General features: G+C 51.4%; 3 protein-coding genes across 8 annotated transcripts; 1 reads left to right on the forward strand and 2 right to left on the reverse strand.

Moving 5' to 3' along the window:
• Positions 1–2,263: 2,263 nt before the first annotated feature.
• On the reverse strand, positions 2,264–26,075 carry LOC104661409. The gene is made up of 5 exons (XM_030925822.1): positions 26,057–26,075; positions 17,671–17,820; positions 17,306–17,471; positions 14,387–14,397; positions 2,264–3,327 (listed from the first exon to the last, which is right to left on the reverse strand). Exons 1-5 carry the CDS (start codon positions 26,073–26,075, stop codon positions 2,927–2,929), a joined length of 747 nt encoding a protein of 248 aa, XP_030781682.1. The 3' UTR covers positions 2,264–2,926.
• A 1,572-nt stretch (positions 26,076–27,647) lies between these two features.
• LOC115895451 lies at positions 27,648–30,377 on the reverse strand. Its single transcript, XM_030925716.1, has one exon. It carries the CDS (start codon positions 30,375–30,377, stop codon positions 29,802–29,804), a length of 576 nt encoding a protein of 191 aa, XP_030781576.1. The 3' UTR covers positions 27,648–29,801.
• Positions 30,378–30,558: 181 nt separating this feature from the next.
• On the forward strand, positions 30,559–102,556 carry CTDP1 (CTD phosphatase subunit 1). 6 transcript variants are annotated; one of them, XM_030925920.1, is made up of 13 exons: positions 30,559–31,019; positions 46,327–46,410; positions 47,141–47,234; positions 49,014–49,142; positions 55,529–55,679; positions 62,153–62,243; positions 64,698–64,864; positions 65,950–66,993; positions 69,065–69,206; positions 69,366–69,572; positions 80,607–80,769; positions 88,669–88,835; positions 101,743–102,556. In XM_030925920.1, the coding sequence occupies exons 1-13, from the start codon at positions 30,706–30,708 to the stop codon at positions 101,879–101,881; spliced, it is 2,892 nt and encodes a 963-aa protein (XP_030781780.1). In that variant the 5' UTR covers positions 30,559–30,705; the 3' UTR covers positions 101,882–102,556. The 6 variants fall into 6 exon arrangements, with proteins under 6 accessions (XP_030781780.1, XP_030781783.1, XP_030781781.1 ...); XM_030925923.1 differs by having other exon boundaries at positions 30,565–30,768; XM_030925921.1 differs by having other exon boundaries at positions 30,565–31,019; positions 65,968–66,993; positions 101,743–102,085.
• The last annotated feature ends 38,634 nt before the right edge of the window (positions 102,557–141,190 follow it).

Here is a 141,190-nt window from a genome sequence, read left to right on the forward strand (position 1 = left end):
GCTTGGCTCTACCTAGAGCCCAAAATGTTTTCCACGTTAGTTTTTTATTTAAGATGAGAAAGTTTGGCTTAGTTCTGCTTCCACTTGCTGGCATCTGTGCCTCTGGGAAACTTGCCAACGTCTGGACTGTAAATAAGGGACTCTGACCTAAAAGTTTTTACAAGCTTTAAAGTTTCAGTGACAATACTTGGGTAGTGATATTTCTTGGGAAGTTTGATGCCAAAAAAAAAAAAAAAAAAAAGCATGTGTTTTGCCTTAAGGAAGTTTGGCTGGCTGCTCCTCACGGCCTGGGCCCCCCAGGAGGAGAACCCAGCTCTGCCACACTGGTGTCTGCTGTCCTGACTGTAAACCAAAAATAAACTTCTAAGCCCCCAACTGACTGAATGGACCGCCTCTCTGTCAAGGGGATTTCAAAGAAACCTGAAAAATGAGGTCAGGCCATGTGTGGCTACCTCAAGGGTCATCCCTGCAGCTTCCAAAGCACAGGCTGGCGCGGGAGTGGGGGCCGGAGATGCCTCATTCTACCCTCCCCACTCTGGAATTCAGGCACAACTGACCAGTATGAACTTTAAAACAGGGATCTTAAGGCTGACAAGCAGGCTGTAGGTAGCAATATAAGATGCCAAATTCCCACCTGAGTCTAGTCTAGCATCACATGACTGACAGCAGGCCCTGGAAGCATCCAAATGTTTTACTCCAAAATGTATTTATTTGATATATTCTTTAATGGCCCTGCAAAGCTGTCTCTTGTGGGAGACATTTACATTGTGTAGAGAATCCTCTTCCTTTTCCAGGACTTTTTCTGATGCTGAAGAGATTGGCTGAGAGTCTAGCACCTTCTAAAGGTCTAAAGAGGAAACATTTGCCATTTATTGTCTCTAAGGGTGGCCACCTATGAGACTTCATCTATATAAGAACCTTGGTCTCCAAAACACCTTCACCAAGACACTCCTTTTGGTGATTCCAGGTCTTTAGATAATAACTTAACTCTTTCAACCAATTGCCAGTGAGAAAACCTTCAAATACACCTATGTCCTGAAAGGCTCCACTTTGAGTCATCCCACCTTTCCAGACCAAACGCATGCACACCTCACATATAGTGATTGACGTCTGTCCATTACTTCTGTCCCCTACATGTCTGAAGTTAGCCTGGGCACATGTTCTCAGGACCTCTTGAGGCTGTGCCTCGGGTCTTGGCCACTCATATTTGGCTCAGAAGAAACCTCTCTAAATATTTTACAGAGTTTGGCTTTTTTCCCTCAACATGACCCTGCCACCCACCAACTTGAGCTGATGAATAAAAATGGTTTCAGGTGTCTCCCTGCCCTCTTTGCCCCCACAAAGAGAAACACATTGTCTGAAACAGTTGGAATGTTAAGCTCACTGTCTTTATTCCTGTTTTCAGCCGGAGGTTGGGCCAGGGGCTCCCTGGCGGCCCAAGTCACCCAGGAGACACAGGGACACTCCACAGCCACGACCGTCCCACATGGGAGTCTGAGTGGAAAGTGGGGGACTGGGTTAGTGGCACTTAGAAAAGAGTGACATCTTCTCAAACTAAGTGCCAGATGCCCTTCGTGGGATGAAGGGAGTGCTGTCTACCATGCTATGGTAGACCGCAGAGAGTCCAGCAGGACCGCGGTACGAACCGGCACACTGGAACGCTGCTGTGGATGCCATGCAGGCAGCACGGGGCTCTTTCCTGAGCAGGGTGCCGCGTGTGGCCACAGCGGTGGGCAAAGCTGGGGCAGGGACTCCAGGTGCGGCTGCCTCAAGGGTCCTCCCCGCAGCGTCTGAAGAACAGGCTGCCGTTGTGTTCTGAGCCTGTGCGACGTTAGCCACACTCACTTTGGCTCTGGGATTCCTCCTTCCCATTCAAAAAGGAGGATCAGAACAAAACCCCACACATCCATATCTTTTTGACTGCAGAGTATCAGGGCACCTCAGGAGAAACTGGGGGGCCCCACAGAAGAGCCCTACATGCCCCAGATGCTCACTGCAACCTCCTCCTGTAACAAGTAGCCACGGTGAAACTTTCCGAATTCCCAAATAAAGCAGCAGGGCAGAGCAAGTCCTTCCCGGAACGGTAGGCTCCTCCGCTGTGTTTTTAAAATTGTGGTGAAACATAAATAACATAAAATGTGCCATTTTAACCATTTGTAAGGGCACCGTCCATAGGGCTAAGCACATCCACAATGTTCTGTGCAGTCACCACCACTGACCCTCTCCAGTACTTTCTCATCCTCCCAACCTGAAGCTCTGTCCCCGTGGAACACTCGCTCCCCAGCCCCGGCCCCCGGCACCCCACCTGCTTTCTGTCTCTATGGACCTGTGGACTCCAGGGACCTCCTGTGAGTAAGACTCATGCATGATTGTCTTTACTGGGTACGACGTCCCCAAGATTCATCCATGGTGTAGCCTGGGTCAGATTTTCCTTCCTTGTTCAAAGCTGAATAATTTTCCACTGTAGGACGGACCACGTTGTGTGGGTTCATTCTGTCCTGGATAGACACTTAGGTGGTGTCTACCTTTTGGCTTTTGTGAATCAAGCTGCTGTGAAGATGGGGGTATAGGTACTTCTTCGATATCCTGATTTCAATTATTTGGGGCCTATACTCAACCTTCACTGTATTTTAACATGATTTTATCTTTCTTTAAGCCACTTTTAACATCTATAAAATTTTAACTCGTTTAATCGAGCAATAACTGTTATTACAGCTGACCCTCAAGCAATCCGGGTTTAAACTACACGGGTCCATTTATAAAGCCAGTAGTTTGCACGTGGCGAGTCCTCCTGGCTGCAGAGACTGTGTGGGGACTGGTCCCATATTCGAGGTTCTGGGACAAGTCCCCCAGGGACATCAAGGGATGACTGTGCCATTTTTCATATTTGCCACCATTTTTCATCTCTAACTGGGTTTTCTGCTAATCAACACCCCTGACTGTCAGGAGGAGGGCAGACAGGGCAGTGAGGCCCCAGTGCAGACCTCAGGCAGGCCGGGCTCACCTCAGCCTCCCCCGGCTCCATCCCAGCCTCCCGCGGCCTCCTGGCCTCAGGTTCCAGGCCTCTCACCATGAGGACGATGACAGGCCCAGAACTCCTGTCCAGATTTAAAACTCCTGACTCAGCCGCGACCCTGCAGGGCCTCCAGCCGCACCTGCTCCTCCCAAGCTCGGTCCCAGCCGGGTCAGCACAGCCCCCTTGCCCTGAGGAGGAACCTGGCCCTTTGGAAGTCTTCCACTGTGTCCTCTGGGGAAACCACAGTGCCTCTCTTGCCAAAGCCTGGTTTCTTCTCTCCCTCTTTACCAGGGTAGGTTTTGCAGCATTGTCTGTCGGATGCCATGGAGATGGGAAAATGAATTTCATCTTTCATCTTGCACACGCCCTATCTGAAGGTCCAATGTTGCCCTGGTGTGGGGACAGTGAGGGGCAAACTCGAGGAGCCCCTGTGGACACGTGGGTGGCCTCATGCCCCCTCGGGGAGGTGCCCCAGACCCCCCGGAAGCCAGAACCCACGGGGGTGGGGCCTTGCCTGGAACAGGGCTTCCTATCTAGATGACTTAGAATACCTCAAACTATGCAATGCGGTGTAAATACTGGTTACACGGTATTTTATTGGTATTTTTTACTGTTGTATTGTGATTTTTCTTCCCCTCTGGGGTTGGTGGAACCCTCAGATGCAAACGGGAATGCAGAGGTGGACGGTGGTTCCATGATTTGGAAATTATGAAAGACCACAGAGCCCTGCCAGCTTCTTGGTAGAACTTTGGTTTTTATAAGCTCGATAGAAGATCTTATTAGCTTGATGATTCTTTGAGACCAGGTGCTATTCTTATCTAATTTATTTATTCATTTATTTCCTCAACAAATATTTCTTAAATGACTTTTATATTCTCCCTCAAGCATCTTAAGCAGATGCTTAATAATAGGAAATAACACTCCCTTTATACAATAACATTACGCAACGCCATCATTTGTTCTCATAAAGGCAATTAGTGCATGAATTTCCACCCCCACCCTCAAAAAATTGCAACACTGTGTGCAGTGGAGAAATCCTGGGCTGTCTCAGGTTTCCCCACTCCACACTCTCCCCAAGACAAAGTGGGTAGTTACCGCACTAGAAGGTGGCCAGGAGCATGTGTGTCTACAGCCAAGCACCTTACCCTCCTGGGGTGAAAATAATTCGGAGAAAGTAGAATATATGAAAAGAAAGTCTGGAGTTAAAGAACCAAAGCTCACAGACCATCTCCCCAGTAACCAGAAAGTTACTTAAATGCTTCGAATGTCACTTCCCTCATCTAGAAAATAGGGGCGAGGCCTCTAACCTCCCAGGACTGCCACTAAAGTCAAACCCTACCCGGGGCATGTGAAGCCTTTGAGGCCTGCGATTTTGGCTGACAGAGGCACAGGTGGAGGCCAGGGCAGCTCCGGGGGCATGAAGCCCCCGTGGCAGAACACGAAGCCCGCCGTGGGGGAACAGGAAGCAGGTGAACTTGCTGCCCCCCCTCCTAGCTGGTGCGTCCCCAGCAGAAAGAGGCCCCCAAACACCGAGTGACTCAGCCTACGGACCATCAGGCTTGTTTCCAAAACCTTGATTTCCAGGTTTCAAAATTGTAAGCTAAGCCCTGTCCATGGCCACGTGCCGCCCAAAGACCCCCCTCAGCCCCTCAGCCTGGATTCTCGTCCCCATAACTGCAAGCACGGCTCGGGATGGCCAGTTCCATGAAGAGCCCGCTTCCCGTTTGCTTTATCCGAGGACAAACACTGAGGAGTTCTTCCGCCACGGCTGACAGCACCAATGAATCAAGGGCCTCCTGCTTGGAGACTCGAGGGGAGAGCAGGTGAGGCGGAGTCATCCCCGATCGGCGGGTGGACGATTCCCAGGCAACATGGAGCAGACATCCGCCCCTGGACGGGGGCTGTCCCATTCTCCTGGAAGTTGAGGGATTTTTGTTTCGTCCTCCCACAGGCATCCTTCCTGCGCTGTTCCAGAGCCCAGAAGCTGGGGCGCCCCACAGGGCATGGCTGTGTCTCCATCTCAACCGACAGTCACTTAAAATGTTTCTCGAATTAATTTTAAATGTAATTTTGCTTTTCAACTTAGGCTCATTCTAAATAAAACGAGTGACATCATGGACTAAGGTGCCTGTTATATTATTCTCTACCACATTCGAATTAATATATAATAATATGTAAGAAATAAGTAACTAGTGGCCGGGCGCGGTGGCTCAAGCCTGTCATCCCAGCACTTTGGGAGGCCGAGACGGGCGGATCACGAGGTCAGGAGATCGAGACCATCCTGGCTAACACGGTGAAACCCCGTCTCTACTAAAAATACAAAAAAACTAGCCGGGTGAGGTGGCGGCGCCTGTAGTCCCAGCTACTCGGGAGGCTGAGGCAGGAGAATGGCGGGAACCCGGAGGCGGAGCTTGCAGTGAGCTGAGATCCGGCCACTGCACTCCAGCCTGGGCGACAGAGCGAGACTCCGTCTCAAAAAAAAAAAAAAAAGAAAAGAAAGAAGTAACTAGTAAAATAAAGAACGCGTGTGCACATTTTCCCTAAAGAGCCTCTCTTGCACGGACAGGACTAGGCATAGGGTATTTGGGGAAACTGTCTCCTGAGAAGTGAGGGGCGGAGGCAGGTGCCACGGGGCTGAGGGCCGGCCTCCTGCGCGGGGTCCTCCCTCCGGCTCCCTGGGGTGCGAGCCCCACTTGCAAGGCGGTGGAGAGACGTCTCCATCTAGTGGCCGCCTGCTTCCATTACACTGGGAGGCAAGTTCCTAATCCTCAGGGTCCTGGGTTTCCTTTTGATGATGAAAACCCTCTGGAATTGCATAGCGCTGATGGCTGCACAATCTTGTAAATATACTAAAAAACCCCTGAATTGGACATTTTAAAGGCATGAATTATATGGTATGCGTTACATCTCCATTTTTAAAAGAACTTTTGTGAAAGATTTCAATATATGAGCAGAAAGACATTGTTCACACCTTCTTATGGTGAAATTAAAGCATCTGAAGCATACTGAGTGTGTCTTTTTTACTTTGTCCTAGAAACATGAAGTTTAAAACATCCAGGGACCACAAGTCTTCGAGATAGAAATTGTTTCATTTGTGCTTTTCTGTAAGCCATAGCTATAGTTGTTACTAAACACCATTATTCCAGGACTCTTTTATCTGATATTCTAGTAAGTTGTTTCTTTTTAAGGGCACTTCTCCCTAAAAAGTGCTCTCAGGCTGCAATTACACAGATCTGAAACGTGCAGCATCCGCCTTTGCTCTCACTCTGCAGTGGAGCTTGTGGGTGTGGTTAAATTATGATGTTTTATTCTAAGGAGAGGCTGAGAACCATCTGCTTCTTGATGGAAACCATGTGTTATTACAAGACACTACGTCAGGCATTTTAACATGATACACTCCTTGCAATTATACTCACTAAGCAAAACACCAGTGCAGAATTCCTCTAATGTTCTCCTCACACACCAACTCAAGAATCTTCCCCTGCACCTCAAACGGGATTGATCAGTGCAATTATTTTGTAAAGGTCTTTGTCAGTGGATTCAAAATAACCAGAAACAATAATTATTATTATTTAGAATTCCAGTGTAATTTTCCAGCTGAGATGCAGCCTCAGCCATACAGGTGTGGACAGAGTGGAAAATGAGGTTCTTTGTGTCCAGCACGTCTTCAGAGAGGGGAGACCCTGCTACCGGCTCTTCCTCCCCAAAAAGATGCATGAATCCTGTGCGACCCTAGGCCCGTCACTGTCCCAGTGCACGTTTCATGGCCTCAAACGAGTCTTCCTTGTGTGTAAGTTTCAGGGAGAAAGTGCCTTCATGGGGTGAACGCAGAAGTACCACCCCAGGAAGCCTTTGCTGCCCAGCAGCAGGAAGGGGGGTCCAGTCTGAGGCCCCAAGAGAGGAGCAGCTGAGCTCTGCTGTAGGGAGCCCAGACCAGGGATGAGCAAGGCGGGAGGGGAAGGCCAGGAGAGCGTCCGGGGAACTCTCTGAAGGCTGCCTTCACTCAGGAGCCTGGCCGAGGCTCAACTGGTGTGACCACGCTGTGATTCGCTTCTGCCTCTGCCCAGCCCTGATTCTCTTTCCTCACACAGCCATCGACCCTAAACAGATCTGACCTGCAAAACCGATCTGCACGTCAGCACAGCGGAGCCCTCAAAGACAGGATTATTTAGCACAAAATGTCACTAGCACTGTAATTGAGAGATCCTGAGACCGACTGACCACGAAGACAGAGGAGGCAGTTAGTAAGCCTGGTGATGAGAGGGCATGAGAGGGCACATCACCACCTTGTGCTAAGGGAATGGTATGAGCAAACATATGCCAATAAAGACGAAATGCAAAAATGCCTAGAAAGACACAAATGGCCCAAACTTACTCAAGAAGAAATGGAAAATCCTAATCGGCCTGCAACAAGTAAAGATATCTTAAAGTCTTCCCAAAAGAAAAGCCCTGTCCCCAGTGGCTTCATTGGTCAATTTTATCAAATATTTAAATAATACCAATTCTACACAACATTTTCAGGAAAACAAAGAGTAGGTAATACTCCACAATTCATTCCATGAGGCCAGGATCACCCTGACACCAAAGCCAGACTCAACATGACAAGAAAACTTCACACCAATATCTCCCACAAACACAGACACAAAAACCCTTAACAAAATATTAGCAAACCAAATGCAACCGCATACAAAATGGATTATAAACCAGGATCAATTAGAGTGTACCTCAGAAATCCAAGATTGGTTTAATATCTGAAAATCAGTTAATCAAGAGATATGAAAAAATCATTAACAAAATCCAATACCTATTCATGATAAAAACTCACAGCAAACAAGAAATAGAAAGAAGGGAATGTCCTCCATCTTTTAATGGACATGTACAAAAAACCTACAGCTAACATCACAGTTAACCATGAAAGACTGAGGGCTTCCCTCCTAAGATGGTAAACGAGACTACGCTGTCTGTTCTCACATTGTGCTGGAGGAGAAAAATGAACGTTAGAATTCATTAGTTTATTCACTTCCATGTAATGTACGGAGTAGACCTCAGGTGACAACTGGCCACGAACAGCTGGGAGGTGCCAGAAGCTCTCTGGCTGTGCCAGACAAAGGGAGGGTTTAAATGAAAGCTGGGCTTAAAAACAGGAACCAGATTCACCCTAAAATATGTGTTATTTTCTTAATGCCTGACTTGTAACAATAATTTCTCACATTGTGCTGGAGGAGAAGTGGTGATAACAGCCAGCCTTGATTTGTTCAGCATCTTAGGAGGGAAAGCTTCAGTCTTTCATGATTAATTCCTTTCCAAGGAAGGAAGGAAGGAAAGAGGGAGGGAGGGAGGGAGGAAGGAAGGAAGGAGGGAAGAAGGGAGGGCGGGAGGGAGGGAGGGAGGAAAGGGAAGGAGGGAGGGAGGGAGGGAGGGACGGAGGGAGGCAGGGAGGGAGGGAGATTAAAACCATAAATACTGAAAAGAAGAAATAAAACTATCTATTGGAGATGACCTAATCCTCTATGTAGAAACTCTTAAGAAATTTATAAAAAAGAACCCTACTGAACAAGCTTACCAAGATTGTAAGATAAATCGTTAAGCAAAAATCAATTATATTTTATATATCGATAAACCTGAAAATTAATTAGGAAAACAATTCCATTTACAATATCATCAAAAAGAATAAAATAGTATTAAATATAACAAAAGACATGCAATATTTGTTCACTGAAAGCTACAAAACATCACTGAGTTTTCATTAGCAAAAACTGCAAACATCGTAGAAGAGCAAAACCAATGGAGACATCCTGTGCCCTTTGAAAGTTTCAATATTATTTACAAAATTGCTCCAAAAATTGATATGATTCAATGCAGTCACTATCAAAATATCAGCAAAATATCAGCATGCTTTTGTGGCAACTGACAAACGGAACTATTTATTTACATGGACCTGGAGAATCCAAAACGATTTTGAGAAAGAAGAGCAAAGTTGGAGAATGGATGCTGCTGGATTTCAGACTTCCTATAAAGCTACAGGGATCAAGATCATCTGGTATCAGCATAAGGATAGACATAAAGATCAATGGACCAGAACTTGAAATTCCAGGATGCTCATGGTCTAGAGTGTAAAAGGCAGCACTTTAAGGCACCCCGGAGAGCGATTTCTTTCTGTTAAAGACTCTCCCAAGTCCGGCCCGCCCTCGGTTCTATCTTGTACTGTCTGTCCACGGCTCCAATCCCTTCTCTGTTTTGAATCACATTAAGACAGGCATCTGGGGACCTGCTTCTTAGAAACTCTCTCCAGTGGCTGTAATGGAAACCTGGCAGTGATAAGAACAGAAGCAAACTAGAAAGTAATTTGTACATAAAGTGCAAGTGAAATTTATAGAGGAAGAATGTTTCCTCTAACAACATTTTACATTGTGTATTATGAAAATTTTCAAACATATGCGAAAGCACCAACAGTTCTTCTGTCCCGCTACCCCCTCCAGCACCCTCAGTCCTCAGTCCTACCGCCCCCTCCAGCACCCTCAGTCCTCAGTCCTGCTGTCCACCCCTCTCCAGCACCCTCAGTCCTTGGTCCTGCCGCCCCCTCCAGCACCCTCAGTCCTCAGTCCGTCACCCCCTCCACACCCTCAGTCCTCAGTTCTGCTGTCCTCCCGTCTCCAGCACCCTCGGTCTTTGGTCCTGCCGCCCCCTCCAGCACCCTCAGTCCTCAGTCCTACCGCCCCCTCCAGCACCCTCGGTCCTTAGTCCCGCCCCCCCTCCAGCACCCTTAGTCCTCAGTCCCACTGCCCCCTCCAGCACCCTCAGTCCTCAGTTCTGCTGTCCTCCCGTCTCCTCCAGCACCCTCAGTCCTCAGTTCTGCTGTCTTCCCGTCTCCAGCACCCTTGGTCCTTGGTCCTGCCACCCCCTCCAGCACCCTCAGTGCAGCACATCTTATCTCAGTCATACCCACTAGTCTCTAAACCAGGTTACTTTGAAATAAATCTCAGGTATCATACTATTTCATCTCCAAATATTTCAGCATATATCTCTAAAGGATAAGAATCTTCTTTAAGTAATATTCAAATAAGTCATCAGTTTTATGTTTTGGAATTATTTTTAAACAAACAGAAAAATTCTCCCTTAAGTTGCATGGACAATCCGCATTCAGCATAGCAAGCCTGGAGGTCTCCTTTAAAAGGCTTTTTAAGACTCATCTGATGATTTAAAGTCAAATGAGTCCTATGCTTATTTTCCCAAAATATGTACTTTTTCCAGCTGCAAAGAATACATTATAATATGCAATCACAAATAGCCTATTGCTGTATGGCCAGAACACATGTGTTAGGAAAATAAATGTTGGAATACATTAGTTTATTCACTTCCATGTAAAGTACGGAGTAGACCTCAGGTGACTGTGCCACAGAAGAGCAGGGAAGGTGCCAGAAGCTCTCCGGCTGCGCCAAAGGAAATTTTTAAATGAAAGCTGGGCTGGGAAACGCGAATCAGATTTACCCTAAAATATGTTTTCTTTTCTTAATGCCAGACTTGTCATAACCATTTCATAAATTAAACCCCAACTGTATGGGAAGGCTCAAACAGCAGAACATTCAATGCCATCTCTGCCTGCTATAATTAAAAACACACCTGCTGAAAATTCTAGGACACAACGGGGTCCTTCTAACTCGGAGTCGCTACAGTCACCGCCACAATCAAACGCACCCTGGAAGCTTTGGGGAGGGTGAGCACTGGGCTCAGCAGCAGAGCCTCTGTTCCCGCCCACGCTTCTGCCGGGTGCTTAGAAGGCGGCACGTTCCACCCGCGGCCCCACCAGCCCTGCAGGGCGCACCAGCTGCACTCACGGGCCACGGATTCACGGATGCCGCCCTCACCCCTCTAGCGGCCTTCTCCGAGACAGCACACGGGCCATCTACGTTTTGCCGGCTGTCTTGTTCTCTCCCAAGTCCACGTGTGCGCTACCCCCTCCTTTAAAACACAGCAACAGAAAAGCAAAACAAGGACGACAAAGACAGCACGTTCCCTTCAGCCGAAGCGCAGCACATTTGTTTCCATTATTCCTCCGTTTCACGGAGAGGAACGCGCCATCCAGACAACCCGTGGGAGCGGCCCCTTACTCAACTGGAGAGCGGATTTCATGGGCCTGTGTGTTCGGATGCACGGTGCACACTGTTCCGACGCGAATCCGTCGTGGAACAGCATCTTCCATGCAGATGGAGTTTTGCTCATAGACACCTTGTCTTAGGAGCTCTCTCCCCAAAATGGTAAGACTCTGACCGTCGAGGCATCGCCTTCTCCCCGTCACATCAGCAGGGCCCTTCCACTCACGGGGACTTTCCCGATTCTGCTCTTTTTTTCTCTGCCCCATTTATTGAAATAAAAGCAACCGCGAGCACATGCCCCCTCTAGAATGCATGCTGTGTCTCAAAAAACCAGCCCAAAAGGAAGAAGAGGAGGAAGAGGGGAAGGAGGGGGAGGAAGAAACTGGTTTTCCCTGTTGGACTGTTTTATGCAGTTATAAACAAACAAGAAAAATCAGAGGGGATTTCTACTTCTGACAATAAGGGAGGCCAGACACTCGGAAGGGTCCTCACCAACAAAACCATCCAATCCTGCCTGAGACTTGGTTTTCCTGCCAGTATTGGGCTTGAATGAAGTAAGGGACTTCTTCAAGGCTCCCTCCTGACCTGAATTCAGAGGAGGGAAATCCCACAATAAAATAGAAAAGGTGAGGCTGCCCTGAGAGGACTTGCCACATCAGAGCCACCTAAAGGTTGTCTGGGCCAGGAGGTGAGCTGGGGCTCCAGGCCCAGCAGAGGAGGCAAATGTGCTCCCCATTGAGGTCCCCAGCTTGAGACAGTGGTAAAGACCACCAGGTTCTCACAGAGTGACATCAGCCAAACCTGAGCTCACGGCCAAACAGCCGCAAACACACGCAGAGGAACGTGTCCATGAGCAAAAGTCAGCACACACAACCCAAACACAGAACAGACTCAGGCCCGCAGAGGCATCAAAATTAGTGGTTAGATCTGAAGAAGTTGTCCAGAATGCATAACAGAAAAACAGGGAGGCAAGAAATATCTGAAAGATTAAGAGGGAGAGATTACAGAATAAAGTCTAACAGATATCTATTTATAGTTTCAGGAAGTGAGACCAAAAAGGAAGAGGAAAAAAATGATTGATTAAAGAGATGATACTTGAAAATCTGCAAGAATTGATGAGAGTTATGAATACACAATATACTCCAAATACAGTAAATAAAAGGAAACCTACCCTTAGACACACCGAGAGAAAATGTCAGAACGCTGAGTCCGGGTGCAGTGGCTCATGCCTGTAATCCCAGCACTTTGGGAGGCCGAGGTGGGTGGACCACCTGAGGTCGGGTTTGAGATCAGCCTGGTCACCATGGTGAAACCCTGTCTCTGCTAAAAATACAAAAATTAACTGGGCGTGGTGGCGGGCGCCTGTAATCCCAGCTACTTGGGAGGCTGAGGTGGGAGGCCAAGGTTGCAGCAAGCCGACATCACTCCATTGCACTCCAGTCTGGGTGACAAGAGTGAAACTCCATCTCAAAAAAAAAAAAATTCAGAACACCAAAGACAAACAGAAGACAGATCGCCAATGAACCCAACAATAAGACTAACAGATTTTCTTTTTTATTTTTGTTTTGGTTTTTTTCAAGACAGAGTCTTGCTCTGTCACCCACGTTGGAGTCCAGTGGCACAGTCTTGGCTCACTGCAACTTCCACCTCACAGGTTCAAGCCATTCTCATGCCTTGGCCTCCTGAGTAGCTAGGATTACAGGAGTGTGCCATTATGCCTGGCTAATTTTTGTATTTTTGGTAGAGACAGGATTGCACCATGTTGGCCAGGCTGGTCTTGAACTCCTGACCTCAGGTGACCCTACCCTCCTCGGCCTCCCAAAGAGTTGGGATTACAGGCGTGAGCCACCGCACCATGCCCAGATTTTTAACAGCAAAAATAGAAACTGGAATCCAGTGGAATCGTGTCTTCTAAAAACAAATTGTCATTCTACTGCTGTCTACCCAAACCATCTTTCCATGAGAGCAAATAAAACATTCTCAAAGAAACAAAACTGAGAGTTAAACTCCAACAAAACTCTCCTAAAGGAGTTCTAAAGAATGTGCTCTAAGCAGGTGGAAACTAATCCCATAAGGGCATGACTGACTTATGCATAGCATATCGTGTGGCGTGTAGTGTGTCCTATGTAGTGTGTATTATATAGCGTGTATTATGTAGTGTGTATTATGTAGCGTGTATTACATAGCATGTAATATGGAGCATGTATCATGTAGCATGTATTGTGTAATGTGTATTCTGTAGCATGTATCATGTGGTGTGTATTATGTAGTGTGTATCATGTAGTGTGTATTGTGTAGTATTACATAGTGTGTATTATGTAGCATGTATTATGTAGTATGTGGTGTGTACTGTGTAGCATGTATCATGTGGTATGTATTATGTAGCATGTATCGTGTAGCGTGTATTACGTGGTGTGTATTATGTAGTGTGCATTATGTAGCATGTATTATGTAGCATGTATTACATATAGATTACATATTATCTAACTATTTAGATGTCTATTCGATATACATTGTTTTGGCAGAACCAGTTCGTCTACATTGAGATAGATCTTTTTCCTTATAAATTATTTGTTACTTAAAAAAAGGAAGTTATAAAATATCAGAAGAAATGACAAACAAATAAATTGTTGAATGTATGTTAAATCTAAACAAACATTGTCTATGAGATAATAACCACAATATCTAACTTGGGAGTTATAAAAATTATAGAGCTAAAATATTGATCAATGATAGTTTGAAAGTCTGGAGAAGAGTGATCTAAGATTTATGTTGTTGAGAAGGAAACTCAAGTATTAATCTTAAATTTATTATATTCGAAATGCAAAGTAAAATTTCAATGGTGATCACCAAAAGAACAACAATGGAGTGAACAAAAATTTCAAAAATAGACAAAAAAGCAGATCTCCATAGATTCCCAAAGGAAAAATGTGTGATAAAGGAGAAAAAATACACACACACATATATATAGAGAGAGGAGACAGGAACGACACACACACACACACACACACACACACACACAAAGAGGGAGAGAGGGAGGGAAGACACACACACAAGCAAAGTTGATAAAACTGCAGGCGAAATTGTCAAACGTACTTTCAAAGTGAGAGATTTTGACGCATCTCTTTAGACTATTGCTTTTTCAATTAGAAAAAGGTAAACATATAGTAAATTTGAATAACACATTCAACAAGCTTTATTTATTAGATAGATATAGAATGCTGAACCAAATCAGAAAATAATACACATTCCTTTGAAGCAAATATTAACCATATACTGGGCTTTATGCTAACTGCATTAAATTTCAAAATAATAGTATCATACATTTTATGTTATCTAACCATAGTGCAATTAATTTAGAAACAATATAGGCTGGGCACAGTGGCTCATGCCTGTAATCCCAGCACTTTGGGAGGCCAAGACGGGAGGATCACGAGGTCAGGAGATCGAGACCATCCTGGCTAACACGGTGAAACCCCATCTCTACTAAAAATACAAAACAATTAGTTGGGCATGGTGGCAGGCGCCTGTAGTCCCAGCTACTCAGGAGGCTGAGGCAGGAGAATGGCGTAAACCTGAGAGGTGGAGCTTGCAGTGAGCCAAGATAGCGCCACTGCACTCCAGCCTGGGCGACAGAGTGAGACTCCGTCTCAAAATTAAAAAAAAAGAAAAAAGAAATCAACAATATAAAGATAAAGAAATTCCCTATACATTTGGAAAATTTAAGATGTACTTCTAACTAACTCCTTCATCAAAGAAAAAGATTGCGATAGAAATAAAGCCATACTTGACTGATTGACTATTTTAAAACGTGTGAGAGGAAGGAAAAGTGGCATCTAGTAGGGCATTTATAGCTCTGAGGTTTGACTCAAATGAACACAGGCTTAAAATTAATGAGCTAAACATCCAATTTAAGATGATGAAAAACAACAATAATGAATCAAAAGAAATTGGCAAATTCCTAGAAAATATAATTTCCAAAAGTGAAACATCTCATTTTGAGATGAGATAGGTCTGAACAGACCTATACCTCCGAAAGAAATCTAATCAGTAGATTAAAATTTTCCCACAAACAAATGCCAAGACAAGAAAGGTTTAAGGTTATATCAAACATTAAAAAAGGTCATCCCACACTTAAAAAATGCTTTCAAAAATGGAATTAGAGACAGAAAAGAGGAAAGCTTCCCAACTCGTTCTATGAGCCCAATATACGTTTGATTTCAAATTCAGCAAGGATAACACAAGAGAGGAACACAGGCATTTCTCACTTGTAAACATGGCCATAAAAAGATTAAGTCAAATATTAGCTAACTAAAAATCTACTTATGGAATTTGTTTTATCCCAGAAATGCATAACTGAATCTGGTTTTTGAAATAGAATAATGTATACATTATAATATGCAAATATACGTATTTCCCTATCTTAACAAAATGAAAGAGAAAAACCATATGATCATCTCAACAGAGGCAGACAACCATTTGATTCTATTCTAAAATAGTCATAACAATCTTTTAGGAGACTAGGGATGAACTGAAGTTTCTTTAACCTGAGAAAAGACATGCCAGAAAAACCCTTAGCATAAATCTTTCCTGATGGAGAAATGTCGGAAACCCTCCCTTTACCGTCTGGAATAAGACAAGGAAACCCACTATAACGGATTCTGTTAATCACTGCACTACAGGGCTAAACTACCACAGCAATCCAAGAAAAGAAGTAAAACTTGGAAGAGAAGCATAAAATAGTCATCATTTATAAATGATTTTTTTTTACAGTGGAAACCGCAAATAATCTACTGATATACTATTAGAAATAAAAGATCTTAGTAAGGTGAGTGTGTGGTGACAGTTCATGAAAATCCACAGAAGTTCTGTAAACCAGCAACAATCAGCTGGAAAATGGCAGTTTTAAAAAAGCTATCGTGTACAACAGGAACAGAAAAAGTAACTAGTAATACACACAAAACAAAGAAGAGTAAGTGCTATATGGAGAAAAGCATAAAATCTTATTGGAGGACTTTGAAATGAACCTAAGCAAGTGAAATGGTAAACCGAGTTGACAGACGGGAAAATTCAAGTCACAGAACTGCCAGCTCTCCTCAAGCTGCCTGAGATTCCACGCGGCTGTTAAGGCCCTAACAGGTTCATCAATAAACTTGACACATTAATTCTACAAGTTATGAAACAACAAACACCAAGAACAGCTGCAAAACTTCTGAAGAAACTTCTAAAGAAGCCGCAGCTTCTCCACCAGCACCTGCTGCTTCACCTTCGCTTTTATGTTACAGAAACGGCTTCTTTCCTTCAACCTCATGAATGAACTTCTGCTGGTTTCCAACCTTTCTTCTCTCTGAAGAGAGTGAAGAGAGGCAGCTTCCTCGCCTCTCCAGCCTTCATGGAATTGAAGGGAGTTAAGGCCTCAGTCTAGACGAGGCTGTGGCTTCAGGGCGTGTCATGGCTGGTTTGATGTTCTATCTAAACCACTGAAATTTTCTCTGGATCTGCAATAAGGCTGTTTGACTTTCTTATCATTTGTGTGCACTGGAGTCGCACTTTTAATCTCCTTCAAGAACTTGTCCTTTGCATTCACAACTAGGCTAACCATTTGGTGTAAGAAGCCTAGCTTTTAGCCTGTCTCGGCTTCTGACATGCCTTCCTCACCAAGCTTAATCATTTCTAGCTTTTGATTTAAAGTGAGGGACCTGTAACTCTTCCTTTCAACGAAACATGTAAAGGACATTGTAAGGTTGCTAACTGGGCAGATTTCAATATTGTTCTGTCTGAAGGAACAGGGAGGCTGAGGAGAGGAGACGGGAATGCCAGGTCGGGGAGCTGTCAGATCACAATTAAGTTTGGTGTCTCATGTGGGCAGCTATGGTGCTCCAAAACAATTGCAGCAGGAACATCAGAGATCACCGATGACAGATCACCATACGTGATAGAAATGAAGTTTGGATGACTGAGGATTGCCAAAATGTGACAGAGACATGAAGTGGGCAGGAGCTGTTGGGAAAATGGTGCCCATCAACTTGCTCAAGGCAGACTTGCCACAAATTCAATTTGTGAAAAATGCAGTATCTTTGAGTGCAATAAAGCGAAATGAGTAAAATGCCTGTATATAGCAACCAGTTTGAGAACTATTTCACGGCACACTGGTAGCTGATGGTACTCAGAAGCTGCCGGTTTTGACAGAGCTCACCTGTGAAGTGGTGATGGCTGGCTCGTCGGGGCCCAGGACCTGTGCGTGGCTGGGAGCTCCCTGTGGGGGTCTTTCTCGGGCTCCAGGACCTGTGGAGTGTGAGTTGTAGTTCGGTGGACAAACATGGCCAGGACAGCTTGTGCTCCTGGGGACTGGGCACATTCCCCTAGAAAATCAGTGATGTGGGAAACAGCTGTATTAGTTGTGAGTGACGTCAGCGAGGGTGGTTCTCAGCAGTCCTGTGAGAGGCAATGCTACTCTTCCATTTATATTTTTAAAAAGAAGAACCTGGTGGGGCTTTTAAGCTTTAGGGATAAAATAAACCAGGAAAACAAGCAGCTTTTCTTGATAAGACGGATACATACCCCAGGTCTTCCTCCCTGGAACTGAGACATTGTTGAGAGGTTGAAAGAGAGTGGCCTGCACCACATCCAATGACCGTTCCGCTTCTCTCCTTCCTGAAAAGCTTCCACGGCATTTAGCGAGACTCCTCCACGTGCCATCCCATCCTTTCACTCAGCGAAAATGAATGAAAATGGCCAGGTGCGGCAGCTCACGCCTATAATCCCAGCACTTTGGGAGACCGAGGCAGGTGGATCTCCTGAGGTCAGGAGTTCGAGACCAGCCTGGCCAACATGGTGAAACCCCCCCCCGCCCCCAGCTCTACTAAAAATACAAAAATTAGCCAGGCATGGTGGTGGACACCTGTAATCCCAGCTACTCGGGAGGCTGAGGGAGGAGACTCACTTGAACCTGGGAGGCAGAGGTTGCAGTGAGCCAAGATCGCACCACTGCTCTCCAGTCTAGGTGACAGAGTGAGACTCCATCTCAAAAAAAAAAGAAAAATCAAAACCCTAGTTGTAAAATGTAAACTTGAAGGCACCTGTAGTATTGTAACATAGACTGTTTCTCACAGATTAATTTTGGTGGAGTTATAAAAGTTGTTAAGACTCGGCCGGGCGCGGTGGCTCAAGCCTGTAATCCCAGCACTTTGGGAGGCCGAAACGGGCGGATCACGAGGTCAGGAGATCAAGACCATCCTGGCTAATACGGTGAAACCCCGTCTCTACTAAAAATACAAAAAACTAGCCGGGCGAGGTGGCGGGCGCCTGTAGTCCCAGCTACTCAGGAGGCTGAGGCAGGAGAATGGCGTAAACCCGGGAGGCGGAGCTTGCAGTGAGCTGAGATCCGGCCACTGCACTCCAGCCTGGGCGGCAGAGCAAGACTCCGTCTCAAAAAAAAAAAAAAAAAAAAAAGTTGTTAGACTCAAAATGAAGGCACTTGTGTTAGAAAAACAAACAAAAAGCCCTGCCAAATGAAGGCCATGAAGGGAGCGTTCCCACATACGACTAGCAACAAAAAATGTGATAGAAGACTGCAAAACTCAAAATCTTGCGCAAAGACCAGCACAACCTGACACCAAAAATACTTGTGCAAGGACGTCTGCCCAGCAACTGCCTGTCTAGTCTCAGACTAGCATCACCCTCGCTATTGATCTCTGTAGCCCGGGATAATTCTTTCAAAATAATTCTGTCATCCTCCTAATTTTCCCTTTAAAACCTTTTGTCTTCCTGTACCTGAAAATGCACGCAATTTACTGTGGTATGTGTATTCCCATTTCAATGCTTTATTCTTGAATAAGTTACATCTTCTTTGAGTGACCCTCTCTCTGTTACTTAGCCTGATACACACAGTGTCAGAAATGGGACCAGAAAAATATCACCTTCGGAAGAAATCATTTTTTGTTCCCATTTTTTGGAACCATTGTGCAGTATTTACTCCACCTCTTTGAGCTCTTCACTTCCATAACTTGATTTCTCACCCTGGTGAGCCTTTCTCAGGCTGAGCCTTTCTCTTTGTGTTGGAGGCTTTTTGATGCCACTCAGAACGTGACTTGGATGAGGCCGCCTGGATAAAGGACCGCACATCCGGCCTGAGATGATACACAGCCTTTTTGTCTTCTCTGCGAAGTCCTTGCTGGTGCAAAGGCATAAATCTTTCTGGGCTGAATGCTCTGATTTGTACAGAATTAACACTCTCTCTGTAAGGCATGTCTTTACTTGTGAATTCACTTTTGATCTGCATGCCTAGTTTAATATTTTGTTCTATCTGGACACCCAGGTTAAAATTTTTGTGAACACTCTTACCTTGGTTCCTTCGGACTTGATTCGAGTCTTTCCCCTTGATGGTTTTTTTAAATGTTCTGAGAACAAAAGTAAACATTCTAAATGGTGGGTGCAGAACGACTAACTAAAGGCCATGAGGGCAGCCGCCACCATCTCAAACACGGCCTAAACTCCTGACTTCCCTGGCTGGATTTGTAGATTTTCTTTTTTTTTTTTTTTTTTTTTTTTTTGAGACGGAGTCTCGCTCTGTCGCCCAGGCTGGAGTGCAGTGGCCCGATCTCAGCTCACTGCAAGCTCCGCCTCCTGAGTTCACGCCATTCTCCTGCCTCACCCTCCCGAGTAGCTGGGACCACAGGCGCCCGCCACCTCGCCCGGCTAGTTTTTTGTATTTTTAGTAGAGACGGGGTTTCACCGTGTACGCCAGGATGGTCTCGATCTCCTGACCTCGTGATCCACCCGTCTCGGCCTCCCAAAGTGCTGGGATTACAGGCTTGAGCCACCGCGCCCGGCCAGATTTGTAGATTTTCTTTGCTCTCAAGAGATTAATAAGAACTGAATGAGATTCTAAAACATTCAAGTATGCCAGGTGTGCTGGGATTCCAGCCAGCTACATGTTGTGGCCCATTCTCATGCACATGTTTAAAGTGATTGGCAAAATGACACCAAGGAAAATCCAGAGCTCAATGGCCATTATTTGAACTCTCTAAAAAAGCAACTCTCTGGAAAAAAACAACCTTGCAGCGATCGAGTGAGCATGGAGTCTTCGCAGGTCTCTATCTCTCCTCCCACCCTTTTTTCTTTTTCTTTTTTTCTTTTTTGCCTATTTTGAATTTTCTGACTCTTCTGCTGGTGTTGAGATGAAACTCACTGCTTATGGCATTCTAGCCAAGATTTTTTTCAAAGTCTTAAAGGGCTTTCAAATTAATGGCGTTAAGAAATTACAACAGCTCCACGGTAACCAACAACCTAGACACCTTTTAGAGACATCAGTTTAGGTTTGACTAACAATTGCTTATGGTGATGGAGCACTTAACTGAAAAATTAATAATCTAAAAGAAAAAGAACTACATAAATATTTATAATGTTTATAAAAGTTAGGCTCTCAGATTACAGAGGTCAAAAGCTGGAACTCAGAGCAATAATGTAAGGTGTCTCTGTCCAGCATAAAAACTGTATTACTTTTTCTGCCATGCAGAGTCCGAAAAGAAAAAGCCAAAAACAAAACCAAACCTGCTCCAATGCCTCCTGCCCATATCTCTAACCAAGCAAACGAGACCAGCAGCCAAAAGACATTTGCTGCTGGTTCAAGGCTACATGGAGATTCTTATACAATGCAGTCAATCCTAGCTAAAATGTTTTTCCTTTTATAGACAGAGACAGAGACCAGAGACAGACTCAGAGACAGACTCAGAGACAGATACAGAGACAGAGACAGAGGCAGAGACAGGGTCTTGCTCTGTCGCGCAGCCTGGAGTACAGTGGTGGGACTACAGACATGCACCACCAAACATGACTAATTCTGTTGTCATTGTTTTGTAGAGAGGGGTTTCACTCTGTTGCCCAGGCTGGTCTAGAACTCCTGAGCTCAAGTAATTCACCTGTCTCAGACTCCGAAAGTGCAGACATAAGCCACCATGCCTGGCCCACCTAGCTAAAATGTAAACAATGGAAAATTTAGCCCTAACCTCATTTGAAAATGAGAAACAAAAAACAAACAAACAAAAAAAGAGGTGGGTGGGGGTAGAAATGGTGTTTTTTATTTTTATTTTTAAACTGCATGGAAACTGTTTACCCAAAATTTTGGTCCAAAGCCTTCATGAGATTTCCTATCAGAGTAAATAGCACAAAACTAAAAATCTTGGTCCCCGATTGTATTAGTCTATTCTTGCACTGCTATAAAGATACTACCCGAGACTGGGTAATTTATAAAGAAATAAGGTTTAAGTGACTCACAGTTCCTCATGGCTGGAGAGGCCTCAGGAAACTTACAGTCATGGCAGAGGGGAAGACGCATGTCTTACATGGTGGCAGGCGAGACAGAGTAAGCAAGAGCAGTGAAACTGCCTGACAAAACCCTCGCATCTCCTGAGAACTCACTCACTATCACAAGAAGAGCATGGGGAAAACTGCCCCCGTGATCCAATCACCTCCCACCGGGTCCCTTCCTCAACTTGTGGGATTATAGGGATTACAATTGGAGTGGAGATTTGGGTGGGGACACAGAGCCAAACCACATCACCTATGTTAGAACAACAAGGTTTTCTTAAAGTATTGATTTGCCCTTAGGAAAACTGCAAGAGGTTTTGATGTTTAATCCCGAAATCTGTTTCTTTTTCTTCCCCCATTTTTTGTAGAGATGGGGGGGGGGGTCTTCCTATGTTGCCCAGGCTAGTCTCGAACTCCTGGGCTCAAGCAATCCTCCTGCCTTGGCCTCTCAGAGTGCTGGGATTACAGGCATAAGCCACTGGCCTGGCCAGCTTTTCCTGATGTGTCTGGATTATTCTGTGTAACCAAGAAAATTCCTATGCTGTTACTAAGAGTCATGTAATTCCCTGCTGCAGGCACTCCTTTTCTTGTTTACAGTCCTCTATAATAAAGTGAACACTCGTAAACCTGGATGCACTCTTCCTGTGTCTAATTAAATCCAAGTGCCCTTCTCTTCAGGTTTGACTTCTGAGTTATCTAAGGAGAAGCAACCACATGGCAGGAGGTTTTTCTTTACTTTTGGTAACTGGCCTAAACATAAGACATCTTTACATTCAATCAAGCTAGATTTGTTTCTGATTAAGTTTTTGATTACTCAGGAAAACTGAGCTTTAAATGGGTTAAGGCTTTTACATTCATGTAATTTTCCGTACTTGCTTTTGAAGTATTTTAACTATCACTCTGCTTAAATGAATAATATTTTACATGACTTGTAGTGTTTTTTTTTTTTTTTTTTTTTTTTGAGACAGGAGTCTCACTCTGTTGCCCAGGCTGGAGTGCAGTGGTGTGATCTCAGCTCACTGCAACCACCACCTTCTAGATTCAAGCGATTCTCCTGCCTCAGTCTCCCCAGTAGCTGGGATTACAGGCACCCGCCACCACACCTAGCTAATTTCTGTACTTTTAGTAGAGACAGGGTTTCACCATGTTGGCTAGGCGGGTCTTGAACTCCTGACCCCAAGTGATCCACCTGCCTCAACCTCCCAGTGCTGGAATTACAGGCATGAGCCACCGCACCTGGCCCTGTGATTCTGTTTTGATCAAGTGTTTTAAACTTTTTGACATATTTGGTAAGTTTCCCAAATATCAGAATACCAAATTAAGTCTTTTTGACCTAGAACTAACTTTTGGATTTTTCTAGTTGTGCTTCTGGAGAGACTCAAAACATGTATCTCTCTCTTGTTGAGACATTAAACAATTAGGCTTCTTTGGTAAACTGCAGGGAAGTGTCAAATGGTAAGTGATACTAGGTCTTCTTGCAAATACATTTATGGGTATGATGTTGGTATGTTTCAAAAATCATGTAAACTCACAGAAATCTAACATGTTATCAGTCATAATTTTGGTTGTTATATTTTTTCTGAAGTTATATTTGTATGGCTATTAATGCATTCTAAAGATGATACGAAATTTATAAAAGTTTCATGGTCCTGATATCAGTCCAGCTGTCTGTCATGATTCCAGTTGTTCTTTTTAAAATGTCATATGTTGGCTGGGCGCGGTGGCTCACACCTGTAATCCCAGCACTTTGGGAGGCTGAGGTGAGCGGATCATGAGGTCAGGAGATCGAGACCATCCTGGTTAACATGGTGAAAACCTGTCTCTACTAAAAATACAAAAAATTAGCTGGGCGTGGTGGTGGGCGCCTGTAGTCCCAGCTACTCGGAAGGCTGAGGCAGGAGAACGGTGTGAACCTGGAAGGCGGAGCTTGCAGTGAGCTGAGATCGCACCACTGCACTCCAGCCTGGGCAACACAGCGAGACTCCATCCCAAAGAAAAAAAATGCCATATGTTACACGTAAGTAACGAAATTTCCTTGGTAATTAGGAATTTTCATCAGATTTTCAACCGTGGCCATTTTAAGCTTTTGGCTTCCCTACTTGTTATTTTCAATTATTCCCTAAAAGTCTTTGCAATCAACCAATCAACTACAGTCCCAATTTGCCTTTCATAAAAACACTTGCAAGACTCTTGGACACAGATTTCTGAAAACTTTAAGATCATGAATGGAAAAGGAATTTCCAGAACTGTGATGAAGAAGCTGTTGGGTGGCGCTGCTAACCAAGATCACGCAAAACAAAATACTCATTATATGAAATTTAAAAATTAACACAGATAATGTTTTAATGACTTTTTCTTGCAACATTTTTAGTTCTTTACCTACATGTTTTATTTTCCGGATTTAAGAAAATTGTCTCTCAAAAGTTGTCTACAGTTTACAACAATTTGGTATAGTTTAGTGAACAAAGGTGGAGGCATTTGATTTTTCTGTCTACTTGATTCTTCCAAAATTTGGAAACTATTCATGTATATTCTTAGTTTTAAGTACAATATAATTATTTATATAAGTTCAACAAAAATCTATTCTCTCTTTACAGCAGGATACAATTGGAAACATTTGATTATAGTACAGAGGTTTTGACTGAATATCATATTTGAAGGTATCCATAGAAAGCCTGGTTTTAAGGCTTTCCAGCCTTACAATCAGTAAATAAAAATTGTCATTTCCTAGCAGGCCCAGGAATATTCAGATTGTAAGTACAATAGAAGATCTGCCCAGGTTTGGCTTTCTAGCCTCAAGAGCTTTTTAAATCTGATAACCTATGTGATCAGTGTAGGGAGAAAAAGTTATGTTTCTAAAGAAAAATTATCATACCCTTGTTATTAGACTGTAGCTCTGAGCCTTGTTTTCAAGTTCTTGTTATCTACCTGTAGAATGGGCTAGTCCTGAATTCTCCTAATTTTCTCCAACGTTTGGCTATAATTCTCCAACTAAAAACTAAAACTGCTTCTCTCCTAAAGCCCTGTAAGATGAACCTAAACACATTTTAAGAAACAAGCCTCATGCCTGATGTACGGTCCACACATAAGGTTCACCAAACCACTTGATGCCACAACCAGAGATATTCAAGCTGCAAACTGGAAGGAAAAGTTGATGTTTTCATGTTGTAAACCATTTTCCCTAGACATTGGAACAAGACTCCATATCACAAGGAGACCCTAACTCCTCAACTCCTCTTAATGTCTATCTTTTACACTTGACAGGATAGTGATGAAATTGAAATTTCGGCCGGGCGCGGTGGCTCAAGCCTGTAATCCCAGCACTTTGGGAGGCCGAGACGGGCGGATCACGAGGTCAGGAGATCGAGACCATCCTGGCTAACACAGTGAAACCCCGTCTCTACTAAAAATACAAAAACTAGCCGGGCGAGGTGGCGGGCGCCTGTAGTCCCAGCTACTCGGGAGGCTGAGGCGGGAGAATGGCGCAAACCCGGGAGGCGGAGCTTGCAGTGAGCTGAGATCGGGCCACTGCACTCCAGTCCGGGCGACAGAGCGAGACTCCGCCTCAAAAAAAAAAAAAAAAAAAAGAAATTGAAATTTCACAATCAGTAGCTTCTGTTGGTAACTTAACAGAGCATAAAAATCCTTTAGTAACGCCTATAATCCCAGCACTTTGGGAGGCCGAGGCAGGTGGATCACCTGAGGTCAGGAATTCGAGACCAGCCTGGCCAACCCCGTCTCTACTAAAAATACCAAAAATTAGCCAGGCATAGTGGTGCATGCCTGTAATCCCAGCTACTCCGGAGGCTGAGACAGGAGAATCACTTGAACCCAGGAGGTGGAGGTTGCAGTGAGTTGAGATTGCACCACTGCACTCCAGCCTGGGCAACAAGAGTGAAACTCCATCTAGAAAATAATAATAATAATAATTTAGTATTCATTGGTTAAGTAAGAAAATGCCTGTGCATTTCTTATTGTGGTACCTGGATCAATTCCTCAGGGAAAGTTGAGACCCACATACACCAAAGAAGAAAACAGGCCACGTCATTCAAGTCTTACCTGATTCCCTGTGGTCGGCGACTCATTCCACTGTCTTTACGCCTGCCGGGTTCATGCATGCAAACGGGGATTGACATATCACTGTTAATTTTACTTTTTATTTCCCCTTTTTGAACTTTGTATCTGTTCCTTGTCAATTTTTTTTCCATCCAGGATACACAGGAATAAAGATCATGTTTTTGAGATAGGGTATTGCTATGTTGTCCAGGCTGACCTTGAACTCCTGGACTCAAGCAATCTTCCCACCTCAGCCTCCTGAGTAGCTGGGACTATAGGCATGAGCCACCACGCCTGGCTACTTGTTAACTGATTTGCAGAAGTACAACTCCTAACAGTGTAATGCTGGCCCAGCACTTTCAGATGATAGCAAAAGATCATGGAAAAGACAAAATTGAACTTAACAATGCACTCCAGGTAGACTTATCCAGGGAGCTACTCCCTTCAAACCTCCCTTGATGCTCAAACGTGGCTAAAAGGGTTTTGACACTGGATCCTAGTCAGCAATCATTCCCCTCGAAGTGGGGTGAGACCACCAGCAACGACAGGTCCATCTCAGCATGGAGAGGCATCCAAACCTAACCACAGGGGGTACACAACATGCTTGTACACAAAACCCCTGACAAAAAGAGTCAGGGAAGGCCATGAAGAGAGGGTTCTCATGCTTGTACACAAAACCCCTGACAAAAAGAGTCAGGGAAGGCCATGAAGAGAGGGTTCTCATGCTTGTACACAAAACCCCTGGCAAATAGAGTCAGGGAAGGCCATGAAGAGAGGGTTCCCATGCTTGAGCACCTGCTAACAAAAACGATGACAAAACCCAAAACCGGGCACTAAAGCCATCATAACTTTACACAAAAGGTGCTTTGGCAAGATCACCTGCCCAGCAATTGCCTGTCCAACCTCAGATTGGATCCTCCTTGTTACCAATCTCTGTACCAAGGACCATTATCTCAAAATAATTACGTGATTTCTTCCCCCTCTGAATATGCAGTCTTTACTGTGGAATGTATATTCCCATTGCAATGCTCTATGCTTGAAAAAAAATAACTTTTTCTTTAAGAGAGGCTTTCTCTGTTCTTTAGGTTGACAGAAGTATTACGTTTTCTCATCTGTGCCTAGTGAGCTCTGAGGTTCAACAACTGCTGTCCTTCCCCTTAACCTCTTTCTGTCCTGGCCTCGTAGCACGGACCCTCGTATGCCAATCAAACAACACAGGTGAGTTTGGAGGAAACACACATCAGTAAGGAAAAGCGACCAGAGGCTTCACCAAAACCACCGAGACACGGATAAACCTACAATTCCAGGGTGTGAGATTCCTCCTTTCCCCTGGGCCATTACGTAAAGGCGACTGCATTACAGCCCCACACCTCTTATCTGTGGCCCTAGTATCCTTTCTTTTAAAGACAGGGTCTCGCTCTGTTGCTCAGGCTGGAGGACAATGGTGCAATCACAGCTCACTGTGGCTTTGACCTCCTAGGGTCAATGGATCCTCCCACCTCAGCCTCCTGAGTAGCTGGGACTCCAGACAGGTGCACACCACCACACTCAGCTAATTTTTTGTAGAAATGAGGTCTCGCTATGTTGCCCAGGTTGGTCTTGAACTCCTGGGCTCAAGCGATCCACCTGTCTCGGCCTCTCAAAGTACAGGGATTACAGGCATGAGCCACAGTGTCTCGCCCAAATCCATAGTTCTAAACATGGAAAGTTTTGTGTACTTCATTTGGCAGGAAAGTCTAACCTGAACTGGCATGAGACTACCCACGATCCTTTTCACCCTGCTTGTATTTTGCTGCAGAAGCATCAGTTTGATGAGGGTGTTGCCCCAGGCCCCCAAATGGAACATGCACACATCACTTTCCTAACATCAGAACAATTCAGAATTCTGGGAAACACATCCGTTTCTAAGATTCTTTTTTTTTGTTGTTTGTTTTTGTTTGATTTTTTGAGACGGAGTCTCGCTCTGCCACCCAGGCTGGAGCTGCAGTGGCCGGATCTCAGCTCACTGCAAGCTCCGCCTCCTGGGTTTACGCCATTCTCCTGACTCAGCCTCCTGAGTAGCTGGGACTACAGGCGCCCACCACCACGCCCGGCTAGTTTTTTGTATTTTTAGTAGAGACGGGGTTTCACCGTGTTCGCCAGGATGGTCTTGATCTCCTGACCTTGTGATCCGCCCGTCTCGGCCTCCCAAAGTGCTGGGATTACAGGCTTGAGCCACCGCGCCCAGCCCGTTTCTAAGATTCTTGACTAACAGGTGGTGGCTTATGCTAATTTTCCTGACTGTGGCCTCACTTTCTTCCCAATAAATTTGTTTCAATCTGTTGATACTAAAGTTTTATTTCATGATGCCTGTAAGATAGCTGATTTTAACCAAAGGTAGCACACCAATTAAAGACAAGGTAAGTTTCATTTGCTGTCTAGCATCTCTAATTGGAAGACCACAGGGCATCTACCCAGGTTGGAGTTGTAATCATCTAGGGACGTCTACATCTGTCTACCTAGATCAGCCTGTCAGTTCCATCAAGGTCTGCATTTCAAATCCCTAAATAACACAGGTTCTTCCCCTTTTACAGAATTATGTTTTCAAACCAAAGTTCACACGCCGCCGGTGGGAAGAGGTTCAAATAGGGAATGTTGATACATATCAACATCTGAGACAAACCTGTTCACCACCACTTTCTCTCTCGCAGGCGCTGACATCACCCAGGGCTTGCGCTGCTGGGAGTGTTCAAAGGAAAACTTGAGAAACATTAAATTTAACAGAGTTTAACTGAGCAAAGAATGATTCAGGAATCAGGGAGCCCCTCAAACCACAACAGGCTCAGAGAGACTCCAGTGCCGCTGTGTGGCCAAAGACTTCCAGACAGAAAAAGGAGTGAGGCACAGAAGGCAGAGGTGAGGCCTGCAAACAGCAGGGCGGCTACAGCTCGCATGTGGCCTATTGAAACAGAGTTTGAAGAGCTGACCACCTGTGACTGGTTCAAGAGTAGGTTATACTCTGTCCACACATCCAGTTAGATTACAGATCACTACGTATGGAGAAACCTACAGGCTAAACTTAAGAGAATGTAAGAAGGTGGCTTCAGGCTACATTTGAGTAGTCTGTCCTTACAGTGTCAACGAGGGGTTCATGGGAATTCTTCATCATCCAGTGGCCTTGTAAATGTTGCCCATGCTTTTAGTTTTGTTACCTGGTTGTTCTGTCTTTATGGGATTGTGAGAAACTGAAAGACTGTGACTGCTGGTGCCATTTTCCCACAATCTCTACTTTTTTAAAAATCCCATAAACGCTCTCTCGTGAGCGCCGCACGTTTTCCCTTGCAGTCATGGGGGCAGGGGCTGGAGAAGGCAGCACAGATAGGCAAAAACCCGCAGCTACAAAAAATGCACTCCTAACAGCAAGTAATGGTGAGGGCTAAAAGGCACTGTGCCCATTCTGTGCCATTCTAATTACCAAATGTAAATGGTTTTGAGAAAACAATTTTTATCTGAGGAACGTGAGTCCTTTTAATTATCAGGCCGAGAGAGACATTCAAATGAGGTGACAATCACGCCCCACTACCCTTTGACCTGTGTTCATCTCTTTAAACTGCGACCAGTGGCAATAGCGCTACAAACAGCTATAAATTAACCTAATAACGCCACACTGGACACTACACCCACACTCAATAGCTTAACACAGAGTCAGTCACTAATCAATGTTATTTCTGTAAACCAGTGAAATTCCTGACAAACAAGTTCCTTTTAGTCGACTCTCTGGCTCCCTCTTTTGCCTTTAAAACCCACTGCTAACTGCTAATCGGAGTACACACTCAGGGTGCCTTGAATTTGTGCTCCTCAAGGGTGGCCTAAATAAACTCTCTACTTAAAGAAACTATGCCTCCGCTTCTTTTTTGGCCGACAATTTCCAAAATGTTTACTAAAATGAGAAAAGCCACCATATAAACGTGAGGGGAAAAGGCAAATACAGGATAATCTCAATTGTACATAACACTTATATATGTAAGAACAAAGATACACAGTAAAAAAAGAACTCGGGCACGTATTAAGGCTGAAAAAGTAAAAACAGTCCAGAGGGGCCTGGCTCAGTCCAGCCTCCCGCCTCGGCCTGCCGAGTAGCTGGGACCTCAGCCACCGCGCCCGGCTAAGTATTAATGAATCTATTTTAGAGATGGGGTCTTGCTATGTTGCCCAGGCTGGTCTCCAACTCCCAGGCTCAGGTGATCCGCCGGCATCAGCCTCCCAAAGTGCTGGGACTACAGGCTGGGCCGCCCGCCCGCCAGCTTAATTCACGTAAACTCCCGACAAACGTAGAAACTGGCTCTCCTTTAATAAGACACTTGCGGCTGCTGCTCATCAGGGTTCGCCCGGGGCCACTGGGACCACGCTCCGTGCCCGCCCTCCCGCTGCGGTCGCTCGGATTTTCTGAACCCACCAGGGGCTTCCGGGCGCCTTGCCCCAAGCGGGCCCACCGCCTGCGCGGGCCGAGGGCGGCGCACCTGCCCCTGCGCTGCCGCGTCGAAGGGAAGGTCGGAGGAAGAGAAGACCACAGCAGCTCCCGCGGCGTGGGGTCCGGGCTGGACACGAGGCGGGGCCACCCGGACGCCAACAGCCTCAGGTCTCCGTGCCCGCGGCGCGCACGGCATGCCAGGACCCGTAGTCTCGCGACATTGGGACTCGCAGTGCGCGACGGAAGTCGAGGAGAGCGGCTCGCGGTGCATGCCGGAACTCGTAGTCTCAGGAGGCTGGGTCTCCGCGTGTGACGGGGTAATAGGCTGCCCGCCTGCGTTGAACGCTGGGACTCGTAGTCCCGCCGTGCCCTGCCCGCGATGCACGCCGGGATACGAAGTTCCGAGCGCGCCAGGACCGTCACTGGGACCGGGGGACAGCGGGCCGCGCTGCATGCCACTGCTCCACGGTGCCGGCTCCCGAGGAAAAGTAGGGCGCAGGAACGCAGTACTCCGCGGCCGGCACGCAGGCTTGGTCCCAACACGGAGCCGGCTCCGACACTCGCGCGGCGCTCCTGTTTACACGCGCACGTACGCACGCACGCGGCGCCCTTGCCGTGACGTCACGCGCCCTCCAGGAAGTCGGCGCGGGCCAGGCGGCCGGTGGAAGCCGGTACCGAGAGGAACTACAGCGTCGCCGCCTGGGTCGTGCCGCCGCGGTGGGCGCTGCGCTCTGAGCGCAGCGCAGGCCCCGTAGCGACCGCCTGCCCGCCCTCTGTCCGCGATGGAGTTGCCGGCCGCGGGCCGCGTTTCCTCCGAGGGCGCCCCGACGGCGACCGTGGCCGAGGTGCGCTGCCCGGGGCCCGCGCCGCTGCGCCTGCTGGAGTGGAGGGTGGCGGCGGGCGCGGCCGTGCGCATCGGCTCGGTGCTGGCCGTGTTTGAGGCCGCCGCCTCCGCGCAGCCCGCTGGGGCCCCTCAGTCCCGGGCAGCCTCCGGGGGCTGCGTGCGCCCCGCGCGGCCGGAGCGCAGGCTGAGGTCGGAGCGCGCGGGCGTGGTGCGGGAGCTGTGCGCGCAGCCGGGCCAGGTGGTCGCTCCAGGGTGAGTGCGCCGGGCCGGGCGGGGCCGAGGGCGGGCGGCTCCGGGGAGGGGTCCTGGGGGACCGGCCGGGCTGGTGCGGCCGCGTGGGCAGGGGCGCCCAGGGGACGGGGAGATAAAGCGGGACGCGGGCACTGCGCTTTTCCCCTAAAACTGGATAGTCACCACCTGTGGTTTTACCAACGGGGAGCATTTTGAGATGAAAGGGTCCTGCGTAGCGACACGAAGTTACTGTTTGGGAAAGCGATGGTGTTTGTTTTTTCCTTCTGCAGTGATAGTCCCCGCCCCTTCCTTTAGCTCCACCTTTGTGACTTGGGAAAACTCATGGGTGGCTGTGAGCACAGGAGTCATCAGGCAGGCTCCAGACCTGTTATTGAAATATAAACTGTTGGGCGTGTGCACATCTTTAAATTTTTGTAAACTTTGTGAAACGCAGTTGTAAAACCTGGTGCAGCTCTGTTTCGTGGCTAAGGAACGGGCGGAACCCAGGCCTGCAGCGAAGGCAGTGGCCCCGTGGTTGACCACGGTGGGCATTGTTGCAGGCTCCTTCAGGTGATGCGGGCGTGTGACAGACTCCACAGCTGTCCGCAACTGTGCTCTGACTCCAGAACCCCTTCCGGGATGTGTTTCCGTGACACCGAAGCGTCCAGCCGTGTCTGAATCGACCCTTGTGTTCTGGGATGGGCAGGCACGTGGGCACGCGTGTGCGCCTGGCTGTGGTGGTTTTGATTGTCAGAACAGAAACTCCAGGGAGAGGGGGCACTCCAGCCTGCAGTGGGCCGGGCGTGAGCTCCGTTTGGGAATGATGCCGCTCCTTCTGGGGATGCCAGTCTCTCCCTCCTCGACAGCCGCCGTTCCTCGTCCCTGTGGCTTGCCCTGGCCCTGTGTTTGTTGAGGATCTGCTCAGCACCTGGTTCCGCAGGAATGAGGACTGGGACAGGAGTCTTCCCATCACAGCCCCAGAACGTCCTGGCTCCGCTTCGTTTGGAGACAGAGCCTGGGTCCTCGACCCTCTGCACGGGCACCCACTCCTTCCCCTGCGTGTTGGTGGGTGGGGCTGGGAGGTTGAGGGCCGTGCCTCCCAGGAAATGCCGGCACGGCTTCCTCAGTGGGCACTGGTCATACCTGCGAGGATTGTGGAGGCAGACCCCAGTGCTGGTGTGTTCCCGGGGCAGAAAACCCCAGGATGGAAGAGCCCTACTGAGGTTTCGTTCCGTTCCTCTGATTGTACAGAAAGGGCCACTTTGACCCAGACAGGTGAATAGCTTGGTTATGTGACTAGGTAGTGTTGAAACTCCATGTTCAGTCAGTCTAGTGAATAAAACAACCCAGTGCATCAATCAGCCGACTAATTAGTTTGATGGCAGGTTCCCAGCAGTCAGTACTGTTTTACAGGGAGGTGCTGTTTGAGATCTTGGGGTACCTCACAGCAGTGGTTCGTCACAGGGCCCTTTGAGACACTGATGTGATGTCATTTCTCCTCAGAGCGTCTGTGTGGCACTAGGTGTTCCTCTAGTTCTAGGAGGCTCGTCTGTCTGCCTCCAGTCCACTGGTGGCAGGTGAATCCCTGCCTTAGAGAAAGCCACAGGTGGTGTTACCTGGAATTTAAGATGCCTCCTTTCCCATTTCCGTGTACTCCTGTGGGTTTGTAGACAGGGGTTTTATGAGCATTCTGGGGAGTGTAGTGGTGTGACATCAGCATTTCCGGAGGTGTTCCTGCCCTTGCAGTGGGCATGGGTGCCATAGATCCAGGAAGGAGCGGCTGGGAAGGCTTTAGTCTGAAGCCCTGTGTGCGTGTGCCCTGGCAGTTCTGGTCGTCTGTTTGGAATCAGGTTCCTGCCTCGCGGTTGTTAGCTAGCTGAATTCAGGAGGTGCATTTGCCGCAGGAGTCCATGCTGCTGACGGCGGCTCCATTCGGTCCTGAGGACGCTGCCCTGGCTTGGCGGGCTGCCGTTGGGAGCCAGTATGTGTTGGCCTCCCCAAAATGCCTGCTGCACCTTTGTGGAACACAGTTGAAAATTACTAGATTAAGTCACTTGTTGACAGATTTTGTGAACAGGGTGGGGGTTACAAGTGCGTTTCTCTGGCAGCACGCCTGTGATGGGAGTAGCGCCCTGCAGTGTAGACTTGTGGTGGCTTTGCCGACATCTCTCTGTAGAGAGCTGCAGGTAGAAATCTCCACAGCTTTTGCCTAAAGCCCAACAGTGACGGATCTCTCCAGGACATGAGCTCCAGCTTTTGCTTAAAGCCCAACAGTGACGGATCTCTCCAGGACATGAGCTCCAGCTCAGCAGCTCTGTACCCTTTGCAGCTGACCCTCCAACAACCTGGTTTGGTCTGCGAGGGCCACCTTTATGTAGATGTTTTTCAGTAAATCGTCTGCTCTCCGCATCCGTGGGTTCCATGCCCGACACTGTTTACTGGGTGTGGAGCCCAGCCTGTTTATACAGAGGACTGACTTTCTGGATCCATGGGTTCTCCAGGCTGACTGCAGGACCTGAGTATCTGCAGAATCTGAAGGAGTCCTGGAGCCCGTCCCCCGTGGAGACTGAGGGACTGATGATATATGGAAGTCTTCCCGTAACAGATTGTGCCGCTTTTTGATGACGTGGAGAATATTGGGCGTAATTCCATCCTGATGTTGGAAGGTGATGGGCATGAGTTTAGTTCTCGTCCCCGCGATGCCTCTGGGACGTTGGTCGGTGAAAAGTATCTCCCTTCCTCCAGAGAACCTGAGTCACAGTACTTTCACTTGAAAGGTTTTTCCTGTGTTTTTCTTTTTTTCTCTGATTGCTGGTGTGGCCATTTCCAGCAGCAGCTCCATGGTTCTCTTCTGTGGTGTCATACCAGTTGGAGGCTGGAAGGTGAGGACATCAGGGAAGAGGAACTGCCTTAAACCGTCAGTAACTCTGCTCGCCAGCCCAGGTGTTTGACTTTTACTGAGCAAGTTTTCAGAATTGCACAGGGGCTGTTTTAGAATTGACTTATCTTGACCACCTCTAAAAGTTTTCTTGAAGTTACAGGTTCCTGAGATCTTTATCTGGGAGAGCAAGCATTTGGTTGAAGTTTGCTTTGAATGTTTGTAGACTGATTATTGTGTATTGATCCTTAGAGCACCCCTTTCAGGTTATGCAAATAACATGCACTTGTACAGACCAGCACGGCAGAATCCACAACTGCTTTTGAGGAGGCTCCGACCCTGGCTTCAGCTCATCTGTGTGTGAGGGCAGGGGAGGTCCGGAATCTGCTCCTGGACTTGTGCTGAAAAGAGTCTCCCACTTTTAACACGGACCCCCTGGCGCTGATGGAACCCCGTGGTTCCTGGTGAGAGAGAGCAGGTCCTGCCCAGCTGACGGGTCAGAAACGCAGGTGTCAGAAACGGGGTTTCGGGGTGGCTGCCTGAGGAATGCGCAGGCGATCTGACGGTGGAATTCTGGCTGGGGTGTCGGGGTGGCTGCCTGAGGAACGCGCAGGCGATCTGACGGTGGAGTTCTGGCTGGGGAGTCGGGGTGGCTGCCTGAGGAGCGCGCAGGCGATCTGACGGTGGAGTTCTGGCTGGGGTGTCCGGGTGGCTGCCTGAGGAACGCGCAGGCGATCTGATGGTGGAATTCTGGCTTGGGTGAAACCCTTGATATGGCCACACAGTTTTGGTCCCTCAAGGGCTTAGTGGTGCCTGCGTGCCCTGGTGGCTGCTTGGCCAGGGGCCTTTGGAGAAAGTCTTGGGAAATCAGGTTTCCCGAGGGTGCTGTTGAGGACATTGCCGACGGGCTGTGGAATTGGGGGGAGGACAGCGTGGCTCTCTGGAGGCTTGGTCTGGTCGCTGTGTTCGCCCCACAGGCGTTGTGAATTAGCTTCCCGCCCAGGATGGTTTTGGGACTGGGGGGTGCCTGCCCCATTATTGTTTCTTCATCTTGGTCCTTTCACAGGGCTTATAAACGTACTTATTTTTCAGCAATAACGGGAAGTATCTTTGAAAACATAGCATTAAATCTGCTACACTGGAGTTTGCAGAGAGCAGACAGCGGCAGCAGCCTGAGTGTGCTGAGCTCCAGCGTCCGCTCGTGTGCTGTCAGCTTAGTGAAGGTGGCTCCTGACCCTGCTGGCCACCAGCTGCTTGACAGTAACTTCTTTAGCTGAGACTGTGTTTGAGAAACTGAGAGGTGTGGTTGTTGCTTGTACACGAGCAGCCAGCATGCTCACAGTGCCGAGGAGCAGAGGACGTGCTGGTCCTGAGCGTAGATCAGAACGTCAGTCTAAACAGTTCTTTAAAGCACGGAATTTTAGCACAGAAGGAATCCCACGTGGGTATGTGTGAGTGAGTCTTGTGTCGCCTAGTGTTGGTTACTGAGGCAGAGCACAGTGAAGAGAGGTAATGGAACCTGTGGCCCTGTAAAACCTTCCTCTGTAAATAGCAGGTGTGAGTGAATCTGTGAAAAGCACCAGCACCAGCCAGGCAAGGTGGGTCCGTGCGCTTGTTGCCTTCATTGTTGTTATCAACAGCATTCATCCTAACCACATGAGTGGTTATTTTTAGACAAAGAACCATTCTAGGAACTTAAAAGTAGTGCATTTGGGTGAAGTTACAATAGTCACTAGATTGTTGTTCTGATCTTTAATAAGATGATATGTTTTTGTCAGGCTTCATCCTATCTGGCAGAAGAGCCTCCTCACTCTATAGGAAAGAAACTGAGGTTCCAAGAAGTTTGGACCTGCCCTGTCCCTTACGGGGTGTGAGGGTTCTGTTGAGGAGGACGGTGCAGGCACCTCGTGGTCTCTAGTCCTTGTTTCTTCGCAGTGCCCCTTATGGAGTTTGATGGCCCAGGTGAGGACGGTGCAGGCACCTCATGGTGTGCTTAGGGCCTTGAGAGAGCCTCTGTCCTTGGTCCTCCGCGTGCTGCTCTCTGTAGACCAGGTTTCAGCCATGGAGATTCCTAGTGTAGGGGGAGTAGCTAGCACAGTAGCGTTTAGTGGAGTACAGTTATTTTAATAGGAATTCTGACAGGTCACCATCTTTCAGAAACTTAAGTCTTTCTTTTCCTACACATTTCTTTGCTTTGGTTTTTTCCCACTCACTCACAGGGAGATATTTAAATCTCCAAAGAAAGGGGAAATTACCTAAAATAATCAGGGAGCCTGCGGTGACCAGTGAGAACTAACAAGTGGAGGCCATGTGCGAGGGTTGATGATGTCGACTGGCCTCACCTATGCCTTTAGCTGGTCTGCAGGAAGAGCTAAAGTCTGCATTGGCCAGTGCGGGGTGTGAGGGTGCTATAGAAGAGCAGGAGAAACATTGCTCTCTATCTATCTTTATTGCTTTGTAGATTTTAGAATAGGAATCTTTGAGAAATAGTAATGAAGTTAGAATAGGCTACTACCCAAGATTAGTTCCCCCACTTTATTCTGTGATTGGAGAGTAGAAGCTTCGGAAATTGTAAATGTGGTTCAGTCCTGCATGAACGTCGTCATCTGAGGGTCAGGTCCTGGAAATAAGGAGAGTTCGTTTTCATCCGGGTACCGAGAATCTTGATGAACTGGTAAGTCTTTTAGAATAATTTTATTATTAATAATTCTAATAATTAATTCCTTAGAATAATTTTATTCTTCCCTGTTGCTGCCTGCACTATTTAAAGAATGATGCTTTAGAAAAGATATCTGTGTCTGAAACGCGGGGGTTGCCGGTTTGCTGCCCGCTGAGCGTGGTAAGGTGCACTTCAGGTGCTTTGCTTTGTTTTTCCCACTTTTCACCTAACAGAAAACCACTGGGCCTTGTTCCTTCCTTGGTTGTGTTCATCTGTGATTTACGTTTGTCGTGATTTTTAGGTATCTCTGATCTAATCTTTTAGATAAAGGCCTTTGGAGCATGTCCGCCTGGAAATAGTTGGTAGGTTTCAGAAATGTTGTGTGTTCTCAGATTTGCCTCCATTTTCATGGTTCCTTTAAAGTTAGTTTTGAAGTGGGTTACATGAAATCATCTAGTATCTGGGTACAGAAGAATGGATGAATTCTCCGTTTTATGTGTATTTTAGAAGTGCACAAATATCAAAACTGAAATAAGTTCTTTGTCTCAGAAAAACTGCTGCTTATATTTCGTGGAGAAAGAATGTAGAGAGAATGGAACCGATGAGTTTCAAAGGATTCAGGTGATATTTTTTGAAGGATAAATATACCTTTTAAAGATTATGAAGAGATGGTCTTGATAGATTTTTAAATATATATTTAGCATCATATATGTAAAAAATTCCTTACAATTTTAAGAGGAACGGGAGCTAAAATTTAACTCATTTAATATTTGTAATATTTTTGAAGTAGCTTTTGAAAGAGTAGTTTTCCTATGGTGCTTTAAATGGTGAATAACGTTGGTGTCATACTGTTTTGGTGCATTTTTTGTGCTGTGAACTGGTGGGAATGACAGAGTTAGCGAGTCGGTACCCAGCATCGCGTTGACTTTCAGTTCGCTGGTGGTCCTGCTCCATGGCAGTTGGCTTTTTGTCCTGAGCATACCACCAGGGGGTTAAAGTGTTTTCACACTGGAAGCATTTGACACCATGGCTCCCTGGGGTCTGTTGAGGTTCTGAGGCAAGGACCTTCGTTGCAGGTCTGTTTAGCCAGCAGAGAGGGCAGTAGAGTCTGAATGTAGCCAGCAGAGAGGGCAGTAGGGTCTGAATGGTGTGGTGCACGTGGCACCACGTGGTTTTGAGCTGTGCTGGGAACTGGTTTTGTTGGGTGACTCGCTCTAGACCACAGTGGCAGTGTTGAAGCGTCCCAGCCGTGGCTCTGTGTGGATGTGTGCCACGCTGGGAATCAGGCTGGACGGCCCTTGTTTCTTCTTCACATTCCTCACACGTTGTGCTTTACAGCCACGGCTTCAGGAACCGCTGCCAGAGCCCCGCTGTGCAGGTTCTCCTGGAGGGCTGCGTCTGGGCTTTGGGCGACTAAACCAGGTGCAGAGTGTGAGCCACAGCTGACGACTGCACTGCTGTGTGCACAGCACTGGACTCCAGCCTGGGGCTGGTGCTGGAGCACCCTCCTACCCCTGTGGCTACAGAGGAGACAAAACAACAACACTTGTTCCTTTCAGGCTGTTTGTTTATTTCTTGTTTTGAGATGAACTTTCCCTCTTGTCACCCAGGCTGGAGTGCGGTGGCGCGATCTCAGCTCACTGCAAGCTCCGCCTCCCGGGTTCAAGCCATTCTCCTGCCTCAGCCTCCTGAGTAGCTGGGACTACAGGCGCCCGCCACCACATCCGGCTAATTGTTGTGGTTTTAGTAGAGACAGTGTTTCACCATGTTGGCCAGGCTGGTCTTAAACTCTTGGCCTCAGGTGATCCACCCGCCTCAGCCTCCTGAAGTATTGGGATTACAGGCGTGAGCCACCACACCTGGCTAATTTTTGTATTTTTGGTAGAGATGGTTTCACCATGTGGGCCAGGCTGGTCTGGAACTCCTGACCTCAGGTGATCCTGCCTCGGGCTCCTGAAGTGCTGGAATTACCGGCGTGAGCCACCACACCCAACCACTCGAGCTCTTTTGGGACATAATTTTTGACTTCAAAGTTGCAGTAACAGTGCACAGAATTCTCACACCAGCTTCACCCCAGATTCCGCGAATGTTAATGCTTTGCTGAGTTTGCTTATCTTTGCCCACGCACACGCACTTTTTTCTGGAGTTGGACAGTTAGTTGCAGGTGTGATGTCACTTCACCCCTAAATACTTCTGTTTCCTGAAAACAAAGACGTTCTCTTACATAATGGCCGTGCAGTTACCAAAATCAGAAATGAACGTCCACACAGTGCGGTTTCCTGCTCTACAGATTTCCCGGCAGTCCTTTTAAAGTCCTTTGTAACAAAAGCAAACCGTGAGCCCCACGTGGCGTCGCTGGTTGAACCCTCATGAGTCAGCTCCTCCGCCCGTCTTTCTTTCGGTGTCTATCATTGCCTGGTTTTGTAGGACGTCCCTCAGTTAGATCACAGCAATGCACTCTGATAAGACTGTCCCAGAGCCTGCGTTTGGTGAAGTTGGTGTCTGTTGCAAAAACTTACTACTTTTCCTGTTGTGATTCAGTAACTTGAAAGATATACTTTGTTGCTACATGAATACCTTACACTCTTACCAAGCTGACCCGCCTTGTGGGTATCTGTCAGTGATTCCTGCTGGAATCGCTTTATTTCTAGGATGATACTCCAGGGGTGGTGTTCTCAATTCCAGCATTTCTTCTCCATTTTTTGGTTGGCTTTCTGCCATAAGAACAAGTAAGGCCGGGCATAGTGGCTCATGCTGTAATCCCAGCATGAGCCGTTCACTTTGGGAGGTCAAGGTGAACGGATCACCTGAGGTCAGGAGTTTGAGACCAGCCTTGGCAACATGGTGAAACCCTATCTCTACTAAAAATACAAAAATAGTCAGGTGTGGTGGTGCTCACCTGCAGTCCCAGCTACTCAGGATACTGAAGCAGGGGAATCACTTGAACCCCAGAGGCAGAAGTTGCAGTGAGCCGAGATCACACCACTGCACTCCAAACTAGGTGACAGAGCGAAACTCGGTCTCAAAAAAAAAAAAAAGAACAAGTTATTAACATGCCTATTTAGCAGTGCAGGCTCATGGCGTCTTATTTTCTTTAATGGCTTATAATCTGTTATTGTTCTTATTTGCCTTGACACACAGTTTATCCCACCTGTGGCTGGCGGGATCCCCATGGTGCTGGTTCCCGGCGGCTGACACTGCCGCTTTGTGTGCGTAACAGATTCGTGGCTGCTGCTCTCCTGGCCACAGTCCTGGAATCAACCATTCTCTTAACAAGTCCTGCGTCCTCTTAGTGGAGAATGGCATTTGGAAACCCAAGGTCTAGGTGCAAAAAATACACTCTTCCCTCTAAATACATTTCTATACTCAGAATGTTGGAACTTAAGGAAGACCCTGGAGCCCTCCTGATCTGTAGAAGGAAGGGAGAAGGTTGGACCCACCTGGAGCTGATGCTCAGAGGTGATGGCGTCCATGGTCCAGGCCCAGCCCATAGTCCTCTCTGATGTACCTGTGCCCTCGGACCTCCCCTGGGAAAGCTGAGAGCCCAGAACCCCTGGAGAGTTGGGTACTTACTCTACTTGGGCATTTTGAGGAAGATAACTTGTTTAGAAATTGCATATCATGGCTTTCTCATGGATTTTCTTTAGGACAAACCAGAAAACATTTATTGGTGACTGATTTGACATTTTTGGGCTGAGCTCTTTGGTTGGGGTGTTTTTACGCTTGTGTATCCTGTATCCGTGTTAAAGAATCCACAGGGTGTCACTCCCCTTTTTAAGGTGTGGAGGCATTTCTCTGCCTGGAGCGTGGGGGCTGGAGCATGGAGGCTGGAGTGGAAGCGTTCAGGGCTTTTCACCCCTGTTTTGTGTCAGTGTCTGCAAAGACGAAGTATAGAAATGACTCGTATTAAGAAACGAAATACGTTGCTCTCTGCTCCCTGTCTGCAAGCAGGTTTCCCGGCCTTTGCACACACAGACATTCTGAGCCAGGTGGCCTGGCTGGCAGTGTCCTGCATGCTGTGGGATGCCGAGCAGTGTCCCTGCCTCCAGGTGTGACATCCAGGAGTGTCTCCAGCCACTACAGGGGTTCTGGGGGAGCAGAGCCTCCACTAGAAGAAAACAGGCAGAACCTTTCTACCCCAGTACAGAAAATTACGTGACTCTGATGTGGCCAGTATGCGAACGATTTTCTACGGAAGGTCTGCGTTTGGTCCACGTTGTTGAGAGCCTGGGGAGTGCTGCCCACGTGCACTGGGCGCAGGTGCCCTTGGTGTCAGGAGCCGGCCTTGGCTCTGCCACCGGGACCTTGCGTGGTTATCATTTCCAGCCCTCACCTGCTTCCTCTTGGTCTGTCAAGACTCAGCTGTTACAGCTTGTGGTGCTGTTCTAGAAGCTGCCTCCTCATGCAGAACTAGGCATCTGCTGTAGGTATCTGTGGCACCTCGGTTTTGCAGTGGCTCTTGTCTGACTCGTATTACGCTGTTGGTGACAGCAGGCAGTGCACGCCCAACTCAGCTTATAGTCAACATTCTTCAGACCTCAGGCTGAGGTGATGGCCCGAGGGAGGCTGTTTGTGGGAAGCAGGGCCAGTTCACACTCGCTCTTAGACCTGTGCCGGGGATGGCAGGTGGCACCTGGCCTTGCTACCAGCCCTTCTTTGGAGCAGGAGGCCCCCGTCCTTGGTGGCAGCCTAGGGTCACTGTGCAAGGGGTCACACAGCTTCCCAGGCAGGAGGACTTGGGCTGGGGGAACAGTGGACAGCTCCCAGGGTGGACTCGGGGTGGGGAAGAGTGGACAGCTCCCAGGGTGGACTGAGGCTGTGGGAAAGTGGACAGCTTCCCAGGCAGGACTCGTGCTAGGGAACAGTGGACAGCTCCCAGGGTGGACTGAGGCTGTGGGAAGAGTGGACAGCTCCCAGGGTGGACTGAGGCTGTGGGAAGAGTGGACAGCTCCCAGGGTGGACTGAGGCTGTGGGAAGAGTGGACAGCTCCCAGGGTGGACTGAGGCTGTGGGAAGAGTGGACAGCTCCCAGGGTGGACTGAGGCTGTGGGAAGAGTGGACAGCTCCCAGGGTGGACTGAGGCTGTGGGAAAGTGGACAGCTTCCCAGGCAGGACTCGTGCTAGGGAACAGTGGACAGCTCCCAGGGTGGACTGAGGCTGTGGGAAGAGTGGACAGCTCCCAGGGTGGACTGAGGCTGTGGGAAGAGTGGACAGCTCCCAGGGTGGACTGAGGCTGTGGGAAAGTGGACAGCTTCCCAGGCAGGACTCGTGCTAGGGAACAGTGGACAGCTCCCAGGGTGGACTCAGGCTGTGGGAAGAGTGGACAGCTCCCAGGGTGGACTCGGGGTGGGGAAGAGTGGACAGCTCCCAGGGTGGACTGAGGCTGTGGGAAGAGTGGACAGCTCCCAGGGTGGACTGAGGCTGTGGGAAAGTGGACAGCTTCCCAGGCAGGACTCGTGCTAGGGAACAGTGGACAGCTCCCAGGGTGGACTCAGGCTGGGGGAAGAGTGGACAGCTCCCAGGGTGGACTCGGGGTGGGGAAGAGTGGACAGCTCCCAGGGTGGACTGAGGCTGTGGGAAGGGTGGACAGCTTCCCAGGCAGGACTCGTGCTAGGGAACAGTGGACAGCTCCCAGGATGGACTGGAAGCAGGCGAAGAGTGAACAGCTCCCAGGGTGGACTCGGGGTGGGGAACAGTGGAGAAAACCTTTGCAGAATCCACTCTGCAGGCGTTTGGCAGCCTTTTATCCGTTTGTGTGAAGCCCCACTGGCTAGAAGGTGACCCCCCGCCCCACGGAATTTGCTGGACACCTTGGTTGGTTGTCGGTTGGTCATGACTTTGAGTCTCTCTAGACTCCTGTGTTCCATGGGTTTATAGTGTATGCCTGATAAGTTCTGAAGTCAGGTAGTAAAAGTTCTCTGTTATTTTTCAAAATTGAGATTCCAGGTTTCCTGAATTTCCATGTAAATTTCAGAACCAACTTGTCTATTTCTACAAAAAAACAACACTTATTTTTTGGTTAAGCTAGAGACATCCCAGATCTTTCTTCATGCTAACATGTTTAGGAGAGATTGGCAAAATCCTCCTAGACCATATTTGAGGATTCCTGAAAAAAATATTTCCCAAGCCGTAGTTTTAGTTTAAAAATGAGCAAAGCAAATAAATACAAACTGCCCGTTAGCTGTGCACATGAAGGAGAGGTCACAGCAGGAGGCAGCAGTGCCCTCGCCCTGAACGTGCTTCCTCCTTGCTGAATGAGCTGGTTTACCCTGTGTCTTTAACACCTGCAGCCAGCATTGCAAGGGGCACACACAGACTGAGCCGGAAGTCGTCAGGTACGGAGACCCACGAATCTTCAGACCTGAGCTGCACCTGCAGCCTTGGGGCAGGAGCATCGGGTGCTGCCGCAGTCGCCTTTCCCTCTCTTCACCTTGCAGGGGGTAGAACAAGGAGCCCGCCGCGAGCTGGTGTTCTACGTGGGACGGAGGGTAGAGTGAGTAGCCCGCAGCTAGTGTCCTGCGTGGGGCAGGAACTGTGCAGGGTTTCCTTGCAGAAGGCTGATGGCAAAATGATGTCAGCTGGAGACCAGGGAAGCTTGTTAGAGGGGCTGGGGCTCCCAAGTCGGGTTGCTGCTAGGACTGGAGGAGCAGTGCCTAGGGGAAGGACGTGGGGCCATTGGGAGGATTGGGTTTAGGTGTTGGTGGTGGGGCCGCAGAGCCCTGTGGGTGGACAAAAACAGCTCAGCGGGGGAGTTGGCGGTGGAGGTTGGAGGATGCCAGGCACCGGGGAGGAGCCTGGATGTGGAAGGTCCCGAGTGCAGCTGTGATGGCGGTGGGGACGCAGACTCCTGGGCGGGGATGGCCCCCGCAGCCTCAGCAAGCAGGGAGCAGGTGTCCCTGAGGCCTGTGAAGCCTGGTAGTGTCTTTGACCAGGTGCGGTGACTGGGAGGGAGGATGGTCCAGTGTGGGGTTTGTGCATTCTTTTTCTTTTTTTTCTTTTCTTTTTTTTTCAGAGGTTGGGTTGTTTATGTTAAGTCTGCTCATTTGGGCATTTTAGGGCAGAACTCTAATCATTCATTGTAAAGTACTTTGATAAAATTAAAGAAATCATACTTGTCACCTTAGAAAGTTTAACACACTTTTTCAGACAAGGTATCACTATTTTGTTGTCTGGTTTAAGAAAAAACCTCATAAGGGCTGAGTCTCCTTCATCCAAACTGCTTGGGAACAGAGAAGTGTTTTGGATTTCCGGATTTTTTTTTTTTTTGGATTTTGGAATATTTGCATATATACGTAACGAGATATCTTGGAGATGGGACCCGAGTCCAAGCGCAGAATCCATTATGTTGCATATGCACTGTATACACACAGCCTGAAGGTAATTTTACACAACACTTCTAATAGTTTCATGCATGAGCAAAGCTTTGACTGCTGCCCTTCCTATGGAGTCAGGTGTGGAGTTTCCCGTGTGCTGTGGTGTCCATGCTCAGGAGGTTTCATATTTGGGTTGGGAAAGCCCAACCTGAGTGTAAACATTTAGATTCTTCTAACCAATAAGAAGTAGTTTTTTAAACTACTTCTGAGAATTGTGGATTTACAGAATAGATTTCTCGACAGAGTTCGCCTTGTGATTTTTTTTCTTTGTTTTTTGAGACGGAGTCTCACTCTGTTGCCCAGGCTGGAGTGCAGTGGCGCGAGCTCAGCTCACTGCAAACTCCGCCTCCCAGGTTCACGCCATTCTCCCGCCTCAGCCTTCTGAGTAGCTGGGACTACAGGTGCCCACCACCACACCCAGCTAATTTTTTTTTGTATTTTTAGTACAGACGGGGTTTCACCGTGTTCGCCAGATGGTCTCGATCTCCTGACTTCGTGATCCCCCTGCCTCGGCCTCCCAAAGTGCTGGGATTACAGGCGTGAGCCACCACGCCCGGCCTGTGATTTTTTTTTTAAATGACTCTCTCTTTCCTCTTGTTTCTTCTGATTCTGACTTAGTTGTGTCTGGTTTTCCTCCTGGGGGGCTGGTGGGAGGCTCTGTGTGAGCTTGTGGGGGTCGGGAAGTGTCATGGGCCCTGGGTTGATGAGGGCAGAGGAGGTGCAGGGGCAGGGCCACCTTATCTCCTCACAGGGTCAGGATCAGGGTTCCAGGACCCAGAGGAGCTCAGATTCTTGATGGTCACTGGCAACCCACTCCATCCCCAAGGGCACAGAGCCCCACACCACACTGTGTGGTGTCTCCTCAGCACCGTTCCTTCTCCCAGGCGATCTGCACACGCCCATCCTCCTCCCCAGGAAGAACTCCCTTCTGCTTCCCTCCAGGCTGCAGACCCGCCGCTCCGAGTCTCCCTCCAGGATGCAGGCTGCAGACCCGCCCCTCCAAGTCTCCCTTCCTGTTCCCTCCAGGCTGCAGACGTGCCCCTCCGAGTTTCCCTTCTGCTCCCTCCAGACTGTAGACCTGCCCCTCTGAGTCTCCCTCCAGGATGCAGGCTGCAGACCCGCCCCTCCGAGTCCACCTCCAGGATGTAGGCCGCAGACATGCCCCTCCTAGTTTCCCTCCGGGATGCAGGCTGCAGACCCGCCCCTCTGAGTCTCCCTCCAGGATGCAGGCTGCAGACTGGCCCCTTCACTCCCCTCCAGGATGCGGGCTGCAGACACGCCCCTCCTAGTCTCCCTCCGGGATGCAGACTGCACACCTGCCCCTCTGAGTCTCCCTGCAGGATGTAGGATGCAGACCCGCCCCTGAGTCTCCCAGCGCAGCCCACCATGGCACAGTGGGCATGGAGGATGTAGCTCCGCCTCGTTCCCACCTGCGGCCTGATCCTGGCGCCCTCTCGATGACATGGCTGGGCGTCTCGGTGGGCCATGGGGCATCCGGCCTGGAAAGGTCCCGTTGACAGATGCAGCTTGGGCAGCTGCCTCGTGTGTCCGCGGGGCAGGGTGTTCAGAGCAGCCTAGCTGGGAGGGGGTGTGGGGTTGCAAGTACCTGGGGCGGGTGCTGAGTGTTGGGCAGCCTCATGTCTGTGGGTGGAGCAGCCCGGCTGGGACAGAAGTGTGGGGCTGTGAGCACCTAGGGGTGGGCGCTGAGTGCTGACTGGCCTCATGTCTGTGGGTGAGGGTGGTCGGAGCAGCCCAGCTGGGGCGGGAGTGTGGGGCTGCGGGCCCCTGGGACGTGTACTGAGAGCTGGGCGGCCACTGGTCTTGTGGCCTTCAGATTTCAGCACTTCTTCCATGGTTTCTGCCAGATGACCACTGTTTGGACAAGTGAAACAGTTTGTGTTTATATAAAACCAGAATATTACAGTAGTTTTGTTAGGAAAATGTAGTTGCGTCAGCCTCTCTCTAGACTGGGAATGATGTAAGTTTTAGGTTTTATAAGTTCTCTATCACAGATGTTAGAGGATCACATATAAATGTGTATTTTGAGACAACTTTTACGTTCTCCCCAAGTCTCCTCTTTGAACTAAACATCCTTAGTGTTTTCAGCTGTTCCGCGGGTGGCACGGGGTTGGTGAGGCATGGTGGCATGTCGTTTCTCGCGTGTCGTTTTCGTGAGAGAGACCTGCAGGTGGAAAGTCATCTGATAGATGAGGCGTGGTGGCGTGTCGTTTTTCGCGTGTCGTTTTCGTGAGAGAGACCTGCAGCTGGAAAGTCTTCAAGGGGTGAGGCCACCTGCTTACAAGGTTATGCAAGAGTCGGTGTAGTGTTGGCACGAAAACTTAGATTTTAAAATTCGTACTGGAGGGTTCTTATGATAAACCAAGAGATTTTAAAGTGTTCTTCCCTTCGTGTTTTGTAGAGCGGTTCTGGTGAAATTGGAAGGATGCAGCCACCCGGTTGTCATGAAAGGCCTGTGTGCTGAATGTGGCCAAGACCTCACCCAGTAAGTATCCAGAAAAGCGAGATCTGCCTGCTGGGGCTCAAGGTGGCGGCCTCCCGGGAGGCCGAGAAGCTGTGCTAGGGACCCAGTGAGGCCCTTGGTTTCCCAGCGGCAGATGCAGATGCCTCCTTTGGGCCCCACGCGAGTCCCACTCAGTGGGTTTCCTTAGGAGGCGGTCCTTCCTGCTCTGCTGTCACCCCAGCCTCGTGCCATTCTTAATTGTGGTAGTGGGGGTGCTGGAGGGCTGAGACCTGTCTGTTTTCTCCTGACTGTGAAGATGCAGATTACTGAGTATCTGGAGCCGCGCCTCCCTCAGGACAGCCTGGCTGGTCCCCCCCAAGTGCCCCCATGCTGGGGGCTGCTTTACCTCCGATGCCAAGTGGTTTCTTGGATTTATCACTTGGGCAGTGGGAGGTGCGGCAGCTACTTTTTCTGCATTTTCATGGTTGAGGGCCTGTTTCTGTTTCTGTGTGACTTTGCAGTTTGTTTTCATGAAGAACTGTGGCTCTGTGTGTTCATGAGTGTGGCCATGAGCTCAGTATTTCCACCAGTTTTCTGTCTGTCTTTAAACAGTGGAGAATGTTTCCACAGTTGCCAACAGAATCAAGTTCTGTGCTCAGATAGCAGCCTGTGTCCATTAAAACATCAGCTGGAATCCCATCACTTAGAGCCCAGTGTACATCTGTGCTCAGGGACCCCGTGGAAAGTGCTGAACCTGTCCTTGCACTCACAGGTTGCAGAGTAAGAACGGGAGGCAGCAGGTGCCACTGTCCACGGCGACCGTGTCCATGGTGCACAGCGTGCCGGAGTTGATGGTGAGCTCCGAGGTGAGCTGGGTGTCAGCAACTGCGTGTTGGGGAAGCGTGGTGCTCTGAGGAGGGCGGCTGCGGGAGGAGGGCGGCTGTGGGAGGAGGGCGGCTGCAGAAGCACTGATGTGTGGTTGTCTTCGTTGTTACTGAAACAACCCCTCGTCACACAGATGACTTACGGGGCTGCTGCCTTCCTGAAACGGGGACGGCTGTCCTTGGTTCTCCACTGACAAGTCCGCCTGCAGAAGCGACTCGGGGCCCTGAGGCTGCATGACCTGCGTGTTCCGCAGCTGTGAACAGCCAGGCTCAGCCTGGGTTCCCTCGAGCCAAGTCCTAACTGGGGAGGGATGTGACAGCTGCTTGTGGAGCTCAGGAGGTGGCCGCGCTGCCAAGGCGTGTGCCAGATGAGCTGGGAGGGCGAAGCGTCTATTGGGGCAGATGATGGCAAGGAGTCGGTGGCCAGGGTCGGGCGAGGGGACAATGGTAGCACTTTGTTGGCTACAGGAGTGGCTGCTGCTGGTACCAGTGGGAAGCTGGCTCGGGAGAGTGGGCACACGCAGGGGTGGGTTGGGGGATCCCAGGGGTGTTTGCCTTGTGCTAACAGGAGAGCCCACGGCGGGTATGTGGGGTGGAGAGAAGCAGCAGGTGTTCGTGTGCCCAGTTAAGAGTGATTTGGGTTTTTATCTTCAAGTGTCTACGCCTCCTGTATGTATTTCAGGAGTTGCTGGGGCTCTGTGGGTCAGCGGCTCCGGGCACCTCCTGTGCTTGAGGCAGGCGCCGTCTCCCCAACCTCACTTCATCCCATGGGTGAAAATGCTCTGGGAGCCGAGAAAAACTAGTTTGTGATCTTATAGACTTTCAGGGCTGCACAATTTTGTGAATAGGTAAAACACTTTGCAGTGTTATGATTTTGGTAAATTCGTGCTTTTAAATGATGGACACCAATTTCAGTCTGTCTTTTTATGGGAAAACAAAATGCCAGATACAGGATTCTGGGTTTTCTGAATTACCAAACTTTAAACGAATGTAAAATGTGTGTGCGTAGACCAAAGCAGGCAAGTTTGGGGGTGAAGGGAGGACGAAGTACCCCTCGTCTTTCCGGCACCTGCCGGCCCCTCTGTGCATTTCCCTTCAGGGACGGGCACGGGAGGAGGTACCCCCTGAGCAGGACGAGGATTTTGTTGTGAGGAGTGAGGGGCAGTTACAGTGAGAAAGGCAGCGTGGTGAGTCCTAGCACATCACGTCCTGTGTCCCATGCTGGGTCCCCAAGGCCTGGGTGACTGGGCGCTTGTTAGCACTGCTCTGGGCCCTGCGTGGAGGGGCACCCTGATGCGCTGTCGCCAGGCCCCCAGGTCTCTTCAAGGCACAGGAATAGGCTGAGCGTGGGAGGTTCTGAGCTCATGGCCCTTGCCAGTCTCTGCTGCCCAGCTTGGGCCACCCGGCGTCTCCCTTTTCCCAGCCGGCTGACTTGGTTTCTTCGTTAATTTTGCAGCTCACTTTTATTGAGTGCTCCATACCATTGAATTGGCTTTGATAGAAACAACCAGTTTCTCTTCCCCTCTGTTTTCGTTGGCTCATGTATTTAACTGAATTATAAAATCGTGGTCACAAGCAAGGTTGCCGTGACCCAGTTGGTGACCCGGCCCTGTCTCTCGGCCTGTAGGGCGCAGGCCGTGGGGAGCGCCGGGGGCTGGAGAGGGGCGCATTTATTTCGTTTCCTGTTTCTTGATAAAATGGAGTTTTACCTTGGATGCAAACATACTGACTTTGTCATTTCTTGTTTCTGTTTAATTGTAGCAAGCAGAGCTGCTGGGAAGAGAAGACCAGCAGCGACTGCATCGGAACCGGAAGCTGGTGCTCATGGTGGATCTGGACCAGACGCTGATCCACACAACCGAGCAGCACTGTCAGCAGATGTCGAATAAAGTGAGTGCAGCTGGCACCCCGGGTCCCGGAGCCATGGGTCCTAGAGCTTTGATTCAAAAGTGTGTTACCTTGTTTTTTAGAGGATTTCCCATAGGTCAGCCTGGATTTCGAAAGCAGACTCTGTTGTTCTGGGTGTGGGCTGTGTGTCTGCTGGGCTGTTGGGTAGCATCTGCGGCCCCAGGCAGACATCTTGGTGCCCACTGTGTCTCGCACTTCCTGCTGTTTGTGCGGGAGCCCTTTGTGTGGCCGCCCGGAAGGCTGTAAGCGTTCCGAGCCTGTGAGGATGGTGCAGTGGATGGTGTGAGACGTGTCCTGAGAGTGGTGGTCTTGGTTGGGAGGACGTTGGTGTTGGATGCCTTTGTGTCGCTGGGATGTCAGGGGCAGGTGGTGGACACCTGGGTTTGTGCTTGGGAGAACTGGGCTGGAGGAAGAGGCTGGGAGGTGGTCAGCATGCATTCTCCAGAGGAAATACAGGGAGAAACGAAGGATAAGGGCAGAACCCTGTTTGATGCACACGGAACCCTTCCTGCACCTCAGCTGTGTCCTCAGGATGGAGCCAGAGAAACTGAATTTCTAGACCAAAGGCTCTTTATATCTGTGCCAAGAGGCTTGCCCAGAAGCTTGTGTCGGCCTAGACGGTCGCCAGCAGGGAGGCCCTCACCAACACTGAGTTGTTTTTTAAATGTTTGCTGTTGAACAGATAGTATATGGGCTCTGGCATTAGATTTGGGAGTTCAGGGGCCTGTCAGTCAGTTCTGACCTTTGCAGTTCCTAAAGATTCCTGGGGATCTTGCAGGTCGCGATAGCAGACGCTCAGCAGGCTGGAGGGTGCACCGCAGAGCCAGGCGCCCTCCACTGCCGAATGGTGGGGCGTGGCACCAACAGCTGGGACAGATTGATGACAGTTACACCTAAGTCAAATTTGTGACAAGCTTCGTCTGAAAGAAGTTTGGTTAAGTTTGGCCTAGTACGTCAGTCTGGTGGCCAGAGTGAGCTGCACAGATCCCCCAGGTGGCACAAACTCTCACGTTTTAGGCTATTTGCAGAATGGAGAGAATTGAGTAACTGCCGTGCTGCACAGGAGTTTCCTTTAGGGCCGGAATTCAGGCCTCGCCCACAAAACAGCTTCTATTTTTGACTGTGTTAGTCATTTGTGCGTATCATGGCACCTTATGCAGCAATGTATTCTCCTATGCAGTGTAAACTGTGACTAGACATTTTCCGATTGCTTCGTTCATATCCACTACTCTACTCACTAAGGTTTTTTTAATGCCTATTTTCTGACAAACTAGGTATTTTGAGGGATGTAAGGACTTTATGAAAATACATTCTGCACACATACACCTTCGTGAGTTGTTGTGACTGTTCCCTGCTTTTATTGTGCCTGTGAAGTTGGGCACTGAGTGAGTTTTATAGGCACAGCTCATTTTATGGTGCTTCACGGATACTGTGTGTCCACAGAGAGGAGGCTCGGGGCAGCCCAGCAAGCACGGCTGGGGGTGTCATTCTCCAGCAGCATGTGCGCCACGCTCTGGAAATTCCCGTGTACTTCAGACTCCTCGGTAGTGTTCTGCTGTTAACAGGGACCTGTAGTCAGTGATGTTTGAGGTCGCTGTTGTCATAGTTGCTTCATTCGTGTTCTGTCTGCTCTAGGGGATTGTGATCTGCGATCTTTGAGGTCACTGTTGTCATTGTTTTGGGGTGCCATGAAGCACACCCATATAAGACAGCATACGTAATGGGTAGATTGTGTGTGTCCTGACTGCTCCACCAACCGGCCATTGCCTGTCTCTGTCCCGGTGCTGAGGCCTCCCTATTCCCTGAGGCACGACCGTATTGAAATTAGGCCAAAGTAATAACTGCAGTGACCTGTAGGTATTCAAGTGAGAGGAAGGCTCACCACTCTCTCACTTTAAATTAAAAAGTAGACGTGATTATGCTTAGTGAGGAAGGCACGCCAAAAGCCAGGAAAGGCTGCAAGCTGGGCCTCTTGCACTCAACAGCCAAGGTGTGAATGCAAAGGAAAAGTTACTGAAGCAAACTAAAACTACTACTTCGGTGAACACACAAATGATAAGACAGTGAAACAGCCTTATTGTTGAGAAGAAGGTTGTAGTGATCTCAGTAGAAGATCAAACCAGCCTCAACGTTCCCTTAAGCCAAAGCCTAATCCAGAACAAGGCCCCAACTGTCTTCAGTTCTGTGAAGGCTGAGAGGGGTGAGGAAGCTGCAGAAGAAAAGCTGGAAACCAGCACAGGTTGGTTCATGAGGTTGAAGGAAAGAAGCCGTCTCAGTAACATAAAAGTGAAGGTGAAGCAGCAGGTGCTGATGGAGAAACTGCGGTAAGTTCTCCAGGAGATCGAGCTGAGATCATTGATGAAACTAAACACACTAAACAACAGATTTTCAGTGCAGACGAAACAGGCTTCTATTGGAAGAAGATGCCGTCTAGGACTTTCATAGCTGGAGAGGAGAAGTCAGTGCCTGACTTCAAAGGATAGGCTGACTCTCTCATTGGAGACTGACTAATGCAGCTGCTGACTTTAAGTTGAAGCCAGTGCCCAGGTGCCTTTCTGAAAATCCCAGGGCCCTTAAGAATGGGGCTAAATCTCCTCTGCCTCTGCTCCATCCATGGAACAGCAAAGCCTGGCTGACAGCACCTGTGTTCACAGCGTGGTTTACCGACCATTCTAAGCTCACTCTTGAGACCTGTTGCTCAGAAAGAGATTCTTTTCAGAAATATTCCTGCTCATCGACCATGCACCTGGTCACCTGAGAGCTGTGATGGAGACGTACAGGAGAAGAATGTTTTCATGCCTACTGACACCACATCCACCTTGCAACCTAGGGCTCAAGAAATGATTTCAACCTTCGAGTCTTATTATTTAAGAACTACATCTTCTAAGGCTGGAGCTGCCTTAGAGGGCAATTCCTCTGATGAGTCTGGGAAAATCAAACAGAAAATCTTCTGGAAAGGATTCACCGTTGTGAGTGCCCCCAGGAACATTTGTGATTCACGGGAGGAGGTCAGAATACAGCATCAACCAGGAGTTCAGAAGATGGTGATTCCAACCCTCAGTTCGGAAGATGTTGGTTCTCACCTTCATGGATAACTTCCAGGGTGTCAGGACCTCAGCGGAGGAAGGCGCTGCAGGCGTGTTGGAAATAGTGAGAGAATTAGGAGTGGAGCCTGAAGACGACTGAATTCTGGCAACCTCAGGATGAAACGCGAACAGATGAGGAGTTGCTTCTTACAGATGAGCAAAGAAAGTTTCTTGAAATAGAATCTGCTCCTGGAGAAGATGCTGTGAACGTTGTTGAAATGACAACAAAGGATTTGGAAGATTCCATCAACTTAGTTGGTAAACCAGTGTTAGGGTCTACGACTATTGCCCTTCGTTTTGAAACAGGTTCTCCTGTGGGTGAAATGCTGTCAAACAGCCTTGCATGCTACGGAGACCTTTTGTGAAAGGAACAGTTGGTTGATGGGACAAACTTCGTTGTCATCTTATTTCGAGAAACCATCACAGCCACCCCCAGCCTTCAGCGAACTCCCTCTGATCAGTCCACAGCCGTCAGCATCAGGTGAGACCGTACACCAGAGTGAACTCCCACTGATCGGTCCGCAGACGCCAGCATCAGGTGAGACCGTACACCAGAGTGAACTCCCTCTGATCGGTCCGCAGACGCCAGCATCAGGTGAGACCGTACACCAGAGTGAACTCCCTCTGATCGGTCCGCAGACGCCAGCATCAGGTGAGACCGTACAGCAGAGTGAACTCCCTCTGATCGGTCCGCAGACGCCAGCATCAGGTGAGACCGTACAGCAGAGTGAACTCCCTCTGATCGGTCCGCAGCCGTCAGCATCAGGTGAGACCGTACACCAGAGTGAACTCCCTCTGATCGGTCCGCAGACGCCAGCATCAGGTGAGACCGTACAGCAGAGTGAACTCCCTCTGATCGGTCCGCAGACGCCAGCATCAGGTGAGACCGTACAGCAGAGTGAACTCCCTCTAATCAGTCTGCAGCCGTCAGCATCAAGGTGAGACCGTACACCAGCCGAAAGAATGTGACGTGCTAAAGGTTCAGATGTTGTTAGCATTTTTTAATAATAAAATTATTATTTTTTTATTTTTTGAGACTGAGTCTCGCTCTGTTGCCCAGGCTGGAGTGCAGTGGCACGATCTCTATATCGTGCAGCCTCCACCTCCCGGGTTCAAGCCATTCTTGTGCTTCAGCCTCCCGATTAGCTGGGACTACAGGTGTGTACCACCACACCCAGCTAATTTTTATATTTTTAATAGAGATAGGGTTGCGCCATATTGGCCAGGCTGGTCTCGAACTCCAGACCTCAAGTGATCCGCCTGCCTCAGCCTCCCAAAGTGCTGGGATTACAGGCATTGAGCCACCATGCCCATCCATTTTTAATAATAAAGTATTTTTAAATTAAGCTAGGTACATTGTTCTTTTAGACATAACGCTATTGCACATTTAATAAGCTACAGTAGAGTGTCAGCATGGATTATAGTCACTGGGAAACCAAAAAATTCATGTAATTCTCAGTATCTCCAGGATAGGCCTGCTGAAGACAGTTGGAGTCTGGTTATGATGTGGCTGTTTCTCAGTTGTGTGGTCTGGAAGGCGACAGTGTCCTGATGTAGTGGGGAAGGGGGTCTAAGCATGAACTGACTGTCCTCTGCCGCCTCAGTAGCGTTAGTGTACCCCACTCGACATGCAGAGGAGACCCTGAGGCTGGTGCCTGGCCCCTCTGAAAGCAATTTCGGGGCTCAGAAGTGGTGCTGGCCACACCTCCCGAAGCCTGGACAGCCGCTGGACTTTTTACTGTTGAGTAATAGGAAAGTTGTTACTAGAACGTCTCACTCCTAAATCTTTAACAGAGTACCTTCTTCATGAGGGTTGTAATTAACTTAGAGCTAGAAAAATGTAACTTGGAAAGTTGTTACTGAAATTCTTCACTCGTAGATCTTTAACAGAGTAGCTTCTTCCTGAGGGTCCTAACTAACGTAGAGCTGGAAAAATGTAACTGAGCTTAATTAAAGCCATTAAGAGTAAATATTTTACTGAGAACTTAACAGGATTAAAAGGATCGAAGTTTAACTTCCTGAGGAAAGCTGTCTTGTTTGTGTGTAGATCATATGTAAGCGAGTGAGCTGGTATTGCTCATTTCATCTGTCTACTAAGTACGATTTAGAATCCTTGCAGCTTTTGTGTTGTATGTGTAAATGAAGGAAACTGTGTCGGAAAATCGCCCTGCGCTTCACCAGGTTACTTGGGAATGTTGATTTCCTTTATTCAGTAGCTCAGGAAAGCACTGTGAGCAGGTGATGTGGGAGGAGGTCTGTTCAGAGCACCTGCGGTGGTATTGCTGTGTAATGTGTCAGCATTTGAAGAAACAAAGGCAGAAGTGACATCGGTGGTTATCTCGTAGTTAGCATGGGTTGTTACTGTTGGCGTGGTTATCGGGGTGGTTATCCTAGGCGGTCGTTGCAGATAGGTAGTTATCATGAGTAGTGAGGGTAGCTGTCATCGGTAGTTATGTGGTTATCATAGGTGGTGACTGTTGGCTGGTTATCAGGGGTGGTTATCAGGGACGGGTTGTTGCAGGTAGGTAGCTAGCATGAGTAGTGAGTGTAGCTATCATCGGTGGTTATCATGTAGTTATCGTAGGCTGTTACTGTTAACGTGATTACCCAGGGTGGTGATCTTGAACAGTTGTTGCAGGTAGGTGGTTATCCTAGTAATCATGGGCAGTCGTTAATCACACGCATCGAGGGCATTCCCGCAGCTGAGAAGGCCGCACTTGCTCACTCATACCGCGTGCATGGAAAGTACTTACACAGTGGGTTTTAAATGCCACAGGTAGCGCCTTGCATCAGTTAGGGTCACGTCCTTATTTGGAGGGACAGATGGACATGCAACCTCTGTCCCACGTGGAGGGGCGTGTGCACACTGTCCCCTGTCCCACGTGGAGGGGCGTGTGCACACTGTCCCCTGTCCCACGTGGAGGGGTGTGTGCATACACGTCCTGTGTCCCATGTGGAAGGGAGTGTATACATGTCCTGTGTTCCATGCCCATGTGGAGGGGTGTGTACACACACATGTCCTCTGTCCATGTGGAGGGGCGTGTACACACATGTCCTCTGTCGCATGTGGAGGGGTGTGTACACACACATGTCCACTGTGTGGAGGGGCGTACACACACACATGTCCTCTGTCGCATGTGGGGAGGCAAGCATGTGTGTGTCTTCAGGACACCTGTCTCGGACACGTGTGTCTTCAGGACGCCTGTCTCAGGCACACGGGTTGTGGGGGCTGCTGGGGCTTTTCAGACCTTTTCTCCTGACTGTTGCTGCCATTCTTTTCAGGGCATCATTCACTTCCAGCTGGGCCGGGGTGAGCCCATGTTGCACACGCGCCTGCGTCCGCACTGCAAGGACTTCCTGGAGAAGATCGCCAAGCTGTACGAGCTGCACGTCTTCACCTTCGGCAGCCGGCTGTACGCACACACCATCGCAGGTCAGTCAGCCGCAATTGAAGGGGCCATGTGAACAGTGGGTTTCTTTCCCGTTTCCGGTTTCTTAAAGATGAAGAAAGAAAAGAAGCTCTCCTGCAACTCAGTTGTGGTCTTAGAGTTGGCCGTTGTGCAGGGGTTGTGAGAGGTAAGGGAATTCTGCCACCGGAGCCGGCGGGTGGGGCTGCAGCCGCCCTGGCCGGGTGCAGTACTGGGTGGGCCGCTTTGAGAGTTTGTCAGGATGACGTGGGCACGTGGAACCTTCTTCTGTGAGCTTACTCTGAAAGACACCTTCTTAATCAGCTCACAGGGACTTCAGGCCAGGCTACCTGTGTGTGCTCGTGCTGGGTGCTCTGACCATCCCCTACCTACACGTGGGTACCCTTAGAATTTAGCGTTTGCTTCTGTCTCCCTGGGTGATAGCATGAGTGCCAGTCTGCACAGCAGGATGAAGCAAGGGGACAGTGCCACGGGACAGTGACTGTCCCATGTGTGCGACACGAGGGGACAGTGCCACAGGATGGAGAACGTCTGTTCCACGTGGACGAAGCGAGGGGACGATGACGTGGGACGGTGACCGTCTGTTCCACGTGGACAAAGCAAGAGGATGACACAGGACAGTGACTGTCCCACATGGACAAAGCAAGGGGACGATGACGTGGAACGGTAACTGACTGTTCCACGTGGACGAAGTGAGAGGATGACGCAAGACAGTGACCGTCTGTCCCACGTAGACAAAGCAAGGAGATGACGCAGGACGGTGACCATCTGTCCCATGTGGACAAGGCGAGGGGACGACGCGGGAAGGTGACCGTCTGTCCCACATAGATGAAGCAAGGAGATGATGCAGGACGGTGACCGTCTGTCCCACATGGACAAAGCGAGGGGATGATGATGCAGGACGGTGACCATCTGTCCCATGTGGACAAGGCGAGGGGACGACGCGGGACGGTGACCGTCTCCCACGTGGACGAAGCAAGGGGATGAGGCGGGACGGTGACCGTCTGTCCCACGTGGATGAAGCGAGGGGACGACGACGCGGGACAGTGACCGTCTGTCCCACGTGGACGAAGCGAGGGGACGACGACGCGGGATGGTGACCGTCTGTCCCACGTGGACGTGGGCCCGAGTGGCAGTGTGGGCTCCTCCATGCCAGCTCCAGAGGTTTAGATTGATCATTTTAAAATTCAAAGGTCTTTCTGGATTGGTCTTAGTCTTCTGTTGTTGGTGGAGAAATGAATTTTGAATCCTCCTTTAATATTTAGTGACTTTCTAGGAAATTTTGATCATGACCCTTAATTCCTATTGTAATTGAAATTCGAAACATTCACTTGTAACATTATGGCTGCTGCTGTATGGCTGCCTGAGATCGATGATGTGAAGACAAGTAATTATGCACAAGGGTGATACTGCTCACGTCCTCAAGCCAGTAAAGAAATAACCTGCTGGCCAGGCACCATGGCTCACGCCTATAATCCCAGCACTTTGGGAGGCCGAGGCAGGCAGATCACGAGGTCAGGAGATCGAGACTATCCTGGCTAACACGGTGAAACCCCGTTTCTACTAAAAATACAAAAAAGTAGCCGGGCGTGTTGGCGGGCGCCTGTAGTCCCAGCTACTCGGGAGGCTGAGGCAGGAGAATGGCATGAACCTGGGAGGCGGAGCTTGCAGTGAGCCGAGCTTGCAGTGAGCCATGATCGCGCCACTGCACTCCAGCCTGGGCGACAGAGCAGACTCTCTCAAAAAAAAAAAAAAAGAAAGAATGCCTGCTATGATTGGGGGTTTTACAGCCCCCAAGTCCATATGTTAAAACCCAGTCCCAAGGCGAGGGTATCAGGAGGGGTGTGGAAGGCGGTGAGGTCATGAGGACTCCATCTTCATGAGTGGAATCAGGGCCCTTACCCACGCGGGTTCTGGGAGCTGCGGGAGGCGCAGCAAGCCAGTGCCCACTGACCTGCAGCCACGTCGCTGGCACCTTGGTCGGACGCCTGCCTCCAGAACTGTGAGGAAGGGACGTCTGTTCCTGAGTCACCCACGCTACGGAGTTTCTTCAGAGCAGCCCAGGCCGACTAAGCTGCCTTAGTCAACTTCCACTGTGTGGAAATAGACCCCCAAATCCCTGTGTGTATTCCAGCCCTGGATTGTGCCTTTGCAGCCAGTACCAGGCACCTCCCAGGGGCCAACCCGTAAGTCACACACACTGCAGTGCCGGTGATGCCCACACAGACCAGACGCCCGAGGGGGCGTCACGTTCACAATAACAAATGTCAGGGAGAGACTAAAAACCAGAGAAGTCTTCCTCACGGTCGTCATATCCATGGCTGTCCCCTATTCTCTGTTTTTTTGTGTGTATAATTTTGCCCGAGTTTGTCTTAATATGTGCACAAGTTTACATACTGTTCTTTTCACATAAGATTTCGTCACCAAGAATTTATCCATCCCTTTGTTATAAATCTTCATCATTTTATGTGAGTTTTTCCCCCTCTATGGACTGGATCCTCTGGGTGAGTTCCTAAAACCCAGATTGTTCAGTGGGGGAGTGGTTCCTGACCCCAGGACTGTGAGGACCGCACGCTGCATGGCCTGCTCCCTGGGAGGTGACGCGTTTGCCTCCTGCCTCCCGCCTTCCACCTCCCACACAGGGTGCTCACCAGCAGGCACAGCCTGGCGACCTGCAAGTCTGATTCCTGAAGGCGGCAGGCAGTCCAGGATGCACCGGTGATTTTTTCTTCTTCTCTTGTCCCATCTTCCGTCCGTGTATCTAGTGCCCATGCAAATGTTTCTTATTTGGGGCATCCTTCTCCAGGTCTCTCAATTTAAAGTTGGGATTATGTAGGTTGGCTGTTGCACACGTCTTGCAAATCCTTTTCTGAGGGACATCAACGTTTTGTTGGTCAGAGTACACAAGCCCCAGTGAGGATGAGTATGTGGAAGGCTCAGGTCTGTTTAAATGCTTGGCTGGAGGGGATTTGGGCTAAAAACAGAGGGGTCCCAGGTTTTAGCTGGGCCACACCCTTACCTCACACCGACAGGCAGGGCATGGGACACTACAGTCTGATTCCACGTTCATGAGGCCTCGTGTGGTGAAAGATGAAGCAGGTGAAGAAAATGCCATGTTTCTCTATCAGCTTGAAAGCTGGAGGGAGCCTGGTAGCTGCTTGCAAATTCAGCAGAACGTCCGTACTGACATCTGCAGGCCCCTGAGCCGCTTGGACAGCAGAGCAAGGGAGCCTGCTGGTGGGCGTGTGGCCGTGGAGGGCCTCGAGCGTGGGTCCTGCTGCAGGGAGACCCACTAGGTTTGCTGAGCATCACCAGGCCCTGTCTGGCGCCTTCTGCATTTCGAGCTCTGCTTTCTACGTGAAAGTCCAGTGTTCCAGTGTGTCCAAGGGATGTGGGCCGAAACCAGACGAAGACATCACAAGAAAACTGCAGACCAGTATCCCTTTGAACATGGATGCAGAGATTCTCAACAGAACACGGGCCCTCGAGCCCAGCAAGGCGGGAGGAGGACTGCATCCAGGCCGCAGTTCAGGAAGGCCCAGCTTGGCTTTGTCGTGGCTGGCGGGATCTGTAGAGATGACCTGGGTCAGCTTTTCTACAAGTGAGAAAGTGAGGTCCGGGCTGAAGCCTGAGGTGGCCGAGCTTGCACCTTTGATGCTTTTCTCTTTGAAAGTGACTGTGTTGATAGCATGTGTGCTTTCAGGATGACTAGGACAGAAATGTTAAGTGTTTGGAATGCGTGTCTTTTTTTTTTTTTTTTTTTTTTGAGATGGAGCCTCGCTCTGTCGCCCAGGCTGGAGTGCAGTGGCGCGACCTTGGCTCACTGCAAGCTCTGCCTCCCGGGTTCCCGCCATTCTCCTGCCTCAGCCTCCCGAGTAGCTGGGACGACAGGCGCCGCCACCACGCCCGGCTAATTTTTTGTATTTTTAGTAGAGACGGGGTTTCACCGTGTTAGCCAGGATGGTCTCGATTTCCTGACCTTGTGATCCGCCCGCCTCGGCCTCCCAAAGTGCTGGGATTACAGGCGTGAGCCACCGCGCCCGGCCCGGGATGCGTGTCTTTTATGTGATTGTGGAGACGCTAATAATTCTATTAACAGACTTTAGATTTAGCGACTTCGTGGCCTCAGTGATCATCTAGAAGTTACGTGTCTTTATACAGTAAGAAACAATTGCGTTTATTTCTCCTTTAAGTCCAAGTATCTTTTTGTTACTGAAATAGTAACAAACCAGTGATATCAGGGAAGGGAAAGCTCCTGACAGTGCTGCATTGGAAACGTTTGGAGGTGGTGGTGCTTCAGCCAGGAGGCAGGTTCATCTTCCCAGAAGATCTTACGGACCCCGGAATGCGTTGTGCATTGTGCATAGCGCCACGGGGCTGCAGGGTAACTAAGGTGGTGCACAGAGCAGCTCTTCTGTTTTAACTGTAATGTGCATGTTTCAACCTGTATCGAAAACAGCCAACGTGTTTCTCGCGTTTGTGATCTCAGAGGTGGTGGTACAGAGGTTGAGCCCAGTAGGGATGGGTGCAGGGAGTAGTTGATCAAAAGCCAGCGTGAAAACAATAGTGATTGTGTGGAGTGCAGTCAGGGTGCGTTCAAATCCCAGAAGTGGACCCCGTGTGCCACGTGGAGATGTGGAGCCAGGCGCTGTGGGGTGCGTTCAGATCTGGAAGTGGACCCTGGGTGCCATACAGGGGCGTGGAGCCAGGTGTTCCAGTGAGACTTAAGTCTTGGGAGAATGTGGGCTGCGTGGTTGGAGTTTGGGTTCACAGTGCTTCTGAGATGTCTAGTCTACCTCCTTTGCTTCATGCAGCGCTAACGGTTATGCAGGGGACCTGTGTGCCAAGACGAGACCACAGTCCCAGCTCTCGACTCTGGACTGGCTCACTCTTCTGCAATCTAGTCTCCGTTTTGTTCCATGGCACCTGCACGTGTCATGCCAGATAGAGGTTGTGTGTTAATGTGTTCAGTTTTCTTATAATTTCAGCCTCTTGGGAGGGTAATAATTGTGTTGTATTCATTCCTGTACCTTATATTCCTAGCAAAATTCCAAGTAATGTTAAACTCAGTAAATGTTAAATGAAAAAACACTCTTAAACACGTTATCTAGGTGCCATGGAATACCTATCTCTTGAGGTATGTGCAAATTTTTGGCTTCAGCCACTTGTATGATGAGTAGCTGAAACTTTTCCTTGTAAGGCTTCATACTTACCATCACTTTTTCTCTCCAGAATGTTTTAAATGGCCGGTGAAATTAAATTGACATTGAACTTGATGCCTCCAACGTATTTTACCAGTAGAATAAATTACCTGAAAAGTCTGTTTTGTTTTTGTTTAGTACCCTTACTTCCACAAACTGAAATACGTTTACTACATATTCTGTGGTTCTTGTAAATTAGCAAGAGATGACTTATTTTTAAATTATCTTTCTTTAAAATTATGGGCACTTCACTGTAAATTGAAGACTTTGCAAACTTAGGAGGATAACACAGTAGGCTAAAAGTTCAGAAGATAAATTTATAGATCAGGAAACCCAGAGCAGAGGTAATACCAAGAAACCTCCGCCTGATTTCTTGATTGTGACGGTGGTGCCTCCTGAAGTGCAGAAGGGGTGTTTGCAGATAGCATGGTTTTGCCGTCTCTAAAGAGTCAAAGCAGAGCATCAAGCATGTAAAGCTCTTTAGAAAATTACTTTTAAAAAATTAAAGTAGACTTGTCATTAACAGATGTCATGTAAAGTACAAGTGTCAAACGGAGCCCAAGCAGACTCTTCGCTGTGGAAGCACCTTCTGCACGAGCTGCAGCGTGGTGTCGCGATGTCCTTCCTTCCCAGTCTCCTCTGTCAGGCAGGCTTCCTCGATGTTGCCTAAATTACCAGCGTGAAAACGTGTGTAATAGTGAGAAATAACTGACCTTTCTGTGTATTTCTACAACACAGCGTGTGAGTTTGTGTGATTCTACTAAAGTAACTTGGGAGAAGCAAGCTTGCTTGGTAACCTTTTCTCCACTAACCATGACAGATGAGAGCAGGGCCGCCCGCCCGGGGTTAGGAAAGACCGTATCTGAGGGTGACGCAGAGTAGTTTCAGTTCAGCGTCCAGACTCCATCACGCGAAGAACCACATGCAGAGTGTTTTGAGATTGAACGGTGACTTACCTGTTTGACTTATGAAGTGCCTTCCGTGATTGTCGTGTCCGTCTGGTTTAGACAGGCACTTCAGTAGGATATTACAAATTTTCCATGTTAATAGAATTATCAACACTTACAGACATGATTTGTGTTTGACAAATAAGTTCACCGTAAGAGAAAAGAAGCCCTACATGAGCCCTGTCTGACACGAAAAGGGATGGAGTGTTTGGTGCCAATTCATCATGTTTTGTGTCTGCCACTGTAAAATAACATTCAAGGCTTTACCACACGCTGTGTGACCTAAACGTGTCTCAGGCATGTAATCTTTGTCCTGTTTTCTTTTCCAAGGCTTTTTAGACCCCGAGAAGAAGCTTTTTTCTCATCGAATATTATCCAGGGATGAATGCATCGACCCGTTTTCTAAAACGGGAAACCTTAGGTATGTACCTGGCCATGCTCCTCACAAAGACCTCTTGCTGTTCGTTTCCCATTTCAAAAATCGCATCTTGAGATTTAGAGCAGTATTTCTTTCTCTATTTCTTTTCTTTTTCTTTTTTTTTGGAGACGGAGTCTCGCTCTGTTACCCAGGGTGGAGTGCAGTGGTGCGATCTCAGCTGACTGCAAGCTCCGCCTCCCAGGTTCATGCTATTCTCCTGCCTCAGCCTGCTGACTTAGCTGGGACTACAGGTGCCTGCCACCTTGCCCAGCTGATTTTTTTTTTTTTTTTTTTTTTTTTTTTTTTTTTTTTTGTATTTTTAGTACAGACGGGGTTTCACTGTGTTAGCCAGGGTGGTCTCTATCTCCTGACCTCATGATCCTCCCACCTCAGCCTCCCAAAGTGCTGGGATTACAGGCGTGAGCCATCGCACCTGGCCTAAAGCAGTATTTCTGTATTGATGTTTTTTAGGAATCTAATGTCCCCTCTCCAGTTTTCCTTGGTAGCCTCAGAGTACTTAGAAAGTTCCTTTCTAACCTGTACTCCCACTGTCTCCCAGGTTGCCTGAGCCCCTGGTGCTTGTGCAGGGCCCCCAGTCCAGGCTCTGCCCCGTCCCAACAGCCCTTCCCTGAAACCACCCTCGAGCTGGGCTTTTGTGTCTGTGGAGGCGGGGACTGTCATCCTCTCAGCCTCATCTCTGTCAGACGGCACTGATTCGAAGTCAGCGCGCCGCCTGACATCGTGCATCTGTTTGCTTAACCAACCCTGGCATATGTGATCATTCTAGTCCCTTTAGCTCCAGGTTTTCATTCCTATGCGAAGACTTGTGGTTGGAGAGGCAGGAGGCAGGTGTGCGTCCCCACAGTAGGCCAGCTTTTTGCCTCTGAGGATCCAGGGAATGCCCAGGGCTCCTGGGGAACTCAGGGACTGGACTTTTGGGCCCAGAACCCAGGAGGGCAGGTGTAGGGATGGGATGGCATCAGGGAGGTGGCAGCCGAAAGGACTCGAGTGGGCAGAGGAATGTTGATAACCCCACCCCACGCACAAGTTCAGCAGCTCTGTGGGGCCCCTTTTTTAGGGGCAGTTCTTGACATCAGCATCAGCATCTGAGGTTTATAATTTTCTTAGGAGCTTGTGTTAATCCTACTAATAATTTATAAAATTCTAAGCCACATGACTTTTGCCCATCTTTTTGCTTTTTGCCATTTCTTCCTTTCCATGAGCTCCAGAGCCGCCTCCTGTCAGCTCCTCTGAACCTTTTTGACAGGGCGGCCCCTCCCTGCCCCTGCGTAGAGACGTTTTTATATCCTTCTATATTCTTTGACGTTTCTTGCCCACTCTGTACGAGGAGTTTCCCTGTTTCCACCCGGAAGTCCGTCCCTGCCGGTGCAGCGCGTCCAGTGTGGCTTGTTCTCCCGAGGAGCCCTAGTGGTCGTAGCTTCAGCTGCAGCTGCTTCCTGGCTCACGGTGGCCGCCCGCCTCCCAGTGCTTCGGTTTTTACGTTTAGGGAGTCCACGCAGACTGTGAGGCCTGTGCAAGCTGATGTTAACCAAGAAGAGAATCTGAAAGTATTTACTTCAGAAACCTCCTTTTTGCTAGTTAGCGCCAGAGTGAGCAGATTAATCAGGGCAGAAGAGAATGAGAGGTGCCGTTAGTGATGTGTTAAGGGGAAAAGTCACCTGAAGGCAGAATGATAGGATCGAATGGGGACACGCCCAGGATAGGCCCTAGTGGCGGGCACTGTGGTTTGCATGGAGGTAGCTGTAGGTCCACTTAGAAATTCTGCATTGGCAATAGGTCTGGTTTTTGTTTTTTTTTTTTTTTTTTTTGGGACGGTCTAACTCTGTTGCCCAGGCCTAAGTGCAGTAGTGTGGTCTCAGCTCCCCACAGCCTTGACTTCCTGGGCTCAAGCTATCCTCCCACTTCAGCCTTCTGAGTAGCTGGGTCTACAGGTGCACACCACCACACCTGGCTAACTTTCGTATTTTTTGCAGAGACAGGGTCTTACTGTGTGGCTCAGGCTGGTCTCAGACTCCGAGGCTCAAGCGGCCCTCCCAAAGCGCTGGAATTCCAGGCATGAGCCACACAGCCCATCCCGGTCTGTTTTCAGAGTCAGCAAATTCTGGCCTTTAGGCTACCCAGCCTTGTTTGTACATGAAGTTTTATTGGAACATGGCCATGCCCACGCGGTCAGAGTTGGGTTTCATCCCTGTGGCCCTTCATGCCTGAAGTGGTGACTCTGGCGCTTTAAGAAAGAGTTTGCGAACTCCGGCTTGAAGGAGAATCAGAAGCAGTGGAGAAGATGTTACTGAGGTTTAAATGTGACCCAAACAGAAAGGGCTTCGGGGTGGGTGGTGTCAGTTTCTGATTAACCCGCTGTCTGCTGGTTACATGTGGGTTAGAATCTTAAACTCTTTTAATTATTATTTTGTGTGAATTATACATTTTCACTTGTAGAAATCTCTTTCCTTGTGGAGACTCAATGGTTTGCATTATTGATGATCGAGAAGATGTCTGGAAGTTTGCCCCCAATCTGATAACTGTGAAGAAATACGTGTACTTCCAGGGCACAGGTGACATGAATGCGCCCCCTGGGTCCCGAGACTCTCAGACGAGAAGGAAAGGTGGGTAACCTCCTTCCTGATTCTCCAGAATTACATTTGCTTATCGTTTAGCTCTTCTTATTTCTTATCTCTATTTTGACTGCTATAAATTCAAGATACGCTTTGTTTTTTTATTTGTGTTTCAATAGAGGTTATTGGATTTATTTATATAGTACTGAAAAACAGGATATTATGTCATTTCGATTTGGGCTTTAAAAAAAATGGCCCTCACTTAAGCGTTTTCCCAGTTGAATAAAAACTAAAGGATGCTGTTTAACCTAACATGTGAATAACTCCTCTCATCCCAGTTTTCCTTAAACGTACCCCTGGGCCTTGGGCCATGGCATTCTGTAGAGAGAGCGAATGTGGGGGCAGTGGCTGCAGGGAAGAACCGTTCCCGGAGTGCAGTGTTCAGGCCTGGCACTGGCTGGGGCCCCGAGAGCAGTGTGGTTTAACCTGTCAGGCAGGCATGCAGCTGACGTCCACCCTATGAAAACTTAAGTGTTTTTGACCTTTAGTTTTTAAAAATACATATTTTGAGGCATATATTTACTGCTCTAGTCACTAAAATGGAACTTGGAGGTTAAAACCAGAAGAGGGTGGAACTGGGGTCATTCCTGTAGAAGGTAGAGACTTTCACCAGATGGGTGGGGTCAGCGTGAAGTTGCTGACTTCCTCCAGACCGGGGCTTGGGAAACTGTGGCCACGGTGGCGCCAGGTCTGCAGCCTGGAAACCTCCAGTCGTTCTTATAGATGGAGGATCCTTCCTCCCCCAGATCCAAAGCTTTTTGAGTGCCCACATGGTGCTTAAAGGAAATACTCATTGGAGCATTTTGGATTTTTCAGATTTGGGATGTTCACGTGGTAAGTTTAACGCAAATACTCCAAACTCAGAAAAACATTCAGTGTCCAAAACATCTGTGGTCCCATGCACTTCGGGTAAGGGGTGCTCACCCCGTCCGGCTCTTCACAGCAAGGTTGCCAAGGCCTGGTCTAGAGGGTGGCCGGAGTTCACAGCCATGAAGAAGGGTGCTCCTTTAACTTGGAACGTTGTTTAATGTTTAATGCTGAATAGCGGTAACTTTTCCTTTTGCATGCATATTTAGTAAATCATTCTTCTCGAGGCACCGAGATCTCAGAGCAAGCTCCACCCGTGAGAGAGCCCGAGGGGGGAATGCAGGCCCCTGGAGTGGAGCCCAGCAATGGCCTGGAGAAGCCAGCTCAAGAGCTGAATGGCAGTGAGGCTGCCGCCCTGCAGGACTTGCCCCGCCCCGGGAAACTGGACGAGAGGGACACCTGGCCCCCTGCCCAGGCCCCCACCAGCAGCGGAGAGCTGGCAGGCACTCCTGAGCCCCAAGGATCCTGTGCGCAGGGTGGCTGGGCAGCACCAGGACAGCAGCTTGCCCAGGGTGCCACGGGCACTGACCTGGACTTCGACTTATCCAGCGATAGCGAGAGCAGCGAGTCCGAGGGCACGAAGTCTTCCTCCTCCGCCTCTGACGGCGAAAGTGAGGGGAAGAGAAGCCAGCAGAAGCCAAAGGCCGCCCCAGAGGGAGCCGGGGCGCTGGCACAGGGCAGTTCCCTGGAGCCGGGGCGGCCTGCAGCACTGAGTCTCCCCGGAGAGGCTGAGCCTGGCACGCATGCCCCAGACAAGGGGCCCGAGCTGGGTGGGCAGGAGGAGGGCGAGCGGGACGGCCTCTGTGGCCTGGGCAATGGCTGTGCCGACAGGAAGGAGGCGGAGACCGAGTCACAGAACAGCGAGCTGTCGGGTGTCACCGCGGGCGAGTCCCTGGACCAGAGTGTGGAGGAGGAGGAGGAGGAGGAGGAAGACACGGACGAGGATGACCACCTCATCTACCTGGAGGAGATCCTGGTGCGTGTGCACACCGACTACTACGCCAAGTACGACCGCTTCCTCAACAAGGAGATCGAGGAGGCGCCGGACATCCGCAAGATCGTGCCGGAACTCAAGAGCAAGGTGCTGGCCGATGTGGCCATAATTTTCAGTGGACTGCACCCGACAAACTTCCCGATAGAGAAGACGCGGGAGCATTACCACGCCACGGCGCTGGGAGCAAAGATCCTCACTCGGCTGGTGCTGAGCCCGGACGCCCCTGACAGGGCCACGCACCTGATCGCCGCGCGGGCTGGTGAGTGCTGCCTCCCTGTGCCCTGGGCATGGTCAGGCCCGCCGTCTCCTTGCAGGCACTCCTTAGAGCTGGCGTTGCTGTTTATCTCACATTCAACTTTTAGAAACATTTCCCAGAATCACCGTCTTTTAAGAATAGATCATGACGTTGGGTGAAATTCGAGTTCAGGCACGTTCATGCTTTTGGACCACAGTCATCGCGCACACTGTTGGGTGGTGTGAGTTACTCATGTGCGGTGTAGAAAGTTCAGCCTTCTCCCTGGAGTAAGCCATGGCTGGATTAGAGAACAGGGAATCAGTGATGGGGTGTAGTGAAGAAACTCAAGGCAGGAACAGATGCGAGGCCCTCAGTTTGCAGGTAAAAGGTTGACAAACCCTCTGAGTTAGAAAACTAAGTGCAAAGTTTCAGCTGAAACGTGCGTAGAAGGACACGTTGTGGCTGGGAGGGAGAGCGGAGGACAGGCCAGCTGTCTCCTGATGGTGAAACCTGTCCCAGACAGGGCAGGCTGCTCTGACATGTTGAAATGTCTGCCGAATAAAACAGAACCTTTCAGCGATAGGTGAATCTTGAAGGAAGACTTGGCATCCCAGTGCTTAAAAACCCAAATATCTCATTATTCTAGTTATTCTGTGAAAATGCTCCCGTAAGCACCTGGGTTTTCCCCGAATGAAGATTACCTGAATCACTTCAGGTCTGCTCCTCCAATTGCGCTTCCTGTCCTGGCGGCATTTCCTGAGAGGGTTTGTCAGTGCGTGGCCCCACCTCCAGGGCTCAGGATAGCCTTGTGGGGTGGCACTCATCCCTGTCCACGCACGCTCCCTGGCAGCAAGTGTGGTCTTATTTGAGGCCACGCCTCTAGTCCGTGTCACGTGGTGTTGGACATGCATGTGCTCAGTAAAGCATTTGAATCAAGGGGAAATGGAAGGTTCCATCTCAGTGTGAAGTAGCCAGGTGCTGGCTGCAGGGCAGAGGCAGGCGTTCCGTGGAGCCCAGTGAAACCCTTGATCCCAAGAGAAAGCCAAGCCCTGGCCTCCCATGGGCAGTCAGGCCCTTCTCTCCTGAGCATGGAGCCGGGCCAGGCCACGGTCCTCCGTGGCTCCTCAGGTGCCCGTCTGCCCTGCCCCGCGTCTGCCCAGCTCCTGATCCTTCTCTCCTGTGCATGGAGCCGGGCCAGACCGGGGTCCTCCTGAGCCCCTCGGGTGCCCATCTGCCCTGGCTCTTCTCTCCTGAGCATGGAGGTGGGCCAGGCTGGGGTCCTCCTTGGCCCCTCAGGTGCCCGTCTGCCCTGCCCTGTGTCTGCCCAGCTCCTGACCCTTCTTTCGCTTTCCTTCCTTCCCCCCGAATTGTGCTCACGTTTCTTTTTCTTCTGTGTTTGTGGCCTCACTGTTGACGGGCCTTCCTGAACACATGCTCATGTCACCCGCTGTGCCCGGCTCCTCGTCTGAGATCCACCACTTCCCCCCATGGCTGCTTACCCCTGGCTTGGGAGATGGGAACCTGCAGTGGGCAGCCCTGGTGGGGTGCAGCTGAGTGAGGGCCCTGGGCTCTGGTGGGGTGCAGCCAGGTGAGGCCCTTGGTGGGATACAGCTCAGGTGAGGGTCCTGAGCCCTGGTGGTTATAGCTGGGTGAGGGCCCCGAGCCCTGGTGAGGTGCAGTCGGGTGAGGGCCCTGAGCCCTGGTGGGGTACTATTGGGTGAGGGCCCTGGTGGGGTGCAGCCGGGTGAGGGCCCCGGGCCCTGGTGATTACAGCCGGGTGAGGGCCCCGAGCCCTGGTGGGGTGCAGTCGGGTGAGGGCCCTGAGCCCTGGTGGGGTACAGTTGGGTGAGGGCCCTGGTGGGATGCAGCCGGGTGAGGGCCCTGAGCCCTGGTGGGGTGCAGCCGGGTGAGGGCCCTGAGCCCTGGTGGGGTACAGTTGGGTGAGGGCCCTGGTGGGATGCAGCCGCGTGAGGGCCCTGGGCCCTGGTGGGTGCAGCTGGGTGAGGGCCCTGGGCCCTGGTGGGGTGCAGCCAGATGTGGGCCCTGAGCCTCCAGTGCTGGCCAAGACAGCCTGACGCAGCTGGGTCTCCCGCAGGCACAGAGAAGGTGCTGCAGGCGCAGGAGTGCGGACACCTGCACGTGGTCAACCCTGACTGGCTGTGGAGTTGCCTGGAGCGCTGGGACAAGGTGGAGGAGCAGCTCTTCCCGCTCAGGGACGACCACACCAAGGCACAGAGGTGGGTCCTCGCTGCACCCAGCACATCCCTGCCAGGCGTTCCCTCACCGGACAGCTATTGGTTCACGCACCTAGGCAATGCCCGCCAGATGTCCCTGCGTGCCTGCCCTGTGTCGCCTGGACGCCCTGCTCATGGCCCTTGTTCTCTTCCTCCTGACAGGGAGAACAGTCCTGCAGCCTTTCCCGACCGGGAGGGTGTGCCCCCCACCACCTTGTTCCACCCAGTACCGGTTCTTCCCAAGGCCCAGCCTGGCCCCGAGGTTCGAATCTACGACTCCAACACGGGGAAGCTCATCAGGACGGGCGCCCGGGGGCCCCCAGCGCCCCCCAGCTCCCTACCCGTCCACCAGGAGCCCTCTTCCTTCAGGTACATGGCGGTGCAGCCGCTGCTCCCAGCTAGTGAGGGCTCTTCAAGCTTGCTGCTCTGGGCCGTTAGGGGGATGGCTCCAGTTGCCCAACGTGAGGGTGGGTGGAGGCCGCAGACGGTGACTCCTGTTTCCGCCTGTGGGAACGCCGCCCCCACCTGCTCTCTTGAGTCCTTTTGTTCTTCTGTCCTCTCTTGGTTCCCAAAACTGAAAAAAAAAACCCCAACCAGCTTCTCAGATGTTGTCCAGGCACCCGCATGTGCACACCTGTGGCCGCCCCGCAGAGCACTCGGTCCTGGGAACACTCAGCAGAGAATGGGCAGAGCAGGGCTGGTTTTGAGCCCCCCGCCCCCGTCGCCTCACTGGCTGCTCTCGGCCGGCTCCACATTCGTTGCTCTGCCAGACCCTGGGCTGCCCTCTTGGTTTCCACACAGAGCAGACGCAGGGGTGGTGGCAGTGGCGGTTGGTAAACAGCACCGTGAGGAAGGGAAACTTGGTTGGACTGGAAGGCATTGGTAGCCGGGATCTGTGCTGCCCTGGAGAGGCGAAATTGCAGGCCCCAGGTGATGCTTCCTGAGCACGTGGCTTCTGTGCCTGTTCACCGGTGTGGACCGGAGATCAGCCGTCAGCCTGAGGTTGTGGCCCCTACAGACCCCATGGAACATTCTTGGAGATTTAAATGAGGAGTCTTTGTACCATGGCTGTTGCTTTGAAATTCACCAAAAGTTTAACTAGATTAAACTTGACCTGGGCGAGGAGCACCCACCAAGAGCTGGTGTGTATTCACCCCTGGAAGCCCTCTGACAGGTCACAACGCCTCAAATCCTGCGACGGGCGCAGAACGCGGGCTGCTAGAGGGAGACGGGTGCTCATGGTTAATGGGGAGATGGAGAGGTATGGCTTGGTATCCTTTTCGAGCCCTTGCAGGATCCGGCACCGTCCCTGCGTGGGGACACTGAGGCCCGGATTGCATGGCCCTCCCAGGTCAGGAGCAGGGGTGGCCACAGCATGGCCTTTGCACAGTGGGCGGCAGCTCCCGAGCCTGGCTGGGCAGGTGAGTAAGGAGTCCCCGCCAGGCTCCACGACAAAGCCCAGTCCGCTTTTGGGAGAGACCACTCCCTCTGGAAACGCACTCTGGTTCCTCCCAGGTTTTCTGTTTCATAGATTGTGTTTTGTCTTTTGTGATTCTGGAGAGTAGCGTGTGCCCCTCTTGGCTGATTTCACGGCCCTTGAGGTCACAGTGGGGAGTGTTGCTAAGAGGAGGAGTCGGGTTGGGCGACTGGGAGGTGGGCAGGTGCAGGGTGGCCTACTGTGTGGCAGCCTGGCAACGCGCTGGGACCTGGGGGATGGGGGTTTTGGGATGAGTCCGAGGTTCTCCATTCTGATGACAGGGAAGAGGATCCCCAGCTACACAGAGATGGTGTCATCCTGAAGGATAGGAAGGCATTCTGGTGACAGTGTCACCTCCAGTCATTAGGAAGGCGCCTGGTGGTGATGTCACCTCCCGTCATGTCCGGGTGACGATGTTGTCTCCTGTCATTAAGAAGGCATCCTGATGGTGATGTTGTTTCTGGTCTTTAGAAGGGCTTCCTGTCGCGGGGCTGGTTGGGCTTTTCATACGAGGTGTCTTTCCAACACTGCTGTTCTAGCTCTTCGAAGCCAACAGGTGTCTGCAGTTCAACTTGTTTCTGATGCTGACGACCCACAGTTGGCATCAGGCCTTGAGTGTATGGGCTCAGTCCCTCGTCTGAGGGTTGCCCTCGTCTTGGGCCCCCAGGCCCCTCACCGTCCAGCTTGGCCACAGGGTTGGGGGTCCCCAGACACAGACTTGCGCAGTTTTGATCGTCTGCTGAATCAGCTCACGAAACGTTGGGAAACATTTCACTCAGCAGTACCGGTTTATTTTAAAGGCTCAAGAACAGCCAAATGAGGGGGTGCATGGGGCAGGGTCCAGAAGGGTCGTGAGCACGGCGCGTGTCCCCCGGAAGCTCTGCGTCCTCCGTCTGTGGCGAAGGCACGGCTGATCCCACCCACTGCCCACTTGCTCCTGTAAAGCCTTCTGGTGACCAGCCCTGCCCTGAAGCTGCTCAGGCCCAGCCCACAGCCCCTCACCGCAGCGGTGATTCCGGGGACTGGGAACAGGTCTCTTTCCGTAAATCAGGGCTTAGTCCTTTGATGCTAACTCTTATTCCTTCGTTTGACTCAGTTAATTCCAACTCTCCAGCCCGTTGACAAAGCTCCTGGACCCTTCTGAGGACAGCATGGTGGAACCTGGCCTATGGGGTTGCTGTGGGCCAGTCAGTGAACAGGCCAGCACCACCTAGAGCCAAATGATGCAGAGACCCCATATTTAGGAAGTCAGGGTCTGTTGTGTGCTGTAATTCTAATCAGTAGCAGCATGATGGCAGGACAGATACGTGCGTTGAAGTGACACTGCTGAGATTTAGCTTTGAAATTGCAGTTTTGCAAAACGCTCACATAGTTTAAAGCAGCCACACGATCAGTACTGTGAACAGCACCTGTTCTTTAGATGCTGCTTTTCATACTGTTGACTGAAATGTTCAGGGGCTGGCACTGTAGTCCCAGTGCTTTGGGAGGTGGACCCACAAGGATCGCTTGAGCTCGGGAGTTCAAGGCTGCAGTGAGCTGTGACCGCGCCCTGTACTCCGTCCTGGGCCGCAGAGTGAGAGCCTGTCTCAGAAAAAAATTTTTTGAAGTAAAATCACAAACCTTTGACTTATTTTTTCTTCAGTATTTTTATTTATTTATTTTTTTGAGACGGAGTCTTGGTCTGTCGCCCAGGCTGGAGTGCAGTGGTGCAGTCTTGGCTCACAGCACCCTCTGCCTCTCAGGTTCAAGCAATTCTCATGCCTCGGCCTCTTCAGCAGCTGGAATTACCGGCATATGCCACCACGCCCGGCTAATTTGTGTATTTTTAGTAGAGACAGGGTTTCACCATGTTGCCCAGGTTGGTCTCAAGCTCCTGTCCTCATTGTCTTAAAACTACACAAAGTGGTTAAAGATTAGATACAAAACTGGTTTTTTAATAATTCAGCCTTGCTTGAAGTGAGCTAGGAATTTCTAAGATCAATGAGAAAAAAATAATTGTTACCTGAAAACATACTTGCAGATGGGAAGCTGGATTTGAAGAAAGTCAAACACTTTTACTTGAGTGACACTAATAATATAGCAACCGATAACTGTGTATGTGTTCTGAAATGTGTATAGTTTACATGAACAGCAGCAGTTCAGTTTCGAACGGCACGTCATAAACCACCATTCAGCTCTGCCTGTCTTTCGTGAGGAAGACGCACACTGGGCTGCAGTTCATTTGAATAAGTTGACTTTTGCTGTTTTTAATCTGAAAGTGTAATTTGCACCAAAATACCAATAATCAGTTAATACCAGCTCATTTATATGAAAGGATGGTAATATGATTTGTTAGGTTGCGATAATCGTCAGTTTGGTGGCGGGAAGCAGCGTTGTTGTGGCCGCAGCAGTGGGCCGCCTGGCCTGGGTGATTGCAGGCGGGCACACCTTTGCCACGGCAGCGTTGTTGTGGCCGCGGCAGCGGGCCGCCTGCCTGGGTGATTGCAGGCGGGCACACCTTTGCCACGGCAGCGTTGTTGTGGCCGCGGCAGTGGGCCGCCTGGCCTAGGTGATTGCAGGCGAGCACACCTTTGCCACAGCAGCGTTGTGGCCGTGGCAGCGGACCGCCTGGCCTGGGTGATTGCAGGGGGGCACACCTTTGCCACGGCAGCGTTGTTGTGGCCGCGGCAGTGGGCCGCCTGGCCTGGGTGATTACAGGTGGGCACACCTTTGCCACAGCAGCATTGTTGTGGCCGTGGCAGTGGGCCGCCTGGCCTGGGTGATTGCAGGTGGGCACACCTTTGCCACATTAAGGAAATGTCTCTCCCTTCACTTGGACGTGTTGGAAACTGGGTTCTCCTAACATGAGCCTGGGTTCTGCTTTTTGATGGTTTTCAAAATTGATGAAACTGCCTATTTATATTAGAAAAAAGTAATGCCTGCTTGAATGTCTCCTTCCCCAGGCTAGACATAGTGCTGAAAGTCCGAGGAAACGGGACCAGCCGGCAGGAGTTCTGCGGGGCTTTCCTGCTGCAGTGAGGACCTGGGCCTGTGTGGCTCGGCCACGCGTCTGGTCACACTCTACCTTTTCTCTGTAGGCCTCCTTCTTGGAGGAGCAGGCAGAGGGGTTTCTTCTGGTTTAATCCAAGAGTCCCCCCTGCTTGTTTGAGTTCGTGTGGCACCTGCCCAGTCCCCTGCACTACATAGACCTGTGTCCGCAATGCCCCTCCACGTGTGGACCCCTGGTGCCTGCAGGACCACTCCGCCTGTACAGGAGTCCAGTGTGGTCTCCTGCAGCCACCCTCACACCCTTGTAACAGCGCTGGTGTGGTTCCGCCGTGGCACCCCGTCTCAAGGTGGGTTCCACGCCTGAGTGGCCCCAGGCCTCATCTCTTGTGTGCATTGGTCACCCAGTTTCCCCGTGGCACCCCATCTTACGGTGACTCCTGCACCTGCGTGGCCCCAGGCCTCATGTGTTGTGTGCATTGGTCACCCGGTTTCCCCGTGGCACCCCATCTTATGGTGACTCCCGCACCTGCGCAGCCCCAGGCCTCATCTGTTGCGTGCATTGGTCACCCGGTTTCCCCGTGGCACCCCATCTTATGGTGACTCCCGCACCTGCGCGGCCCCAGGCCTCATCTGTTGCGTGCATTGGTCACCCGGTTTCCCCGTGGCACCCCATCTTATGGTGACTCCCGCACCTGCGCGGCCCCAGGCCTCATGTGTTGTGTGCATTGGTCACCCGGTTTCCCCGTGGCACCCCATCTTATGGTGACTCCTGCACCTGCGCGGCCCCAGGCCTCATGTGTTGTGTGCATTGGTCACCCGGTTTCCCCGTGGCACCCCATCTTATGGTGACTCCCGCACCTGCGTGGCCCCAGGCCTCATGTGTTGTGTGCATTGGCCACCCGGTTTCCCCGTGGTGCCCCATCTTATGGTGACTCCCGCACCTGCGCGGCCCCAGGCCTCATGTGTTGTGTGCATTGGCCACCCGGTTTCCCCGTGGCGCCCCATCTTATGGTGACTCCCGCACCTGCGCGGCCCCAGGCCTCATGTGTTGTGTGCATTGGTCACCCGGTTTCCCCGTGGCGCCCCATCTTATGGTGACTCCCGCACCTGCGCGGCCCCAGGCCTCATGTGTTGTGTGCATTGGTCACCCGGTTTCCCCGTGGCGCCCCATCTTATGGTGACTCCCGCACCTGCGTGGCCCCAGGCCTCATGTGTTGTGTGCATTGGCCACCCGGTTTCCCCGTGGCGCCCCATCTTATGGTGACTCCCGCACCTGCGCGGCCCCAGGCCTCATGTGTTGTGTGCATTGGTCACCCGGTTTCCCCGTGGCGCCCCATCTTATGGTGACTCCCGCACCTGCGCGGCCCCAGGCCTCATGTGTTGTGTGCATTGGTCACCCGGTTTCCCCGTGGCGCCCCATCTTATGGTGACTCCCGCACCTGCGCGGCCCCAGGCCTCATCTGTTGCGTGCATTGGTTGTGCTGCTGTGGAGGTGGCCCTGTCGCCCTTCATCCCTGAGAGTGGTGGTTCCTCATTCTGTTCCCGGAACCCTGTGTAGACCCCGTTGTGACCGGACGCTCAGTGGTGAGGGCAGTTGGCGCTTCGTCCCTGGACTGGTCCTCATCTAAGGCTTTGAATGTTGTACATTGTTTCTAATTCTGGCTTTGAGCTTTCTGGTGCTGGGCTGGCAGCCTGGCTCACTGTGGACCTGTGGGTGAGTGGGAACATTCCGTTTTTTCGTTAAACTTTTTGAGATGTTTGTAGATTGACTCACAGTGATAATGCAGAGAGGCCCTTTGGACCCTTTATCCTGTCTCCCCTGTGGTTGCCTCTTGTGAAAGTGGGGAACAAGCTCATCACTGGGACCCACAGGGGCTCATCCAGACAGAACCCCCACCAGCTCCCCTGTAGCCCTCACAGCCTCAGCCACTTCCCCTCCCTGACCCTTGGCCCTCCACCTGCTGTCCCTCCCTGCACCGTGCCCTCTGCGGAGTGCTGTGGACGGTGGTCAGCAGCCTTCTGGAGTTGACCCTTCTCCCTTGGCCGGTTCCTGGAGCCTCTGCGCCCCTCGTTCATGTCCTCTTCTCGCTGAGCCGTGTCTCGTGGTGTGTGGAGGGGCCGTCTGTGGCTTCACTGTTCCCCCTCTGAGGGATGTTTGGGTTGTCTCCAGCCTTTGCTCTGAATGTTTGCGCAGTTTGAGCATCTCGTCCAAAAATCCAAAATCAGAAATGCTCCAAGGTGCACACCTTTCTGAGCACGAAGATTCGCACCTTTCTGAGCAGTGACGTGGCCCTGGAAGGAAGTGCTCATCTGAGCATTCGGATTTGGGGTCACCAGTTGCAGATGCTCAGCCCGTAAGTGTGACACAGATACTTCGAAATTCAAAAATCCAAAATGGGAAACACTTTCAGTCTCAAGCGTGTTGGATATGGGATACTTAGCCTATCGAAGTTTTTATTTCTTTGGGATAAATGTCCCGTGGCAGGTTCAGTTGCTAAATTGGATGATGAGTGTGTGTTTAGCTTTTTAAAGAAATTGCCAGACCTTTTTCTGGAATACCTGCATCATCATTTCACATTTTCAGTGGTGGTGAGTGACCCAGGTGGCGTGGCCAGTGCTGTTTATTGCAGCCATTCTAATAGATGTGTCCTGAGCTGGTTGTGGCTGTGACTTGCGTTTCTGTGGTGAATAATGCCACTGAACATCACCTCCTGTGTGTGTTCCATCTGCTAGTCCTTGGTTGGCTGTGTGGCTTACAAATCCTTTCCTCCCAGGCAGCAACTTGACTTCTCTGAGACCTCAGAGGTGGGGTGTTTGGCTGGTGTAGAGCAGTTATCACAGGTTTTTAACATTTAATTGAAACATTTAATTCAGTTTAAAATAACAGTGCAGTTGGCCCTTTGAACAACACTGCTTTGAACTGTGTGTGTCCAGTCATACGTAAAGGGGTGTTTGAGCCAAATGCAGATGGGAAGCGCGTGTTCGCTGGACGGGAAGCGCGGCGTTCACGGAGGGCCGAGGCGAAGAGTGGACTTTGACAAGGCTCAGGAAGCCCTGAATTCCAGTCAGGCGGATCATCCTCTAGAGGGTCTTTGGCAGAGCAAAAGTTTTTAATTTTCACGAGATTCTATTTATCACTTCTTTCTTTTAGGAATCGTGCTTTTGATGTGAGGTTAACTAGTAGCCTAGTCCCAGATCCCAGAGATTTTCTTGATGTTTTATCCTGAAAGATCTGTAGTCTTTCATTTGACACCTCAGCCCGCGATGCTCTTGAGGTTGGTTTTCTGGCCCTAGCCAGACATTGTCGCGGGTGCTGTCTTCCCCACGGCTGCTCTGCCCCAGCGTCTCAGGTGTGCTCAGGTGCACCTGTGTGGTCTGTTCCTGGGTTTTCTGCCTGGAGATGCCCTTGATCAAGTTGGATTTCCTGTTTCTGTGAGTTGTTAACACCAGTGAGTGTTGCATTGTTCCGGTGTTTGTTGATTGATATTCTGGTGTGTGTGGTTTTTCTTCTTTTGCCTGTCAGTATGTGGTGCTCACATTGACTGATTTTTGGACATGAAAACAACCTTGCAACCCAGAGACCAATCCCCTTGGCTGTGGTGTGTGGTAACCTTGATGCACTTCTGTGAAGCGTCTTCATGTTGATGTTGAGGGGCCTGTGGGGCTGCACTTGTCACATTGTGTGCCGTCTGTCCTGGGTTTGTTGTGGCTCGGTGGCCTCCCGTGGAGAGGTGGGAAGCGTCCGCCCTCCAGCAGTCCGCCCTCCAGCGTCCCTGGTGAGACTGTAGACCTGCCGCTTCTTTTCACGTGTTTGGGAGAATTCTCCAGTGAGACCGTCTGGTCCTGGAGGTTTTATTTTTGCAGATTTAAAATGTCATGTTCCTTTTCCTTAATAGTTACAGGGCTTTTCACAGGACCTGTTGCTTCGGGTGAGTTGTGGTTGGTTGTGTTTTTGAAGGAATTGCTCTACTTACCTCTGCTTGCTTTGGGATTATTTCTTATGATTTTTGTTTCGACAGTCAAGTGTGATCTAGAGAACCAGAGCGGGGTCTCCGGGGCTCGCCTAGATTCCTGCTTCCGTCCTTGCGGAGTTCCCTGAGGGGGTCCCTTCCCTCCCAGCCTGCCCTGCGGTGTCCATCATGCTCTGGGGCAGGCCTGGGCCCGCTGCAGTCTCTCCCTTGCTGGGGGACGTTTTCACGGGACAAGACTCTGGGTTGATCTTCCTTTTTCTCAGGGCCTGAGAAACATCTGGCTTCCTTCTGGGCTCCGTGGTTCAGATGAGTGATCTTCTGTCTTTGGCCGTTTTTCCTGTAGGTGAGCTGTGTTTTCTCTTCCATTGCCTTCAAGGTTTTTCTCCATCTTTAGCTGAGGTTTGAGGATGAGGTGTCCTGGTGTAGATTTGGAGGATTTACCTTGTTTAGGTTTGACTCTGCTTTTTGAGTTGGAAGGTTTATGTCTTTTGACGTCTTTGGGACATTTCCGGCCACTGCTTTTCAAGGCCATCTCTGCCATGCGTAGGACGGCAGGGACACGGCTGCTGAGGTTTTTCGTATCTCGTGCGTCCCTAAGCTGTGTGCTTTTTCCTGGTCAGCTCATTTTCTCTGTTGTCCGGGTTGGGTGGTTTCTGTTAGATTTTCAGGTTCACAGCCTTCCTCTGTCTCCTTCATTTGCTGCTAGTCTGTCTGTGACATTTTTTGGTTTTAGTTTTTATTTTTCAGTTATAAAATTTCTGTATCTTCTGTTTCTTTGCCAACCCCCTGTGTTTTTCATTTGCGTATTTGCAGTTGCCTGTTGAAGCGTTTTTATCGTGGATGCTGTAAGTCACTATGAATCTTAGCCTCTCTGCCCCCTCAGCTTGGCCTCTGTTGATTGCCCTTTTCTCCGTAGTTTGAGATCTTCCTGGTTCTTGCTGGGGCAAGTGACATCAGATTGAAACCTGGACCTTTTTCACATCATGTCAGGAGACTCTGGATCTTATTTAAACCTTCTCCCATCACTCATTTTGTTGGGGGTCATGCTCCAGCAGGAGTGGAGGCCCCCTAGTTCCTGCCAGTTGGGACAGGAGTCCATTTCCCCACACGGCCTCTTTTTGATGCCTGAGAGTGGGGGATGAGGGTGACGCTGTTGCTGGTGGACGCATGTGGGGATGGGGGTGACGCCATTGCTGTGGCAGTCCTGGCTCCCCACGTCGTCATCGCTGGCACCATGGGAGGAGTGTCTGCATCTTCAGTGGGGGCTGGTGACAATCCTGACCCTCCCACATGGATGGGAGGGGCCTCATTGCTGCCAGTGGGGTTGGATGTTGGGCTCCCCACGGGCTCCCCCATGGCCTTCTCTGAGACCTCAGAGGTGGGGTGTTTGGCTGGAGTAGAGCAATTATCACAGGTTTTTAACATTAATTGAAACATTTAATTCAGTTTAAAATAACAGTGCAGTTGGCCCTTTGAACAACACTGGTTTGAACTGCATGTGTCTGATTATACGTACATAGGTGTTTCAGCCAAATGCACGTGGGAAGCGCGTGTTCGCAGGATGGGAAGCGTGGCGCTCGCGGGATGGGAAACGTGTGTTCACAGAGGGCCAAGGTGAAGAGTGGACTTTGCCAAGGCTCAGGAAGTCCTGAATTCCAAACAGCACAGATCAGCACCTTCAGATTTCTGGGCAGAAAATCTTCTCTTCATTGTAAATAGCCTAATACAGTTGTGTCTTTTTAGTTTTGTGACTTTGACTTAATGCCTGTTTTCCTTCACCAGGATGGGTTTTATCCCCTCATCCTTGTGCCTGTCCCGAGCGAGCTGGTGTCTGGGACGCACGCTCAGTGCCTCCTGGTCTCATCCTTTGGTCACTCAGGGAAGAACCAGCAGCTAGAAACAGCCGCCTCTGAGGAGGGCAGCACCACCCATTTTCCCAGAGGCTTGCCTTAAATTCCAGCAGTCAGAGGCATGCATTAGAATATATTAATAAGATTTACACATCCAGATCGAGAAAGATATGTATAGAGGAGAAAAACCATTTCAAATGGAGCTGCGGTTTTAACATAGCAGAAAAATCCTTGAAACAGAAGATTGGCCCTTTCTAGTTTATTTATTACATTAATATTTAACCATACAAGCACGAGAATTACCTTTTTCTGGGTTTTTTTGTGAATTTTTTTTTTAAGATGGAGTCTTGCTCTGTTGCGCAGGCTGGAGTGCAGTGGCGTGATCTCGGCTCACTGCAACCTCTGCCTCCCGGGTTCAAGCGATTCTCCTGCCTCAGCCTCCTGAGTAGCTGGAATTATAGGCACGCACCAGCATACTGGGCTAATTTCTGTATTTTTAGTAGAGAGGGGGTTTAGCCACGTTGGTCAGGCTGGTCTCAAACTCCTGACCTTAAGTGATCCACCCACCTTGACCTCCCAAAGTGCTGGCTTCTACAAGCGTGAGCCGCCGTGCGGGTCTGTGAAATGATTTTAATTTCAGCCCACTGACGTGTTTTGTCACTGCGCCATTTTTTGTATCTGTTTTCGCAGCCTGGAGATGGTGCATTTTCTTGTTTTGTATTTTGCCATGTAGCTCTCCAGACCCTGTTTTCAGGGTGAATGGCGTGTCCTGGGGGTTCCCAGAACACGCTTAGTCTTCTGTGTCTCTTTGCCCTTTATTCTGAGATGCTGAAGCCCAGCAGATGCTCTCTGCCTCACGGGGGTTTTGTGGATAAAAGAAGTTGGGTGTTACTTTTCCACAGGATAGTCAAACATGTTTTGCCACGCAGCCTGGCTCAATTAGCCAGTTCTGATCTATTAAACTCCGAAAAGCGTGTTGGCGAAACATCACGTTTTCCTGTGGTTCCCTGTTGGGGTGTGAGTGTTTGCCCAGTCCGAGAGCCAGGAGTCTGACTCAGTTCTGAAAAGTGCGATTCAAACTGACTTCCTCATGTGGGGCCTATGAAATTCCTTTCAGAGCGGTTCCGCCACCCCAGCCGCAGACGTTCGGCGAAGAGCTGCCTGACGCTCCGGACGGAGAGCAGCCTGGCCCTTCTAGAAGAAAGCGACAGCCCAGTATGTCTGAGACAATGCCGCTGTACACTCTTTGTAAGGAGGATTTAGAGAGTATGGACAAAGAGGTGAGCCAACCACGCCCTGGTGCCCACGGCGCGCTCGTGCTGGGGCCGCAGAGCTGCGGTGTGCGGGTGGAGGCAGAGCGAGAATTCTGCACTTGTGCAGTCGTGTCTAGTTCGAGACTAGCGCTCATGGTTTTCATGGAGCTTCCTATTCAAGGAGACCCAGAGCGGCATTAAGCGGTGTGTCCGCAATGTGTGGCGTGAGAACACGTCGAAGTTGTGGCTTAGGATTCGTGCCTGCGTCTTCACCAGGACCAACGCCGCCCAGCCCCTCCTGCTCTCCTGGCCCACCCCAAGGACATGGGACAGGGTCTGGAGGCACTCGTGGTCGTGAGGAGGAGTGATTCCCCCTGCCCCACGCCGACAGGCCCCCATTGAGAAACGCTGGAGCGCTGTGTGTCCGCTGCACGTGGGCCTTACACACACACACAGAGTGGCTGGTGATTCTCACAGCATCTCGTTACCACAGCACTAGAGAGCTTTAGGCCGCGTCGGTGGAGTTGGGGTTTTCTCAGCCGGGTCCTGCTTCACTCCTGTGTCCTGGCCCTTGGCCCGCGTGCTTCTCCTCTTGGGTCCCAGGCCGCCCGATGGAAGGTTCCACAACAGTCGGGGTGTTGGGGCGGGTGATCTCGCAGCACCGTCCTTCGGAGACTGCTCTTTAGAAGGACCGTCCTGGGAAACCACATCCCGTGTCCTCCTGTAAGTTGCCCTCGTGGGTGGCACCTGTGTGGGGTCCTCACCCGCAACCAGTCAGGGCACAGGCCATCCCCTTCCCTCAGGTCCTCGTGTTCCCTTCAGAGGCCGTCCTCCCTGCCCGCCTGGTGCCGCTGTCCTCTGGAGAGAGCCGCCATTCTGTTTGCATCCAGAAGGCGGCAGAAGTTTCTTGAGGAGGAAAGCAGCTCCTGTTTATTTTCAACAGTAGCAGAAAAATCCAGATGGTTCTGTTCAGGGCAGACTCGTCTCATTAACTCAGGTTATCACTTTTAGATACCAGTTTATCTTGTGAGGATCAGACCTTTTTTCAGGAGTGCTGAATTTCTCTGCCATTTTTCTGTCTTTTTGTACATTAGCTGTTTTTTGTTTCACAAAAATGTTTTCTCTAAAAAAAATTTTTCTCAACCACTACCTATAAGCCCAGACCACTTTATTTGAGATTCCAGAAGGTTCTATATAAGGAACAGCCACCTGCCTAGGACCAGGGGCAGGAGGAGAGGAGGGAGGGACTCTACCTCTTCCCACCTGGAAGCCGCTGACACATCCCATCTCCCTCCTGGTTTCCTGGTCGGGCTTGGAGGACTCAGGATCTGTTCCCCGCGCAGTCCTGTTTCAGGCAGTGGTGACAACTTGATTCTTAGTCATTCGATATCAAAGGGGGTTGAATTCGAAATGGGGGACAGATGTCTTGAATGTACTCAGCAGCTTTCAGCCACCCCAAAACCTAATCCTTTCTCTCAGAAATAAAAAGTGATCGTAGACCCCCAGATGCGGCTCTTTGGGAACAAATGGTATTGAAAGCGGAAGACTGCAGCGGTGGATTGTTCTGTGCGTGGGGGAGAGGCCAGAGGGTTTTATGTTTGTGAATATTTAAAGCCTGCTTGATTCTCTTGAGTCCTGGGCCCTTAAGACAGTCAGCGCCTGCAGGCAGGAGAAGGGGTCAGAGGAGCCCCGGTGCCAAGGACCCGAGGCCTCTAGGAGCTAGAAGACGTGAGGAAGGGATTCTCCCTGTGGACACCTGGATTTTGGTCCTGTGAGGCTCATGTTGGACTTCTGACCTGCACAGCTGTGAGGTTATGAATTTGGATCATTTGAGCCGTGGTGCGTGGTTATTACAGCAGCCTCAGGAAGCTCCTCATGACCCAGCCCTGGCTTGACAGCCTCGTTTCACATCTGTCCCTCTTCCACTGCCTGTGCTTGGGGCAGATGAGGCAGCTGCACCCCAGATAAGCCTGTCTTTCGGGCCCGTTGCCTGCACCCCTGTGGGCCTGTGAGATGAACTGGGTACCTGCCCCGTGGTGCTCCCTGGAGGCTGCCGTGGCCTCTCTTCATCCTGGGGATACATGGGGTGGGGGCTGCTTCTCCTTTTGGGACTCAGGTAATGGGGAGTCAAGTGGATCTGGAACCAGGGTCAGGTGCAGCCTGTGGAGGGGCCACTGAGTGAGGGGTGTTGAGACCTCTGGCCGTTTCCAGCACGTCAGTGTATTAGGCGTCTGCTGCTTCAGTGGTAGAGGAAGGGTCTCCTTGTAGACAGAGGAGGGGCAAAGCTGCTGACCCAAGAGCTGCGCCTGCTGTGGGGGACGCCACTCCCACCCCCTCGACGGGCTTCCCCGCCCCTCATATGAGGAGCAGCTTGGAGAACTCAGCCCAGTCAGTGCTGTGGGAATGCCAGACCCAGTAGGCATCTGGATTTCTTCTTGGGTTTAAACCGCAGAGGCTTCTACAGCTAGCAGACCACTCACTTCATGTCTCTGCTTTCAAAGAAAAAACGGTCCCCCACGTAGCACGTGCTTCTGATCTCCACGTCCAGAACGTGCCTAAGCAGCATCAAGCGTGATGTCAGTAGGCGTTCACCTGAAACGGCATTGAAGAAACTTGAAGGCTGTGAAAATTAACGTTGTAATTTTGTCTTAACCATTTTTAAATTCTGCATTTAATATACGTGGAAGCCAAGAAATGTGATGACCCCGATAAAATGCCTCAAGAACAGAGGCCGGGTGTGGGGCCACCGTCACCAGGAGTGCTCCCAAAATCACATGAGACGTAAGAACTCGCTAACATCAGGACTGCTCCCAAAATCACATAGACACGAGAACTCACTAACATCAGGAGCCCTCCCAAAATTAAGACGTAGAACTCACTGTCACCAGGAGCACTCCCAAAATCACGAGACGTAAGAACTCACATCAGGGATGCTCCTCAAATCACGTGAGACCTAAGAACTCGCCGTCACCAGGAGTGCTCCCAAAATCACATGAGACATAAGAACTCGCTGTCACCGGGAGTGCTCCCAAAACCATGAGATGTAAGAATTCGCCAATATCAGGATGACTGTCCAGGCCACTTGAAACAATTACATGCCACGTCTGTCTACCAAAAACAGGTTGAAGGCAACATGCAAAAAGTTTCAAGCTGTCACAAAAAGTTAAAACTTTGCAGATTCTTATTGCCCATGAAATGCACCTGGATGTAGAACTTCAGAACGGTCCGGCCTGGAGTGTGCTCTTATGCAGTGTCCAAGCTGCTTCTCTGCAGTTGGCACTGGTGAACACAGCAGTGCTGCAATCCCAGCCCGAGACTCTGTGCTCTTCTGACCCCTGAAACCACTCCCACCCATCATTCAGGACCCTGCTCACCTGCTCCCTTTCCACAGATCTGCTCTGACCCCCACCCCACACACACCGAGAAAGGAGGCAAGGGGTGTTGGACACAAACAAGGACTGCGGACGGCAGCCACACTCGTCTCTGCACATGGGCGTGGCCATCAGTGTTGTTCAGCAAACAAGGAATGTGGACGACGGCCACACTCTCTACACGTGGACGCGACCATCCATGTCTTTGAGCAAATGACTGCAGAGGGCCGCCACACTCATTTCTACACATGGATGCAGCCATGCCTGTCTTTCAGCAAATTTGGGGAGTTTTCAACCGCGATGTCTTCCAGTATTTTTTCAAGGCCAGTCTCTTTCTCTTTCGGGAATCTGTGACACAAATATTAAACGTCTGGGCCTGTCCAGAGGCCCTAAGGTGCCACTCCTTCTCTTGGTGTGCTTCTTACGAGGCCGTGTCTGCAGCTCCACTCTTAGTATCTGTGGAGTCTTGGAGCCTAAACATGTTAGTGAAGCTGTGTTTATTGAACTCAACATTTGTTCAGGAAGTGCTGGGCACCTGCTAACGTGGAAGCCTTCTCCCAGACGAACAGTAGACTCACAATAGACTGCAAAATTAATGGTGGATTAGAATCAGGGAAACTAAAGGGCTAGAACCCTTACCCATGGCTGTGTACAGCTGACACATCTGAAGATTCATTAAAATACACACAGTGCACGTGAAATCAGTGACGTTTGGAAACTTTGCTGTTACTGAAGAGCAGGGATTTTTCCCTTTATGTCTGATTTGTGGTTTTTCACCACAGTTGTGACTTGATCTTTTAAAATATTTTGATTAACCAAAATCCTTTAAGAATGAGTTAGTTTTGTACATTTTGTTGTCCAGTCAGTCAGTAGAAGTTGTTGATGACAGTTGATGCAAAAAAAGACTTAAGTCACAGCCATGTCTGAAGATTTGGTCATTCTTTGCGTGGTTGGAACTTTAGGTATTTGGACTTGGTTTTGACTTTTCTTCCGTGAAGTTGGTAACTTTAGAAAGAACGCTTTTCTCCTTGGGCTTAAGTATTTCCTGAAAGGTTTGGTTACTGAAGTGATAGTGAATTAAAGTTTTCCCGCAGGTGTCATTGAATAGATAAGACGTTATCTTTTGTTTGATGAGAGATTTGTCACAGTCTCTAGGTAGAGAAGCTTTCTGGGTGGATTTTGGAGTGCGTAATTTGCGTGAATCATTCTGGGGACACGAGCTGCCTGCAGCCTCGTCTTGAGTGAAGGACTTTGGGTCCCACCTCTCGAGCTTGGCAGTTTCTGAATGCCTTGAGTTTGTTTTCCAAGTTTTGGGGTTTTTTACGTTTTGTTAAAGTTCCTCTTTAGCTGATGTTTTCTGTTCATAAAAGCTTCTTTCCAGTTGGCATTATTTCACTTAAACATTCACTCCACATTATAGTTTTTCAGGCAAATTTCGATTTCGTGTTTAATAGAGATTTGTTCCTTGAAACTCGAGCTGAGTGCATGTAGTTGGCCAGTTGGATGGTGGCCTTTTCACAGGAGGTGCTGTGTCTTGTCATCTGCTGGAGCCTACGTGTCTCTACGCAGACACCTGCCTCTGTCTCAGTCAGCTCACAGAGAGACTCACAGCCACGTGTCGGCCCCCCTGCACGTTCTTGTGTGATCATGGAACTGCAGGGAAGGGAAGGTGCCGGAACCAGGGCTGGGAGGTCACCAGACGGTTGAGGCGGGGCCTGTTCCCCTGCACAGCCCTGCGGGAAAGCCTGCTGGGCCCCAGAGCCGGCGTCCGCAGCCTCTCCAGCTGTGTTGCCTCGTTTCTGCCTGTTCTGCTTCTCGTGGTCAGGGCGCTTTCCAGGCCCTGCTCCGGGTGCCTCTCATTTCCCATCCTCGCGCGAAGCTGTCCCACCTCACTGCAGGACAGAGCTGGGTAGTTTTATTCTGTGATCCCGAGTCATGCAAGGAAGTTGGTAGAAACATTTGATTTCCGTGCATTGACAGGATACAGCAGCATCTGGTGTTATCTGTATTTCCCCTTTGGTAGAAATTCCGACACTTAGGTATGAATTCATTTGTGTTTTTTCTTTTTACATACTTCTAAATTTTCCTTAAGATTAAAAAAAATTATTTTAGCATGTTCTAAATAAAGTAAATACAAACGACCCTCAACTTATAATGATTCGCTTAACAATTTTCTAATTTTGCAATGATGTGCAAGGGATGTGTGTTTGGTAGAAACCACACTTTGAATCGGGAGTCTTGACTCAGAATTCTGTAGAACAGCTCGTTCCAAGTCGGCCTTGTGCAAGACAACTTTGCTAGCAATGGGCTAATGTCTGAGTGTGGAAGGCAGCTGGGCCGGGTGTGCTGACGCGTTTTCGGCCTGTGATGGGCTCATCTGGACGTGACCCCATCCTGAGTCCAGGAGCTTCTGTGGTACAGAAAACTGTTTTTCAAAAAGTGCGGTCACCTTTTTTGTAACAACAAGCCCAGGAAAGATAGGTGGTGTTCCCACACTGATATGTTTACATGAGTCAGGCAGAAAGAGGGAGAGGAGATCGGAGCACGGTGTAGGCGAGGTCAGGTTTTAATGTGTGCCCATGTTTCTGGTTTGGCTGTGCCAAGCATGCCTCCGGATCTTCCAGATGGCAGCGAAGGGACACGTGCCGGGCCGCCCTGCGTCACCAGCGTTGGCACGGACGTCTGAGGCCTCCCAGGTGGGCTGCCATGCTAGCGAGGGTCCCTCGGGGTCCCTGGGTTGCCTGCTGGCCGGCCCGCCTGCCCTTGGCTGTCAGATATAAAACAACAGATTTTTAACAGTGCCTTTTTTTCTCTCTTGACAAGGTGTGATGCAGTGTTAAAGGCCCTAAGTATTTCCGAATAGAATTGAATAGAATTATTCCCATAGGAGATTTGCCATCAAAACAGTAAATACAGTGATGTAAGCATTCTGGTGAAGTGTGAACAGCAGTAACGTCTTGAAGTAACTAGATGCTCTGATGACCAGTTCACGCCAGCATCTCTGGTAATGTGTTACTTTCAGGGATCATTATCATGACCTGATGATAAAGCCTCTGCCTTAGCTAATTAACTATTGGTTAAAATGTTTCTGCCTTTTGATGATTCAGGCCAGGGCACATGTGCTGTGACTCGCTGGACAGTGGCGATGGGTTTGAAATTGCAGACTGGGCGGGGTGGATGAGTTGGCCTCCCTGCGGGCTCGGGGGCGGAGCCGTGATTTCTGATCAAAGCGGCCTCACACCGAGCCTCTGTGACTCTGGACTCGGCCTCCCCTGCTCCGAAAGGCGCCTGTCTCAGGAGTTGTGCTCCGTCCGCTTTGGCCGTTTCTCGTAGCTGCTGTGGGGGTGGGGTTGGGTCTGTGTCAGTGAATGCCCCTCGAGGCCCCAGCCTGGTATGCACATACCCAGACCCCTCCTGGGAAGCAGCCTGCGCTGGGGACTGTGGACAGGCCGCCCCACCTCACCTGCCTGTCTTGGGGACCACGCGGCTGTGCCTTCGCACACAGATGCCCTCAACATGGGAGAGCTGGGAGCAGGGCTGTGCTCTGGAATGGGAGCCCCGAAGAGAGCTGCCCACCAGCACCCCCCCAACGCGCCGGCACCCCCCCAATGCACTGGCACCCTCCAACGCACCAGCACTCCCCCCAACGCGCCGGCGCCCCCCCAGCGCGCCAGCACCCCTCCAACGTGATCCATGCTGGACATAAAACACTCTTCCCCCCGCTGGCCGTCGGCCGAGAGGGCCCCTCGATGCTGGGTGCAGGTTCTTTGTGCACGTCCTTCTCCCAGCTCCATGCAGTTGCGGAAAGGAGGTGAGAACTTGAGTTCACCTCCCCGGCACTGGGCTCAGCCTCTCCCGCCGCCACAGTGAGGCACTGACGGCACCCGTTTCCTGCCTGCTGAGGTTCGAGGAGGCTGAGGTTTGGGTGCGGTGCTCCCATCACCTGCTCACTGGCCTGCCGCCTGTTTCCACTCCCATCTGCGTCACATGTGTCAGGCCTGGGACCGGCTGAGCGCACCCCAGGTGTTCAGGAGTTGCCCTCTTTGCATGTGTCCCAAATTGGAGGCGTGCCCAGAGCGAGCGGGCGGGCATCTTAGCGAGCGTCCCTGTGGCGCAGCCACGTCTCCACTCCCAGGTGGCTGCTCTCCTCCTGGATTTCAGGATGGGAAGGACGGGGGTGCCTCCCGGAAAGCCCCGTCCCTCGGGAGTCGTGCTGTGGCTCTCACTGATCTTGAGACTTTCAAGCAAATGTGCTGGTTATTCACCATAAAATCCAACAGTGCACTAGGAACAAAGTCCCTGTTCACATAAGGGACAGAAGGAATTTAAACCCAGTCTTTGCCTGCGAACTGCCTGTCTGGGTTTGCTCTTTTACCCGGGGCTTTGTTAAGGATTGGTTGAGTTTCAAACCCCAGGGCTCAGGTAGAAAGCAGAGTCCCACCTCCAGCCCCCACCCTGCTACACTCAGAGCCCTGGACTCTGCCGGGAGAAGGCCTGTTGCAGGGGCACGGGGCCCGGGAAAGAGGTCTGTCGCTGACTCTTGGCCGTTTGTCAGGTGGACGACATCCTCGGGGAAGGCAGCGACGACAGCGACAGCGAGAAGAGGAGGCCTGAGGAGCAGGAGGAGGAGCCCCAGCCCCGGACGCCAGGGGCTCGCAGGGAGCGGACACTCGGGGCAGCGGCGTCCAGCGAGAGGAGCGCGGCAGGCGGCCGGGGGCCCAGGTGAGTGTGGGGTCTGAGGTGGGAGGGGCCTGACGCGGGCTCCCAGAGGTGACTCTGCTCTTGATGGGCCACCTGGCTGCATCTCGTTCTTCATGCCCGTCCCCCATTCTGTGTGTGAAACCAGCAGCTTCCAAACTCAGCAGGCCCTGGTGGTGGCCGCTTGGTTGTCTCCATGCCGACTCCATGTCATCTTGCATGTGCGCAGGTGTGTGGGGTCTGCATGTGTGCAAGGAGTGTATGGAGTTCTGCATGTTTGCACAGGCGTGTGTGTGGTGTCTGCACATGTGCGCAGGCCTGTGTGCGGTGTCTGCACACGTGCCGTCTGTTGATTCTTAGTGTTCAACATGAAGACTGCGTCTGTTGTTCCCTCCGCCCTGCCAATGTCAACATGCCAGGATTTGGGGGTGTGGAATGACTCGGTGTTTCCTGTGACCGTAAATTGCTCTTACCAAATAGAATAGGACACGGTGATGCTGTTCCCTTTCTTAAACATCTGTTTTTACCTGGATTTGATAATTACCTCATTTTTGTTAGCTTTCTTCGTTTTTGGCTGTTTCTGAATCCCTGGCTGCCTCTCCACTCCACTCCCCAGCCTCCCCCCACCCGCCTGCTCGCTGCCCCCAGGAGTTGCCTTCCCCACTCTCTGGGGTGTTCTCTGTCTCTGCGTTTTGGTGGAATCCATCTCCCAGAAGCTTCCTGAGAAGGTGTCTTTGTCCCGTCCACACGTCCGCAGGCGGCGGGATGCGTAATCCCCGGGTGGCACCATCTCCTTGAGGATTTGGAAGCACAGCTCCCGCCTTCAGCTCCGGGGCTGCCCCGAGCCCGTCCGCGGTGACCTCGGAGGCTTTGTCTTGCTCGCCCGTTAGACAGGATGTGGCCCCCCAGGTGCTGCCAACATCCTCAGTACAGACGCGTGTCCCGAGGATTTGCCCTGAGCACTTGGCCTCCAGAGCCTTCTTGCAGCTGCTGCGGGGGGGTTTGGGGCCAGTAAACCTCTGCATCCTGGTTTCCTCACCTGTGAAATGAGGTAGGAGCAGCGCCAGCCTCAGAGGGGCTACTCCCAGCTTCAGCAGGTGAGCAGGGGGCGCTCCAGGTGCACGTCTGGCGTCTGTGGTGAAGAAAGCAGTGCAGACTGCTTGCTTTATTTTCTCCACTGAAGCGGTTCTCCCCATGTCTGGTCTTACTCTTAGGCTCTCCTGTAGGTGAATAAACAACATTTCAAGAAAAGAGTGTGACTCATTCAGGCAATCCAGTTACAAAATTGGGCCAGAAATTCCAACAAGTGCAGACAAGACGCGATAGTCATTGTTCCATTTGCAAGAATTACAGAAAATCACTTGATTGTCTGCTCTGTGGTTTAGCAGGGAAATGAGTGCAGCTTCTCTCCAGGTAGCCCACTCTGTTTACCACGTAGGAAGCCGTATTTTCCAGCTGTGTTGAAACGATGTGAAATTGTTTTAGGAGAGATTGTGAAACTCCGTGTTGGGTGGTAACATGCCTTGGTTTTCCCACATGAGCGACAGGGTGGTTTTGCCTGGCCGTGCCTTCCTTCACTCTCCGGTGTAGGTCCGCTGGGTCTGTTGTGAAGCTCTGGGGTCAGGCCTGGGGAAGGCGGTGCACTGGGGGCCTCTGGGAGGGTTCCCCTGCTCTCCTCGGAGACCCTCTAGGCCAGGGCTAAGCTGAGCCAGCTCCAAGGAGTGTCTGCTGCGGCCATGTTAGTATCTGGATTTGCAGCGTGCTCTGGGTGTGAACATAGGTGGTTTTAACCTGATAATTTTTTTCTAATTAAAAGAAGAAACCCAAAGTGCTTTTCTACTAAGACCGGTGAAGGTGTTGCTGGTGTCCATCCACGTCATCCAGGATGCATGCCACGTCCGTGCCTCCCCCTGTGGGCACCTGGATGTGGCGCTCAGCGGGTCGGGACCCAGAGCTGCAGAGGACTTGGGGGCCAGGACTGGAGTTAGCACCCCTGGGTTTTTCTTTTTTTGTTGTTTTGTTTTGTTTTGTTTTGCTGAGTGACCTGCCCATGGCAGAACTGACCCTCACTGGTGAAACCCTGCAGACGAGATTAGCCCCTCTACTTCGAGGTGTCTTCCATGCTGCTCTCCCAGCTGCAGGAGGCGCTTGGGGCTGTGCCTCTCCATTCTGGCTCCTCAGGCAAGGACCGGATCGTTACTGTAATCGCCGTTTCACTCCATGTCTTAGGGACTGGGCGGGCTTGGGTGATTTTAGAATTTGAGATCAGGAGAATAAAGTGTCCTGGGTGTCTGTTCAGATTCTGCTGCTCAGCCTTCATCTCTGCCACCAGGACAGTGGGACTCTCACCTCCGCCACCGGGACAGTGTGACTCTCACCTCTGCCACCAGGACGGGTGGGACTCGGGTCTCGGCGCTTGCTCACAGCCTTCATCTCTGCCGCCGGGAGGGGTGGGAGTCGGCGCTTGCCCCTGCCTGCGCCACGCCTGCCGTTTGCGGATCACTGTGGGCGTGTGGCCGTGATAGCAGCCTGACTGCTAGAGGCCATGTGTGCCCCTCGAAAGGGTGGGGCAGTGGGGGTCTGTTCAGCTTCCTGTCAGCTGGGTTTTTGTGACTCTTGGGCTTTGGGGACCTCACTTTTTCCTTGAAGACCAGGGGACTTGGGGCCTTCCAGTTTTATTTCATTCCTGTTTATGGGGTATTCAGTGAGACATGAATGGTTTGAAATTTTTCACATGAAATTTTTGCTTGTGATGAAGTAAATGTGGTTTTAGTTTTTTTATTTTTGCATGTCGAACATGTCGGTTTCATCGTGATTCTTTCCCACGTGGCGACACATTTCGTACAGAAGCTGGAGGCAGCTCCGCTTCTTCCCGGCAGTGCTCTGGCTGGCGGGACGTCTTGCTAATGTCACATGGCCAAGAATCTTAATGTCAGTTGAACTTGAAAATGAGTTTTAACAGAAGGGGGAAGGCTGTGTTTTTTACTTGTCTACCAAGAAGTGATTCATTCTTCCCTCAAGTCAACAAACATCAGATGCCTGCTCTATATGCAGCCGCCTGCCAGGCACTTTCGCTCCTTAAAGTAAATCCTCAAAATAAAAAACCAAACAAGGCATCTTCAGAATGTTTAAGGATCTCACAGACACATCGTCCCACCACCAGTTCCAGGTACTGAAAAAAACAGGCACGCAGGTGAGGCGAGGTCTCCTGCTCAGGTGATCTGTCCCTGAGCCTGTGGTTGGGTGAGGTCCCCGTGCAGTTAATCTGTCCCTGAGCCCGTCCTTTTATGCTTTTGGTTGCCGGAGGTGAATCATCGCTCACAGAGGCAACTTTAAAATAAACCATACCCTTTTTCAGATCATTCCTAGAGTTCGTGGAGAAGTGAAAACGACATTGAGTTAACTGCCAAGAAACATAGCATAGCATTGGTGGGAGCTGTTAGCGGCAAGAAGATGAGCTGGTCGTTCCCATGATCTGTTGACAGAGACAACAGCTGACGACGGCTCCCTAAGTACTTGGAGATTTTAGTCCTGGCGCCGTTTCCTGTCCCATCTGGTGCAGTGATAAACAGGAAAGGAAAACAGCACCACATTTTAAAGGCTTAGTTTCCTGACACGACTACCCAGATCCCAACACTCAGCTCTTCTCCACGGGGGCGTGTGATCAGCCTGCATGGGAGACGCGGGGCAGCAGGCAGGGCCCTTCCGAGGTTGACCTCCCTCCTCTTGTCCGTTTGGGAGGGTCGTGTGAGCTCCCACTTAGACAACGGGGAGTAGTGCTCCATCAGAAACACTCACACATCAAAGTTGTGTTTAATCTTGGATAATTAAGAAAGATAATCTTTAGAAGAGAGAGGAGCAGAAAAACTATTCAAAGACATAATAACTGAAAACTCCCCAAATTTAATGGAAAACTTTAATTTGTATGTCCCAGAAGCTCAACAAACTCCAAGTAGGATGAACACAAAGATCCTCACCTGGGCACATTCCCCTGGAAGTGGAAATGCCAGGAGCAGGGCTGGGGGCCCAGAGGAAGCATGAGGCGTCACAGGGGAGAGGCCTGGGGGCAGCAGAGGAGGCGTGAGGCAGAGGCCTGGGGGCAGCAGAGGAAGCTGAGGTGTTGGTGGAGAGAGGCCTGAGGGCAACAGAGGAGGCGTGAGGCGTTGCAGGAGAGGCGTGAGGTCAGCAGAGGAGGCATGAGGCATCCGGGAGAGAGGCCTGGGAGCACCAGAGGAAGCGTGAGGCGGAGGCCTGAGGGCAACAGAGGAGGCATGAGATGTCATGGAAGAGTGGCCTGGGAGCACCAAAGGAAGAATGAGGAAGCGTGAGGTGTTGCAGGAGAGAGGCCTGAGGGCAGCAAAGGAAGCCTGAGGCAGAGGCCTGAGGGCAGCAGAGGAGATACGGGAGAGAGGCCTGAGGGTGGGAGAGCCCATCACACCACAGCCGCTTCTCCCATAGATGGTACCACCACACCTAGGCCCCTGTATGCAGCAAGACAGCCTTTCCAAAACAAAGGCAGGGTTTTCCCAGACAAAGTGGGAATTCAGTAGCAGACACACCTTACAAGAAGTTCTAAAGGAAGCGCTTCAGGCTGAAAGCAGGTGACCTGGATGAAAATCTGAATCCACACAAACAAGCAGAGCACCAGGAATGGAGATTTCGTAACTCTGTAAGGCAGCGTGTTGCTTCTCCTTTTTTCTCTTGATTTAAAAAGCAATATGGGCCGGGCGCTGGTGGCTCAAGCCTGTAATCCCAGCACTTTGGGAGGCCGAGATGGGTGGATCACGAGGTCAGGAGATCGAGACCATCCTGGCTAACATGGTGAAACATTGTCTCTACTAAAAAATACAAAAAAACTAGCCGGGCGAGGTGGCGGGCGCCTGTAGTCCCAGCTACTCGGGAGGCTGAGGCAGGAGAATGGCGTAAACCCGGGAGGCGGAGCTTGCAGTGAGCTGAGATCCGGCCACTGCACTCCACCCTGGGCGACAGAGCGAGACTCCATGTCAAAAAAAAAAAAAAAAGCATAAAGTAAGGAGTCTGAGTGTGCACCTTCCCCCTCCTGCTGTGAATAATTACAACAGCATATTGTTGGGTTCGTGGCATGTACGGACGTGGTATTGTGGCAGTGAAACACGTTCCCCTCCTGCTGTGAGTAATTACATCGGCATATTGTTGGGTTCGTGGCATGTACGGACGTGGTATTGTAGCAGTGAAACACGTTCCCCTCCTGCTGTGAGTAATTACATCGGCATATTGTTGGGTTCGTGGCATGTGCGGACGTGGTATTGTGGCAGTGAAGCACGTTCCCCTCCTGCTGTGAATAATTACATCGGCATATTGTTGGGTTCGTGGCATGTGCGGACGTGGTATTGTGGCAGTGAAGCACGTTCCCCTCCTGCTGTGAATAATTACATCGGCATATTGTTGGGTTCGTGGCATGTGCGGACGTGTTATTGTGGCAGTGAAACACGGCCTGGGGAGGGGCTGAGCTGTGCAGCAGCCATGTCTCCATATCGAATTGGAATTCGGCCAGCATAAGTCCGAAACTGATTCTGATGGAGTGAGATGTGTGTATGCTAAACCCAAGAGCAGACGCTAAGGAAGTAACTCAAAATAGGTCGTGAAACAGATCATAAAAACGTGAAAGGAAAATAAACCTCAGTCCCACCATCACGAAACTGAAGGGGAAAGTCACTCTGGGAACTGCCCAGGGCCAGCCTGCCACCCCTTCTATCCAAAGCCACCCTCTGCTCACTAGAGACAGAGGCAGGTCTCACGGCCTCCTTTGGAGAGGCTGATCTGAAACTCAGAAGAATGCAGCCATTTGTCTCTTGCCTGCCTGTGACCTGGAAGCTCTCCCCGGTTCCAGCCGTCCCATCTTTCCAGACGGAACCAGTGTTCATCTGATGTATGTTCTTTTGTGTCTCCTGTCTCCCTAACTTGTATAAAACCGAGCTCTGCCCCGACCACCTCAGGCACGTGTCAGGACCTCCTGAGGTCGTGTCACGGGTGTGTGCCCCCAGCCTGGGCAAAATAAACTTTTTAAGTTAACTGAGACCTGTCACAGGTACTTGGAGTTCACAAAAGGAACCAAAATGTTATATTAAAAAATATTCACTTAATGCAAAAGAAAACAGAAAAGGGAAAACAGGAACTCAAACTACATGAGACCTGAAAAACAGCAGAGTGGCAGGTGTGAATGTGAGGGGGTTCAGAGCTTTAACTACGAGTGGATGAACCGTTCGGTCGGGGGCAGCACCCGTAGGAAAGCTGGAGTGTTATCCTAATGTCGGAGAAGACTGAATTTAAAGAATGCTTCTACGGGTCAAGAAGGACACTTTGTAATGAGAATGGGTGGAACTACGGTGCTAAGAGCTGGACCCATCGGGCCGATGTGACAGTTGCTAGCACATGTGCTCCGAAGTGAGAACCAGCTCACCAGAGGCAGAAACTGACAAGCAAAGGGAGAGGCAGGCACGGCGAGACTGCAGAGGTTCCCCCACTGCTCAGCCGTGGGAGGCAACGTGGGGGGACGCTGCCCCTGGGAGGGCCACAGACCAGTCGTGAAGCTCTTACAGGAACGCAGGAGACCCTGGAGGGTCTTGCAGAAGAGCCGGCCAGAGGACGCACGTCCTGCTTCAGAGCCATGGAGGCTGCAGCGCTGGCGTGATAACGGCGTGGTGAGCCTTGGAGCAGAAGTGTCCGCCCCGGAGCGGCCTCATGTCCGTGGCCCGCTGGCTCTCAGCAGGGGTACCAGGCCACTCCGTGGGAAAGGCCTGTGTGTCCTGTGAGTGGGGTGGGAAATCGGAAGGTGCCGCTGGGATTTGGAGGTGTCCCCACGACACGTAAGTTCATGTGAGTTTCAGGCGTTTTCAAAGCAGTTGTAACGAGCGTGGCTGTAATGAGTGTGGATGATTTTTGTGGAGAAGATGAGCGGTCAGCACACGTACGTGTTGTGACTGGATTGTGCGTCCCTCCTGCGTGTTCTGACCCTGTGGCCTCTCCAAGGTTTGCCCCTCGAGGGTGTTGGAGGTGTAGGCTGTGTTCGTTCTCCCTGCACACAGTGTGTGGAGTTTTGGTTTGTGAAGATTTGCTTTTCCATATTTTCATAGTTACACAAACATGCATCTCTTGGAAAAGTGAGAGCCTTTTGACAACCGCTGTCGCTGTGAACAGGTCAGGAGGCCCTGCCTTGCCCACCCCGTACTTAGGGGCTTAAGAAACAAGGCCTCCCTGTTGCCTGGGCTGGAGAGCAGTGGCACGATCGTGGCTCACTGGAACCTTGAATTCCTGGGCTCAAGGGATCCTCCCACCTCAGCCTCCCAAGTAGCTAGGACCACGGGTGTGGACCACCATGCCTGGCTAGTGTTTTTAAAATTTTTTTGTAGAGATGGGGACTCCCTGTGTTGCCCATTGAGACCAGCCTGGCCTCAAACTCCTGGCCTCCAGTGATCCTCCCACCTCCGCCTCCCAGAGTGCTGGGCCTACAGGCGTGAACACCGTGCCCACCATGCCTACCGGTGCTAAGGTGGTCTTTGGCGCACCAGGCTGAAGGCTCCTAGTTGTGTGCCTTGACTGTGTGCTGCTGGCCACTCCAGTGCCTGCAGTTTAGAATTTGGGTACAGAGCTGGTGAATCGAATGGTTTTTTTAATAATTGCCTAGTAAGTGAGAGACATTCATTTTTTCCAGTCCTTTCATACCAATACATGAAGCAGCAATTCTCACCCTAAAAAAGCTCACTGAACTTCCCACTTTCAAGAGCCCCGCCTGGGAGCAGCGCTCGGAGGGGGTTTGGGTGCGGTGAGCACCTGCCAGCTCGCTGCTGGGAAGGGTCCCTGCTCCTCTTCCTGTAACACACACAGGTTAATTCTCATGCTGTGAGATTGCTGAGGAGAGCGTGACGATGTCCATGCCCAGAGCTGTGGCGTCCCTGCTGGGGCCCTGCCGGGTCTGGGGCTCAGGTGCAGATGCCACAGAGGGAGGGCACTGCTGTCTGTCACTGGGCCTGGGCCTGGACCCGGACCCGGGCCCGCTCTCAGCAGCAGACCGACGCCTGCCGCCTGCTCTCCTTGGCGGAGCCCGGCCCCGTGCTGTAGGGGGTTGGACTGTTGGGTCTCCGTTCACGTCATCTGGCAGGTTCCCTGCAGGTCCCCGCGGAGCGCAGATCCCCCCAGGCTTGTGTGCGGCTTTGCCTGCTTTGGGCATCCCCACGCCGCCCTCACGCCATGTTCCACTCTAGGGTGCATTGGGGAAATAATCCGCCGTGCGCAGCACCTCCCACAGGCGTCCCAGCGCGTGCAGACCTGGCCATGCCAACGTGGGTTTTCAGGGGCGTGGTGGCCTCACTGAGCAGCACTGACCTTCCCTCTTCTTCCAGCAGCCATGCTGGTGGCGGCCATGGGAACCCTGTGCCTGGATTGCTCCGTCCCCGTTGGATTAGATGCTGGTGTGACCCGGTCGTGCGTGTGTTTGCTGCACTGACGGGTGTCTTTCTGGTGCCAAATCGTGTGCACTGTGACAGCCCAGTGTGTTTGGAAAACTGAAATATGGGGGGGAGGATGTACATACCTATTATTGTTTGTATAATTTGAGATAAATGTTCAAGCTTTAAATTTTCCTCAAATTAAATCTGTTAATATTGGTCTATGGAGCTGTGCAACCGGTTGTAGAAACAAAATAGAAATATTGCATGTTATGCTGAGGAAGCGAAGCTGGTGTCAGTTACAGACATTTACTAACCATGGTTTGCAGCTGTGTCTAATGTTTGAGGTAATTTTTAATGACTAAAATCCATTCGTCTCGTACTTTTAAATGCCATACTCCAAACGTCGTTTAACCAAGAGCGAAGGTTTGTGCCACCATAGTGAAGTGTTCCCTGTTCTTCATTACGGAGCTGGAAGCCCACGGGAGGCCGAGGCTGCGGCATTTGCGGCACCAGGAAGGACCGCGCAGGGCCGGCCTGGGGGACCCATGGAGGGCGGCGCGCTCCAGCCCGGGCTCTGTGACCCCTCGGGGTGGAAGCCGTCGACCTGGTCCCAGACACGCAGCCTCATGTAAGGCCTGCCCTGTCTCCCAGTTAGCCGCGTTTTTCCAAAGTGTGTGGAAAACATTTCTCAGCATTCTCACCAGCATCGTGGGGTCCAGGCCCCCGTTTTGAGACGGGAATGGTGGCGCCTGCCCGCGGGGTTTCCTGGAAAAATCAAAGGAAGAAGCACTTGGTGCAGCTGGCCTCAAACCACAGCGTGCCCAGCTGTGAATCCACAAGAAACGGTTCCCAGCGAGTGCTGTGAGCACCTGCGGCCACCTCATCTCCCACAACAGCGACAGAATCATGATCAGAGGCCTTTAGAGTCATCATTATCATGTCTGCATGAGCCATGACTGTGCAAGCCATGTCTGTGTGTGTGCCGTCTGTGTGCTGTGTCTGTGCGTGAACCGTGTCTGTGCGTGAGCCATGTCTGTGCGTGTGCCATGTCTGTGCGTGTGCCATGTCTGTGCATGTGCCGTGTCTGTGCGTGAGCCGTCTGTGTGTGTGAGCCTTGGGGCATGTGCACAGGGCTCTCCAGCAGGAGCTGAGGTGGCCCCTTCCATGGGCTCGGTTCAGGTCCCGTTGCACCCTGCCAAGGCTCGCTGGCGTTTCTGAAGGTGTCCTGCTGTCAGCAGCACACTGGGTGTTTTTGTCGGCCTTGTGAGGGGAACGCTGTGGCCTATTTCTAAACCTCAAACAGAAAGAGTCCTGGCTGGTGTTTCCCATCGTTTGTCATCCTCTTGCTGCCGTTAGAACTCTTGTCTGCCATGGATGGCTTCCTGCACTTGATTTTAGAAAGAAAGGAATTGTTGGAACTCATTCTTGTACCTCTCGCCCTCCTCCTCCTCCCCCTACTTGCCCCCAGGGTCCCACCTGGCTGGTGTCTGCCCCGTCTTCACTTTCTGTTGGGGACCCTGCCCCTCTCTGCTCGGTGCCCCTGGTGTGTCCAGCCCAGCATGGCTGTGAGGGAGCCGAACACCCCTGCCAGCCCCCCGAGTCCAGGCCCACTGGGAGGGCCCAGGGTTCCCTTGAGCAAAGCGTCAGCACACGGGCAGGGAGCTGTGTCACCAGACTGTTAGGGTCGTGCCACACACTCCCCAGGCCCCGTGCACACGAGATCCAGGCCTGCCCTCTCCTGGACTTGGCGACTGTCCCAAGCTCGGCCTGAGATGCCACTTCGGCTTTCCTGTTCACAGTCATGACTGCTCCCTCCCCAAGGTCAGCGCCGTGCCCTGCTCTGAGGGCCTGAGACGCCGCCTCTGTTGGCGAAGGTCTTCTGTCCAGCCCACCCGCCAGTGGGTTCTTCCCGGGGTTCAGGGCGCCCCTCACTGCAGCACCTTGACCTTCACAAGAACTGTCTGTATCTTGTTTTGTTTCAACTTCTCAAAACTGAGTTAAGTGGAGGAAGCCTAATGGAAGGACGGGAGCCAGGTTTTCCTGGAACAGCTGCCAGCGTGTATTAGGGAGGAAGAGAAATCACTAATGAATTTTGTTAATTGCCAAAAGCTTGTTGCCGCAGCAACCAGAGGCCAGACTTGTGGCCCTGACAGCATCGTTGGTGTCAGCAGAGACTGGAAATAAAGGAAACTCGTGCATGATACGCCCGGTGTCCTCAAAGCAAACAGCGGGAGGTGCCCAGCCCAACACAGGCTCGGGCACAAGGTCTGCAGACGAGGCATGCGGAGGGGGCACGCGGAGGGGAAGCAGACACACAGAAAAGGTGCGCGGAGATTTTTCTCTTTTAAGACAACGTCTTGCTCTGTCGCCCCGGCTGGAGTGCAGTGTTGCAGTCATGGCCCAGGCTCACTGCAGCCTCCAGTTTCTGGGCTCAGAGGATCCTTTCTCCTCAGCCTCCCAAACAGCTGAGACTCCAGGCATGCACCGACACTCCCAGCTAATTTGCAACCCCTCACTCTCATAGAGCAATTAAAAGTAAGCCTTTATTTCTCAGTAGAAAATATTCATTCCAGTTGACATGAAAATAGTGAATTCGTTTAAAACTTGGCATGGCAGATACTAGGGAGTGCTCTTCCCACTACTCTGCTTTTTTTTTTCTTTTTGAGACAGAGTCTCACTCTGTCGCCCAGGCTGGAGTGCAGTGGCATGATCGCAGCTCACTGCAACTTCCGCCTCCCAGGTTCAAACAGTTCTCGTGCCCCGGCCTCCAGAGTAGCTGGGACTACAGGGGCCCACCACCCCTGCTTTTGTTTTGTTTTGTTTTGTTTCTGTAGAGACGGGGTTTCACCATGTTGGTCAGGCTGGTCTTGAACTCCTGACCTCAGGTGATCCGCCCGACCTGGCCTCCCAAAGTGCTGGTATTACAGGCGTGAGCTGCCACGCCCTGTCTACTCTGCTTTTAAATGATGGGATGCATTGCTTTTCAGGAAAGGATCTCATGGATCCAGGGGTCCCAGTATGTGATGAAACATGGCAGTTCCCATCTTATACAGCGGGTTGGACTCAGAGGCAGGCCGGGGAGGGAGGAGCTGGGTACAGAGGACAGGCTGGGGAGGGAGGGGCTGAGCACACAGAGGGCAGGCCAGGGAGCGAGGGGCTGGGCACAGGCAGGTCCGGGAGGGAGGGAGGGAGGGAGGGAGGGAGGGAGGAGCTGTCATCCTGCAGCCCAGTGCCTGCCACCTGGACAGGATTTGGAGTTCTGGGGCCCTTGTGTTTCTCTCGTGCCGTGTTCTGTGGACCAAGCACAGCTGGGTTCTCTGAACAAATTTGTCGTGACTGACCAGCCGTGGGTGTCAGCCCAGCCCACAGGGTTCTCTTATCTTCTGTTGGTTCCATCTGATCAGCTGATTCTATGTCTTTTGTCTCTTATAAATGAACTGTGATTCTTCTAGTACCAGCTTGAGTGGTTTCAAGTTATTTCTGTGCTATAGTTTGTGTGTTAGCCTCGAGTGCATGCGTGTTACATGCCTGCTGTGTGTGCGTGCAGCTGTATCACACTACCGTGCTGTAGTTTGCAGTGTTAGCTTCGAATACATGTATGTTACATGTGTGCTTGTATGTGTAGCTGTATCACACATAATGTGCCACATAGGCATGTATGTTAGCTATATTGTGTCTACGTTAGCCAAGAAAATATTTTTAGGGTATTCACATATGGTGACTGTTACTAACTTCTCTCAGTGACTTTTCAGGATTGTAACTAAAGGCTAGTATGGCCCAATTGCCCCTAATCTGGTTAAAATCAAAACAGCTTGTGCCCATTTAACCAGGCTTCCATCTCTAAGGTTGTAGCTGAGGTTCCTTGGCACAGTGGGACGTCCCAGCACGGCACCGGAAGGGAGGGTGTCTGGCAGGACGTCAGCCGGTCGGAATTTTAGGGCTCTGGGAATCTCGTGGGTGTGCTCCTCAAGCCGGCCGACATCACAGGAACCAGTTGCATCTGCAGTGGCTCAGAAGAAAAGCCTAGTGGCATGCAAAGGGCTGGTGTTCTCTTTTATTAGAGTCATTTTAGCAGCAGTCCGAGGAAATGAGAATTTCCAGACCGCGGCCCACTCGACCTGGGAGGTGCTTGTTAACGTGACACTGACAGTTACTCTGACAGACGATCTTACTTTCCTGTCCTGGTTTTCCTGTTCTGATGTCTTCTGGCATCACAGGTGTTTATGAGCGACCGGAATGTGCGTTTGCAGCAGGTGAAGAACCGCTTTGTCGGTCGTGTCCTCATGTGTAACAGGGCCAGGGGCCTCTTCTCCTGTGCTGGGCCTCTGGTGTCCACACGCGGATGACGTGGCCCTGGGTCGGTGGCCTGTGTGCGTCGTTGACCAGAGAATTGTGCTGTGTCTTGTGTTAAAACCACGGAGGCCCCTTTCCACATGCAGACCAGGCAATGCCCCGGCGTTGTGTGTTTGCCATGAGCGTCTCACACCGTGTTTGCTTCTCTGCAGAGGCCACAAGAGGAAGCTGAATGAAGAGGACGCCGCCAGCGAGTCCAGCAGGGAGTCCAGCAACGAGGACGAGGGCAGCAGCTCCGAGGCCGACGAGATGGCCAAGGCACTGGAGGCGGAGCTCAACGACCTCATGTGAGCGCGGGCGGCGGGCAGGGACTGAAGCCTGGCTGGCCTCCAGCAGAATTCGGACGTCCCCGGACCAGCCCTCAGTCTCAGTCCACGCGGCTTTCTTCCCAAAGGAAATGTATATTTGCAGAGCTCCACATACAGAAACACATTATTTTGCAGAAATAGGTGTTTTTAAGAAGTTTTACTACAGGATAGTGACAGGTGTTAAAGGCCCCGGTGTGCCCTGCCAAAGAGCTCAGCAGAGGCTCGCGTGGCCCAGGCTGGCGCCGGCTGCTGTCCCGGTAAGGGGTGGTTGGTGTGTGTTCCTCTGTGTACCAGAGCACACTCCTCGGGACGGCTTTGGACTAGGAGTTTAAACGGGACAGCGTGCGTGCACCCAGCGCCGAGCCCGGCACAGACATGCCCATCGCTCCCTCCTAGGGGACCCGTTTCCGGGGAACGCCGTGAGTCTCGAGCAGCCTGGAGTTTCCTGCAGCTTCCTATGCAGGGTCCACGCCACATGACCTGGGCTGCCACCCTGCCCTCCTCCCACTGGCATCCTGGCAAGGGGGCGTTGCTTTTCCTGGGCGACCTTTTATGTCTTGGAGAGACCGGATGTAAAGTTTCTGTAAATCTATTTCATATCTGACCCACCAAGCAGATTTTTCTTTCATTTAATAAAAATTCTTTTTGTAAGTTCTCTTCTCGTGGGTGTGTGGCAGTGGTGAGCACCCGGCTCCTCCCTCTCTGGGATCCAGCTGCTTAGCCGGACGCTCGCGGGACGTGAGCTGGGCGGGCTCCGAGCTCGCTGTGGTTTGTCTGAGTGTGAGCAGGGCGTGGAGGTGTAAGCAGGAGAGCGTCTTGCTGTGGCTTACTCTCCGTTATCTAGGAGGAATTTTTCAAAAGATGGCACTGAAACATTAAGAATGAGAGAGACCATTGTTTTTTCTTTTTCTTTTTCTTTTTTTTTTCCTTTTTTTTTTTTTTTGAGATGGAGTCTCACTTTGTCGCCCAGGCTGGATTGCAGTGGTGTGATCTTGGTTCACTGCAACCTCCGCCTCCTGGGTTCAAGTGATTCTCCTGCCTCAGCCTCCCTCAGCTGGGATTACAGGCGCATACTACCATGTCCAGCTAATTTTTTGTATTTTAGTAGAGACAGGATGTCACCATGCTGGCCAGGATGGTCCCGAACTCCTGACCTCATGATCCGCCCGCCTCAGCCTCCCAAAGTGCTGGGATTACAGGTATGAGCCACCGCGCCCGGCCTGTTTTTAATTATTAGATTTTTACGAAACTTAAACCCGAGATGCCCAAGGGGCCCAAAGGAAGCACTGATCCTGGGAGGGCATTCACAGGTGGAAAGTGGGGTCCCTCCCTGGGGCGTCCGCCACACAGCTCGACCCTGGGCTGTTCCCTGGGGTTGGTCAGGGTCTGGCTCACAGCCCCACGTAGCCCCCTGCAGCCCCCCACGAGAACGGCAGGCATGCGGCAGCCTCTGTCTTCAGGTCACGCTGCTCTGAGGTCTCTAGATCAAGCAGCCTCGTCGGGGGCCCCACCTCTCTTAGCACAGTTCCTGCTGAGCTGTGCTGTGAGGGAGGAAACCCAGCATCTGTGCCATGTTCATAACTCCACAGCCAAGGCCCCAGCTCTGTCAGACAGCAGGTCGGGGACTCCAGCCAGGGGCGAGCTTTTCTCTGAGACTTGGCTGTTGAATTGCTGCTTCAGCCAGCCGTGGATCAGCAGCGTAGCCAACCCTTCCATTTTCTGGATTTATTACCAAATTGAAAGTGAAGGGTAGCCAGCCGTGGTGATGTGTGCCTATAGTCCCAGATACTCGGGAGGCTGGGGTGGGAGGATCGCTTGAGCCCAGGAGTTTGAGGCCCCAGTGAGCTGCAAGCTACTGCACTCCAGCCTGGGTGACAGAGCGAGACTCTGTCTCTAATTTTTAATAAAAGTGAGGCATTAGGCTGAGGCTGTGTATTCATCATACTCTTTTCAGTTGCAAGTAACAAAATCACAAGTAGAGTAGGTGTTTCTTCACATATTGACTCTCTTCTGAGTCCTGCGGGTAGCTGCAGGTGCAGCTGAATCCAAGTGCTCTCCAGTTGGCCAGACGTCACCAGGAGCCTCAGGCCTCTCTCTCCTGTGGTTTGGCCTTTCTCTCGGTTGACTTCCTCTTCGGCCAGGCCTTCTCCACGTCCCAGCTGAGATGGTCCAACTCCACCCACACTCAGGAATGACGTAGACAGAGGAGGGGATGGAGGTGTCTCCGTGGACCTGGGGAACTGGCACTGAGCAGGTGAAGGACCTGCCAGGCCTCCAGGGCCTCCAAGGGCCAAGGCGCAGGCCCTGCCTCATCTCCTTGCTCAGGTAGGGAACTGTAAGTACACTTATTTGCCTCTCTCCGCATCAACAGTAGTGAAAATCTCCATGTTTTTTAGTCTAAGTTTTTTCTGTGAAGCAGAAAAGGAGAAAAATCCCCGCAGACGAGACCGTGTGGAATGGCAGAAATGGAAACAGCAGAACTGCGTGATGATCTCAGGGTTTTGCCTCTGGGCATAAGAACCAGGCTTGTAGCTGGTATTTTAAAACGGTTAAGTGTGAATAATTACTCTCGCACATTTTTCCATCCTCCCCTTGTTTGTTTGGGATGCGGACGCCTGAGAGCTGCAGGTAGGTGCTGGGCTGTGGCCACCACCAGGACCCCTCCCGGCCAGCAGCCTCAGCTTACGTCCCCTCCTCCCAGCATCAGTCCCGCAGTGTGGCGGGCGGGAGGCTGCACCTCGAGGCCACGGCTCTTGTCCAAAAGCACACACTCCTGCATTCCGACAGCACCCTCCCCTGACCACAGTTGGGGAAGCAGCGGGTGTGACAAGTCTCCGTCCACGGGATGCGGCTCTCACGGGACCTCCAGGCTCAGGCTGTCTCCGCTGGGTGTGGGACCTTTCCTGTGGGGTTTTCGATGGAGACTGGCTAGGGGGGAGGTGTCCTCAGTGGGTAGAGGACCCCAGGGGGTCCCGGTGCTGTCGTCAAGATACGGCGACGTGGCGGCAGAGGAAAGGCACCGGTGCCTGGCAGCCCTGGGTGACTGTTTCCTGTACTAACTAGGAAACGTTAGTTATTTGCAGGGCCGAGTGAAGAGGCAGCTTTACCACCCAGCCCGCCTGTGGGTTCTCCAGGGTCTGCAGTCTGCAGTCTGAGGAGGCCGCTGGATGACCAGACACCGGCCAGGGAGTTCCTCCTGTCCAGAGAAGCGGGAAGTGAACTGGGCCCACCTCAGTCCCGATTTTGCCACAAGCAAGAACGTAAGATGAATTGGACAGAAAACAAAAATAGGTGTACAAGTTGATACCCAAAGAAAGCAGAAGATTCTACAGTTTATAGGGGCACAAACTGCAGGGAGTGATGTGCTGGGGGTGGGGGGGGGTTGGGGACGGGCAGCTGAACGAGGCCTTGATGCTTTCTGGAGGCCTCCGGGAAAGGCTGGGGACCTTCCCCCCCTCCGCCGCGGTTTCTCCCTGAGGACGATTCTGCGTGTGGCGGGTCCTGCTGGGACCAAGGTGGCCCCTTGTGCTCTTGGCTGAGTCCCCTCCGACTTCATAGGGGTGTTCCTGAGGCTCCGCAAGGCCTCTTTAAACCAGCCTGGAGATGCAGATGGCCCTGCAGGGGCAGCAACAACAGGGACCTCTGCTGCTGCGTCTGGCCTGGGGCGATGAGGATGGGAGGAGGGTGGGGTGGTCGCTGGCTGTGTGGGGCCTAGTGACGGGCGGGGCTGGGTCGCATGCAGCCTTCAGGACCAGCGTGGCCTCTGGTGCTGCACCTGGTCTGGCCGTGTGGCCTCTGCTATTGTCAGCAGGTTGATATGTTTCTGCCCCCGCCCCGTGTGTCCTAAAAGACCTTTTTAACAAAGAGGACCCAAACCCTTCTCCCGAGGGAAGGTGAGTGAACGGAGCGTGCAGGGGAGATGCGGCCAGTTCTCTCTGACACAGAAGAGCAAGGGGTCCCCCGTTCCTGGAGGAGCAGCAGAATTACCCCAGGCTCTGGGATCGCCCACGGGGGCAGCGGGCCAGCACCCCCAGCCGCATCTCTGCCCAGCCGTGCTCCACACCTTGGCCCTCACGTGTTGGGGGCGGGTCCCAGCACCAGCACATCCACACCAATAGCTTAAAATGGAACTTTTCTCTGCCTGCCTCAGTGTTAGCCCGCCCCCATGCAGCAGCAGGGACCCCACTGTGGGGACTCCAAGGGCCCCGTCCTGTCCTTGGCTCCAGCCTCCGTCAGCACCAGCCGTGTCCTTGCAGCCCTGACTGGAGCAGCTCCCAAACCGTGCTGCCTGGCGGGTCCCCTGACCCTGCCCACGGCGATGGCGGTCTGCTGGAAAGCCGGCCCAGAACGGCGCCTCCACGCGGGCAGCCCTTGAGTGTGGTGTGTGTTCTGCACAAAAGAGCCAGGAAGTCACCTGTGGGACTGTGATCGACGTTTATGAAATGTTCCCTGTTAGGCGAAGAAACTACTGAGTGTTAGGGAAAATATTAAATCCTGAATAATTGTACAACTGTTCCAAATAAAGTCTTAAGACATTTTAATAGGAAACTTGAACTTGCTTCCCTGAGTATAAATTCATGTCAGGTTTTAAGCTTGAAGTGGCTGTAAGGAAATTTGTGATTTAGAATTTGAAGAGGTAACTCCTTACAGTTCGAGATAGTCATATAGATAGATAACTTTTAGACCATTCAAAAATCTGTAACAGTCAAATTTAGTGAAATTTCCTTCCTTTTCTCTTTTGAGAAACTGGAAAGTTGAAATTTTGTATAACAGCATGAGTGGATTTTGTATCTGATCGGTTTTTCAAACTAAGTTTTCAAAACAACCATGAAGCTCTAATCTGCACGTGCGCTTGCTGTGAGACAGTGCCTGGCAGATGTAGAGATTGGGAGGTGTTGGTTCTCCACCTGGTGCCACCCAGGGCTCATTCTTAGTGCCGGACGTGCCATAGGTTTTCACAAATGTCTGATGGCGTCTCCACCGCTGCGGTGTCGCACAGAATCGTGTCCCCACGTATCCGCCACTGTATTGTCGCACAGAATCGTGTCCCCGCGTTTCCACCACCACGGTGTCGCACAGAATCGTGTCCCCGCGTGTCCGCTGCCACAGTGTCGCATAGAATCGTGTCCCCGCCTCAATAAGCCTCTGTGCTCCCCATGCATCCTGTGTTCTAACCTTTGGCAGCTACTAATCCATTTACTGTCTCCATAGTTATCCCTTGTCCAGAATGTTATATGACTGGAATGCGACAGTATGTACCCTTTTCAGATTGACGCCTTCCACCCAGTAAATGCATTTAAGTTTTCTCCATGTTTTTTATGACTTGAGAGCTCGTTTCTTTTTAGCACTGAATCAGACGATTCATTTCTCTATTCATCTACTGAAAAATAATCTTGGTTGTTTCCAAGTTTGGGCAATAATGAATAAAGCTGCTCTGAATATCCATGTACACATTTTTGCTGGGACATAGCTTCTTAATTCCTTAGGGTAATGCCAAGGCATGTGATTGCCGGATCCTATGGTCAGAGTGCATTTAGAAACTCAAATTGTCTCACAAATCAGCTGTGCCATTTTGCATTCCCGCCCACAGTGAATGAGAGTCCCTGTTGCTCCACGTCTTCACTAGCATTTGGTGTTGTCAACGTTCTGGGTGGCAGCCTTTCTGTCGGGTGTGTGGTGGGCTCTCACCATTTTTTTAGTTTGCATTTCCCTGATCACGTACTGCAGAGCATCTTTTCATGTGATTATTTGTCATCTCTATATTCATATCTTTCATATCTTCTTTGATGAGGTTTTAAAATCTTTAGCCCATTTTGAAATCAGTTTGTTTCTAATTGTTGACTTTCTTTTTTTTTTTTTTTTTTTTTTTTTTTTTAAGAGGCTGTGTTTCACCATGTTGCCCAGGCTGGTCTCAAACTCCTGAGCTCAAACAGTTCGCTTGCCAGCTTCCCAAGGTGCTGGGATTACAGGTGTGAGCCACCACGCCCGGCAGGTTTTGATTTCTGATTAGGAAAGAGTTTTGTATGCATTTTGAAGAACAATCCTTTCTCACACATGTCTCTTGCAAGTCCTGTCTCCTAGTCTGCCTTGTCTTCTCATCCTCTTGACAGTGTCTTTGAGAGAGCAGAAGTTGTTCATTTCCATGAAGTCCAGCTCATCCGTTACTTCTGTCATAGACTGTGCCTTTGCTGTTGTGTGAGAAGGTTCACCACCATACCTACAGCATGTAGGTATTCCCTAGAGGTTTCATCGTTTTGCATTTTGTAGTTAGGTCCGTGATCTATTTTCAGCCAGTTTTTGTGAAAGGTGTAATGCGTGTATCAACATTCATTTCTTTGCATATGGACATCCAGTTGTTCCAGCACCATTTGTTGAAAAGACTCTCTTCTCCACTGTATTCCCTTTGCTCCTTTGTGAAAGATCAGCCGACTGTATCTGTGTGGGTCTGTTTCATCGATCCATTTGTCTTTCTTTCACTAGTACTTCACTATCTTAATTACTGTCACTTTAGTTAAGTCCTGAGGTCAGGTAGTATCAGTCCTTCAGCTTCTTTCTTCTCCTTGAGTATTTTGGTGAGTATTCTGGGTCATTGCCTCTCCATATAAACTTTAAAGTCAGTTTATCAATATCCACAAAATAACGTGCTAGGATTTTGATTAGGATTGCGTTGAATGTATAGATCAAATTGGGAAGAATTGACACCTTTAAAGACTCAATATTGATCCTATCCATGTACATAGAATATCTCTCTGTTTCATTCTTTCTTGACTTTGTTGATCAGAGTTTTGTTGTTTTCCTGATAGAGATCTTACATGCGTATAGTTACAGTTATACAAAAGTGTTTTGTTTGGCAGAGGGAATGTAAGTGATACTATATTTTTAATTCCAAATTCCACTTGTTCATTGCTGGTATATAGGAAAGCAATTGACTTTGTGTATTTACCTTGTATCCTGAAAACTTGCTATAGTTCCAGGAGGCACTTGGCTGGGGCTTCTTCTGGATTTTCTACACAGACAGTCATGTCATCTGCAAAGAGTTTTATTTCTTCCCTCCCAATCAGTATACTTTTAATTTCCTTTTCTTACTGTATTAGTTGAGACTTCCAGTGTGATGTTGAAAAGGAGTGGTGAGAGAATGTCCTTGCCTTGTTCCTGATCTTAGTGGGAAAGCTTTGCATTTCTCACCATTATTATAGATTTTCTGTGTCAAGTTGAAGTTCCCCTTTATTCCTAGTTTACTGAGTTTTATCATGAATGAGTATTGAATTTTTGTCAGATGCTTTTTCTGCATCTGCTGATATGCTCACGTAATTTTTGTTGTTGATGTGATGGGTTACATTGATTTCCAAATGCTCAACCAGATTTGCATACCTGGGGTAAATCCCAATGGTCTTGCTGTCGAATTCTTTTTATGTATTGTAGCTTTCAATTGGATAATATTTGGCTGAGGATTTTGCATCTGTGTTCATGAGAGATATTGGTCTATAGCTTTCTTATTTTCATCTGGTTTGTATAATAGAGTGATGTTGGTCTCATAGAATGAGCTTGGAAGTGTTCCCTCTGCTTCTGTCTTCTGAAGGAGATGATAGAAATTTCATATAATTTCTTCCTTAAATGTTAGGCAGTATTCACCAGTAAACTCATCTGGGCTTGATGCTTTCTGCTTTGGAAAGTTGTTCATTATTGATCCGATTTCTTCAATAGATGTTGGCCTATTTAGACAACTAGTTCTTATATGAGTTTCAGTAGATTGTGTCTTTGAAGGAATTGGTCCATTTCGTCTGGGTTATCACATTTGTGGGCATAGAGTTGTTCATAGTATTCCCTGATTATCCTTTTAATGTCTATGGGATCTGTAGTGATGTCCCCTCTCATTTTTTGATATTAGCAATTTGTGTCCTTTTTTTTCCTTACCCTGGCTAAAGAGATACCAATTTTCTTTATCTTTTCAAAGAACTAGCTTCTGGCTTCCTTACTTTTCTGTATTGATTTCCTGTTTTCAGCTCTAATTTTTTTTTTAATCACTTCTACTTTGTGATTGTTGTTGTTTTTTGAGATGGAATCTTGCTCTGTCGCCCAGGCTAGAGTGCGGTTGTGCAATTTTGGCTCACTGCAACCTCCACTTTCTGGGTTCAAGTGATTCTCCTGCCTCAGCCTCCTGAGTAGCTGGGACTACAGGCACGTACCACCACGCCCAACTAATTTTTGTATTTTTAGTAGAGACAGGGCTTCACCACGTTGGCCAGTCTGGTCTCGAGCTCCTGACTTCAGGTGATCTGCCTGCCTTGGCCTCCTAAAGTGTTGGGATTACAGGCGTGAGCCACTGCACCCAGCCTATTACTTCTACTTTGAATTTAATTTGTTATTCTTGTCTTATTCAGGTGGAAGCTTCACTTATTGATTTTAGATCTTCTTTTCTAATATATACATTGAGTGCTATAATTTCTCTGAAGTACTACTTTTGCTGCATCCCACAAATTTTGGTAACTTGTGTTTTCATTTTCATTTACTTCAAAATATTTTTCAATTTCTCTTGGTATTACTTTTTTGTCCTGTATGTTATTTAGAAATGTGTTAATTGCTGCATGTTTTTGTGATTTTTCAGTTATCTTTCTGTTACTGATTTTTGGTGTAATTTCACTGTGGTCTGAGAGTAGACACTGCATGATTTCTCCTCTTTTAAGTTTGCTGAGGTGTGATTGATGGCCTGTCTGCATAAGTGTTCCTATGAGCCTGAGAAGAACATTACTGTGCTGCTGGTGGATAACGTTGTCTGTAGATGTTAATAACATCCAGTTGATTGATGGTAGTATTGAGTTTGACTGTATCCTTACTGATTTTATATCTACTGACCACCCCGTACTATATCCTTACTGATTTTATACCTACTGACCACCCTGTATCCTCCCCTCCTTATAGCCCTTTCTGAATTTTGGGTTGTTTTTATTTTTGTCTTTTTGTTTTGTTTTGTTTTGTTTTTTGGCTGACTGCTCCACGACAGCAGGAATGCAGTTTGGTTGATTGATGTAGCTTCTACTCTCAACACAGAACTGGCTCATAATATGCGTTCAACAGAAGTTTGTTGAATGAATAAATCCAGGTTCTCAATTCCCAGTATCTGAGCCACATTAGGTGGATGCCTGCAAGATACAAATGTCCTACAGGTGCATGAAAAGCTTCCCATTTCATTCCCACTTCTTTAGGCAGAAGGATGTGGAGTGAGGAGTCAGAGCAGATGAGCGTGGGGTTTCCTTCAGGGGTGGTGCAGATGTTGTGGAATTAGGCTGTGGTAATGATTACACAACTGAGAATATACTGAAATTCCACTGAATTGTACACATTAAAGGGGTGAACTCATGGTATGTGAATTAAAATAGTTTTGTTTTGTTTTTTTTTTTTTTTTCATGAAGTAAACACACCAAGTTCTGTTCTTTCCTCTTCCTGGAAGCTTCAGAGTAAATTACACAGGCGTGTCCCACGCCCACCACCCGTTAGGAACGTCCATTCCTGCACTGCATCCAGCAGCCAGGCTGTGCAGGTGCCTGGCCCGGCCCGGGAGATTGAGGCAGCCCCCGGCAGGTCTTGAACCCCGGTCTCAAGTTTTCTCCACCACCTGTACTTCAGACACCAGACACTCCTCCAGGCCGGCTTTGCCCGCCTCCCAGATCACCAGCTTGTCGTCTTGGAAGCTGTCACCGATGGGGTCTTTCATGTGTGGGATGCGGGGAAATAGTCTCTGCATCACCAGATACTCGAGGCGTAAAATAACCACCTGTTGACCCAGCACCCTGCTTAAGAAACGATTCTCAGAGCCCTTTCTGTCTGAGTACTCTCCTCCTCCCCCCACCACCCTACCCCATACCCATAGACAAATCCTGAATTTTCTGTTAATCGCTGATGTTTTTTCTGCGTAATTTTACCACATGCATATGTTTGGTATGTTTGGTTTTGCCCATTTTTGTACTCAGTATAGTCTTCAGCTTACCATGGTTTGACAATAGTTTCTTGACTTTAGAGTGGTTCCAAAGGGATACACATTCACTAGAATCCATGCTTCCGAGTATGCACAGAGCCATTCTGCTTACCACTTTCAGTTCAGTAGTCAGTACATCACGAAATATTCAGCACTTCATTATGACATAGGCTTTGTGTCAGACGAGTTTGCCCAACTGTTGGCTAACATAGGGTTCTGACACATTTAATCTGGGCTGGGCTAAGCCATGATGTTTAGAGGGTTAAGTGTTTAAATGCATTTCCAACTTGGGACACTTGAGTTTATCAGGACGGGACCCCATGGTAAGTAGGGAGGGAACCTTTTCTTTCCTTTTTTTTTTTTTTTTTTTTTTTTTTGAGACGGAGTCTCGCTCTGTCGCCCAGGCTGGAGTGCAGTGGCCAGATCTCAGCTCACTGCAAGCTCCGCCTCCCGGGTTCCCGCCATTCTCCCGCCTCAGCCTCCGGAGTAGCTGGGACTACAGGCGCCTGCCACCTCGCCCGGCTAGTTTTTTGTATTTTTAGTAGAGACGGGGTTTCACCATGTTAGCCAGGATGGTCTCGATCTCCTGACCTCGTGATCTGCCCGCCTCGGCCTCCCAAAGTGCTGGGATGACAGGCTTGAGCCACCACGCCTGGCCTAAGTTTTGTATTTTTAGTAGAGATGGGGTTTCACCAGGCTGGCCAGGTTGGTTTCGAATTCCTGACTTCTGATGATCTGTCCACCTCGGCCTCCCGAAGTGCTGGGATCACAGGCTGAGCCGCCGCGCCCGGCCGGGAACCTTTTCTTTCTTGTGTGCTTCAGGGTGTTGTCCGTGCACGCAGCCGTGGTCTGTCACTGCCCTCCACGCTCAACAGTGTTCCCGTTCCACAGCTTGTCCTCCTTTTGCTGGACGTTTGTGTTGCTTCTGGCTCTTGTTAGGCAAATGCAGCTGCTGGAGCATTCTTTACATATGTCCTGATCCACTCGTGAATGAGCCTCTGGGGTTAAATACCCACAAGTAGAGTTACTGTGACTGGGGGGCACCTCAGTGTAGTTTTCCTGGATAGTGTGGAAATCATTTCTGTCAGTGAGTGATGCCTCCTAGTGAGTGATGCTGGTTCACACTCCCTCCCAGTCAGTGATTCTGGTTTACACTCCCAGTTAGTGATGCTGGTTCACACTCCATCCCAGTGAGTGATGCTGGTTCACACTCCTTCCCAGTCAGTGATTCTGGTTCACTCTCCCTCCCAGTGAGTGATGCTGGTTCATACTCCCTCCCAGTGAGTGATGCTGGTTCACACTCCCTCTCAGTCAGTGATTCTGGTTTACACTCCCAGTGAGTGATGCTGGTTCACACTCCCTCCCAGTGAGTGACGCTGGTTTACACTCCCTCCCAGTGATGCTGGTTCACACTTCCTCCCAGTCAGTGATTCTGGTTCACACTCCCAGTGGTGAGTGATGCTGGTTCACACTCCCTCCCAGTCAGTGATGCTGGTTCACACTCCCTCCCAGTCAGTAATGCTGGTTCACACTCCCTCCAGCAATGCCCACCCATGTCTCCTGCTCCATATTCTTGCTGGTGGAAGTTGTTTTCAATGGAAGCACTTGCCCTACTGAGTGAGGTTCCCGCAGTTGGAGGTGAACCTGAAGCCAGCAGAGTAGATGTTCCTTCTGAGGAGGTTGGAGCAAGGAAGTCCCAGGCCCATCCAGCAGCAGCACCCCCCATAGCTGGTCAGCCAAAAACGGCTTTTCCAATCACAGAAGGACCTGAAGGGCAACCTCACAGCAAGCCCCTCCCAGGTGGGCAAGGTTATGTCTTTAGAGAGAATATTCTAAATCCTCAGAGCTGCAGAGCCAGAAAGCTGGGGCCCAGCTGTGTCATTAGCCTTCCCAAAATGTCTGCACGAGCTCATTCCCACAGTTGATGGAATGACATTTAACTGTCACCTTTCTCTAGAAGTGACCACCAAGCACAGAGAGTGGTCTTCAGGCTCCTGGACAGTTCCTTGCAGGGCCTGGTGGGTGGTGACCATGTGACTGGCAGCTCGCAGTTGATGGAGACTGTGCAGCCGTCAGACATGATGTCAACAAGACACCGAGTTTTAGGAGGCAGCCTCCAAGGTGCTGCTTGATGTGTTCACCGCGGGTCGTGTGCTTGGCCAGCCTCTGCCTGCCCGGGAAGCTCCTTCACCTGGGCGTGCCTCTGCTGGTTTTCCTGAGACACAGCCCTTGGGGGCACTGATGGTCCCCGGGTGACCAGGGTCACCAGCAGTGTAGTCCCAGCACCGCCGTATAAAAGTGACCAGGGTAACGAGCAGCGCAGCCCCAGCCCCATGTGTGAGTGACCAGGGTCACCAGCAGTGTAGTCCCAGCACCGCCGTATAAAAGTGACCAGGGTCACCAGCAGCGCAGCCCCAGCCCCATGTGTGAGTGACCAGGGTCACCAGCAGTGTAGCCCCAACCACACATGTGAAACTCACCAGGGTCACCAGCAGTGTAGCCCCAGTCCTGTGTGTGAAAGTGTGGTTTCGTCCTAGGTCCAGGAAGCCCATTTCTAGCACTGTAAGGTGGATTCCAGGGCGCTCTAAGTCAGAGCTGCCCAGATGGCCGAGATGGCTTCTTTGGAAAAGCAAGTGATTAATGAGATGCTGCAGAGGACAGAGGCCACGTCTGCCTTCAGCCCTGGTGTTGGGAACGTGGCTGCTCTGCCCACATCCCAGGCTTCTGAAGAGAGGAGAGCTGGGCGTTGGCACCATTTAGCCCCTAGGATTATTTTTTGTTGTTAGCACTGGTTTCTAAAGATTCATTTTTAACATTTTTCAGTGAAGAAGGAAGGAAAGATGTCAGTGAGCGCCCCGTGAACAGTCAGTTCGTGACACCTGCCGGGGATAACGAAGACGCCGTCAGCAGCTGGAGGCTGAGCTCTAAGCAGTGCTTTCCCGGGGAGGCCTGGAAAGGCTGTTGTCTGAAAGTCAGAAACTGGCTCAGCCCGAGCTGACAGAATGACTTACAGATGAGCCGCCTTGGCCAGAGATAAGCTTCCCTGGGGTTGGGGTGTGTATTTGTCAAGGACAATTAACAGGCACTTTCTTCAAAAAGCACAATTCTCCAGGAACCTTGAGATCTTTGGAAGAGTCAGGAAAGTGCAGTGAGGAGTTCTGCCGCGTCCTGAGACCCTGTGACAGAAGGTGACGATCGAGACAGAAAATGCCTTCAAAACCACTCAGATGTCACCTCAAACCTCCTTCATTCCAGGCAGTTCCCGAAAGATGCATTTTGATCATCGAAGGCATGAGTCTGCTCTGTGTGCTGCCTTGACACCTAGCGCCAACGCCACTGTTTCTTTTCAGGCGTGAGCCCAATTAGGCTGAAAGCTGTACCCGCCTCTCCTGCACTTCCCAGGCCTAGAGCAGCAGCGTGCCTGCAGCAGGGCCTCTTGTGCTTGAGGGAGGCACAGGTCTGGGAAAGGAGCCTGACCCACCCAGGAGGGCCCTGTGGTGCCCGAGCTGAGATCCTGGGACGCCCCTCCCAGGCCCGGACCCTACGGCCCTCGTAGGACTCACCAGTGTGCGTGCTAGGAATAAACGTGGATGTGAAACCTGGAACCTTCGTCTCTAGGTCGAGAGGGAACCTAGGGTGAGTTTCCCTCCTCTTCCGGCTCAGCTGGGGGTGGGAAGGGCTGTTGCCTCATCTCTCTTCTCCCTGTTGTTACCCTGTTGGTCCACTGCAGCCTGGGTTCCCGGAGAGAAGAGTGTAGCCCACCCTCCTCTTCTGCTCCCATCACCCACCCATAGGAAATGCTCACACAAACTTTGTTTCTCCTGTGTTCCTTCTCCCGTCTGTGCCTCTCACCCACAGCCCTTCTCCTTCCAGCTGTTTCCCATCCTTGCTCTGCCCACCGGGAGAGCTCTGCTCATCACAGGAGGCCAGACTCCTGGAATGTTTCTCCCAAAATACTCAACTTCCAGCCTTAATTCCATCTCACCTTTTAAAAAAAAAAGAAAAAAGAAAAAAAACAGTTGATGGACTCCAGAATGGCCTGTTAGACACTGCTAGGAACCCCACAACTAAAAATTGCTCACTGTGTTGAGTCATGTTTTTAGATGAAAGAAACTCCCCTGAGGGCCCCTGCGGAGCCCTGGCCACCTTGAACTTTATTCTGACAGCTTTGCCCGGCATCCAGGTAAGGCTTCCAGCAGGAAGCCTGTTAGCTGCGAGCTCAGAGGGCTCTCCTCTCAGTGCAAGACTGAACAAGGACGAGGCCCTTCACGCCAAGTACATGAGTAAGGGAAATTGCCTGTTTTGGCCTCAGCTTGGGCAAAGGAAGGGGAAGTCCTCTGAGAATTAGTGACGACAAGCTGGTTCCTCAGCTAAGGTTTATGCCATGTGCATAATCTGAGAAACCTCAAGTGGATAATGGGGTTGATGGTGGCATCCTCGGTGGCTGGCAGAAGTGAGCACACATCCCTTCTAAAGGAACACAACTTAGATATCAACTAATTCCCCAGGTAAAATTATAGATAACTTGAGTAATAAAGATCACAGAACACCATGAAGGAGAGGCAGGAAAACAGCAAACTACAGTGGCAGGTGTCGGATGCTCAATTGTCACAGAAGCTGAGACCAGCAGGTTTGATCTATGTAAGGAAATAAAGGAAAGGGGTGTGTGTGACAGAGACCATTAGAACATCATCATGCGGGCCAGGTGCAGCAGCTCCGCCTGGAACCCCAGCACCCTGGGAGGCCAAGGCGGGCGGTTCGTTTGAGACCAGCATGGGCAACATGGTGAGACTTTGTCTTTACAAAAAATATATATTTTTAGATTTTTAAAATCATCACACATTTTTGGAGATGCTTTTTCACTTTAAAAATCCTATTTAGAGTTCTTTGAAATTTAAAACTCAATGGACAGATCAAAAAGCACATTAGACACAGCTGAAGAGAAAACCAGTGAACTGGAAGCCAAATCCAAAATCATTCAGAAATCAGTGTGGCAAGATGGGAAATAGTGAAGAGAAGATGAAACACATGGTGGTCAGAATGTGAAGGTCCAGGGTGCATCTTGAAATCAGATTTCAGAAAGAAAGTCTGGGGAACATGAAAAAGTAATTGAAGAAATGATGGCTTTGAATTTTCCAAAATTGCTTAAAGACTTCAAGCCTTAGATTCTACAATCTCACTGAATCCAAAATAATATAATTAAAATGAAATCAGAACTTATAGTGGAATTCAGAACAAAATCCTAACATTTGCAGATAATTTAGATTCTCTGAAACATTCAATGGAAACAAATAGCAGACAGGAGACAGGGAAACACATCTTCAAAGCACTGAGAGGAAATAACTATCAGTCCAGAACTGTGCCCGGTGAAATTGTTGTTCAAGATCAAGGGTAGAGTAAAACACTTTCAGACAAAAGCTATGAGTTTGCCACCAACAGACCCCCATGAAAGAAAATCCTAAAGGAGGTTGTCATGGTGCTGTGAACCCTGCCCGAGCGCATTGCCCTACTCAATATTGGAGATACATATCGCTAATAACAGAGATCCAAAAATAAAAGGTACATATGTACATATATTAGAGCTGTGCTGTTATGAGCAAAATCCGATAAAAGCATAAGGAGAAATTGACAAATTCAGCAGCGTTTTGGGAGATTTTAATACCTCTTTCAATAATTGATAAGACACACACAAATCAGAAAGGATACAGAAAAATGACGAGTGTAATAAATAAGTTTGGTGTAGTGGACACATATAGGGTATTTCCATAGTTTTCTGACTACAGTGTGATCATTTAGAAACCAATGAAATGTTAACTAGAAAAACCTCTCACATTTGAAAATTTATATTAACTCGTGAGCCAAGAATCAGTCACAATAAGTCACAATGGAAACTGAACAGACATCTGTGTGAACCACATTTGAACTACATTTCAAAACTTGTGGCAATGCATCTTAAGTGATTTCTATTTGGTAAAACTTAACATCCATTCGTGTTTGGAAAGGAGTCTCGAAATTTACCAGGAATAGACTCTTCCTTAACCTAATGGGCAGCCTCATAAAAATCTACACAAACCTATAGTTTTTTGTTTTTTGTTTTTTTCCATAAGTAAACTTCCAGTATTTCTTAGACACAAGGTCTTGCTCTGTTGCCCAGGCTGGAGTGCAGTGGTTCAACCATAGCTCACTGCAGCCTCAAACCGCTGGGCTCAAGTGATCCTCCTGCCTCAGCCTCCCTAGTAACAGCCTACAGTGTGGACCTCCACACTCAGCTAACTTTGTAACTTTTAGTAAAGGTGGAGTCTCACCATGTTGCCCAGTCTGGTCTCAAACGCCTGCCCTCAAGTGATCGTCCCACCTCAGCCCCCCAAAGTGCTGGAATTACAGGCGTGAGCCACTGAGCCTGGCCCCAAACTTGTAGTTAATCCTGGAATATTAAAATATTTACTGTTAAGTTCAAGAAGAACTTTGTATTATTAGGTTGTGTGCTTGTCTCTAATGTCCCCAAATTATAAATGATTAAGATTAAAAAGCATTTGTTTGGTAACTGCATGCAAAGTCAGCGTACATATGTCATTTCCATTTCTAAGAACTAGACAAGCAAAATGTAATATAAAAAACAGCATCAAAAAATTGCATACTAAGAATATATCTAACTTAAAAACTGAAAGCTGTTTGAGAAAATTCTACAGTTTTATTGAAAGTATTAAAATCTTAACTGGAGAGTGACATGGTCATGAATAGACTTCATATCTTGAAGGTGTCATTCAAGTGAATCCACAATCTCATTACAAATGTCAAGTTTTCAGTGGAGAAGCCATAGTCAGCTTTTGCTAAGCTATGCTGCAGTAACGAGTGATCCCAGAATCCCAGTGGCTTTCCACAGCAAGGGTTTTCTTTCTGGCTGAAGGTGTACGCCATCCCCAAGCTGGCAGCCACTCTGCTCCTGCGTCCATTCCAGGCAGAGTCTGACGTGGAGCCAGGGTGTGTGGGACCCGGGTGGGGCAGCTCCCATGGGGACACTACACACCAATCAGTCTTGGCCAGTTCCAACGTGGACGGCGGTGGGGAACCGTGGGCAGGAACCCTCCAAGCACGGGTGCAGAACAACACAACGTGATAATACTGGAGATTGCTCTTCATTTGAAGTGCAGTTTGCAGACATGGTCCTGGAGGTGGAGCTGGGAAGCAGGTGTTTGAACGTGAGGATGGAAGCATTTTTTGGAAATTCGCTTCCTCAAATGCTCGGACTGGCTGTGGGCGGTGGACGGTTGAGCTGAGATCCAGTGAGGCCCCCAGATCCACAGGCACTGGGCAGGGCCTGAGCCCACGGTGGCGCCAGAGGAGGATGGGGGGGAAGATCCCCAGGGTGGGGGCAGCGGGGAGGAGGGGGTGTTCCCAGAGCCGGCCCAGCATGAGGAGGGGGTGGTCCCAGCACGAGGAGCCTCCATGGGCTGGTGACCGGGTGGGATGTCCTGGCAGGAGCTGGTCCAGGGGGAGGAGGTGCAGGGCTGGGAGGCACGGGGAGCCCTGCAGCCTGGCATCGGCACTATGTCCTTCCGCTGCTGTGACAAGTTCACACTTTCCTCTGCAGCCTCTGTGACTCGCCTCAGTTCCTCAGGACACTGTGGTGCTGTGGAGGTCTGTTCCCTCCCTCCCTCCTCACAGCAGAGACCTGGGGGCATGAGGCAGCGTCTGCTCCAGAGTGGGCCCGATGGGTCTCTGGGCTGGGTGAAACCATGTGCACAGAAAGCTTGTGGCAGACGAGAGACACAGAGAATGTCTTTTATTCTCCGCTGCTTTTCACACTGGATGTCAGCTTTCAGCTGGCGGGATCTGGAGTGTGTGTGATGTCTCCCAGCATGAGGGGAGCAGGTGCTGCTGCGAGCTCCCCGGCGTTGGGGTTGGAATTCAAAGGTGCAGGGCAGCCTCCCATCCACGCCGTCCTCTCCTCCATGCCGTCCTCCTCTCCATGCCGTCCTCCCCTCCACGGCGGACTCCCCTCCACGCCGTCCTCTCCTCCACGCCGTCCTCCTCTCCATGCCGTCCTCCCCTCCACGCCATCCTCCCATCTACGCCGTCCTACCCTCCACGCCATCCTCCTTTCCATGCCGTCCTCCCTTCCATGCTGTCCACCCCTCCACACCATCCTCCCCTCCACGGCGGACTCCCCTCCATGCCATCCTCCCTTCCACGCCGTCCACCCCTCCACGCCATCCTCCCCTCCACACCGTCCTCCCCTCGATGCCGTCCTCCCCTCCACGCTGTTCTCCCTCCACTCCACCTGCCTCCCTCCATGCCTCCTCCACCCGTCCTCCCCTCCATGCCGTCCTCCCCTCCACGCCGTCCTCCCCTCCACGCCGTCCTCCCCTCCATGCCGTCCTCCCCTCCACGCCGTCTCCCTCCACGCCGTCCCCCTCCAGCCCTCTCCACTCCACCTCCCCTCCACGCCCCCACCCTCCACCCCCCCCCTCCACACCGTCCTCCCCTCCACGCCTCCACCCTCCCCTCCATCCTCCCCCCCCTCCACGCCCTCCTCCTCCACGCCGTCCTCCCCTCCACGCCGTCCTCCCCTCCATGCATCCTCCCCTCCATGCCGTCCTCCCCTCCACACCGTCCTCCCCTCCACGCCGTCCCCCCCTCCACCCCATCCCCTCCCCTCCCGCCATCCTCCACGCCTCCTCCCCTCCACACCATCCTCCCCTCCACGCATCCCTCCCCATCCACGCCACACGCCCTCCCCCCTCCACTGCCGCCTCCCCCCTCCCCTCCTCCCCTCCACGCCGACCCCCCTCCCACCTCCACGCCCATCCTCCTCTCCTGCCGTCTCCCCTCCTCCGTCCTCCACGTCTCCCCTCCACACTGTCCTCCCCTCCATGCCATCCTCCCTTCCACATCCCCCACTCCACAGCGGACTCCCCTCCACGCCGTCCTCCCCTCCATGGCGGACTCCCCTCCACACTGTCCTCCCCTCCATGCTGTCCTCCTTTCCACGTCCCCCGCTCCACGGCGGACTCCCCTCCACGCAGTCCTCCCAGGGACCTGGCTCTCAGGCTGCCCTCAGGCCCCCGCGTTGCAAGCCCATGGATGCCTGCAGCTTCCCAGCCCGCAGGGAGGCCCCACCTGCCCATGCCTGGCTGCCTCGCCTGCTTCACAGACAACCTGAGGAGCAGCAGGGCACCCTGGAGCCTCGGTTGCCTTGAGAGGCTGGTGCACAGCGTGTTCCCAGAGCAAGAAAGCGTGGAGCCAGCAGCCAGCCTGGCAGAGGCTGGAGCATGGGCTGGCAGTTCCGAAGAGAACCTGGAATCACGGTGGAGGGCAGTGCTTTGAGAACAGCACTCAGGGCTTCCGCTGGCTTCGGCCTCCTCCTCCCTCCTGTTCCTGAGCCTTCCGTGCTGACAGCAGCCGCGCGGTCACCCCCCTGCAGACTAGGGAGGGGAATCACTCCTTTCCCCGGGTGATCGGGACCCTAGAACCTTCTAGCACGTTGCCTTTAAAGGCTAATTATTCTGATGGTCATTTTCTTTCCTAAATACCTGAGGGAGGGAGGGAGGCGTTGCCGCAACAGAGTTCACGGCTCTGAACGCGTACGGTGGCCTCCTCTGAACGTGTCCTCGCCCCGGTGCCAGTCCCCACACGTGGCAGCTCCCATGGCCTCTTCCTTTTCTAAAAGCCCCACCTCCGAGAGGCACAGGAGGGCGATTCACAGAGGGTGTTTTTGAAACAGAACGGGCCGGCTTCAGGAAGCCTTTAGGAAATGTTCTGCCGGCCAGGGCCGTGTACAGGGGCGGTTAGGACCCTGCTTGGTGGGGGAAAAGGTTCTGACAGGTGCATCTCGGCACCTAGATGCCTGCACAGCACACACCGTGGCTGTCGTTTCAGGCGTCTGGGGATGTCAGACCCCCAGGTCATTAGGCAGGTGATGACCAGCCCCTCCCCAGCGCACACACCTCCCAAACTGCAGGCGGGGCCCTGTTTGAGGGGCACCTGGCTGGGGACACATCCCACGAGTGCCCCCAAAATAGGCCAAGAAAGTCACTCTTCCCTGCTAACCACACAGCGCCTGGATTTCAGGGACTCGGGAGGATACGGGAGCAATGACCATCATGGGGCCACCCTTGACCTTGACCTTGACCTTGACCTCCAGGGAGGCCAGAGATGGGAGGCGCCAGGGAGGGACGCGTCAGGAACTTCCCCACCACCCTGCCTCAGGCCGCATCCAGAACGCCACGCGGACCTGAAGCACAGCCCAGCGGGAGGTGGCACCATCCAGGGACATGGGTGGCTTTGCCTCTGCACTTGGCAGAGCCACTAGGAGCAGAGCCGGGCCCCTGCTGAGATGCCAGCAAAGGCCAGAGCCTTGGTGGTGGGTGCAGCCATGTGCTCAGGACCAGCCGCGTTCCTGGCCCCATGAGGACTGCGCGTTCCTGAGCTGAGGTTGGCCCCACAGCAAGGGCCAGGCGTGGTGGCGGGTCCCTGCCTCCTGCTGCAGGAGCTGAGAGCTGTCGGTGTTGATGCTGCACTCTGGAGGCCACACTGCCCGCTAGTCCTCTGCAGTCTCAGCCCCATGGAGACATGATTCCAGGGCTACATTTAGCTTCTCTGACTCCAGTCTGCGCCCCAATTGCCGGGATGGCCCTAAAACATGGGCTGTGGTTCTGTGCATGGAGCTGGGGAGAAAGACCCCAGGACAGGTGACAGTTCTGTCCATCTGAGCCTGTCCTCGGTTTTGAGACCAGTTCATGAGGCCAGCTGGGCGCGATAAGGTGGGGCTACCTTCCGTCCTGAGCTTACGAGCCTCTGCACAGGAGGGGCATGGACACCACTCCGCTCTCATCCAGGATCCTGGACAGAGCCTCGGACGAAAGCAAGGGAGCCAGTTCCACACCCAGCACGGGGACAGCAGGGACCCTCTGAGGCTCCCGGGGCCTGGTAAGTTCCGGTACTGAGCACCACATGGACAGGAATTGCTCATCCCTTTGCTGGAGGAGAGAACGTCAGAAATCCGTTCTCCACCAGCCAGTGTGTGCCCTTCAGCTTCCACCAGAGCACGGGAATCCAGTTCAGCCCGTCAAACACAGGGACAACCACGAGCTTTGGACCAGGACCCAAAAATCACTCCCAGGGACCAGGGCTACCTCCCCCAAAGCCACACCTCCTGGTCCTGTTTGGTGTCACTGGACACGCTGTAGATTTCCCTCGGCTGCTGCCCAGATTCTGGTCCACCGTTGTGGTTCGACTTCTGATACAAACTCAGCTTCACGTTTTTGGTTGGAAGTGTTGAGGGGAACGTCGCCGGAATCCGGCAGCACTGCTGATCTTTGCCAGGGCATCCTCTCCATCTCGGGTGAAAACTCAAGGAGTGGACGTCACAAAGCACAGTGAAAGGTAACTGCACCCATAGCAAAGGCTGTAAGGCCCTGTGGTGAGGGTTGGGTTTTACTTGGCCTTGATTTCGGATCTGTTCCAGCACAGGCCCTGGGCGCCTGGTGGGTTCAGCAGCATCGAAGCTGGTTACGCCTGCCTCATGAGGACTGCCCTGGCCGTGCTCTCGGGGTGTTGCAGACCTTTCCACGTTTCCTCTGTAGAGACATCTGCACTTCTCCCGTGTGGACCAGGAACAGGTGGTCTGCAGCCTGTGGGCAGCCCCCGCTGGCCGACCGGGGCCCTGCTTCTCTGCACCCACAGCCTTGCTTTAGCCGCTGCCCTGGACTCCGTGTCGGTTCCCCAGTGCCCCTGTGTTCTCACCTTAGTCCTGAGCCCCTGAGGCGCCATGGCCAGTGCTGGATGTGATGTGGGTATTTGTTCGTGCCTGTGGGTGGTGTGATGACCCTCGCAGACACGCACCTGCGTGCACGCCACACGCCCTGGGGCTGGCTGCGTTCTCATCCCAGACACGCACCTGCGTGCACGCCACACGTCCTGGGGCTGGCTGCGTTCTCATCCCAGACATGTACCTGCGTGCACGCCACACGCCCTGGGGCTGGCTGCGTTCTCATCTGCGCGTGAGAGGAGATTCCTGCATGACGAACCTCTAACGTCCCTGAGCCAGGAGGGAAACGGGCCCTGCACTGGCTACAATGGAAGAATTTGTGTGAGAATCAAAATGCTCTTAGGATATGGTCTTTTATTCTGAGCTACATGCCACAGTGTGAGCTGACGAGGAATGTGGTCCTGGGCCAGAGGGTGTCACAATGGGACGCGTCCCCGTGGAGGGATTTGAGCAAGTTCCATTTTTTCTAGGACAGCTGCCTCCTGGCTCTCCATTGCCCCAGAGACAATGGCGTCCTCCAGAAGCCAACCCAGGTCTGCGCTTGAGGAGTGTGGAAATGGTGGAAATGGAAGACGTGGTTTCTTGCTTGTGCTGCAGGGAGGGTGGCTGGGGGCAAAGGTCAGGACCCACCTGCCTCATGCACATCGGTCAGGGTCCTCAGAGCAGCCCCCAGCCCAGGGCAGCCTCCTCCTTCGCTGGAGGCTCACCCAGGTGCCCAGGGCTCCCTGAAGCCATGGCTGGCACACACGGGGGTTCAATGACGTCTGTGTTGGCGCCCACAGTGCAGGGACTGCATTAGGACCACAGAGGCTCTGACTAGGCTGCTGCTTCCAGAGGCCGCTGGAGGCTGCAAGCCCCCACACCCCTGCCTCTCCCCCTCTGCTTACAGATTCCAGGCAACGTGGGACCTCCATTGTAGGATGAACCCACCGTTGCTCAGTTCACCAAGCACAGGGTGGGACCTGGGGTGGGGGTGAGATGCATGACCTGCAGGGCCCAGGTCCTGTCCTGCTGCATCCGTGCGGGAGGTGAGAGCCCGCCTGGGCACAGGGCCTGGGTCCTGTCCTGCCGAGTCCATGGGGGAGGTGAGGAGATGCCAACGCCAGCTCACTGCCAGGAACCTCATTCTTGGCTGGGAAGGAAAGTGGAGTCAGAAGGCTGTGGCCACCAGCCCCAGAGACCACCAGGCCCGAGCTCCCCTCCCCTGGACGCTGGGCTGCCCACCCCTTGCCGAGGCAGGGGCACCGTTGACCAAGACTCCCAGGGCTCCCACCTGGAAAGCAGCAGGAAGGGGGCGTGGTGCTGTCCAGCTCCCACTGGGAGGGAGGCTCTGTGGGTGCAGGGCAGGTGCCGCCTGCCCCTGCACCTCAGATATGACCCCTTCTTTCCCTGCTTCTGAGGGTGCAGGGGGAGCACCTTTCTCTACCGCACTGGCCCAGGCAGCTCTCAGTGTCTTCTGACCTTGCTGTGGCAGGGATGGCCTCTGAGTCACTGGGAGCCGGAGCCTCAGAGCCGGGGCACCCTCTTCCCACTGACCGCAGGCCGGACCCCTCTCCCAAACCAGCGCTTGCCCTGCCCAGCCAGGTCCTCCTGCCTGGGTGCTGCCCTGGCTACCCGACTCTCCAGACATCACAGTCTCCGACAGGCAGAACATACCCCATTTGGAATTGCGTGGGCTTCCGCTCCTTCCAGTGGCTTCCCTGGTCTCGGTTTTAGAACACGTGAGCCAAGGGAATTCAGCAGCCAAGGTTAGGACGGAGACAAGCCCCCACACGCTTGCGTTCCCCAAAGCGCTTGCCTCATGTCCCAGGCAAGCCTGCGATCCACAGGCAACATAACGTGTAAAACACGTTGGTTTTGGTTTTGATCAACACTTCAGCTGTCCTTTCCTTGCACTCACCCCCGACGCTGCTGGAGGAATTCTGAGTGCTGATCCTGCGGGAAGAAAGCATCTTCCTCCCCGGGCTCCTCACCAGGGCTTCACCGCAGAGTCGGGGAGAAAGACCCATAGAATTTACCCCATGTGAACAACCCAGAGGAAGCAGACTGAGGAAAATGCGCAGATATTCGTATCCCACATTTGTATCTTCAGAGTCCAGGGTAAGAGGAGCATCAGGCTGAAAGAGCATTCGGGGACGTCGTGGCCAAGACTCACCACGTTTGGTGAAATACAGGAACCCGCAGATCCAAGGAGCTTGCAGCACCAAGTAGGACAAACCCAGACACAGCAGAATTAAACATCTAAAAACTAAAGATGAAGACGAACAGACGAACGCTTGGCGTAGCCCGGGGAAGGACGCACGGCCTGCAGGGAGCCCCAGCTCGAATGGCAGTGGGTGTTTCATGACTCGTGGGCCCAAAGGAAGTGGGACTGTTTTCAGGCACCAAAAGAAGCTCCTAGCACCAAGTCTGCATCTGGTAAAACTGTCCTCCCTGGAGCACGGGGCCAGCCACGTGCATTCCTGGGATGATTTTGGACGTGCACATGTTTCTGCAGGGTCTGCTAGGCCCCACATTATGGACCTGGACATTACTGTTAGTCAAAGAGGAAGTTACATTCACAGCAGGTCTGTGGCTCGAGAAGGTTTGCACCTTGGTAAAATGTTAAAGGAACAACAGCAAACGGTGACTCAGGGTGAAGAGGCAAAGCCGCACCAGCAGTGGAGGTCACGGCTGAGGGTGCCGGGTGGGGCGGCGGCAGCCGTGAGCCGCAGGTACAGGCTGCCTGCAGCAGGGACCTCACCTACCTGTGGCCCGGCCAGTGGGCCCCCACCTGGGCGACTGGGTGAAGTGGTCAAGCCCCCCGGGCATGGCCATGGTCGGTGGCCCCAGGCAACAGGTGGGGTTGGGGTCGCCTGGTGACTCAGACCATGCAGGTAGCCACTGTCAGCAGGTGTGGTGTGCACAAGGCTTCACTTGGCCCAGCCCATCCTACCCAGACTGCAGTTTCTGAGCAAACAATGCTGTTGCTGTTGTAAGCCACTACATTTTAGGTTTTTGTGGGGTTTTGTTTTGTTTTGAACAGGATCTTGCCGTGTCGCCCAGGCTAGAGTGCAGTGTTGAGATCACAGCTCACAGCAGCCTCCACCTCCTGTGCTCAAGTGATCCTCCTGCCTCAGCCTCCCACCTGGCTGGGACTACAGGTGCACGCACAACGCCACTCCTGGCCCAAAGGGTTTTTTTTTTTTAACCCAGCCTAATACCATCATACTCAGAGCACTTTTAAAGAAACCACGTTCCTCTAAAACGTATCAAGCGAGGGCAGCCCCCTCAACCCGGTCCCGGATAAATCAACCCAGTGGTGTTTCAGAACCCCACGGAGGCAACATTAAACCCAAACCTTAAGGCCATTTCAGGTCACAAAGAAAGGGTCTTAGTCCAGAGTGTGGAGTTTTCAGTCTGGCACATCAGTCAACACCTGAGTGTTCCCTCTAAAGGGAAGTGTCCTGCACCGTTCGAGTTGCGTGATCTCAGGCGTGGACTCGACAAAAGTCGAACTCAGGCAGGAATGGGAGGGTGGGCTCCAGGGCGGGGTGGGGAGGGGCTGGGAGGGTGTTGGTCGAAGGACCCCATTTCTGCTACATGGGAGGAGATGCTTTGAGTCACGAACAGCGGCCCCTGTCCTCAGGGGACACATTCCGAGACCCCCACACATGCCAGAAGCCCGGTATGTATGCTATGCACTGATTTCTTTTTCCTTGTTAATAGTTTAACCAATAGAAGATTCCTTCTCTCAGTGGATTCTTAGCAACCTCAGCATGTGGTTTTTTTCCTGTCTTTCCTGAGCCGAGACCTTTCACCTTTCCACGTAAAGACAGCACTTCTGGCTTCTCTTTGGCGGATCTAAATTGCCAGCATCATTGCTCTTGTGCTTTGGGACCAATTATTATTAATCAAAACGAGAGTCACCTGAACACCAGCACTTTGGTACCGCCACGATCGGTCTGGTAACTGAGATGGCTCCAAGCAACCCACAGCAAGGGACGCCTGCAGCGTGGACGAGGGATGGGTCTCGTCCTGGGTGAGACAGAGCCAGACGGATTCCCAACGGCAAGGGACGCCTGCAGCGTGGACGAGGGATGGGCCCCGTCCTGGGTGAGACAGAGCCAGACGGATTCCCAACGGCAAGGGACGCCTGCAGCGTGGACGAGGGATGGGCCCCGTCCTGGGTGGGGCAGAGCGGGACGGATTCCCAACTTCAAGGGACGCCTGCGGCCTGGACCAGGGGCAGGCCCCGTCCTGGGTGGGGCAGAGCAGGACGGATTCCCAAATCACCTGCTCAGAACGCTGCACGCACGATGTAAAACTGGTACTTGCCAGGGACAAGAAGGACCATTCAGCTTTGGGGCACGACCAGGTCTCAGAGGGAAGCAAGCAGCTGCATCCCTGTGCCGAGGCCACTGGTGCGGGCTCCGGTGCTGGAGCCAGGGGTGTTGGCGGCGCCCAGGGGAGCCCAGCGACCCACTGTGGCTCCACGTCCCACAGGTTCACCAGAGACAAGCCTTTGTTTTTGCAGCCACTGTCCTGGAGTAGCAGCCGGACTCCTTCCCTGAGGCTTCTGGTGCTCTGTTCTCCCTGCGCGCTCCCTAAGTGCCTCACTGAAGCTCCCACTCCCGGCCCTTCCTATCTCCGTCACGGGGCCCAGCACAGAGCGGGCACTCAGAGTCCACTGGCTGGTGCGGGAGAGACAGCAGCGCTGAGAACGGGCGCTTCTGGCTCCAGGAGCGAGCAGGGGAACCATCCAAGAGGGTCCTGCTGGGCTCCAGGCTCAGGACGAGGCCCTCGCAGGTGCCTGGGGATGCAGAAAGACCAGGAAGATTGGGGTGTGGCTCCAGTGCCCCCGGCACACTCATCCCTGAAGGGGCCCCCACATCTGTCCTATCCAAGCTGGATCTCCATACAGGATTCGGACTGAGGAAGGGGTTCCCTGATAGATAAAAGGAGTAATAATGAAAACATCGTTATAATAATGAGGAAGTTTGAAATATCACTGGTCTAAGTGACTCACCAGGTACTTTTGGCACAAAAACAAACCACGACATTGTCTTTTCTTTTTTGCTGAAAAAGCCAATTGTTTCAAAACAGGTGGAGCAGCCCGGCCTGGCCAGAGCCTCTGTGCAGCCTGGAAACGTGCTGCTCAGCGCCTTCATTTCCATCCAGGACGCGGCTGCCCCCCTTAGTGTATAAGATAGCACAGCCCCCTCGGCTCCGAGAGCCCCCACGCCTGTGGGCTCCACAGGGACATCACGAGGAAATGCAGGCTGCACCCTGCAAGGGTGTGGAGTGGAGTGGGGCGGCCGGAGCCCATCCCGCCTGCCTAGGCAGTTCCAGAATCCAGCCAGGGCTAGAGGGGTGAGCGGGGCGTGAGGGACAGGCGCTCCAGTGGGAGCCTTCGTCTTGCAGTGGCGGGAAGAGGGGTGGGCGCACCGTCCCCGTTTCTGCTTCCAGATCTTCACACCCTCGTCATGCCGGCGGCTCTGCACGGGGCTGCTCCGGGAAGCCCGGGCCTGACGCTGTGAGCCACGTGTGCCCACGTGCAGGTGACAGTGAGGGGCTTATGCCCAGAGAGGAGCCACATGCCCTTCCTGCTTCAGGAGAATCCAGCCAAGAGCCGGTCAGCTCAGCCCAGCGGCGCGTGGAGACCACCGCCTGCCCTTCTTGTCCGCCCAGCACCTGCACTGTGTTTGGCCGTCGCCGTCCCCGTGAGGCAGTTCCTGCTGTGTCTGCGGCAACCCGGACCCTTGCTGAGGCATTTCATACGATGCCCCTCCATGTGGGCTCCTCTCATGCATCCTTGGGATCATATTCGTAGTTCTGTTTTCACAGGGGTCCACCGAGATCACAGTAAACCTTCCCCATGCACCGTCTTGAGAGGACCAGGTGTCTGTGTGCTGTGGCCCCGGGTGGGCCAGCTAGAGCAGTGTCTGCCGGGCGTGTCCCCACTAAGCGGCTGTCTTTGTCACTGAGCGGCAGGGAGACACAGTATTTGAGACTCTGCAGATATCCTGCTTCCCACAGGCATTGGCCCCTCATCTTGGCACCCCTGATGGTTCCACCGGGAACGACAGCTCTGTGGCTTCTGCCTCTCGGCGGCTTTCTGTTGCCGTCACTCCTGTATTTATTAATGGAAATTCTACCGTGAAGAACGCTGGCTCTCTTCCCCCGCCAGGCACTGATTCACTTATTCACTCATCTCATCAGCGCAGGCTCAGGGCATCAGCTCCGTTCTGGGGTTGGAGTCCACGGCGCCTGCCGCCGGGGTCTCAGCTGGTCCCCTTCTGGCCAATTCAGACCCATTCAGGCCAGCTCTGTCCTCCAACACCCAGTCTCTCTCCTCCATCCACGTCTCCCTATCCCTCTCCTCTATCTACTCAGCGGCGTCCGGCCGTGGAGCGACTGTGTGGCCTTCAGAGCCGGCCCAATTGCACCTGCCATTCAGACCTGAAGGATCTTCCCCTGTGCCTGCACCCACCTGGTCCCCGGCCACCCCCTTGGGGCCACGTAGGGTTGCTTTGTTTTGTTCTCATTGGGGCGACAGTGCCCGGGGGCAGCTGGCAATGTCTGGAGAGGCATTCGATTAACAACTTGAGGGTTGGAGGTGCCGCCAGCCCCAAGGCATGGGGACGGTGGGAGGGCGGGGGGCTGCTGAGCACAGAACAAAGAAGGACCCAGAGCAGGTGACCTGCAGCAGCCAGGATCACTGCTGGGAGAGCAGGCACCTGGAGGGCCCACCTCGGCCGGGTGGAGGAGCTGCTGCCTCAGAGGCTCACCCTGAGTGTGTGAGGAGGCAAACTGTTTCCTTCTCCCGGAATCTCCGAGGCTCTATACACATGCCGCAGTCATGTGTGTGTGTGTATAGGTGTGTATGCATATCTGTATAGGTGTGCGTGTGTAACTGTGTGTACAGGTGTATGTGTATCTGTGTATAGGTATACATGTGTGTATAGGTGTATGTGTGTGTATATAGGTATACATGTGTGTATAGGTGTATGTGAATATCTGTGTATAGGTGTGCATGTATCTGTGTATAGGTGTGTATCTGTTATAGGTGTGTGTGTGCATCTGTGTGTATAGCTGTACATGTGTGTATCTGTGTGTATAGGTGTATATGTGTATAGGTGTATGTGTATCTGTGTATAGGTGTGTATCTATGTGTGGATGTGTGTGCACATCTGTAAAGGTGTACATGTATCTGTGTATAGGTGTATCTGTGTGGATAGGTGTGCGTGCATATCTGTGTATAGGTGTGCTTGTGTGTAGGTGCGTGTATCTGTGTATAGGTATACGTGTATCTGTGACGTATAGGTGTACGTGTGTGTATCTGTGTGTATAGGTGTACATGTGTGTGTGTATAGATGTGTGTGTGTATGTGTATAGGTGTACGAGTATCTGTGTACAGGTGTACATGTATCTGTGTATAGGTGTATCTGTGTGGATAGGTGTGTGTACATATCTGTGTATAGGTGTGCATGTGTGTGTGTATAGGTGTGTATCTGTGTATAGGTGTACATGTGTATCTGTGTGTGTGTATCTGTGTGTATAGGTGTATGTGTATCTGTGTATAGGTGTGTATCTGTATGTATAACTGTACATGTGTGTATCTGTGTATAGGGGGTATCTGTGTATAGGAGGTGTGTGTGTGTATAGGTGTATGTGTATCTGTGTATAAGTGTATGTGTGTATAGCTGTACGTGTATCTATATAGGTGTGTGTATCTGTGTATGGGGGTGTATCTGTGTATAGGTGTATGTGTGTGTATGTGTATAGGTGTGTGTATCTGTGTATAGGTGTGTGTGTATCTGTGTGTATAGCTGTACGTGTATCTGTGTATGGGGTGTGTGTATCTGTGTGTATAGGTGTACTTGTGTGTATCTGTATAGCTGTACGTGTATCTGTGTGTGTATAGGTGTATCTGTATGTCTACACTGTGCATGTGGGTACACATGTGTGCCCGTATGCTTGTGTATGAACATGTACATGTGTACATAAGAAAACAGACAAGGCCAAGTGTGGTGGCACACGTTTGTGTCCCAGATAGGAGGCCAAGGTGGGAGGATCACTTGAACCTGGGAGGTCGAGGCTGCAGTGAGATGTGAGCATGTCACTGCACTCAGCATTGGTGACAGTGCAAGACCTTGTCTCTAAAACAAAGAGGAAAGACAAAAACAGAGCAGCACAACTGGAAAGTGTCCCAAGTTTCCCATCGTCACGGCTGCAAGTCATCCCTCCATTCTGCACATATGGCTTGAAGGGGCTATGACTTGACATGCATATGCTCATCTTGAAAGAAAGTGCTTGGCCGGGCGCAGTGGCTCACACCTATAATCCCAGCACTTTGGGAGGCTGAGGCGGGCAGATCACGAGGTCAGGAGATCGAAACCATCCTGGCTAACACGGTGAAACCCCGTCTCTACTAAAAATACAAAAAATTAGCCAGGCATGGTGGCGGCACCTGTGGTCCCAGCTACTTGGGAGGCTGAGGCAGAAGAATGGTGTGAACCTGGGAGGCGGAGCTTGCAGTGAGCTGAGATCGCACCACTGCACTCCAGCCTGGGCGACAGAGCGAGACTCCCTCTCAAAAAAAAAAAAAAAAAGAGAAGAAGGAAAGTGTGTATTAATTAATGTTATTTATTCAACAAAACCATAAAACTGCCTGTGTGGGGAGGCAGCGTGCTGTGCTCTGTGGTCTGCTGAGTGTCTGGGGGGTGCAGGTTTATGGGACTTGGCCCCACAGTCCCCATGACCTACCCCTCAGTCCCCAGAGCCCCGCAGTCCCCACGGCTGCTCCTTGTCTTGTAGACCCCTCCCTCTGCCTTATTGTCCAGAACAGTGACTTCCCCCGTGGTGGGGACTCCGGCCAGCACGGGATCTGTGTGCTGTGGCGGGGCTGAGCCCTTCCATGGGGCCATGGTGCTCCTCTGTCCTCATGATAAATAATGGGTGTGGGTGTGTTGTGTGCTCACCCTTCAAAGCTGCTCGAGACGTGTGTTAGCCTCGGTCCTTCGAGGAAACATGGAAGAGAGTCCTCCGGGGAGCACTGTTTTGGAGGACGGGAAGGCACTGGAGGGGCGAGGACGAGGAGGGCAGGAACAGGCGGGTAGGAGCTCAGACTGAAACACAGCAAAGAGTTTGGCCGGCCCATGGGGGTCCTCGAGCCCGTCGCCTGCCAGGAGAACCGCCCACAGCAAGGGGACCAATGGGGTCACTGCCACCTGCCGCTGGCCACAACCCTCTGGTCACCTTGATGCAGGCCGCCAGCGGCGGACCAGGTAGCACGGCCACTGCATGGGCTAGAGAAGGACAGTGGTTAGTCCCAGCACCAAGGAGCTCCTCAGAAACATGACCCAAGCCAATCCATGAATGGAACATTTGCTCTGGACGTGCTGACGTGGAATCACCCCTCTGAAATCTGACTTCACAGAGGAGATTTTTAAATTTTTGTTTTGCTTTTAAATCCACTCTGTATGGGACAGTGGCATGGGTGAAGGCTGTGATGGCCACGCATCTCCACAGTCCAGGACTTCCTGAACGCTGGGCCCAAGGCTCCGGCCCCCAGGGCGGGTCTGGAGGTCCCGTGGTTTTCCAGCACACCTCACTGGCTCTTGCAAAGGGCAGGCTTGGATTGCTGGGAGGATCGTGCTGAAGAGAAAAATCTAAAGACATCCAGTGACAAAAATAGGACCCAGACATCTTCACACTCACCCCCAGAGCAGGCTTTAGGGTTTGTTAAGAACATCTTGTGCAAAATGACAGGCTGGGGGCCCCTTTGAGAATTCCAAGACCTCTTAACCAATCACAAAGAAACTCAACAGCTGAGAACCTGCTGGGTGATGAAAGTGAGGGCAGAGGCAGGGGCGGAGCAGGGGGCAGGGGCAGGTGGGAGGGCTCAGGGCAGCGACTCTGGGCATGAGAAGGGGAAGATGGCTGGCTTCCCATGAGCCGGGCTGAGGAGGCAGGCCAGATGCACCCAATGGATGGGGAGCAAGAAGTCTGGGTTTAAGTTCCGCCCCCACAATCCCTAAGGTGAAACTAAATGGACAGGGCATGTTTAGTGATTTTCAAGGTAGGATATAAATAAGGACTCAAAGAGTACCCCAGCCAGGTTGGGGAAAGTAAGGGTGTGAGAACAGGCAGCCCAAATTGGAGGCCCAGGATGGAGGATGAAGAATGAAGAAAGCTTTAGGGTAGAGGCCTGTCCTGGAGGATGGAGACGGCTCTAGAGTGGACTGTCACGGAGGATGGAAACAGCTCTAGGGGGAGGACTGTCCTGGAGGATGGAGACAGCTCTAGGGTGGAGGACTGTCATGGAGGAGGGAGACAGCTTTAGGTGGAGGACTGTCCTGGAGGATGGAAACAGCTCTAGGGGGAGGACTGTCCTGGAGGATGGAGACAGCTCTAGGGTGGAGGACTATCATGGAAGATGGAGACAGCTTTAAGGTGGACTGTCACAGAGGATGGAGACAACTCTAGGATAGAGGACTTTAATGGAGGATGGAGATAACTCTAGGGTGGACTGTCATAGAGAATGGAAACAGCTCTAGGGTGGAGGACTGTCCTGGAGGATGGAGACAGCTCTAGGGTGGAGGACTGTCATGGAGGAGGGAGACAGCTCTAGGTGGAGGACTGTCCTGGAGGATGGAGACAGCTCTAGGGTGGAGGACTGTCATGGAGGAGGGAGACAGCGCTAGGGTGGAGGACTGTCATGGAGGAGGGAGACAGCTCTAGGGTGGACTGTCATAGAGAATGGAGACAGCTATAGGGTGGAGGAATTATCCTGGAGGGTTGAGACAGCTCTACGGTGGAGGACTGTTCTGAAGGGTGGTGACAGCTCTAGGGCAGAGGACTGTCCTGGAGGGTGGAGGACTGTCCTGGAGGATGGAGACAGCTCTAGGGTGGAGGACTATCATGGAAGATGGAGACAGCTTTAAGGTGGACTGTCACAGAGGATGGAGACAACTCTAGGATAGAGGACTTTAATGGAGGATGGAGATAACTCTAGGGTGGACTGTCATAGAGAATGGAAACAGCTCTAGGGTGGAGGACTGTCCTGGAGGATGGTGACAGCCAGAGTACTGAATGGCTCCCACACAGCTGGCAAGGCAGCAGGAAATGAGGTTATCTAAAAAAAATTCAAGTGGGACTTGTAGACTTCCGAGAGTGGTGGATATTTTGGGGAGTGTCAGTGGGGTCTGTGCCGTGTAGGTGAGCCTCACACCGTACAGCTGTTCACATTCGAGCATTAGCTGTCCTCTGGGTTGGATAGCCTGGGAAAACGATATTTAATATGAAGACAGGAATGAAAAGGCTGTGCACCTGCGTGCAGAGGCCAAACCTCTCTGCAACTGTGTCTGTCTTTGGTTCTTCTTCTACAAGTTCCAGCTCTTCTTCCTCCATGCTCCTGTCCCTTCCTGATTTGAGGAACACTTGCTCCAGATGCTTCTCATTTCTCCTGCTCCCCACAGCCTTGCCCTCCGTGACTTCTCTGGTCCGTGACCTCCCCGTGCGGCTGGGCAGCCTCATCTTTGCCGAGGCCGGGGTGGTGCTCCCTCGAGGTACGAGCTTGTTGAAGCACTAGCAGCTCCAGGTCTGCCCGGAGGAGGGCAGGGGGCACGAGTTCTTCTTCCCAGATTCCTGACTCTCCAACTCTTACCTGATTAGGAGTCCACACAGCTGACAGGCAGTGCGTGGGCCTGAGGTTGAGGCCGAGGCCGCACTCTCTGGACTGGAGCTGCCACAGTTCCCCTGCTGCTGTGCATGGCGCCGCCGTGCTCCCTGTCCCTGCTGAGCCCTGAGTCCTGATGCAGAGGGAGAGGCCTGCTCCACGATCCCACAACACCGAGTCTGTGCTCATCGGCTCCAAGAAGCACTCGTGGCCGCGCAGCCCAGGGGCTCTGATCTCTTGTCCTGAGTTCCTGAGTCTTACTTCAAAAGGCATCTCCGAGGAGGGAGCTTCGAATTTGCTGCTTAACCTTCTGTGTGGTTTAGTCAGACAGTGGGCAGGTGGGGTGGCCCCAGACCCTCTGCAGGGACGGTGCAGAACCAAGTGTCCAGAGACAAAGCTCTTCACGGCTGCAGCTCCCAGCAGCTGTCTGGGAACAGAACCTAAGGAGAGAGAAGAAAACCTGAGCACCTTCATCAGAACAGCACACAGAGTAACAACAAGGGGTTCTTGTTTCAAAGCGCATTGTCTTTAAAAAATCTGTTATGTGAAGTATGTCAAAGAGATCAGGTATTTTTAAAAAGGTGTATGCTGAAGATAGCAGAAGCTAGAGATGTATGCATTTAGCTGTGGTTTTCCATTTCAGCAACAGAAAAAGATATAAATATGACACCCACACGCATAGGAACTTAAATTTGTTTGCATGTGTTACATTATAAATACATATGTGCGTTTTAAACGATGATTCCTGGACGCGGCCCCATGGGCCGCGTGTGGAGTGGTTTTTGTCTCAAGGGATCCACGTCCCCCTCGGCTCAGAAGTAAACACGATGACACGTTCCCAGCCATTCTCCCGTTCAGTCACGTGGGGTCGGAGGGCTGATCGCGGGCCATGGGCTCTGAAAATACATGTGTGGCTTCATTTCGAGTTCTTGATGGAAGTTCCTCCAACTCTTGAGAAAAGTGCTGTGGGTGGGTTGGAACAGCCCCCACCCCCTTCCGTGAGCGGCACAGCAGCCTGCAGCAGCAGTAAAGCCCTCTGGAACAGCGCCCAGCACAGCAGCCTGCAGCAGCAGTAAAGCCCTCTGGAACAGCGCCCAGGTTGTGGAATGCCTGCAGCCAGCAGTCACCCTGCCGGTGTCCCCCACACAGAAGCATCTGCCTGGTCATCACCCGATGCGCACTGCCCATGAGCCCCCAGGGGCACGCAAGGCCGTGGAGCCATCGGAAGACCCCATCAAGCAGTGCACATTGTCAGGTCCCCGCACAGACTCCAAAGCCCGGGGCCTCAGCCTCCGCCATGGTTTAAAAGCCTTTTGTCAGCCATCCTTGGGCCAATCGGAGTCCTCTGCCACTGAAAACGTGTGGTTTAATGGAGAAGAAGTGATTTCCAAAGGGAAGTTCTGGTCCTATGAGAAGGGGCGGTTTAGGGCAAGAAAAAAAACTGATGTCACTCCCCCACACACGGGCCCAGACTTGGAGGTCGGAGGAGACACGCCGGAATGGAAACCCAGGTGGGTCTTTACAAAAGGGAGGGGTCACCTGGGGACCAGAATCTGGAGCCAGAGGCCGTCCGGGAAGGCCAAGCACAGACCCTGGCCATGACTTGAGAGGACTCCGCTCTGGGCACTGAAGAAGCCGGAGGGTTGGGAGGGAGCACCCTGGATCCAGCCTTGGGAAGGAAGGAGCAGCGGCTGCTATGAACATCAGTGCTGCCCGGGTGCACCTGGAGCACTGTCCGCCCTGGTCCAGCCAGGACTTTGCTTCCTGCATCTTAGGCCCTGCTGAGCCCACCCTCCGGAGGCTGCCCTTCAATGCTGGGCAGGGGCTTCCTGGACTGGGACCCCATTAGTCACTTAAAAATCCTAAGTCCCAGCATGCACAGTGGTTCACGCCATAATCCCAGCACTGTGGGAGCTGACGCCTGTAATCCCAGCACTGTGGGAGGCCAAGGCGGGCAGATCACTGGAGTCCAAGAGCTCAAGGCCAGCCCAGGCAACATAGTGAGACCCCATCTCTACAAAAATAAATAGGTTAGCCGGGAGTGGTGGTACACACATGTAGTCCCAACTACTTGAGAGGCTGAGGTGGGAGGATTGCTCGAGCCTGGGAGTTCGAGGCGGAAGTGAGCCGAGCCGTAATCACATCACTGCACTCCAGCCTGAGTGAAAGAGTGAGATGCTGAGTCAAAAAAATGAATAAATAAACAAAATGAAAGGCAAGATGCCGAATGGTGGGTGAGGGTCCACATGTCACTGCCAGGCAGGGAGGCCAGAGTGGCAGCGCCCCCTTCTCTCATCTGCATCTCAATTTGCCCTCCTTTTTCTCCCTATGAAGCTCATTACACGTTTTCAGGTATTTCCAGGACACTCACACATGCACATATGTATTAAGCAAATGGTAAGAATTATAAAGAAATCCGTATGTAAACAGAATTCCCCAAGAATATTTGCTGTGTGATTACCTGATATAAAACATGCAACCCAGTTTTAACGGCGAGCCTGAGAGCCTTGAGCCTCCAGACTCTTTCCTTCAGGGTTTCATCTGAGTGTAGCAATCCGCCCGTCACTCACAGGTCAAGCAGGAAAAGAAGCGTCACCACTGTGCTGCTAGGCCCGGCTTCAAAATGAGCACGGCTTGACCTGCGCCCTCCCTGGAGTTAGCACCACAGCCACCAAGCGCCCGGCCAGGGCTAATCCAACGAGCAAAGTCCCTGTTTCAGAACCGAATAAACAGCCACCTCGTGGCATAAAACATCACGTCCTTGAAAACTGGAGCTGCTCTAAGGCTGCCTTTGCAAATGAAGGGACCTCCTATCCCTGCTGGTCTGGAGACATCTCGCCGAGGCCCGGGCCCTGAGAACCGCGCACCACCTCCTCTGTGACCTTTCTCCTCAATCCTGTCCCAAGCATGCAGCCCCGGCCTTCACACCAACTCCTCACGTTGGGCATGCCTGGTGGGGGGACGGCCAGGAGGAAGCAGAGCCGGGACTGGCTCCCAGCATTCCTGGTCTCCCCACGGTGCCCTCCTCGCCGGGGAAGGAAGTCCCAGCTAAGCGTCCATGAGGCTTATCCTTGAGGGAAAGGCCTGGAGACCTCTGGGAGCACTAATGGTGGCCCAGGCCCCACTGTCTGGCAGGGCACGTGGCACTCCAGGGCGCGTCTTCCACCGTAACAGACGCGGGAATGCGGGGATCTTTAAATCCCACCTGGGTTTTGTACAAAGGGCATCTTAGGAGGGACCTTCTCCCTCTGTGTTGCTTCATGTCGTCTCCCACGAGCCCTGGTGTTACTCTAAATCCAGAGGGCTGTTGCATTTCCTTCTAAAACTCAAATGTTCCCCCTTATAACTTGGCCAGAGTCCAATTTGACACAAACAACAACAAAACCCCACATTTTAAAGCTATAGCAGCATTTGGCATTTTTTTCTCATCAGTGGCCAATGTCTCCCTGGTCGCTGCACCTGCTGGAGTTTCCCCAGCGGCCCTCGCCAACGTCGCACAGCGCACACCGTCACTCTCTGTACCTGTTTGAAAAGCTGCAGAGCCTTTTAAGTTTGGGTCCTGATACTCTCCGGTTCATAAGTGTTGAGGGGTAAAGAAATTTCCTGTGATTCCACAGCAAATATAGTACAATATGTGGGCAGGGGAACAGTTCAGACGCCGGGCTTCTGCCCCCCAGCATACGGCTTCCCTCTCAGGCTGAAACGCCGACTCTGCGGCCTGGCGACCTCTCCCCAGGTAACCGTTTCCAGACTCAAGTGTTGGCTGTGGTCACGTTGACCTGCCTGTTCTCTATAAGCTGTGTTGTGCCCGCGTGTAGATGCCCTGAGGTCTCACGGCCCCCCAGCAAGCAGCCCCAGGCCCTGCATGGGACAGGCCCTTCATACCCGTACACTGAAACAGACAAGCAAGCACATGAGGCCATCGTGGTCCCTCGAGTAAACGATGCTTCACTGAAGTCTCCCCTTTCAAAACACGTACAGTGAATGACTCAGGCTTCAGAGCCACCCTGGGGTGCCGTCGGCTGGCGAGTGATGGAGCAGCTCCTCCTGGCTCCTCTCGGTCCTGGCACAGGTAGGTCTTCCTGCTTTCCAAGCCTGTGTCCCTGGCAGCAGCACAAAGCTGAGCTCCGCCCCTGGGTGGTGTGGGAGGAGACCCCTAGCTGCGGGCGCAGAGCCCTCTGTGGGTGGCGCGTGGTGGCCGTCCTCCGTTTCCCACCCGGCATCTACTGGGCCTCGTCCAGTGTCACTGGGAGCTGCAGGCCGGGCTGGCAGGTGGCTCCCGTGCCATCCCTGTGGGCTCCTCCTGGCCCTGCTGCTCCCACTAGGAAAGTCCAGACCCATAACCCAGCCCACCTGGCAGCAGCGTGCCACCTGATCGGCAAGGCTTGCTCCCTTTGAAATCTCTGTGGGGTGGCCTGGCACGGCAGCTCACACCTGTCATCCCAGCACTGTGGGAGGCCAAGGAGGGCAGATCACACGGTCAGGAGATTGAGACCTTCCTGGCTAACACGGTGAAACCCCGTCTCTACTGAAAACACACACATACACACAATTAGCCAGGCATGGGGTGCCTGTAGTCCCAGCTACTTAGGAGGGTGAGGCAGGAGAATGGCGTGAACCCGGGAGGCACAGCTTGCGGTGAGCCGAGATCGCATCACTGCACTCCAGCCTGGGCAACAGAGTGAGACTCTGTCTCAAAAAAAATAATAATAATAAAGGAAAAAAGAAAATCTCTGGTGGGCATCTAAACGCACCTGTGCTTCCTACTGCGTGTCTCTGCGAGAAGCTGGGTTCCCGAGGTGGCTCCTGTAGTACCGGGGGTCCACGTGTCACGGGGCATGCGTGGAGCTAAGCTCATGCCTCAGAGCTGATGAATACTGGAAAGCCTCAAAAATTCCCTCCAACTAAAGGGATCTTTTTAAAGCTGCTGCTTGTTGATTTTTTTTTTTTTTTTTTTTTTGAGGCGGAGTCTCGCTCTGTCGCCCAGACTGGAGTGCAGTGGCCAGATCTCAGCTCACTGCAAGCTCCGCCTCCCGGGTTTACGCCATTCTCCTGCCTCAGCCTCCCAAGTAGCTGGGACTACAGGCGTCCGCCACCTCGCCCGGCTAGTTTTTGTATTTTTAGTAGAGACGGGGTTTCATCGTGTTAGCCAGGATGGTCTCGATCTCCTGACCTCGTGATCCGCCCGTCTCGGCCTCCCAAAGTGCTGGGATTACAGGCTTGAGCCACCGCGCCTGGCCTGCTTGTTGATATTTATCTCACCGTCCAACAAGCAAACATTTGCATGCAAAGCAAACTCGGAATCAGCATTCTTGCCAGTCACTAAGGAAAAGTCTGCCTTGTGATGCCTCACCTGGTGGTGCCTTTCCCACTTCTGGTAATAGATGGAAAATGCACACTGCTGGGGGAGGAGGGGGAGGGAGAAGAGGGGGCAAAGGGCAGCAAAAGCAGCCTGCAGGCAAACCGCGGCGTCCTCAGAACCCCGCAAGCAGTGGCACCTGTCCATGGCACTGTGACATGCCTGTTCCACAGGATGACATCACACAGGATGACATCACAAGGATGACATCGTAAGAACGACATCACAAGGTTGACAACACCTTTAACCTGGGACATAGACTGGGGAAGAGCGTCTATACACTCGGTGTTACCCAGTGCGTCCTACAAGCAGGTTACGAAAAGGCGACCGGCCCCTTGACATTACGTGGAGGCACTGGGGCGACGCACAGGAGAAGAAGCGGAGACATTCAGCAGGCTGGGTGGGAACGAGGGCCATGACGGCAGCCTGGTAACTTTGGGGCCTGTGACAGGCAAACACTGGGGTTGAAGTGGAGAAAAGATGAACTCAGTGGCTGATGAGGGAATGACAAATGGGAGCCAAGTTTCC

Source organism: Rhinopithecus roxellana, chromosome 21 (genome assembly GCF_007565055.1).
Source record: "Rhinopithecus roxellana isolate Shanxi Qingling chromosome 21, ASM756505v1, whole genome shotgun sequence".
In the NCBI taxonomy this organism is placed as follows: Eukaryota; Metazoa; Chordata; class Mammalia; order Primates; family Cercopithecidae; genus Rhinopithecus; species Rhinopithecus roxellana.

Excerpts from the sequence above, each read along its gene's own strand:
- LOC115895451 (XM_030925716.1), bottom strand. The coding sequence starts at position 30,377 with ATGCAGCGCGGCCCGCTGTCCCCCGGTCCCAGTGACGGTCCTGGCGCG.
- CTDP1 (XM_030925920.1), top strand. The coding sequence starts at position 30,706 with ATGGAGTTGCCGGCCGCGGGCCGCGTTTCCTCCGAGGGCGCCCCGACG. Across the intron at positions 46,411-47,140 it reads TGTGGCCAAGACCTCACCCA|GTTGCAGAGTAAGAACGGGA; the intron begins GTAAGTATCCAG and ends TTGCACTCACAG. Across the intron at positions 47,235-49,013 it reads AGTTGATGGTGAGCTCCGAG|CAAGCAGAGCTGCTGGGAAG; the intron begins GTGAGCTGGGTG and ends GTTTAATTGTAG.
- LOC104661409 (XM_030925822.1), bottom strand. Across the intron at positions 17,472-17,670 it reads TCCAGGGAGGAAGACCTGGG|GGGAATGTGCCCAGTCCCCA; the intron begins GTATGTATCCGT and ends CTGATTTTCTAG.